General features: G+C 40.8%; 2 protein-coding genes and 2 long non-coding RNA genes across 12 annotated transcripts; 2 read left to right on the forward strand and 2 right to left on the reverse strand.

The window, feature by feature from the left end:
- The first annotated feature begins 435 nt into the window (after positions 1-435).
- On the forward strand, positions 436-66,241 carry LOC310880617 (uncharacterized protein). Of its 4 annotated transcripts, XM_083796742.1 has the most exons (8): positions 1,068-1,122; positions 4,033-4,170; positions 8,647-8,987; positions 9,089-9,184; positions 9,428-9,522; positions 30,451-30,526; positions 32,241-32,330; positions 56,820-58,146. In XM_083796742.1, the coding sequence occupies exons 3-7, from the start codon at positions 8,965-8,967 to the stop codon at positions 32,293-32,295; spliced, it is 345 nt and encodes a 114-aa protein (XP_083652868.1). In that variant the 5' UTR covers positions 1,068-1,122; positions 4,033-4,170; positions 8,647-8,964; the 3' UTR covers positions 32,296-32,330; positions 56,820-58,146. The 4 variants fall into 4 exon arrangements, 1 of the variants encoding a protein (XP_083652868.1); XR_014571813.1 differs by lacking the exons at positions 8,647-8,987; positions 9,089-9,184; positions 9,428-9,522; ... (1 more) ...; positions 32,241-32,330; positions 56,820-58,146 and adding exons at positions 58,165-58,395; positions 64,660-64,836; positions 66,078-66,241 and having other exon boundaries at positions 436-1,122; XR_014571814.1 differs by lacking the exons at positions 8,647-8,987; positions 9,089-9,184; positions 9,428-9,522; ... (1 more) ...; positions 32,241-32,330; positions 56,820-58,146 and adding exons at positions 777-972; positions 4,550-6,772.
- LOC310880620 lies at positions 32,365-49,976 on the reverse strand. The gene is made up of 2 exons (XR_014571822.1): positions 49,598-49,976; positions 32,365-44,382 (listed from the first exon to the last, which is right to left on the reverse strand). It is a non-coding gene; the product is annotated as an uncharacterized lncRNA (long non-coding RNA).
- Positions 66,242-67,643: 1,402 nt separating the features above from the next.
- Positions 67,644-98,847, forward strand: LOC310880619. Of its 4 annotated transcripts, none has more exons than XR_014571819.1 (3): positions 67,721-68,001; positions 96,252-97,219; positions 97,577-98,847. It is a non-coding gene; the product is annotated as an uncharacterized lncRNA (long non-coding RNA). The 4 variants fall into 4 exon arrangements; XR_014571820.1 differs by having other exon boundaries at positions 67,892-68,001; positions 96,252-96,353; XR_014571821.1 differs by lacking the exon at positions 97,577-98,847 and having other exon boundaries at positions 67,892-68,001; positions 96,252-96,353; positions 96,458-97,445.
- A 32,974-nt stretch (positions 98,848-131,821) lies between these two features.
- Positions 131,822-135,742, reverse strand: LOC310880618 (uncharacterized protein). 3 transcript variants are annotated; one of them, XM_083796743.1, is made up of 4 exons: positions 134,900-135,742; positions 133,994-134,061; positions 133,487-133,568; positions 131,822-133,074 (listed from the first exon to the last, which is right to left on the reverse strand). In XM_083796743.1, the coding sequence occupies exons 1-4, from the start codon at positions 134,983-134,985 to the stop codon at positions 133,062-133,064; spliced, it is 249 nt and encodes an 82-aa protein (XP_083652869.1). In that variant the 5' UTR covers positions 134,986-135,742; the 3' UTR covers positions 131,822-133,061. The 3 variants fall into 3 exon arrangements, 1 of the variants encoding a protein (XP_083652869.1); XR_014571816.1 differs by lacking the exon at positions 133,994-134,061 and having other exon boundaries at positions 131,822-133,568; XR_014571817.1 differs by lacking the exon at positions 133,994-134,061 and having other exon boundaries at positions 131,822-133,798.
- Positions 135,743-144,179: the final 8,437 nt, after the last annotated feature.

Consider the following 144,179-nt stretch of genomic DNA (forward strand, 5'->3'; position numbering starts at 1 on the left):
GCTTGTTGGCAGAATACATCATAGCACTCAGCTGGTTGTCATAGTTCAGTTTAGTTCAGCTGGCTGACAGGTTCAGGAAGCAGTACTGTGAATTCCTGTTAATTGAATAAATTAAGAGCCTGTCAAATGGCTGTGGCTGAGCCTGTTTCTACCACCGAGCTTGTTGAGCTGGTGGTATGATCTGAGGTGGGACTGAGCTGGATGAACCTTCCGCAAGTGTGACTCAAACCCTCCACTCCAGCTTTCAGTTCGCTAATTTTGTTGTGGTTGCTTTTGAATAATTACCTGGAGAAAATGCTGTACGCATACACAGGAAGAAACAGAGCGGTGAGAGACAGCAGCATCAGAGAATTACAACTCTGAGAGGTTTGAAGTGACCTAACAGAAGTAATATGGCTACCAACAACAGGCTGCAGTAAGTCAGGACCAAACTCATCAAGTAGCACAGATGTGACTAAAGAGGCTGTTAGAAGAAACAAATGGAAATAGATGAGAGAACTTGGTGAGAGGCATTAGAACTAAAAAGCGATTCTGTTCTGCATGGAGGAATAGCATGGAGAAAATAGCTCTTCAAGCTAGTGCGCTGCTCTAGAGGAGCTAAAAGGGAGTGGAGTAGCTGCCTCGGACAAGGCAAGTTTCAGGCAAGGTCACACAAGTTAGGACACATGGGAAATAGAAGCAAATGACAGCTCACTTCACACTCCTGCGTATGGGAAGCTCACAGCGAAGGAATGCCATACGAGCAACACATGGTGCGGCTCCTGCCCCGAGAGCGGGCGAGAGAATTGGTGAAGGTGGCACTACTGAAAACCCCAGTTCCCTGATGTTTGCCACAGAATTTGGTGCAGAGCAAATGGCCATGAGGTCTGTGATGCTCAGCAGCAGGCATCTGTACTGCTCCCATCTGTAAAGTGAGTTCTGCCTCGGTGAGAAGGAGGAAACACTCTGAGAAGCTGGCAAGGAGCAGGGGTGGTCAGTTCAGCCTGATTTTATTGCAGTGGCCAGTGGCACAGCTGGAGGCTGCCAACTGCAGTTGACGAGTAGTTATTTGGCTCTGTTTGCTCAAGGTTTCCTCTGGGAGCCCCAGCACTGTCTCCTGAAAGCAGCTCTGAGGGTGTGGGGGTGAGTATGTGGTCATGCAGCTGCTTTAGCAGCTAGTCCCTTCTGGTCAATCTTCTGCGGTGATGCTGGGCAAATTACTTGACCTTGTGCCTCCGTACTCCAAGTGTAAGGATATTTCCAGATTAACTTCTGTCTACAAAAGCAGGGGTTGTTAAGAGAAGTAGGTCTTATGACTGTGTGGTACTTGGATGCCATGGCAATGTAATTAGCTGCACAGCAATTTTACTAAAAATGTCTTTGGTGGAGGAGAGACCAAGGTGGGGGACTTGTTCAGGGGATGGATGCTAAAGGGGAGCAAGTTTCCAGACCTGTGGTTTCACCACAGCTTGACTGCGTAAGACAGGTCGTTGAAGGCAGATGTGGCTGACCCAGAGATTCAGAGTATAATGTTTACTACATGTGTTCATGTGAGATACAATGCAGTACAAACCATGTGAAGTGTTAATACATTACATAACAGCTTTCCACCCCCAGCAAGCCTTTTGAAATTTTTATGTGGTATCTTGGGCTAAAAATCTTTTTGAGCTGATGTATACCTTCGAGTGAACTTCAAGAAAGTATTACTGCTGTCATTAAATTCCCTTTTTCTCCCTCTTTCTCTTCAAACTTATATATGCGTTCAGGAACTTCTGGACTGCTTAATCCAAAGGAGAGAGGCATGAGTTTGTGCATGGAAATCTGAAAGGCTCAGAGCAGGAAAGCTGTGCTGATGATTCGTTTATCTCTGTTACTCTGCCAAACCCCGAGACTTTGGCTGCCTGGGTCTTTTTGCCTTTTTATATCTGTTAGGTCTTTTTTACTCCCTACCCTCAGAATGACCTCTGTAGCTATGGTTCCCAAATGTTACCCATATTAAATATGAGTACGTGTATCAGCATCCACAAGGCACATACTTCCAAGCTGTTCAAGCCGTTGCGTCGTAGCAGCAGCCTGTTTAGGTAGCAGCCTAAAAAACCCAAAGCCTAAAGCTTTTGGAGTTAATAGCTCTAGTTAGCTGAAAGTTATTGTGACTACATCCTTGCGACTCTACTGAGGAACAAATTTGTTCCTGTCATTTTTGGTTTACCCTAGTGTAAATCTACCCAAGAATTGGTAGGCTATTTTTGTTGGTTGAATGACGACTAACCATAGTAATAAAAAGTAAGCTTTCATAGTGATATTTAGAACATATTTTTAAAATTATTGAGATAATGCAACGATGTAATGAAGGGTGAACTTGGATAGGGTGGGATTTTGGTGGATTTCTTAATTCAGATGTTTTTCTCTTGTATTTGGATTTTCTTGCATGCTATGACAAGGCACAGTCAGACATATTTTCCATCCTGATGAATGAAACAGAGCTCAAGGAGTTTAGCTGAGATTGGCTTCCCCTGCAAGAAAGATTGCTCTTTGTTGCCTGGATCATAATTTTAAGGCATGAAAACTATTCATCAGGAAAGCAGCATTTTAACTCCTTCCCTCTTGCAGCCTGATCTTTGCTGAGTTAAAAATCCTCATCCAGAGAAGGTGATCAGATTTTGGTATGGGCTGTAATAAGTCTATAGGGTCACCTTGATTACTGTACATCAGTGCTGTTCTAGCAGTATGTTCTTGATAAGCCAACCCATTGCCGTGATTTAATCCAAATCTGTTTAATCATATATAATCCACAAAATTCAAACATACTCACCAAGGATCCGGTTTTATGGCTGTACCGGGGGAGGGAAATCTTGTGTTGTCACAAGTCATGCTGACATCAGTGGGGTTTCTTATTGATGTAGGACTTAGTGCTGGCACATGCAGTTACAGCAAATTTGGGGTTTTAGCATATTTGCAATTTGATGTATTTTTAGGAGGCCATTGCTTTGAGTTAAGTGAGTAAATGAACTCTGGGCCATGTCCAACAAAATCCCTGACTGAGAATAGTGCCCGGCGGTCATTTCAAGGAAATATGTACAGTGGTCTGAAATTATTTGTTGTGCAATTAAAAAATCATAAGCCTTTTGTTTATATTTCTGGATTAGAAATTTCACTTTATACTTTGTATATCAAAAAGAGCCTGTGCATTTTACAGGGCATTCTTTATGGTTTTATGAAATTTCAACAAGACATAGATGCTTTTCAGCATAAGTAATGTATAGACATTATTGCAATGGTACTGGTGACAATCCTTGTGTTCAAGACATCCACATCAGGTCCCAGTACATTTATGGAGCCATTTGCTAATGTGATGCACATGCACCCTAATGCCTCGTAGCTTGGAATCTGGAAAAAAAAAAGTGCTCAAACCCCTGAGTAACAGTAAACATCTGAGTAATCCTGTTGAAGTCAGCCCATGCATCCGTTAACAGTGCAAACTAATCCTTAGAAAAAAATATGAAAAGGGCAAAAAGATGACACCGTTCTTTCCAAGCCAATGAAACCCGACGCGTGCTTAACCTTAGATACTGGACTGAGTAATCGGTGCACGATCTGAGAGACTGAACCCGTACTTGCAACCATGGCTTGTGAAAACATACTATATGGTGAACTTTTTGCAGCTTGCCTACTGTATCACTTCTGATACATTTCTGATGACAGTTTTTTTTCTTTGTGACCATTTTGAAATTTTCTACGGATTTGTTTTGATTGCAAATAGGCATACACATTAGCTAAAGCCAGATAATTTCTTCTGGCCAGCTTTGCCAGTAAATCACTGAGCTATGTAATTGGGTTTGTATAAAATTATGCATTGTGAACTTGGGAATAACTAAAACAGAAACAAAAAGTTTATTTTTTTAATAGTATCATCTTTGTGCAAAATTTTTGTTTTGACCCTGTTCTTCTGCTCCCTAACATGGTCATTTTGATTGTTCTTTCAAAGTTAAATGAAAAGCAAACTACAGAGTAAGTTCAAGTAAAACTGGTAATAATTTCTGGTTTGGCTTGTAGGTGGAGCTGAATACAATGCCTGCATTTGTGGCTAACTACAAGCAATACATTATGAAGATGATGGTATTCAGACACACACCCAAACAATTTGATTCAGACAAATTGGATACAAGACTTTGACCAGCATAAGAAGAACAGGTGAGAACCCTTGAGAGAGGAGCTGAAATCATAAGGATTCTGGTGGTCAGGAAAAATATTTTTCCTGAAACACAATAGATCTTCTATTAGAAACTCAAAATACTAATTACAATCTGCCTAAAGACTTATTATAAATGAAGTGGAGATAGAAACATGTTTATATTACGGGGAGGCTTATTTGCAGATAAGCAGGAAACCAGTCACACATCTTCACAAACATAATTTTAGCTGTTTTAATTAGCAGGTTTGCTTTGATTTAATTTAATTCAGCGATTCCTTCTATCTTTACTGACACATGTGCAAATAAAATGCTCCTACCTGACTTTTGACATCCAGTTTCCTTTTTCATTTCTGTTTTTGTTGTTGTTGATTTCGGCAGTGTTTACAGTGAAATGATGGGGTCAACACTTCCTAACAGCGTGGCCAACAGATGTAGCGTGGAGATGACAACTGTACATTTTAGCGATCTTTTGTTACCTCAGCACTGACTGATGGCTGAGGAGCTGGAAGCCAGGATGTCAAAGGCCATCAGAAGTCCTAGTAGCCTCTAGATCCCGTTTCTATTAGGGGCTGGGATGACAAAAATATGCCTTTTTGTGTAGCTGTGTGTAAAAGTGCAGGAAGCATTTTGCAAGAGAATGAGAGCCTTAGAAGAAGCCCCATGTGTGCCTTCGGTAACTTCTTATAGCTTGTGCACAAACTTCGGGTTGAAAAGCAAGATTTAAGAGCTGTCAGAATTCATATGTTTAATGTTTGGAGATTTGGTGGCTTTATCTAACAATGAAAGCAGTTATTGACAGAATAAGAATGTGTAGTCTGGTATAAAGATATGACATTAACATGATGACAAAAAAAAAATCTGCGTTGACTTTGCTGAGCTTTGGGTTGGTCCGAGTGCACAGAAGCTGTTTTTATTTCTTTATGTCAGAAAAACAACTGCTAATATACCAGGTGTTGTTCTCCCTTCTCTCTCAACCCCTCCCTTTTTCAGAGTCTCACAGCTGTATGATAGGTAATTAAAACAATCACGGAAATGTTTTGAAGCTGTTGTAGCATTTAGTTGACTTTTAAAATTCGTATTTGAAGAAGAATGGTAAAATTAATTTGTATCTGGCTCAGGAAAGTGCTCTTTACTTGAGCAATGGACTTTACAACATTGCCAACAAAAAGAATGAAATTAATATTACACTTGCCTTTATCTAGGGTTATTCTGTTAACTGTTTTATACTGGAAATTAATTTCAATATTATACAGACAAGTCGTGAATGCAGCAGTTCTAGCATACAGTCAGATAGCTTCCTCTTCATACTCATGGTAAAAATAATAATTCAAAAGAAGTAAACTTGCCAGGACAATTAAATGATTCTGCCTCTAGATAAAGGAAAGAGGATGTTTATAAGAATGGACTGTAAAATACATAAGATTAAAAAGCATCATTTAAAAAAAAAGTATTATGTGGCTATTTTGAAAGAACAGTGATTTTACAGGTTCATCTTTCTACTGAGAAAAATTACCACAGACTATGAGATACAGATAATTCTGGATAGGTGTATTTTTGATGCTGAAGCTCTCAGTTTTTTTTTCTTTCTCTCTCTTCTGTTTGTTTGTTGGCATATTTTTTTTTTTCATTTTTTTTCTGTGTTTCAGTTCTCTGCTTCAGCAGTTGGCTTTATAAAACTTGCAATTCATCCATTATGCTTGGTCTGTTGGATAGGATTTTATTCTTAAAATAAACTTCCTTGTTATATATTCTTTTTGATCCTTAAAAAAAACCAACCCTTCATCTTTACAAATGAATGTATTACGTCAGTGTAAAGTGGATCACGGAAACTAAATAGCACAAGTGAACAACAAGCCCAAAAGCCCAATGAGCAATGTATATAAAATGTAAGAACATGAGCAAGAAAAACTGTATAACCTAAGAATTAAACAGGAAAATATTTTTGAAAACATGTTTTATTCTCTCAAACCTTGTGAGGTTCCAGATATTCACACGTTTATTGATAAAAATTGCTGCATTTGCAGGAAAAATTGTGCCTCAGAAATAACAAAAATATCACACATGATGCAAGGAGAGTTTTAAGCTTCCCCTGTCTAAGTACTGAGTTTGTAGGTCCAGGCAGAAGCATCCCTCAGAGGTCAGGTGCAGGCTCGCTTTCCTTTTCTTGTTCTCAGAAGTATATCTGCCTTACCACACTTCTCTTGGACTGCCTCACAAAATTCCTCCTCTTCCTTTTGCCCTCCTCCCTTCCACTTTGCTTTGTCCCTCTTTGGAAATTTAAACTTACCCGGCATGAGCATGAGCAGCGACAACTGCCACATACAGAAAATACAAGTTAGCGAGTTTTCAGTATGAATAGAATTGGTTCTGCCATAGAAATTACTAATTTAAAGAGAAACATGTAGGATGATAGATTTTGCATATTCCTCAGTGGTTTGTGGGGAATCCTTGCCTGGTGTGTATATAAATATGCACACAGAACAAGTGCTTTTATATATCTAAAATTCTGGAAGATACCTGCTAACAGTGGAAACCAAAAATGTTAGTACTGGCAAATCTCCATACTTACGCTACCCATTAATTAAAAAAACCACAACACACAACAAAATAAAAACAACCTATAGCTGTTTGTACAAATATTTCCTATCCATTAAAGATGGTATAATCTCTTCTTTACTCCTTTGTGAATGCTTCTAACTACACACAGGTACTGAAAAGAAATTTACAAATGAGAATAAAAATAAGACTCAAACACTAATCTGCATCTTTGCTTCAGCACAACTCAATTTGACAGTATATTTTTACCAGGTGGAACAAAGAGCAATAAATTAGTTTTAAACATTTATGATCTTGCATTATAAAGACTGCAACAGACTGTGTTCAAAATCAATTGTCAGAGTGATGGGGGATTAATAACTCTGGTACTGTAACCTTTTACATATCTGCAGACCGGGTAAGGGCACATTTCAAGATCAGCTGCCATATTTCATTATTGCAACTTACATTTGAAAGACCTTTTTGATGCTTAAAAAAGAAACAGATTAGTTTTTAGTAGAGCTGGATGAATAACTCATAATTAATAATTCATTCAGTGAATTTTGTCTTTTATTCTGTGGGAAGAATAAAAAAAACAGTTGTCAAAATTTTTCATGAGTTCTATTGACTAGCTGGTTTTCTAATCAAAACTGGAAATCAGAATTCAAGGTGTGTTACTTGTTTGTGATTGGTAAGTCATGTGGTATTGGTTTAATTCCCCAGCTAATTGAGGACAAATACTAGAATAATTTCATGATTAAATGTTTGAGGATAGTGTACTTAAAAATCACTTGCCACATTCATGCAAGTTGAAAACCAGTTTTTGCAAGTATCACTGAAAGTAAAAATCCAAATGTATGAAAGTCATTGAAAGGAAATGCAAATGAAGCAGGAATATGGCCAAACTAAATTCATTACAGGGCACAAATGAGTTTCTGTAGACTTCTACAGTATTTTCCAGCTCTAGTTTTTCCTTGTTAGCTCAAGCATGCATTTTGAGAGAAGACCACTAAATATTGAGAATAAATATGGGAGCAAGGTATATGGGAGCTGAGGTAATAGGTTCTGTTCATTAGCAGCTTTATTGAATTTCTCTAGCTCTTCAACTATGGTATTGTATTTTACAATAGTGAAACATTTTATAACAGTGAAACCACTTGAACAGTTGTCATCTTCTGGCTTTTTCTACCTCTCAGCTGGCAAGTCTGAATCACACCAATGCGAGCTCTACTGGGCTAAGAGGCATGTATGGATTTTTTTTTTCTTTTTGCATTTCTTTTCATATATGCACTTTATTTTGGTTTCTTCCTAAATAGAGGAAAAGTAGTTAAATATTTCCCAACAAAATACACATATGCAATCTCCAGGGCTGTGCATACCATCTAACTGTCATTTCCTTTGATTAACCTTCACCTGACCTCACTCCCTAAGGCAGTTTCAAATCCTTTTGTTCCTCCATTTAAGTATTGCACTCTATCAGGTGAGCACATCTGTCATTAAGGAGCTGGCCATTTTACTAGAACTCAGCAGAGATATTGTGCTGGAAAACTATGTGTAGAATCTGTCACAGATTAGACAACCTGGTCTGATGCGCAGAGCTGGTGCCACTGGCTCGATGCACCCTTTCCAAATGACAAGGAAGTAGAGTTTGTGCAAATGTAGTTGAAGATAGCTGAATTTTAAGAATCTAGTTCAATGAATATTATTGAATTTTAAGATCAGAAGAGGATCACGACTGAGATAAACTGGACTCTTCTGTTGCAACTCCTTCATGTTTTCAGGAAGTGCCAGTTTGTGGGGATAAAATTACTAACAGGAGAGGGTCAGAGTTAACGAAGCGCCTCCTTTATAACACTAGAGTTTGGCAGTTGCCTAGATAGTCTGTTTTAGCATTTTGAAACCCACCAGGTTGGTGTTCGATCTCATTTTTTCCTTTCCAGATAGCAAGAAAATGAAAATCTAAAAGTCCAGAAGAAACAGAATATTTCAAAGCAATCTGTGCCTCTAAGTTTCAGTCAATCCAACATCAACTTTTTGTGTGGCTGTTTGCAAGAAATGTTGATGCTTTGTGTCACGGTTTGGTACAATTCTTATTTTTTTTTAAATCCTGGAAATTTGCCTAGGGTGAATAATGTGAAACAGGTAGGACTCCAGTCTGATCACACATTTGGCTGACAGCAATGAAGAGCAAAGCCTACACCGATTCCTTCTTTTATATTGGAGAATGCCTTTTGAAATGATAGTAAAAGCCATGTTTGATGAAGTATCTCTGCATCTCAAAGTAAGCTGTCCAGGGGATCCTGGTTGTTCCTCACAGCTAAAGCTGTGCATTCTGCTTCTAGGCTTAATTTGATTGTTGAATTTCTTATCTTTTCCTGATAGATTAAAGGTGTGCTATCAGAATATGTCAGCATTGTATCAATTCCTATGGATGATGATCAACTCATCCCTTACCTTAGTCTCTGAAGAACTGAATAGGTCAGACTTCCTTGTTATTTCATCATCAGTATGTTTTATAGATGTTATATTATTTCTGTAGATGTTTTTTGCCTTTTCCAGTTTGTCCTTTTTTAACATACAGTTTGAAGTTTTGAGAGCACAGTCTAATTATGCAAACATTTCATGATTTCTACTCAAATCTTGAAGGATCCAATCCTTCTGCAAAGGATTTATAATCTATTTTTCAGCTTTTATTCATGCTGGCATTTCTTCCCATTCCAGTGGGCAAGTTGCTTACATTTTGTACCTCACATGGAAGCTGACACCGTTACAGCTGCAGAGTGGTGTTTGTAAGAGCTGCCAGCACACCGGCATCGGTGAGTCTGTACCAGCCAGCAGCATCGAGATCCCTGCCTGGTGCAAACTGGTGTGGTCCGATCACTTTATGACATTTTAACTAATACCTAGAAAAAGTCATTACATAAAGCCACAGGGACTCTAAAATCTCAGTTTTGGAGTAATGTGATCTGGTTCTGTCCCTTTCAAGGTTTTGCAAATGATTCTCCAGAGCAAATATTTTCTATGAAATCCTCTCCAAAAACAATCTGCTCTCTGTGAATGTGCTTTAGTGACAGAGAGGTACTCACCTGATGTACTGAAGAATTTAAATGGAAGAACAAAAAGAAACTGAAATTGCCTTAGGGATTGAGGTCAGGTGAAGGTTAATCAAAGGAAATGACAGTAAAATGGCATTCATGGCTCTTGGTACATTTTTAATCATTCCTCTCTTTCTCTCTCCCTCTCATGAAAGACACACAGGATGGACAACTTTTTACTGTTGTATTTAGCTAGGGGAGATTTTTATTTTTGTCTCGATTATTTTAAAATGCACTTTCTTTTGGATTTCTCCTGTGGATCTAGCTCCTGAAAACTTGTATCACAGTGTCTTAAAACTGTGTGGGAAATAGAGAATGTGTGTGGGGGAAGGAGAATGTTCAGAAAAAAAGAGAAATTTCCCCCAGAATCTCTTTCATTTTATCATCTCTTTCTAATGTAATGTATTTTGAGGGATTTCTAGAAGTCATGAGTGTAGGGAGTAAATACTTAGTAAAGCCAAATATTCATTCTTACACAAGTGTCAGGCTAAATGAAGTCCATAAAAGCAACTATTGGAAACAAGAATACTTTCTTTCAGACTGCTAATCTACAAGTAATTACTCTGTTTATGAGTGTAGATGTTTTGTATATTTTTTAAAAAGTTATTAGAATAACCTTCATAATTACAATAAAACTTTGAAATCATGCCTCAGTTTGTGGGCTGTCCGTTATATTCTGATTTTGTGTATGTGAAAAGGCCCCATTTAGAAATCCTTGTTTTCAGAGTTTGGAGTTGTCGTTTTGTGCTAGTCACCTTAGATAACTTTGGCATAAATGCAACAGGAACAGGAGCAACTTTATGTAACTTATAACTGCCTGAGGCAGCCTTTAAAAAATGTGAGCAATGCATTTTTTCCAAGTGTGTTTATATAGCTCCCTTCCCCCTGTAATGTAGAGAATCCTAAAGGGTATATATTAAACCCAAACAGCTCTCAACTGTGGTAACTTGGCTGAAGCAAATGTATTCTCCCAGCTCTTTAGATCTTATGCTACGAAGCATCACGCGTTGGGTACCTTCAGTGATGTGGCTGGGAGCCGAGGTCATGCGAGACCTCACCATGTTAAACCTCCTGAGGGGAATGGGGGACTTAAAGTAAACATATTGCTGGAAACCCATCACCACTGCAAGCTGCAGTAAAAAAGGTGATGTTTTATACGTATGCTTTCTCCACATCTCGGGGAAAAAAAAAATCTGGAACTCATTTCTTTGTGTGTCATTGTGCTGTTTAATGCCGTGATTGCTACTGGTAATGTGGCACTTTTCTGCCTGATCCCACATGCTGCCACATGGGTGCCATATGGGATTTTTGCCATGGAGCTGATGAAGGAGGGAAAGCCCTGCTCCACAATGCAAACAATGCTGAGAAAAGAGCATCAGACAATCATTTAAAAATAGAGAATTGGTCAAAAATGGGAAAAATGTATCTGAATTGTAGTTGAATTCAATTTACCTCTTAATTTAGAACTGCAAAACCCAAGTCCCTACAGATATGCAGGGGAAGAAAAAGAAACAGCTGTAAAGGCTGAGCTGTGCCCTAGCTCTGATGGCACCACCATCAACAAGCGATTGCTTTTGCAGACACAGATAGATGGGTAACTTGAGCATTTCCATGTTTACAGGACTTGACTGTGATTTTATGATGCTGTAACAATATCAATGTTGTTTATAGACTGGATTTTTCAAAGGTACTCAGCGTCAGCCTGAGCAGCAGACTATCTCACCTGTAACTTGCTTGTCTTGTAAAAATTCCATATTAGTAGTAGAAATATAAATAATTCTTGGTGAGTCTTTGGCAAAACAGGAATATCTGTTTAAGGAAAAGAAAAGTAAAACATGAGAGAGACCATTTTAAATCAAAACTGAATACCTGAGTTGAAGGCAGAATTAACTACTGACAAGTAGAAAACTAGTAGAAAATTGGACAGAGAAAATAGGATATTGTTTTTCATGAACAATATGACCTCGGATTTTTTTCTGAAGTAAATACAAATGAATCATACCAAATCATATATCTACTCTTAAAGCATATAATAAAAATATTCAAACTATTATGTGCCCGCACACCCAAACTATTCAAATAGAGGAAGCAATAAATGGGTCTGAGTATTTTTATTTCAACCATACAGACTCCCAGAATTAGTAACTTTCTCCAAAGGTTTATTTTTAAAAGTTGCTAAACTTGTTTAGTGTATTATTTTCCAAAAAAGCAGAATTTAGTGGAAAAAGTACCAAGCATAACGGTCAATGCAGAACTGAGGCTGAAATGAAATCTCCCAGATGTGTTGTCTGCACATATTTGATTGCTGTGTGTTTTTCCTGCCTGGACTGGCACTTGGATAACGAGGCTGGGGGTGTGTTCAGCCCCGTGCCCCCCATCTGAGCCCCCCAGGACTACAGGGACCTATCACTGCCCTTGTGCGTCTGTGTGTCTGTCTGTCTCGCAGCAGGGCTTGTGGTGAGGACAAAGCCTCTCATAGGAATGATCCTGGATTAATGTTTTGGGGTTTTGTCCATTTTTCAAAATGGCTGTGGGATTAAATATGAGCGTTTGCAGTTTCCCCTGTGGGCAGAAAGTGGTGCTTTGTGTTCAGCCTTTGCTAAAACTGCGGTAAAAGCAATGAAGTGGCCGAAGATCAGAGGGGAAGCTCTGCTTGGTGTCTTGTACTTTTGCAGGCTGGTTTTGGCATCCTGTACCAGATTAACAGCACACCTGCCCTGAGAGGGGAATTTCAGAGTGAGGAAGCTCATTCGAGCATCAAAGCAATATGATAAAAAATGATGGGTTAACAGCAAAATCAGATGCTTTTGCATTTCCTTTCACTTTCTGGTTTTGGAACTGGAAAGAAATGTTCTGTGAAACTGTTCTCAAGTGATGTGATGGTGGCTCCTGTTGGAATATATCGGTTGTCTCAGCTCAGTCCCCCAAGACTTCTGACAAAAATAACTATTTTTGTACCTTATCAATAGCTTCATCAAGCCCACATGCTGGCTGGTATTTGCTGTGTATGAGGGATCATTGTAGGTCAGTGATGTACCGAGCACAGTGTCTTGCATACTGCTGTGTCAGTGTCCTGCTGATAAAAGGTGCTTTGTGTCTGGTGCTCTTGGGTTTCCACCTTCATTTTATACTGCTCCACCAAGATGCAGTGATGCTGAGGAGGAAATTCTTGCTACCTAATTTTAAACATCCAGTGCAGGTTGTTTATGGCTTTAGCAGAGCACAGCCTCTGCTTGCTGTGAGTCCAGAGGCAATCCTTCCATCGCAGTCAGCTCATTGCTCACCTGGGGGCATGCAGGGCGCAGGCCGGAGCGTGGCCTGTGGCAGCCGGAGCGGGCCTGTGGCGTCTCTGCCACGGCCGCTCCCTGCCAGGGCTCGCAGCGGGGTCTGGGTTCCTCGTATGTGCAGAATCAGTCCCTTCATTCCTTGTAAGGGCTTCTCTGATAAAACCTTGGCATAATCAACGCTCGCAGAAAGGTTTTGAAAAAGAAACCAAAGTCTGCGAAAATATTTCGCAGTGGGTGGAATTGGGCGAAGGTTCACATGGTCTGAGAGGGTGTCAGTGCTTTCTGCGACAAAGGGTTTCACCATGTGCCAAGTCAGTTGGGAACAAGCTGTGCCATAGCCTTGTGCCCGCTGGGGCACTTCTGGTCAGGTGGAGCCTTCTGCAGCCATTTTGCACTGTAGGTCCTTGCAGAACCAGAAGCAGAAGGTGGCCAATTCTTTTGTTGTATTAAGTGTTGTAAACACCCTTTCTGGATTTTTCTCTTCCATCACATGAAATTAATTTAATGCTTAACATGTGTCTAAATGGGGGCTAACTTCTTTTAGGAGATTTTAGTCTGAAAATGAATTCAGAGCAGTTGCTTGCATTCTCTGCTGCAGAAGGATGGGCACTGTCTGAAAGAGGAGCAGTGATGTTTCTTCAGGGGGGTTGTTCAGCAGTATGAACCACAGCAAGAGTTGGCTGGAAGGAGATACCTTTACATTTAGAGATGTTGACCGGATGAGAATCATCAGAAATTCAGGAGTGCAGTAGCTGCCTGGGCAGCCTTGAGAGGCTTTGGACAATTTGCTGTGGCCACCTGCGGTTATTAGTTTAGAAAACATGTCACTATTTTACCTTGGCATCTGTTCAAAGTACTAATTCTGTGGATCAGTGTCTTTCAGATGAAGAAAGTAAAATCCTTTTTTGCCCCTGGTGTCTGAGTAAATTGATATCAAATACTCTAATGAAAAGACAACTGTTGTCAGCAGAGGCAAGCAGCAAGAAAATCTGGGACAGTAGGTAACTTCATAATGTATTCTTCATCCTTAGGGATTTCCAGTGCACTGAGGATTAATTTTTTATTACATCCACATGTGGGGCTTTTCTTAAATACACTTCCACTAACAACTTAATACTTTTTTCAATTAAACTATCATAAAATGCTACAACTTTTTGTCTTTCTGTCACTTAGAAGACACTTCCAATGTTGTGAGCATTGTTACTGCCTCATACTTTTTGTTAAATGAAGCATCTTTTTGCTGTCCAACTGAAGCTGCGTATTTGATCAGAGAGGATACTCTGCACCCTGTTGTGGATACAAGCAAAAAAAAAAACAACACACCACAGAACACAACAACAACAACAAAACCTTCTGGAACTGCACTTCTGCAGTGATTTTTTTGTGAATTCTCATTTCCGTGATAGCTGGCTTAGTCTTCTGCAAGTACACTTTATATTATAGAGACTTTGCCAGAAATGCATCTTTTGCTTATTTTAGTTCCTTTGGTTCAGATTAATTTCACATGCAGTAACTCTATGAACATGTTCAAGAAAAAAAAAAAGGATCATTTTCACCTGCTAGAGTGTTCACGTGCTTGACTACAACAGGAGATTGAACAAGAACAAGACAGCAAGCAACAATCTTATACCACACATAAAGATGAATTGTGCAGACTATAACAGGCTAAAGCCCATGTTTTATAAGTAAGTTGGATTTGGATTTAGGTAACAATGGGTTACAGCCTATTGTAGGAAAGTGGTCAGTAGCTCAGATAGTTTGTAGCTCTCCATTCAGAAATGTAGTAGGTTGAAGAAGAAAAAATAGATAGCATAAGGATGCCTGAGAATTGCCTCTGCACTGATGAGAGCCTGAAGTGTTTGTGAGGCTATCGTCACCTTCGGTAAGATGGATCAGTGTTGCCAGTCACACAATATCACTTCTGGTGGAACAAGGCTTTAGAGGGCTTCTTAGCCTGGGGAATTACTGAACCATTTTGATTTTGTTGGCACCAACAAGGAAGAGACGCATTGATTTTACAAGACAGCTCACAAAGATCCTCACGGAGTTCTTTGATTTTGGAAATATCAAACTAGCTGCCCATCTTGAAAAATAATAATTGATTTAAAAAATTATTTTATAGCAAAATATTTTCAAGTCACAAACAAGATGAATTGAGAATTAGAGGTGATGTCTGTAGAAGGGGCTTGGGTGGATAGTGAGTTGCACATACTCCTTGTGAAGGCACAGGGCAGGCTGAAATCAGCATCTGAATTCCTCAGTCAGACTAAGGACAGGTCAATTGAACTGCTGGTATCCACTGGCAAATAAGGCTGCCCAGCTGCTTTCCCACACGTTTTCTCTCTGTCTTCTTCATTGAGAGAAACAGGTAAAATCCTTTCTGAGGCAATGTTTATATGAAACAGAATCATCATGTGTCAGTGTTCAGAACATAAACTAATCTGAGTTAATCTTCTCTGTTTTCTTCTGCACCTCCATTTTATAAAATAGAATTGGAAGAAAATTATGGTCACAGAACCTGATTTTTTCCTCAATTCTGGTCTTCATACAGAACTACCTGACAATTAATATTTGTGTATACCTTTTGAAATATCTGACCTTTGGGGAGTTGACAGAGCTATAATATTAGTCTTTGTATGCTAGCCTGGCTTTTAAACTCCCTGCCTAGTGGATGTAAGTTCAGTGGATACAGATCTGAAACTTGATTTCCTCAGTATAGCTGCATTAGCATTCAGCTGTGGGTATGTAAGATAATAGTATTAAAAGCAACCTTCCATCCTGTTGTCATGGATGCAGCACAGCCCAATCCTCGTAGCAGTATACCACCAGTCTTTGTACAATCTCATTTTTATCTACAAATTTTAATTTAATTATACCAGAAATTCTTTAACTGTATATAATATATGGTTTTATTTTCTATTTCCATCATTAAAATGTAAGAATTGAGCAGCTCATGTTCTTTGTCCAGTGCTCATTTTTTTGCATTCCAAGTATCTGTCAGTATTAGTTATGAGACTGTGTGAAATAAGTAGCCATGAAAGATGCCTGCTTTTATGACAGAATGAGTGGTTTCATGAATTTTAAAGGAGCACATTTGTATTTTCTGTTCTTGAACTACACGGGCTACTCACAAATATGACAGAAGATAATTGTTTGAGGAATTATGATGCCTTTCAAGATTTTGCAGGATATTACTATTTTCATAATCTTTCATTTATCAGGTTATATGACTTGATTTATTTATGTGTGTAATTTGGAAATTAAAGTACTCCCATTCTGTCAGCATAGGTACATGTTTTCTTCATATAGCTCATACTCCTGTTAGCAAAAATAATGAATGTGCTAATTTTTTTGTCAGTTACTAAAGAAACGCGTCAGAATTGGAGGATAGTCAGGTATTATTCTGGACCACGTGAGACAATATGGAACTGTACGTACTGCTCCCTCAATGCCTTAGGATCGCGGCAGCGCGTATTTCAATATATAACACTAACAGTGTCGCCAGGCAGTGCATGTACTGCAGTTTGTTAAGATTTAAATGAATGCATTGTTAGTACTGACTTCAGCAGGGATTTTGTGTGAGTGAGTAAAGGCTTCAAGCCTTTAATTGACTAAGAAAATCTTTTTAGTTGTGATTACAGGGACAGATACTCAGCTGGTGAGAACTGATGGTGCTCCATTGAATCAATTTTCATACCCCGTCTGAAGTCAATGGAGCAGTGCTCATTTATAACCCGGTACCTGGCCCATTATTATAAAAAGACGTTTCAAGCCTGGTATTTGAGTGGCACGGTAACCTTTTATTGCAGAGCTGCTTGACTTGTTTTAAAAATTTCATCAAAATCAGTGGTAAAATCCTTGGGCTAATAAATTCAGTGTCATAAGCTATTTTCATTTTGTTAGGAGCTTGAGTGTGGAAACCTATGACTGTGTCCTGTTTACTTGAAAGCATGGTGGTGTATCTGTTGTACTTTTGTATTTAGCATGCAGTTGTCTTTTTAAAAACTAAAACGAAGCATCTCTTTACCTACCCTCCTCTGTTTCAGTCACGAAGTATTTGCATGTTTTCTCTTGGCAATATTACCACACCCTCCATCCCATGCTAACTGTATAGTAGGATTTTATGGTAAAAATTTCTGAACATCTTTATGTATTATGCATGTTCATAACATCTGAATTTTGTTGCTGAAAATCTCCTCTCAAAATTCTGTGCATGCCCATAATTAAACTGCTCTGAAGGTGCAGTCAGGAAAACCAGGCACCAGCATTATGGAGTGAAAATTAAAGAGGCAAAACATCAGAGTGTCTACTGTATGTGCCTGCTGTTAGACACTCAAGCATGGAGAACAGGATACACCTCTATGGATGGATAGCTTTCCTTATTAAAAAAACACAGTAGGATGCACAGTAGGGGAACACACTAAAACAAGGCTTTGTAGTAATTTCCTTGAAAGAAATTTCCCAAGATAGCAACTTGAAAAGCTTTTAATCTTATGACTAGCTATATAGTGAGTTTTACTGTAGGTGGTATAAAAAAGACCATTAGATTACAGCCGATCTGGTAGGGTTGGTCCAAAGCTCGTTTCCTTCAAGTCCTCCCTCACCCTCAAGAAAAGGCTTAGACTTTGCTTGTACCAAAATGAGTTTTGAATAGATTGGTGTGGGTTATAGCATATTTAATAACTTTAAATACATGTCTCTCAAGTTTGAGATTAGTTAGTTTCTATTTTCAAGCTAGAAAATGGAAAGCCCACCCTTACCATCTGAAATACATGACCAAACTGCTGCAACTGAAGTGATCCATGACGTTAAAGTTTCTCCTACATAACTATATTTGAAACCACTGTAGGACTTTTTCTACTGTCACTTGTATGTTTGAGCTGATGTCTGGGTCTCTGATGATTTTGGGTCTCTGAACAGTGTCCATTTGGAGGAACATAAAAAGTACTTCTCATAAACTCATGAGGAGAGTGCTCTTGTGACTGTGCAGCAGTAGCTCCATCCATGCACAGCGGTGTGCTAGCAGCATGCTCATTGGACTTTCCCCATCTGTGTTATTTATTCAACATGACTATTAAACTTCAAAGAAGAAAAATCTGGAGGAATTCCCATGCAAATATGCTGGAAGGCTGTTAACATGTGTTATGGCCTCAGCATGCCGGCCCGGGTTACCTGGTCCTCCTCAAACCAACAGGCCTGTGGGCTCTGCGTTGTGCTGGGTGCCTCTTAACGCATCAAGGGCCCTTCTCTGAAGGCCTGCAGCTCTTTCTCAGGCTCATCCTTCTGTGTTTTGGTGTCATGACTATGAAGTGCTAACCCCAAAAGCTCGGTATGGGAGGCTGTAGGCGCAGCACAGGCGTTGGAGCCAGCGGGAGCTGAGGGGCTCAGCACCTACGTGCGTGTGAGCATCAGTGGAGAAGACCTAACATCTTGTGTGTATCTTGTGTCAGCCACTGAGAGCTGAGAACAAGGAACAAACATGTCTGATAATGTGTTTCACATTGAAATAATTAAAGAGAATTGTTGCTTGAGGGAAATGTGCCTTTAAAAATTAACCCTGACATCTCACTGACAATTTGGCTTATTATAGAGATTTTTTTTTTTTTAGTTTTTACTAAACTTGATATGCATTTTTCAGCCCCTTAGAAAATGCAGAGCCTTGGAAAACTTCCTTGTATGAGTAGTCTATACTTATGTGAGCAGTCCCATCCATTTTTCACCGGGCTACTCACAGGACTGATGTTTAAAAGATCAGGTCTGTAGTAAATGACACATTCTGCTATGCCCTGGAGCCTGCGCTAGTTATTATTGTTTGAATCTATCTCTTGATTGCATATATTGCAGTCTTCTATCACACAGGGTGCCAGTTTTGAATGTTGTTCTTCAAATAGCCATCAAGCAGCTTGCTTTTTTATTTCTTCTTATAGTGAAACAAGTCAGTGGAAATTGAAAGTCCTAATTTCCATAAAGCACTAAAAGTTTAAAAACATTATTCTTGTTGGATCTGGAGTATTTGAAAACAAATAAAAGGCATATGGAAGTGCTATTATTTATTTTAAAAATTCTAGATATGTCTAACAATTATATTCATGTTTTTGTGATTCATGGGAAGTAAAAACCAGAATCAGGTATTGGTGTTTAGGAAGTGTGTGTTGATTATATCATGGCTATAACAGTTATTTAGCAGTTCAAAAATTGTGCCATTTTTTTTATTGGGGTGAACTCCAGTTTGCCATCTGATCAAAATCTGTTTATCCAGGTTTGGGAAGTTTTGAGTTTCTCTGTGTGTTTGATCATTTTCTAACTAATGTTAAGCTGCATTTAAATAGTATAAAAAAGCATGTGAGGTGGCAGGATTGGAGGCCTGATGTTCAGGCTGCTTTCATCTGTTTGATGTTGCTTGAACTGCCTCAAATTGTGAGCGTGTGTGTGTGTGTGTTTAAAAGGGCTCTCTTCCTTCGGTGTGCCTGCCAGTCAATGTGAAGAATTCAAGTACATTATTCCAGCCGCGGTGCCTTGGAATTGTTCAATTCTCCATCCTGAGGAATGGCTGAGGTGCTGCTAATACATTTTTCAGTTTCAATTCTGCAACTAACAAAATAGACATGCAAATTCTCCTTGATACGGTGAAAAATTCTTTTTTTTTTTTTTTTGGCTTTTGAATAGTACCATAACGCCTGACTTCCCGTTAGGAAAACACAGTAAAATACATAGGAGCTAGAAAATACTTTAAATTTGTATTCTGTACATTGATTGGCATGCACCCATTTGGTATAATGCTGGTTTACACCAACTGAGAATTTGATTCCTGGATCTGGCACTTAATTCCTTCCTTGGTCGCGGGAGGAGATTCAACCCCTTATCTTCTGTCCCCCTGAACTTGTAATAATTTGGTGATCTTGGGTGCAATCCTTCGGGATGCTGAGTACTCCCATGGGTGCTTAAATCAGGGTAGCAGATGGCTTGTGATACTACTTAGAACTGGGCACTTCATTAGCTAAAATTTAAAACATAAAATACTTTAAAAACACTTCTCAAAAACATTTTTCTTGGCTTAGGAATGATTTTTACCCTTTTTATAAAAACAGCAACTAAAGAAGTATCTGTTAGTTACTGTGACATTTGCTATAAACCTAGCTGTACACAACATTTCTGTTATGTTCTTTCTGGCTATTAAAGGCTCATTAAAAAAATTAAAGTCTCCACAACTTACAATATTTTCCATTGAAATAGCATGTTAACACATTTCTTTAATCAGTGTGTAACTGTCAAGGGAAAGAACAATTCATCTAGTATATGCATACATTAGAAAAAAATTATCAGATTTAATTTTATTTGTTTTATATTCAGGTCTTTTTTGAAGGAATTCCTGCAGGGAAATGGTTAATCTATTTTTAACTAAAGCTTACTTTTGTAATCTATCCAGTGCTTAGAGTTCTGTCATTGATCTATGATTTATGTGATTTAAACCACCTCTTGGCTGTAACATTGGTTTCTATCCAAGATGCTGAGCTGAATACTAATTACAAGATCAAATTTATGCTGTTGGGCTAAGCAGCTGAAGGAGCTTTCCATGCAGGACTCCCTTAAACCATGCCACCATTGAGCATTAGTGAAATATTTGGTGGGGGGGAAGGGAAAAATACTGGAAAAGAGAAAAATATTGCAGGAAAACTGAAGTGTCCTCTGAAAGCTTTATTTTTAGTTCTGTTGAATGACTGTACAGAGCTATATGCAGATATTCAGTGTGTGTAAGTCTGTGAATATGCACATGGTTAGGTATTTCCAACAGAATCTGACTAATTCACCCTAATGAGTGGGAAACCCATTGAGAAAAGCCAAATGGCATGAGTAAGCAAACAAATAAATAAGATTGAAGATATTTTATTTCAAAACATACTTTATGCCTTTATTTTGACAAGTATCATGTTGTCAGAATGATTTATGGTATTTCATAGCGTATCAGTAAATGCACTGTAGTATGTTTTCTTACAGTAAGAAGGTCTCGGTAACAATAGCTTTGCTTTACCTCTCCTTAAAACATCTTTGCTGAGAAAAAAGCCAAGAACACCAATTTTGTAGAAAATACAGGTCTTAGGTTTTTCTTCTGTAAGGAGTAACACTGTTCCGTTTGCCTGCATCACCTTGGCAGAGGAGGTCGCAATGGCAGCGATATTCTGGAGTATAGGCAGTCAAAACATGTTCAAACAGCTCTGAATCCAAAATGCAGTTTGAATAAAAATGAAATTTTCTATAGGAATTCTGTTGATCGTTCAGTTTTGAGACAAAATATGTTCCAGTGACTCATCTGACTTTCATCTGTGTTGGTATAATGTTGATATGTTTCATTTTAATGATGCTGAAATGTTTTAATCTGTTCAGGCTTCCGTTTTGTATTTGTGGTGCTGTTCTCACTTTTACTGTATGCTTTGGTTTATGTTTTGTTACACTTGGATCATTTTAACAGTCACAGACTACAACAACTGCATATTATTAAAATGTAACTTTTTCATAAAATGTCCTCATAACTTCAATTTTACAGGAATCTTTTAAGATTTCATTTCCTTTCTGCACAAAGGGACTTGTCAAAATAAAGGAATTTCTCACAGAACAGAAATTTCCAGATCTTGACTAATTTTATTTTATTTTATTTTACTTCTGAGTGGTGAATTGCTGTGCCCTCAGGGCTTTGGAGATGCAGTCTTGGCCAAGAGACTAATGTATAGGATGCAGGTGATGTAGGGAGAACGATTAGGATACACTTTTGTTTTCCCTGTGACATCTGTGTTGCCCTGGGTGAGGGTTGTTTCGAGATCCCCTTTCTCCCCTCCATGAGGCTGCAGCGGCCCCCCCTGCTGCTGAGCCAGGATTTTTTTTATTTATGCTATGGTGTTTTAAAGAAATTCGCAGTCTGCCTACATATGAAATGATTGTCTTGAACCTTGTTCAACTGGATGTGCGCGCTTGCATGCCTCCACTCTTGCAAAGGTTACAGCATTGTGCCTGGAGTCAGCAGGCCATCGTGCTTGGTCTGTAGGAGGCCCTTTAGTGTGGAATTAGTTCCCTTTTATCCTCATTCTTGCTCACTTTAAAAACAAAAACCAAAACAAATAAAAAAACAGAAACAGAAATAAAACAAACAGAAAACCTTGAAAAAGTTTCTTCCAAGGGCATTTTTAGACTAACACTCTCTTGTTGCCTATCTGTTGCTTACCGTCTCCTTCATTTCTTGTTTCTCTCAGTGCGGAGAAGCTCTTATTCCAGTTAGACTTCTTGGCTTTTAAAAATTATATTTGCTTATATTCCACCTGATATCATACTTGCTTTTCTCTGTGCATTGTTATGAATATTTTTCAATATGAATAATACGCGTTGCATAAGTTTGGTCAAAGGTGAATATATGGTGTATGTCATGGAAGTAAGATGTGCTTGGAAACAGTTTTATTAAGAGGAGCCACAGTTCATGATTACATTCCTGTACATTGCTCTCCTGTGATGCAGTCCTTACCCACCCCATCTGTAGGTGCGCTAGGTTACATATCCGAATGCTGCCAGCAGTGGCAACGGATTGCCTTACAGTCTTACAGCTGCAAAATGGAGGCTATTAAAAAAAATCAGGATGAGCCCAGGCTCCTCAAAGAAGCTGAACGTTGTGGCTGTAATTGTGATCGGGTCATTCTGCGAGCTCACTGTAGCCGCAGTATGTGACACACATTCCCTTACTGTTTATGCAGGGAAATAATTTGCACTATCAGTGGTGGTGTTGTTCGAGTGAGAGTAGGTAAAACAACACAAGTGAAGATGGGTCTTCAGTTAATTGCTGTCATGGTCTGAGGGACTTCAAAGGAATTATTTTACTGAAAGCCTCATTAAATGGGTTGGATATTTTAGTACGCTGGGCACCATCACAGCAGTTCTTTATGGCTGGCTCCTGCGCAGCCTCCCCCGTCCCTCCAAGCATGCAGGTTCCCACCCGTGTCCCAGGCCCACGGTGTGCCCTGACAGTCACAGCCTCCAACACTGAATCCACACAGCGAGTCTGAGTCCTTGGCTGTCTGTCACGAACATCTCCGTGGCCCTGGGGTACTGCAAGTCAGTGGGTGCTCCAAATGGACGTGTTCGAACAGGAGAGCAGCCACCGGGACGCGGCAGGGACAGCCAGGGCTGCCCTGCAGGACATCCCCCACCGTGGCGTCCCCCCCATCGGTGTGTGCCTGGGGATGGGGAGACAAGCTGGGGGACAGCCCGTGTGTTCATTTGTAGCTTGAACAGTGCAGGTCTCTGACATTTGGGAGTGGTGATGGAGAGGGAGAAGGAGGTCTGGGAGAGCAACGTGGTGTTTCATGTCGTGCTTTGACCTTGCCCGTAGCCACCATGTAAGCTGGAGATGTGGGGTCAGGGTTGTGTTAGTCCATCCCTCTGGAGCAAAAGCTGGCAGGACCGATGCTATGGTTGTGCCTGCCCTCGGGACCTCTGTGCTGTACAGGCAGGGGTCTGGGTGTGAGCCGGGCCTTTCCTCCCTTCACCAGGGCTCAGCCTGCATTACACTGTGCCTTACTGCACTTCTACAGAGCAGAAAGTCAGTGAAGTGGAAAGAGGTGCCGTATGTTATCTAATAAAATAACATTCTAGAGGTAACAGACAATATTTTGAATATACGTGTAGTAAATGTTTTCTCTCCTTTCTCTTATTTGCAGTAGAACTGTTAAATTAATGACCGCTGCTTTGACAATAAGGTGGGGAGATTTCCACTGAAGTTACGAAAATTAATATCATGTAGATTTAACATATACATATGTGCTTGCATATACTTAAAATGTGATTCCTGTATGCCATTAAAGCTGATTCTTTGTATACCTTCATGTATACAAACATAGCAATTGTATACAACATAATTTATGGGAAGGGAGGGCATTTTGGAAAGCTGTTGCGGATAGTGCTTAATTAGTGCTGCCTGTCTTGATGATGTGAAGAGGTCGTAATGCACCCTCAGGGGAGCCCTGCTATCGCCTTGATAAAGTCACTTCTCCCAGGTTGAGAAGAGGAATACGTCTGCAGCCATTTTGGGGATTCCTGTGCAGTTTCTAGCTGTGCTGCATACATGCACACGTGCTGGGGTGTGGTTGCTGACTGCTGTCAGAAAGCCTTTGGCTGGTGTCAAATGTCCCATGGCTTCATCCTTCCTCTAAAATTTTTGCCTGTTCCTCTCACAAACCTCATGTACACCAGCTCTAATGTGACCTTTGAGACTTTAACTCCCTGCCTGTTCCCGTAGTATATCAGTTTGTCTGCACAAAGCTATCAAGTCCGTGGTGACAGTTACTTAAAGCTTTGTCGAGGTGCCACATCACCCTCAAAACTCTGAAATTTTCTCTGCCTGGCTTCAGGAGAAGTTTTGGAATGGAATTCCTGTGAATATCATATTTTCCATTCAACCAACAACCCTACAGATTAGGCTTGGATGGTGTGCTGGTGAGTGAATTTAATTTAATGCAGCACTTTCTGTAACCGCCAATTCTGTCGTCTCTTCCTAAAATTTTATGATATTAACAAAGGGAAAAAATTGTGATTTTTTAGGAAAGGGAGCAAAATCCCACACTGCATGGTGATAATATGCTGGCCACCCGTTTTCTCTCCTCCTCTCTTGTGACAAGAGAAGTTCAGATTTTCATAATATTTCTCTATCCTTGCTTAAGAAGGGCTGCTTACTAATCCCACAGATGTAAAATTGTTTGAAGAGTAAAAGGATTGAAGTCAACCCAAGCTACTGAACATCCAAAAGGAGAAAGACCTACCATACAAATCAATTGTTTGCCCTTGGGAATGCAGTTATCAACAACGACAACAAAAAGATGTTTCTCCTTGAGTTTAAACACTAATCTTAGTGAATAGAAACAACAGAGAAATACAAGTTACAGACAGCAATGCAGGACATGGGATGTCCTTCTTATGGAAGAACCAGCACCAGCAGGCCTAAGGCACTGCTTGGTTTTCAGGGAAAATGTATCCAAGTTAGGATATAATACATAAATAAGCACAGAGCACTGTAATTTTTGCAATTTCTATTAATTTCTGCAAAATTAATAGAACCTAGGGCGAGTTATTTGATAAAACTGAGGAGACAAAGTGTGTGTAACTATCCACAGAGTTGCTGACATGATGAATGATGATGGATCTAAACTCATCTGAAGTTCTTTAGGAATAATAGCAGCATAAAGTAATTTCTATAGGGTGCTTAAATGTGCTGGAAACATAACAGTATATTGAAGGTTGTGCATTATGCTAAGAGTGACAAGTATTTATGATTGGAAGGTCTCTGTGTTGGTTTTATCACTTTTTGTATAACTTTTCTTGGTTCTTTAATCTTTTCACTTAAAGACCTATCCAGAGATAAAAAAAAAAAAAAAAAAAAGGCTAGTTCATGTAATTGTATTGCAGAGATAGTAAATACCCTCTTACCTCAAAAAAATCAGCGGCCCGATACTACACAGGTGTTTTTCTTCTGGAGTATTGAGTGCCCTCATTCAAGAACAGCTGGTGAGAGAGGTGCCTGGTGCTAGTGTAAGCACGGCCCAGCAAGGCAGCTGGGTGCGTGTGCTGCTGCTCACTGCCTTCCCATCAATGAGAAAAAAATTCCTAGCATCCCATACCTGTTGCATGTAGCGAGTTTTATGTTAATGCAATTGCAGATGTAGTTGAAGAAATTTAAATAAGTGTTTTTTTTAATTTACAGTCACACTTGTGGTTAAAAGTGGCAGCTGAAAAAAAAATATGGCTGTAACTATATTGAGTTGTCAGAGTACTGGAAATCTACAAAACTGTAAGGGGGCTGAGGTGGAATTTTAAAAGAGGTGCCCATTCTGATAAACTTCTTGCCTTCCAGCTGTCTTTGTGTCTCTGGGATATTGTAGGTCCTGCTCAAAAGCAGGAGAATGGAAAATCGCGGTCAGTCTGTTTTGCCAGTCCTGGCTGTTTCTATTTATGGCCTTAACAGAACATATCTGCGATTTTCATTATTATTATTATTTTTAAATATGTGACAAATACAGTCTATGTTTCTCTTGAGTATGATGAAAGAGGAGAAACTTTTGTGTGATACATAGACCAATTTGCAAGACCTTAATGTTCTTGGTTTTCCCTAACCCTTTCTAACCTACCGCAGCAATCTGTACTTTGACTGCTAGGTCATGCCAGTCCTCCTAGGTCTACAAGAGCCTTTGAGACAGAGCTAATTTTTTCAGTACTGACTATAGAAGCTTGTGATTGTAGATCTGAATGTCCCTTTTTCAACTCTGCTACCAGTGACCCACTGCATAGTAAGTGTCTCGCATTATAAAGTGGTTATTCACAACGGGGTTTGACCAATGCTATCTGGAGGGTGGGAGATGCTTTCCTGGCAATGGGATGTGAACATCATGGGGCAGATCTTCAGCCAGTATACATCCTGCTTGGTCCTGCAGCTCAATGGACTTCTGTTAATTCATGTGGAAAATGTACGGCCCCAGCAAGATCACAAAGTTCAGTGTTCTTGACTGAGAGCAATACTTCGCAGTCAAGATCAAAAACTTTCTACAATTCCCCTGAATTTTGACTGTTCCACATGTCCTTTACATTGTTATATGCAAAAAGCTATGATATTGTCCACGAAACCTTTGAGGGAAGTTTTGTGTGATCTTTCTTTCTCTTTTATTAGCTTATTGCATTTCCATACGAGTAGGAATACTGAGCCCTGAAAGCACACCTGGACCCTCTGCTCATGCCCTGTATTCATTTTGTACAGAGATTAAACTCCACTGATTCTGGCATGCCCATCATTACCGTAGCAACCATTCAGGACTTTGCTTATTCTTGAAGAGCGTCAATCTTTTATTTTTAATGTAGTCGCACTGAAATCTTGAGGAAACTCTCCTAGCTGATGGATTGCTCTCTAACAGCCATGTTTGCAGGACAGACTGAAGTGCCTGTGCTGTGGGCAAATTTCTCTTGTGTTTTGGTGGTGATGAACTGAAAGTTGGAATTTCCTTGTGCTTGAACAAATCCCATGAGACAGGATTTGCAGCTCTCCTTTAGGTCAGTGCAGTGCAGCCAAGCACCCTCCAGGCGGTGCAGCCTTCCTCTGCTCCCTGCGAATGCAAGCAAGGTATTTGGTAAGATGAATTGTGTGTTGTTGTACGCCTCTTCAGGCAACGATAAATTGGGTAAACATGTATGAAGCTTTTATATCGCACCAAAGGGCCTGTTTTCAGCCAGAGAATAAGCCCTTTGTCTTTCCGTCAAATACATCAGCTGAGGGTCTCCCCTCTTCTGTAATCCTCACTCCCGATTCCACCAGCACTGGCAGTGATGCTGCCGATAGCATCGGTGTTGGCAGGCATGGAGCAGGCTCCCGTGAGGTCCCTGACTTCTGTCTCAACACATGACTTACTTCCCCTTTAATCCAGTCATAAGTACCCAAGCACAGACGTGTTTCAAAGCTTTGCCATTTTTGATTGCTTCCATTATTAGTATATGCAGCTGTACACCTTCCTTATTTAAAATTTATTTTACTTGTTGCATGGATGCCTATAAATGCATTTCAGAGACCTTCCCCTCTTCCCAAGCACACTTATCTTTATCTTTACTGCTGTGGAACATCCTTAGGGGATTTTGTCAATTTGAAATATAATCAATGAAAAAGAAAAGAATCAGTTTCAGGTAGCAAGGTGGCCCTTGAGTGTCCCAGTCATGTTTTGTGTTTATGCACTGATTTTCTCATTAGATTTTTTTTGCACGATTTTCCTCACCTTGTTACTTTATGCAAGTCCATGTGAAAAACAAAATGGAATGGTCAGGACGAAATGTGAAAGCTGGTGGCACACCAAATGCTGCCAGATGCAGAAAGCAAGCAAGGGTACAGAGGTTTAGTATTTCCCTGCTCCTCCATTCCCATCTCTTTGGTTCATAATAACTTATTACTTGAAGAAATACCGGATACAGAAAAGAGCAGAAAAACTTGGCTTTAGGAAGTTGGCTTTTCAGTGTGAGTGAACTTTGCCATTATAAAGCTCTGTCACCATTCATGCAAAGACTAACTTACAAATGGTATCTACGCAGAGTTAAATGTCAAATATGTGTTGTGAGCATGTCACTGTCGTGAGCAGCGTGCATTATAAATAGCTATAAGCCTATTGATTTGTGGGCGGCTGATTATAAAAAATCTGTTTCTCTATTGGACTCTGGAAAACACATCTGAAAAAAGGCTTCTGTTTTCCCAGAGATCAACAACATACATCTGAGCTGGAAAATCTGGCAGGGTTTTTCCTAGAAAAATGGTGGCGATGTCATTGAAAATTAGTTATGTACATATACAGAGTTCTCGCTTCCACTGGGGAGGTCTTGGTGTTGCGTTTTGTTGCATTTCTTCACGGTGAGGGTGACAGAGCACTGGAACAGGATGCCTAGGGAGGTTGTGGAGTCTCCCTCTCTGGAGATATTCAAGGCACGTCTGGACGCCTACCTGGGCAGCCTGCTCTAAGGAGCCTGCTTTGGCAGGGGGGTTGGACCCGATGATCGTTTGAGGTCCCTTCCAACCCCTTTGATTCTGTGATTCTGTGATTTCTTGTCTTCTTGAGGAAAACCAAGTGGCGGCCAATTCCCTTCAACCAAGCAGTGGTGCAGCATTTGTGCATGGAGTTGGGCTGCCCAGATCTCACCCGCAGGTCCCTGCTCTGGGTTGGATCAAGAACCTGAAAATTGGGACCTATTTTCAGCAACAGGCCCATCAAATATAAAGCTCTGTACTTATCTGAGAGCCATTTATGTTATTAGTGACATAAATGAGCCAACAAGTGACACAAAAGCCAACTACAGCTGTAGGCACATAACTACTCCTTTCCCAAACATTACTCCAGAGCATCCATTATGCATAGTGATGTTCTCTAGGTCTTTCTCCTTTACACAAGCAAGAAGCCTTAGCTCCAAGTCAATGTGAACCTTGCTGTCTCTCCTGGCTTACCTTGTATTACATATTTTCTCTTGTTGGTGCTATTTTGACCTTCTCCAGCAGAAGGTGTGATAGCCCTTTTTCAATGGAGTGCTGCGGGTTTAAGGTCTCCTTATTCAACAGATGAGCATCCTGCTCAAGATGCTTCCTTTTCTCTTGGCCTAAACTTAAGGATTATGTTGCTCTCTTGCAGTCACTTCTCTCTGTCAGTGAATACTGCTCCTTGAAAGCAGCAGGCTATACTGTATATTCAAGCTTTGTAGATTCCATTAACATTTTGTTAATGAAATAGTGCTTTGTCAAAGAGTCTTGAAAACTTAAAAGGGTATTTAAGCTTCTTCCATGAGTCAATACCATATAATGTCAACATTGCCACGAAGGGATAATTCAGAGATGTCACACAAAGCATGTGTTATGCCATTTGCAGCGTAGGAAAACAGCTCAGCATTTATGTTGTTTAATCCATCTTCAAAAATCTTTTGTTCTGAAAAAGTTGAAGATCAATCTTGTCGGTATTTACTGACACAAAGCTGATGTAAGTCGCTGTGCTCCTATTGACTTCATCTGAGTTGCAGTGATTTACCCCAGACTCAAATTAAGACCAAATTAGGCACATGAAGAACTTAATATCAAACTTCTGAGGAATATACAGTTGCAAATGAAAATATGGCTAAAAGTAGAGTGAAGTAAACAGTTTGAAATGATCTGGGAAGGTACAGAAACAATTTGTTGATACTTAGAGAAAAGCAACATTATATAAGACTTTGCACTTATGAAATAATGTACTTTTCTGGTTAGAAATAAATATGAAATAGGGAAATAGAGAGAGAGTTCAGACCTGAGCTCTGACAATGAGGTAGGGCACGTCGACTTTGGGGCAAATTTCCAAAATGTGTCTGCTGCAGTATCCTGGGTTTGCATCGCTGTCTCACTGAGTCTGACTGAGGTGCTCATGGAATCCCTCCTTCCCTTTCTCCTTCCTTCCCTCCTTCGTTATTGGAGTAATTCTGTAATCGCACCCACCGTGCAAGGAAGGAGTTTCATCCCACTGAGCATTGCAGTAATGCTGTTTGTTTTACCCTTGTACTTTTTATTCCTTTTCCAGTAAAGCTCTATATAATGTAGTTGAATGTAACGAAGGTACCCTCAGCTTTCTTTGAAGAAAATAAACTGCCTTACTTCATATTTGGCTGAATATGAAGCACTTTCCCATGATTATTCCTTAGCTGTGTTAAATCTTTTTCTGTTTCAGACTTTCCAGATATATGGGGTCACTTCTGCAACACGCAGAATGATGTAAAGTTCTTTAAAAATAATTCATGCATCTCGGTGGCGAAGGTTTGTGTTTCATTCACATTCAGGATTTTTCTTTCAACCCAGGCATTGTACAGACAGGCAGCAGTGCAGACCTGCTGGAGGAGCTCAGCAGGAGGAGAGCCCGCGCTGCACCAGCAACGTGAGTGAGCAGGGGCAATATCCTCGTGCTGTATTACTGCTGGCAGGTCAGGTATGCCGAGGTAGCTTGCAGGATCTTTCTGAGTAAGGGATACTTTCTGGCTTGATTGCACACAGCAGGAAGAAAAATAGTATGAGGCTCCTCATGTGTACTTTTACGCTGTTTCACAGCCTGGGAAACATATGGAGCATAAAACAATTGCTCTTTCTGTGAAGAGCTATGGAGGGCTTGCAGCCTCATTGCTCCAGGTGAGGTCACTGCAAGAACAACAAAAATGAGAATAAAATATGGGAAAAAAAACACACAACGAAAATACAGGCTTTAAAACATTCTGAAAGCACGTTGCGCATATAGTGTGTGTGCTGGCAGCCTTAAAGTATGAAAGGGTCTCAGTATGCTCAGCTCTTCTCAAGGTCTGCCTCACAGCAGCCATACACGATGACAGTGTGTGCAGTACGTACATAATCTTACAATTACATCAAGTTTTTGAAATTATCTCCCAGATCCCAGCATACTTGATCGGATACATTAAAAAGTAATGCACTTGCAGTGCTAAGTAGGAATGAAAATTTAAAAAACCACAAATGTTACCTAAGAGTGGAATCAGACATAAAGTTTACGATCCATTTTGGCCTGCTGTTATAGACAGAACTTGGAGTAAGCCACTGAATCTGGAATACTGCAGTCAGCACTGCAGTAAAATGAAGCATGTGGAAATGGAGGTAATGCTTAAGATGAGTTAGAAAAAAATAAATAAAATAACCCACCAAATATATACTTTGAATAAAAATAAGAAATTATATGGGGAGTGATGCAACTGTATATGCGAAATGCTACTCAAAGACTGTCCCAAAGGCTTTACAGATTTTAATAAGACAACTGCAATATAAATACAAGGAGTCTAAGAAAGGAGGGTGGAGGCTGCAGTGGAGGATGCTGCGTATTTTAACCTAGTATTTTTTAAAAAAAGAAAAGAAGTTCTTGAAGACCTTAGATACTGACGAACTGTTACAGATGGTGGAAACAGAGATGGGGTATGTATCTGCAGTAGTAAACATTTGAAGGATGGGGAGGTGGCTAGTGCCAGATGGGTGATGGCAGTGGGAGCAGGGATAGAGCCCTCTAACTTGGGACAGTGTGGGATTAAATGCCCTAGATGCAACTGGCATCTCTCAGTAGCAAATATGAGTCTTGCAGATGCAGAGCTACTTACATCTTACCAAAAAGCTGGTGTTACGAAGATTTAATCTAAATTGTTTTAAAAAAGAAGTCAAGTGTTTGGTGCAAAGCCTCCATAGATAATCTACAGGACTATTATACTTCTGCTTCACTTAAAAATCCACTTCTGATTTCCTTAACATCATCAGTGACGTTAAACATCTGTTGATCTGTTTGAGCATGAACCCTGCATCTCTCCTTGTCTCAGTTCTCCATGTGTAAAATGAGAACTGTACTTCTATACTTTTCTATGTTTCCTGTGAACTCTGAGAAAAGCAGCTCTGTATTACTCTGTGTTTAGGCAGCACCCATCCTTGCAGACCTCTTATTTTATCCAGGGGTTTCTAGGTCTGACCACACAAAACAGGTAATTGCTCTCATTTATGAAATGAGTGGAATATTTCCTCTACATGGCATTAGGGTAGTTAAAAGAAGCCAGTATTTGTTACCACTCTCATATGTTAAACAAGAGCTTATTCTCATTTCCTTGTTTCAGGTGGTCTGAACAGAGGTCTGTGGTGGTCCAGCTCATTGGAAACTTTCATGCGTAAATCAGGAGGATGCTATAGTTGGAGCTAATCTGCGAGTAAGTTTTCTGGAGGCCATTATGTCTCCTGTGGTTTTCGTTCTTTTTTCTTTCTTTTTTTTTTTTTTTTTTTTTTCTGAAGGAGGCATTGCTCCGTGTGTGTCTGTGTGTGAGGGAAAGACAGAAAGAGCATTGCCTAGAGGTTTTCAGTTATCACACTGTCTAAATATCCCTTATTTTTAGTTGGAGTCTTCTGAATATGAGATCCCACTACAGGTAGGTGAAGTGACCTCGTTGGTTTTGAATCTGCTCTTCCCTGGCAGATGCAAGGCTGCAGCTTTGAACAGGAACCCCCTCCTGCTCCATGCAAAGCTCTTTGAATTGCCCCTGATATGCTTCTAAGGCTCCCTGGTTGTGCACGAGGCACTTTGAAGATGAATGCCCCAGCATAAGGAAAACATGAAACAAAACGTACTCCCTTATGTCAGAGTGTGCTGCGGATTTCTCAGAGATCTTCAGTACAATGGCTGCTCTTTGGTGGGTGAGAGGGAACAGGCTGGTTCACCAGCTTGCCAAAGCAACAGAGCAAAATTGCACAGGGCTATCCATTGGGTGGTAGATCAGGCACAAGAAATGAACTTGAGGGTCTCCACAATATTCAAGTCTGGGAAATCTTAATTCAAGTTGACTTCATTGGATCTTACTTAATGAAGACAATTTATTTTTATTATATTTTTTTCCCCATGAAGTTTGCTACATTTTTTTTAGTGACCCAACGACAAATCCAGCCTCCATAGGTACAAGATGGGAAGATATTGGGCAAGTATTTGAGAAGTTGGAGATGGACCATTCCTTCTCCCTCCCCTTGTGCTTACCTCTGATAGTGTATATATATATACCACCTCTACAGGGACCTGTGGCTACTAAATGTGGGAGACTTTGAAGGCCAGATGAGGTGGCTGAAGAGCAGCTGCCTGACTCTTCTGCCTGGTGTGTGCCACAGAAACTTCTGTGTTTAAATCAGGCAAAGGGCATTTCAGTTGTATGGCTTCACTAAGTGTCTACAGAGCAAGTTGGCAGACGTGCTGTATTGAGGGGGAATACTTTTCTATGTCTCCATGGAAGTGGTGGAGCAGAGCTCCTTAAGTTTTCTGTTGCCATCAGAATTGTCTCATACCTCTGCGATGTGACTTAGAGACCTGGGAGTTGAGGGATCAATGGGTCCCTGGGAGAGTGGTTAAAGGGCAGGGAATCTTATCTTGTCCATCTGGCCTCAATGAGTGCTGATGTATGGTCCAAAAGTTTGCTGTCAGATGAATGAACCCATTTTCTTAATGGGTTAATGGGCTTAAAATGTAAAAAATAAAAATAAAAAATGAACTGATGTCCCAGCAGAGACTAGGTGCAGAAACAGAAGGGAAGAGGAAAAAGTAAAGGAAAAGAAAATTAAAAAATAGAGACTGGTTAATAGAGATTGGTGACATTCTTTTCAGCTCTTTTTGGATGACTACAGTGCAGACGTTCAAACTCCCTGTAAATGGAGAAAAGCAGAACCCTCTGGGTCACAATTCTTCTCTGTATGTGATAGATCCCCTTCTTTCCAATCAATTAATTGCATCCTAAAAAACATCTATTTCTCACCATTGACTTTAAAGGGATTTTAGATGACTAGCTCAGATATAGCTGTCTACAGAATAAGTGATTAAAGTTAGGTTAGATGAGCTGGCAAACTAAGTGGATTTTTTTCTCCTTTCGTGCAAACCCTAAATCAAAGGCATCTCATCAGAGAATTATAAAACACAACCTTCAGAGGGATAGTCATCTGCTTCCATATTCTGGCCTCTGAAGGGAGGAGGTAGACTCCCATCAATTTAGAGAGAGGTAAAGATTTCATCTCTCCACCTCTCTCAAAATCATGGCCATGTTGGGAAATTCAGACATTTATGAGATTTTCTCAGTCAAATGTGGATTTTTTTTTGTCTTTATGATACTGTAGCAAAAGCAGAATAGTCACTTTTTTTTTTCCTTAGACTGCAGATGCAGTCCATGTGACATTATAAACTGAAGTTCGTAGTGGCCCTCTCCCTGACTACAAAATACGCATAAACTGCATGTGCTTATTGATGGGAAACCTCCCAAAGAAGCATTTACCAATCCACCAAGAAAGGAATTATCACGAAAAAAATCCATACAAGTTTTACCCGTTTTATGTTTGAATTTTAAAAGCAGGTAAGGTTGTAGGTGATTTAAGCGTGACCTACAAACTTCTGGCAATTGGTGAATATTTGCTTTGGGTTTCAAAAGTTGACAGATCTGATGCATATTGTACTTTTTTTTTGAGTCAATATTAAACTCCAGGATTGGAGAAAGCAAAGCAAGGGATGACTTAGTTTAGTTTTAAATCAGAAAGGGACTCACTGTGACACAGTGCATGTATTTGTTTCCTCTAATTTAAATGTTAATTTCTTGACATAATGGCTAAAATATCAAATTATTATTTAAACCTACAAATAAAGTGAATGTCCCTTTTCCTATCTGTAAGTAATGCTCTTCTGCCAAATGATAGGCATGACTGTATTTTTTCCTAATCAAATCTGCATATCTTTTTCTCTGATAGTCCACTGCTGAATATTGATGGTTGTAATAATTGGCTCTTTATTGCTATATTGTGATTTCTCTGGGATGTTTCAAATTTCTGCAGTAAATCCTCTTCAGTTTTACTTCTTTTGTGGTTTGATACTCGCAAAAGTTGCTAATTCTGGTGGAGCTGTAAGGCTGTGAGCATGAGTCAGTATTTTGATTTGTTGTGTAAGTCATGTATCGGTATCTAGTATCTCTCCATATCTCTTTTCTAATAGAAATACCTCAGTTGTTGCTGGCTATATTTAGCAAGCGAGCTCAATCTTTCTCCTCTATCTGTTATTTTCTATCTGTCCCTAGCTTCAAGGGTTGGTGGCACTCTATGGTGGCTAAACGCAAGAAAATCTAATAATGCCTTTCTAATATACCCATTTATCTGGTATCATATTTTATTTTAACTCTTAATGCAACTGTATAATCATTGCTCCATTGCTGTAATTGGATTTGGAAGTATATTTGTGCAATTAAATTACATCTATAGCATTTCTATAAGCTTATTCAGAGTAATTAGTAATCTTAGAGTTTTTATTGGAATCATACTTTATATCCACTGTGCTCATTTTTCTCTTCAAATTCTCCAACACATTTGCATCAATTTTTCTTTTTGCTCTGGAATTTCTGGCATAAATAATCATTAAGATTTCTTTTTCTCCACTGTGAATGTGAACAGAGTCTAATCCAGCTTGCATTGAGGTCAATGGTAATCTTTTCATTTGCCTTAGTGGAAACTGGATCAAGCTAATAGGTTGCAAACTGCATTCAAGGCAAACCCACATCTTGTTGAAATCATTGAGTAACAAAGGACTGTATATTGATGGAAGATATAAAATAGCTGATTGCTTACAGATTTTCTTGCCAGAAAATTTATAGATTCTCTTATTCACCTTTATTACTTTTTAGCTCGTAAGTTATAGTATCCCACCAATTTTTAAAATACTAATTTTAACTCAATGTTTTTGACAAATAAACAAACCCTTTCAGCTGAAGATTTTTGCCAAGGGACTAGAACTCTGCTTTCCAGACACCAAGTTATCTACCTATTCATTTAATTTAGAAGAGCTTTAAAGTTGGGCATTATTTCAGTTAAAAACTAATATTTTTTGTCTTCAGTTTAATTGAAAAACAAATATTTTGTAATTTTTTAGCGTGTCACATCAGAGCTATATTGGTCCGTTAATATAATTGATCCTCTTGCTGCTGAATAAGAAAACCTGGAAGCACTTCCATCTAAAAACACTGTTCTGCCAAATTATTTTCCCAAATAGTTACAAATTTACGTTGCACACTTTTTCCAAGTTTTAGTTTGCCACTGCAGAGTGCTAATTATATGTCCCAAATCATGTAGAAAGATAGATATAGATATAGATATATGTATGTATTTTTTAAACTATTGCAGCTTGCTTGCTAAGAAGGTTTTATTTATTTATTTATTTTTCCTGCACAGCTCCCACTCTGTTGATCAGGGGTTTGTTGCTTTGTACCGTCACTCTCTCCTTCACGCGATTAATGACTGCAGACTACTCTCTAACCTACAGTTTTGGGAAGGTTATTGAGAAGGTGATATGGCAGCAACTGTAATTGTTTCTGGAGTTTAGAAACGTCCTTAGTCTTTGCAGACCAGGTATCAGGTCCTGGAGCTTAGAGTGGAAGTGGTGCTGGTGTCTAGGAATGTTGACATTTTCCTGTGTTATTTATTCAAAAATCATGTCAGACTCTAAGGTTGGAAAGAACATTGTGAGAGATGGTAAACCGCTGTTTAATTCTTGATAAATTGTAAAAGTGAATGGTGCCTATCCCATCCCAGGTAGAAGTTGACCTTTGTAGACTTGAGGATGATCCCCTTGGACCTCCAAGGAGACCATGCTCAGCTGGTAGAGGGGTGGCTGGTAACTCTGGGCATGATTTTAGAGCCTCGGGAGCCTTTGCATGCTGGAGTGTGTTTAGTTTCAAATGACAGGATAACATGTGTTTGTATGTCCGTCCTTTTGATTGCAAATGGGTTGGTGAGACACTGTAGTGGAGATTTTGCAGTAGTCTTTCAGTATGTAGAAGAGTTGTTTATGAGCCTTAAAAGAAAAAAAAAAGACCTTTAAGTTTAGTCATTTCATTAATAATAATTAGAATGAAGCAGTGTGAGCGCCCATGCAGCTGAAATACAAATCCTAAATACAGAAATTATTTGCATATTGTATGTATGCCTCCCCACTAACACTAATGGGAGCTGTGTTCCCAGATCAAGGGGATGCTCCTCAACAGAGGTCGGATTTTGCCAGTAGATGCATGTGAGCAATTTGTACTGAAATTTTGTCAAAAAATGACTAGTGTTTTGCCACTTTAAAACCATGGAAACATCACAATGTTCTTTTAGAAATGACTCCATGAATTAATTGCAAATTATTTATTAATGAAACAAATATTCAGCTGTCACTGGTACTAAACTACACGATATGCTTAATGATTATTTTTTAAGAAAACACTTTTGTGTTTGTTTGATCTGTGTAGTGCTAACAGCAGTAGAAAAAGAGGGTAGAATTTGGTGTTGGAGTGGAAACTTGAAAGTGGCAGAAAGAAGAATGGGAGGAGAAACATCAGCCAATAACTGCAGAATAGGTGAAAACACAAGGAAATTGCAGTTCCTTAAAAATTACATTGGAAAACCCTCTTACTCTAGGCAGCCATGGTTAAGTCATGAGTAGAGAGTAAAATATGGTGACACAGGCTAGGAAAGCTGGCAGTGAAAGTTTTCGCAGTGTTGTTAATTCAGCCACACACCACGTCTGTAAAACGAGCATGAAAGAACTGGCCTTGCGTGGGGTGGGTAAATGTTTGCAGACTACAAGGAAACTCTCAAATGAATGCAAAATGTTATCTGTATTTTTAAAAATCATAATAAAAATTAACCTTGGCAATTAGGGAACGTGTGGGGATTTGGTCTAGGACAAACCCACCGGAGCACTGAGCTGTGGTGTGCAGCTGTTCCCGGTGCAGCGCTGGGTTAAATCCCGCTGGAAATGGCTGAGCAGCAGTGAGCCTAACGGGGCTTGTTTCTCCCCTTTGCACTCAGTGGCAAGGGGTGGATATAAATAGATAACGAAGCCTTTACTCTCTTTGCCGTGGTACTGATGCTGTTTACAAGACCAGGAATGTGGGCCAGCGTATGAGCAAGGCAGGTACGGCTGCGTTCTAAATAAATCTCAGGTGTCCTTGTGTTGTTGCTGCTAAATTATTTACTGCTCAGCAAGCGTGTGCCTGTGTGAGATATTGAAAGGAGGGTATTTGAGGTGAAACCCCATCAGTTTACCCAGAGCTGACACTGGAATATTCATTATCACGTTAAATCTAACCACAACGAAAATGAAGGCTTCCGTTGATTATGTGCTTGCATAAAAGATTTCTTTGGTGGCAAGCCTCTGTGACGGAGATCTGAATATAAAATCTAGTAAATGGAAACTATTTTCTTTATGGTAAATTTGCCTTCTTGGAAGTTATGAGACTTGGCAGATTTAAATTCTGTTTTAAACCCATGGTGTATTATATGATTTTTAACTGGCCACAAGCAATACGAGCACACGTTATGTGTGCTCAGCTCCAGCCATGAGCATGGTTCAGGATTTCCTATACAGCCAAAAAAAAAAAAAAAAGTCCTGATTTGATAACCAGAGAATGGTATGTAGTTATCTCAGTTTAACATCAGCTTTGGGGGTTGGATGGTGGCCTCCTCTTCTGGAGTGCTGGGGCAAACAGAGTTATCTGCACACACCTGCCTTTTCTTGTCCCCCTTCATCCTGACTTCATGCTGGAGCAGAGTGAGCAGCAGAACTTGGAGATGTGTTTGAGGAACCCTTTGGTGTTGTAATTGTGGAAGAGTTCAGTAAAAGGCAAGGGACTGGCCCCAAAAGAGATGAAAGCTATTCCCTCTCTCTCTTCATCCATCCTCTTTCCCTTCCTGCCTCCTCTCTCCCAGGGATCCTGTTGAATATAAAGATTGAATTAAATCTTCTTCCCTGGGGAACAGAGAAAATAATAGAAATGATTAAAAAACACTTTGAAACACCACCTCGTGAGCAGATTGTCCCATAGGGAAACAGGAGGGCTGCCTGTTCGAGTCCACCTAGCTCTGTGAAATAAAAAGGTGTGAGCAAAGCAGGCTTTTATGGAGGTAAGCGTTTACAGAAATAGGAGAATAAACACCTGTTCTGTTAATGCTAAGAGTGATGATCACTCAGTTAGTAATTTATTGAAATATGCAACTGATTACATCAGCACAAATAATTCCACCCCACCAAAAAAAAAAATTATTAAAAAAAAAAAATCAAGTTCCTTCATTCCATAATACTTACAACAGACTTTCTACTCTGGCAAATGGCATGAAGCAACATCATGATCTGAAGCCAGGCTCGCTTAGTCATAAATGGCAATTGATAAAGCTTGATTTGAAGTGTGGTTGCAATGAAACCATCATCTTCCAGAATAACATCAGCTTGCTTTCTAAGAAGGCTGAAGATATTTTATGGCACATTCTTCTCTTTATGCCTCCTGTTTTCATCTTTAGTTGTAAATGTACTTAGTGTGCAAGAATAAAATACAAACGTACAGTAAATACAAATGTGCCAAGCACCTTTCACTGATGCTTGTAGAGAGCATAGAACAGAAACAAAATGATCTGTAACTATAACTGAGTCAAAAAAAAAAAGAAAAAAAAACCCAACAATCTATGTTTAATCAACATTTAAAGGAGATATTACATGTGCCACAACTCCCCTTTTATATTGCATTTAACATCCCCTTACCTGCCCTTTAGTGTTCACGGTTTTCCTTATCTTATCCTTATTCCTTATTGTCATTTAATCATTATTTCAACAGGATTTGCTTCCTCGCTGCCAAAACAGTTATGCACTGCATTCTGTGCTTACAAACCTAAAAGAATATATATACTTTTGATGCAAACCCAATCTAATCCATCATGTAGCTGTGAGTTAGTCGATGGATCGTTGATCAGAACAGGTCTGTTAGTGGAGAATGTTAATTCGTTAATGGGAATGTCTCCAGTCTGGTGGCGTGTGAGCTGGCTTTGGTGGAGGGAGCCAAAGGGGCCAGGTACTGCCAGGGTGCACAGGAGACAAGCAGAGGCCAGGACAGAGTGATGCCTGGGACAGACACTAAAAGGGCAAGTTTAGAGGGGCTGGTTGGCTGGAGGAAGATTGAAGAGGTCCTGTTCAAGACAGATGTGACAGCAAGAGGGAAGACATGGGGGAAGACTGGGAAGAAAGCAGAAGTGGATGGAAGAAGCTGAAGCAGAGGCTGCTTCTCAGGCTGACGGCTTGAGGAGGAAAGGGCTGATCTGGGTATGTGGTGAAGAAAGGAACACACAGAATGGGGGGGAAGAGGCTGGGAGAGGAAGTGTGGGGCTGATGTGTGAAGATGAGAAGCCACCGCCAGGTTGGTCACGGGACAAACAGAGATAAAGAGGTTAGAAAAGAAGGGATGGCTTTAGTAGTGGAAGTAGGATTTAGCAAGCAAATGGAAAAAGAACCATTTGAGCTTTATGGAAAACGTTGTTATTATTATTATTATTACTATTATTACTTATTATTAATTTACTTAAGTATGGTTTGTTTTTTATCTTATAAACAGCTTCTATCAGAAAGAATAGGAGGCAAGTTTTAAATGTAGGCATTTACTTCTGCTTTGTTTATTAGAGAAGAGGCTTGTTTTACTAATATCTTGTAAGTAAACACAGTGAAAACATTCAGTGTGATGGAGATAGATGATTAAGATGATTAACCATTGAAATGTGGTTCCACACTGAGCATGTAATTGGCAATTAATGCATTACTTTATTTTCCACTTGAAAGTATATGATTTTAGGTCTTGATCTTACAATGCTTGGCACACAGGCAGAGGCATAAGAAGTCAGCCAGGCTCCCCAAGGGTGCTGGACTCTTCCTGTTTGCAACACATGTTCAGATTGTGGCTTAAATAGTACAGCTGCTCCCTGGATCAGGTACTACCTCATTTATTATGTGTGTAGACTACCTTCCCAGTGGCACCTTGACCGTAGATCAGGGACTGCAGCATCACCCTTGAAAATAACAATAATAACAGAAACACTACTAATAGTTAGTAAAAATGGCACTGTATTATTTATGATTAATTTTAGAAGACAGGGAGTTCATTTTTGGCCCAAAGCAGTAGACGCAAGCATCGAAGCAGGAAAAAACCTTTTAACAGAGTAGAAATTTCAGCTGTAAGATGTAAAAGGAAGTTGAGTTGAACACTGAGAAAAATTCAAAAAGATAAAAACGATTTCAGTTTGGTAGTTCTTCACTGGTTTTGCAGTTTGGCAGCTGTCAACATCTCAAAATATCATCTCACCCAAACTGTTGAAAGAAAGAAACCCTTTGATTTTTCCCTTGAGACTCTGAAGCTGAAAATGGACTCTTTGTAGTCTCAGCCTCATTTCAGACAGTTTTTTTTTTTTTTTAAATTCTTGCTGGCAGGAACAACTAGTTCATAAATAGAGTCTCTGTTAATTAAATAAGTTTTATCATTTAAACTTGCCTTGTAAAATGAAAAAGAGAAAGTAAATCTCTAGCATACTTTCTTCTTTATTACAAGTCTTAAGAGACTAAGCATCACATTTCTTGCATCATTAATAATGCAAATTAGTTTTTGTTTGGGTCTCACATAAGTTTATAGTTAGAAGTAAATATTTAATGTACAGATCAGAGAAATCAAATCATATATAGCATAAATTTTACTTTCTAGTTATTGAAAGTTAATGTAAGATCGGAGGCACTGTGGTTTCTGTTTATTTAACCTCTCTTGCTCTTGCTTTTCTTTCAGTAGAACTCTTTGTAACTTGTCATTAAACACTGTTATATTCCTCCAGTATCTGTTTTTACTATCTTTACAGTAGCCACAGTGTTCAGCATTTAATACCATTTTAAAGTAAAGGTTAAACATATATAGCATACTTAGGGCTATAAGGATTATAGTTTTGGTCCTGATTATTGGCAGGAAAACCAGGTGATTATTTACAATAACACCTAAAAATGTGTTGACTTTGCAGCAGTTTTTCTCTGGTTTGCTTAATGAAGCAATAGTCAGATAGCCAAATAAGATTAAACGACACTCCAGGCCCCTATATCTTGTATAGTAATGCCTCACAAGCGTGAGAATAAAATGATTTGACTTGTTTACTTGTTAACGCAGGGACAGTTAGTGGCTAGTGTATAAACCCCATAGTAGGCTTTCGGCCTTGTGTTTTACACATTATTCCCAGAAATATTGTACCTCTCTCCATATGAAATGTCTGTAGGTGTGATACTTTACAGCACTGCAGGACACCCATATTGGCAATACCAAAGTATGTGGTAGCAATGACGTGGTACACTTAAATGAGAGCCGATAAGTCTCTGTTTTAAGCTAATATTCAATATAAGCTGTACGCTCTCTATACAAGTGCAAGATCTTCCCTGCACTCACATGTGCATCTCCATATGAATTACGGATATTTCACAAAGACGTCTGTGCTTTCTCTTGTGACTTGCTTTTTTGTGTGTGTGTGTGTGTGGTGGGTAACAAAAAATAATAAGTATCCTGTTATTTTGCGCATGAAATCTGATAGCGAATAAGACACCAGAGAGAATTCTTCGCTGATAAAAATTTAAATAGATCCATTTATCAATGTGACAGAGATTTGACCTGAAAGTTAAAGTGTTTGAAAGTTAAGTGGGGTTGTATAAAGGAAGTTGAGGCTGTGCTACAGATAGACTCTAGTTTTCGTAAGTTATTAAATCAAAATAAAAGATATTGACAAAACAATAAATTGCCCATATCACCCCATCTAATAGCTCCTGGGAGCACTAAATACATTCTCCACACTAAAGATGTGTGAAGCCCTTTCCTTTCTCATACTTTTGTTCTTCTACTTGAAAACACTCGTGCCATGGTTGGCTTTGTAACAGAGCCACGGAATTGCATGGGTGAGTACTTTGCCAAGCAACTTGCTTGGAGCAGCGTCTTGGGGAGCAGGAGCGGTGGCACTGCTCTCGTGTCAATGTTACTGCTGAACTTTGCAGATGTGGTCCTAATTACGCTCCCGGGGATGAAAAAATAAAACGAGGGCACTGCTATCCACTACACGAAGGGAGATCGTGCTGCGGTGCTCTCTGCTCTCCTTGGGAGTCCTCGGCGATGTTTCCACACTGCAGCCCCCCGGGATTTGTGGAGTAGCGGTGTCAGGGAGCAGCTGCTCTTCGGGGCGCGCTCCCCGTGCGCGGGGCCGTTTTCGGGATCGAGGAGCCATGTGGCAGTTAATGCCGCCCGCAGAACGACGCCAGGCAAACCCTCCGCAGCGGCTGTCGCCTTGCTCGGCGGGGCCGGGGAGGGCAGCTCTTCCTCCCAGCTTCATTAGCTGGAACCCACTTCACCCTCTGGCTGCTCAGCCTCCACAGGGTTATGGGGGCATACCCCCCACCTACGGCTTCCCCACCGAGGAGAGAATGAGCCTGGCTCTCTTTGGCTTGAAAACGACACAGATTTGAGACTATTTCCCCTCCTGCCGGTTTTTCCATGGAGAGGAGCGGAGAAGACATTACTATTTATAGTGCACAGTGCGTGTACACAGCATGGCATCCACCGGCTTTTCAAGCGAGCATCCTACCCGTTTGGAGGGGGGGCTCTCCCTGCGACATCCGCAGCGGGCCTCGGCCGCTCCCGTGGGAGCTGCCCTGGTGGCAGGGGGACAGGCACCTTTGGAAACCTCCCACCTCCCCTCGCAATGCCTATAGGTTTCTTTTACTTCTGCTTACCTTAAAATACTTGCCTCTCTGTTCAAAGTCACAGCAAGTTATTCTCCCAGCGTGAATAAAGGGAGAGTTTTAAGGGCAGGGAGAGGGATTGCCCTAATGCGCTGAAGGTACCAAGGGGTTGCAGTGCATCTGCGTCATCTGATTTGGGGACGGAGCACTCCTCTGTGCTCACAGCCTGGACAACCACAGAAATACCTGGATTTGCACTCCGAGAGGTTGGTGCTTCTAGGTGCTATGGCACTCATATGGTGCCTGAGCATGCTCAGTCCCATCTATTCATCCCACTTCTGAACAGAAAGATTGTTGCTTTGCTATTTGTTGTCTAAAACTTCCAATATAGTAGGGATTTTACGCAGAAATGCACTGGAATATGTTCCTACAGCCTGAGGAGCCCTTTGTGCAGAATGAGTCCCATTCAATGACCATGCCTCTGCCCTACCAAGCATCCAGGTACAGGGGCAGAACAGCCAAGGGGCTAACTAGGGCTTTTTATGGTGGTTTTCGGGGGGATGAGGGCCAGGAGCAGGACTCGGGTTTCCCCACTGCCCACTCAGTGCCCGGCTGCTGGGTGACGTGGCGTCTCCTTCTGTTTGTTTATGGCTTCAAAAAATCAGAGCGTCTTCATCCAAGCTCCATTCTTGATATGAAAAAGATAGCTGACAATGGCAATAAAAATAACAGTAAGCGGCTGGAAAGGCCCAGCTCAAATCATGCTCTGTCAACAGCTTTGCAATCTGTATAAATATGAGCGGAAAGACAAACAACTCTGATTTCTCTTTAAGAATGTGAGTATCCATTGTCGTAGATTTAAATTAGGATGTTTTACTTGTACTGTATGTAAATTCATTCTTGGCAAATAACCCATGTCCACTAATGTATGTGTATTTTGGGTCTGTATAGTTTTGGTCTCTGTGAAATACAATGAAATTTGATAGCACACAGAAATACTTGCATGGAATGTCACATTTTTTGTGTGTGCTTCTCACATATCCATAAAAGAGTTTACACATTTCTAATTACTCATTCAAAAAGAGACTTTACAGCACTTTTAAAAGAGAGCCAATTTTTTCCCTACTGTGTTCTGTTTTTACAGCTTGTGGAAAGCTTATTTAACGAAAGTTTAAGTAATCAACGAAAGTCATTTCTGAGAAAAGACTGACAGATATGAAGCCTCTTTTCACACTTCATAAGAGGTGGAGATAGTAGCCATAAAATTTACAACTGAATAGTACTCTGTTTAGCTTAAGTTATAGAATTATTAGTTTTTCAGGCATGTGATAGATTCTGGAGAGGTTAAGTATTATAAATGATCAGATATGCTTTGTATAGCTGAGATGTGTGTGCAATACGAATGACAACCTACCCCTCCAAACCCAGTGCCCTGTACGCTCCTCCAGGGCTGATATAGTGCTAAAAATGTGTGTTTGGAGCTGACTTAGGTTCGTGGTATATTAATAAAATGCTAGCAATATGTTTCCTTCATGGAGACTAACCTCTGGCTATGAATGTATGAATTCCCAGGCCATGGAAATGAAAAGCCAGGGCATGTCGGGTGAGAAATGAGGCACCGGGGAGTTTAGCTCCATCATCGTGTCTGTCCCAGCTCCTGCAGAGCGGGGAGACTCAGGTTTTACTGAGGTCGACCGCTAATTTTACCAGATCTTGCTCAGCAAGAGGAGAGCTCTTCCTGCAGCTCAGTCTTCAGGCTGGAAGCCCCAGGGTGAGCTTTGGCTCATTTCTGATCATTTCTACTACTCAAGGAAGGACCAAGATCGAGCAGAAGCCTTGCTATAGAGTGACTGAGGGGAAGTGATTTCTTTTTGCAGGTCATGACCAATTATATGTAGAAAGAGCTGAATAATGAGGAAGACCTTAGCTGTATTATGAGACTGAACAGTTCTTGAGAAATCCCCATTTCAGCTCATACAGATTTGCATGCCTTTTAGAGATAGTAAGAGGCATGAATATTTTTAAATATTATGAGATGCCCAGATGTTACGGCAATGGGTAACACATCCAAATACTTACTGTGACATCTAAATAAGCAAACAAAAGCAATTACTAAAGGCGTTTAAATGTTAATCTCTCTGTATCATCCTTTCATCCCAGAGTTTTTGTAGTGCTTTAGATGTAACTGCTTACCCAGGAGCAAACAGCAGAAAGGTTTTCATAGTTCTTTAAAACAACAAGTTGCGTGAGCCCGAGTCTAGTACCATTGCAATCACTTTGAGGTTTGCTGTTGGTTTCAACAGGATGAGAACAGGACATGCATTTGCCAAATCAGGGACATATCGTTCATCCTCACTGTGGCAGCTGGAGTGTAACATTAACACAGTGAAGTGGCTCACCATACAACTTGCATCAATATGCAGTTTAAGTGTAGCATAATGTTTGTATTTGTTTTATTCACTTTTATGTGAGCCTAATACAGCCAGCCTCGTAAAGCTCACTCTTGCACCTGATTAAAGGGATGTCTGTGTAGCATTTACTGGTTGTTCAGAAATGGTGGTGGCACTTTGTTACTGTCCACAAGTTGGTTTTTGAGCTAAAGGTTTCAGTCATTAAGGTGTACAGAATTATCTTGGACATAGGTTTGGTCCTGGAGAAACGATGCTACGAGGTGCCTCGGTACGTATGGCATTTGTGGAAAATGGTGTGTGTACAGCGTGCCGTTTGAAAGCTGATACACACGATACCATTAGCTGCTGTATTAACAAGCACTTTAACTAAATATACAGAAAATTCTCCTGTGTATTTATGCAATGCAGGAAAAGTACTTATCATTACCAGTTTGCAAATTCCCAGTGTTTACCTCTGATGTCTATCTCATCTCAATTTAAGGTTTTCTGGGCTTTGAACACTTAGATTTCAGGTACAAATCTCAATTACAGTAGAAGTGCCTCGATTTGTCAAACCCTATAGGTCTTCAGCTCCGGTTGAAATATCAACAATTCCTAAATCCTATTCAGTTCACTCTGAAAACTGTATTCTGGGGGCGTTCAGCGATCCTGCATTCAAATGGTTAATTTGCACTACGTTCTGTTAAAGAAAAGGAAAACTGTCACCCTGTCATTTCAGAGTCTGACACTAAGCTTGTCAAAAGAGACAGCTGTTAAACTGAATTACTGTTGACATGCAGAGAAACGGCCCTTGCCAGATGTAAAGGACATCTGCGGCAATGAAGTGGTACAGGGTGGCTTTTAAAATGTGGTCATACTGGTATTTGAATAGAGCGTCTATGGCATTAAAACGTGGCCTTGACTCAGACAGTTTAAGGCAGCGAACCAGAGCCAATGAGAAGCACAAAGAAGTGCTGATCTGTTGCTATATCCATAACTTATGCATGAATATGAAAACACTGCGGTGTCAAAGCTATTAAGCTCTTATCTTGTATCCAGGAGGATGTGGGTTTAAAACACAGTAGGAAATATTTTGTATTTCTGGGTCCTTGAATGTACGGGTAGGTGAGGTGTAAATTCATAAGGTGGATTATGCAGGGAATGAATAGAAATAAGTCTTCTTGTCTTCCGCTAACAACTGCTCAGACAAGAATTGCAAAGGGCATTAAGCTTGTGAAGTGAGTGCTGGATGTGCCTCGCCAGCGCTCCCGATAAGGCTGCCTGCACGCAGAGCACATGGGTGGGTGGTGGGGAGGTTGTTCCTTGGAAGGGGCAGCAAATGAAAGTGGAAATAGCTACGTGGAGAGGCTGGTAAAATTTCGTCCGTGTATCTTAACATGATTTACATAAAAAAGTCAGGACACCAAATTCATTTTGTATTAAAAAAAAAAAAAGTAGGGATTATGAATATTTTATGATTTAGCGATTGAACCGACAGTAGGGAATTCTGCACATGATATAAGTGTGCGAGTCTTTGATTTGCATGTTTTTAGGGTAGAAATAAAGCTGTTTTGAAAAAAAATGTATCAGTTAAGCAATTTTGCTAAATGTATGAAAAATGAAATGTTATGAGATGAAGCATGTATTCATTACGAAATGAAATTGATGTTTGAAGCTAAAAAAAATTGAGGCCAAACATCATTTTGAATATGTTAGCAGATCATATCTTGATGATTTATTTGTATGTTTAGTGGTGGCAGAAACCAAAGAGTTTGCCATCTGTAGGGAAGAAGGCAAATGATGATATTTCTAAACCATACAGGCTACACCGCTCCTTTCTGCAGGAAATCAACAGCAATTTGTTCTAGGCAGCAAAAATGCTGCAAAGGGCAGGTATGAGAGGTGTTTTCTCTCTTTGTAATAGGAAAATTTGCTTCCAAAGGACCTGGGTTTCTCCATGCAGGAAGGCTGATGTTGGCTGCATTGAGCTTGTTCCGAGAGCTTCAGATCATCTGAGCTGGAGCCCTGCATTGCTCTGGGAGCATCCCTTTATCCTACAGACCATTTAGCATCATGGTAGTGTGTGCTTTACTGATGTGATTCACTCTACACACCTTGGAGGACCGTGGGGTAGTGCTGCTGCCAAATCTGACCAAATGGCCGCTTGCACATGCCATAAGCAGTGCTCCCACCGATCCTTACTGCCATGGTTAGCTGGAGCACAGCGGGAGGCTGCCTTACAAGTACAAATATCTGGGGTCTAACGCAGTCCTTCTTGAAAACGCATTTACCAACAACTTCCAGAGGTCTTCTACATATGAGGGAGGTGGTAAGTAGAGTCGGCATTCAACCACCACGGCACTGTGCAGGACACAGTGGCTGTTGACTTTCTGTGGTCTCCAGGAGTCAGGGTCTCCTGCTTTGTCCCAGTCTCTGCTCACAACCTGAATTAAAAAGTTTTGAATGTGTTCTAGCTTCCAACTGACAAGAAGGCAGGCTAGCAGAGCTGCCACCATTTCATAGGTGTGCTGCAGGGACTGCTGGGTGCCACGAGGAGCTCCCAGCCTGCTAGGGACAGGGTGAGACAGGCCTAAAAGGGAATTACTTTCCATGAACTTTCTGCCTTCCTGCTCAGATGCTGTGTGCGCTGTTGTCTGTGCTAAACCAGCAACACTGGTGCTGAAGTGCTCTGCAAAGGCAATGCCATTGCAAAACTGTCCCTGTGGCTGTGCTGGGATGGGGCTTTGGGTGCTTACCATCACCCTGACAATCTCAGAGGAGTTATCTCAAAAAAAAAAAAAAGTCAAATATACCTTCATCAGAGGGCTGGTGTATCTGCAATAAAAAAGGCGGAAATCTCGATATTCCCTCTTAACTGTTCAGGTAGATCTGCAGCTCAGTTTTGTAGGTTTTATCCAGTGCAGACTTGTCTATTTACACAAGTTTAGTTATGCTGTAATTATTAACTTTTTACAAAAAAGCAGGAGGTGGACCACTTAAATAAACAGCAACAATTGTGTTAATAGATGGCAGGTTTGTCTGTGATAGCTCTTATAATACCATCATTAGTTTATTTAAGCTTACCATGAAAAATCTTTTTCTCCTATTCTGAGCTCTTTCATACAGCTTCCGATTTTGATTGACACTAACATAAAATAACTAACCTATAAATTATAACGTATGATTTAAATGAGGTATAACTGCATTATTTGTAAATCACTGCAAGGATCATCAGCGTGCAACATGCATGGTTTTAAGAAAACAAAAAATATATTACCAAGATGATAGTAAGGCAGAATGCAGCTCTTCCTGTGAAGCTCTCACCACACATGTTAAGTGTAATAATCCAACAAACCAAGAAAGGAACCTAATGCCATCAGCCGTTTGAACTTCATCATGTGATCAGTCCCGGGTCAAAAATTAACACCTATACATTCATCACAGAAATGCACCTCACAGTCTTTGCTAGTTGTCAAACAACTGTCACTGAAGTCACCCCAGAATTCAGGTTTGTAAATATGTTTGTACTCACCTGTTTGCTGATGTTGGAAGGGCATCTTTCTTTCTCGTTTTATTCAAGCCAAGAAATGAAGCTTTCTGAGTGTTGTGTGTTCACTGGAAGATGCTTTCCGCCTGCTGTGTATTGGTACAGCGAGCAGGGCTGAATTACTCCAGCTGAAGATCTACCCCCAAGCTTTAGTTTCCCAGTTAAGTATCACAGACAGCACTGGAACGAGGTCATTGACAAACAGAAAATAATACACAATGGCTTGTTATAATCCATCCATTTGTTTGGGAAACCAGACATCTCCAGGGAGCGAAAGGACTCCACATTATTTTTTAAGTACCATATTTCAAATTAGTGTTTCTAGTTCAGCTTTTGCGTAGCCTGATAACTGTTCATTACTGTGAGAAGGATTTCACACAGTACTTATGCTGTCCAGGATCATCAGTACCATGGGCTCCGAGTTTGCTCAGAAAGGCCATCACGTAGTATTAGTGCTTGGTGAGTACCATCAATGTGCTTTGGATCTGACTGTACTGTTCCCAGACTGGAAGATGTGGCTCTTGCCCCTAGGGGTTTGCAGTGTAAAATGACTTAATAGTACATTTCAGGCTAGATCTGAGTGCATATTATAAATGACTAATTTATTTCCTGAATTTAGGATTTTTCCCTGCTAAGAGGCATTGTGATTTCTATGAATATTTTGCTGTAAAATAGACAGTCCTCTTTCTTTTTTTTTTTTTTCCCTCTTGTTCTCTGTGGTATGAATTTACCAGCTGAGGTGGTTGTTACTGTTCCTTGCTTGAATGTTCATGCAATGTTTCTGGCAAACACCAGAAGTACAGTTTCCAAGGCTGTGGAGAGCAAAGGGCATGTCTAACAGAGATAAAACGAGACTGATGCAAGTAAATATCCTCACAGCACAATGGGAACCCTTCTCAATGTTGAAAGCCATCAAAAGAGCTAAGGCATGCATGTGTGCTGTAGCTCCATGTGTGATCAAAATATTTACCTGGGTTTTGTGCAGTTCAACAATGCAGAGAGTTTGGGATCGTCATAAACTGTAACCCCACCATCTCCCAAACATTTTCAGTGGTGCGAAGTCTTTTGTGATCTAAGCTAATTCGCAATGGGACTAGTCTTGAGGTAAGGTCATGAGGAATTGTATTGTTTCTTTAATGCAGTTTTCTCCCGTGTGCAATGCTTGAAGGCCAGCTTCAGACTGACTTGGTAAACTGTGTTGTGCATAAATATACTGATAAACACCCACTGTTACTTAAGGTAAAGAAGAACCAGAGATGTGCCAAAAAGGAAATTGGCTCCTGGTCCATCTTGGTTTACTCGGAGCATATTTGTTATTTCAATGTTTCGTTCCTTATAACTTAATCTTTTTGTAAGCACTGTGAAAGCCAGGTAGTATATTTAGCTCTAGCCCATGTCCATGAAAGTATTTTAAGATTAATTTCACAGGTACAACCAGCTTCTCCAAACATCAGCCTTTTCTCTGTTTAACCATAAATGTAGGTATCCAGTTCTTCCTGCTTTGTTCTCTTTTTAGAAATATCATTTATTACACTGAGATGAGTGACCATGGCTAAGTTTCCTTTAAGTTGAATGGAAAAGCCACTTGTACATATGTTTTCTCATGTAAAGCTATCATCTCCTTGTAGGTAACCACATTTCTAGCAGAGGAACAGAGTTTTGGCTATTTTTGCTTTTTTCTATAATGATTTTTCATGTTTTATAAAAGCTGTAGGCATAGGTAAAGATGAGCATGGGTATTGGTAGTGCTCACTGAGAAGGTGATTTACAGAAATGGGAATCCCGTGGGGCTGACTTTCAGCCAGGTGACCAACACACTTTGCATTTTATTTATTTATCTGGCTACTTAGCCCTTCTTACAGTTTCTCTTCTATGAATTAATTTACCCTATAAAGCACCACTTGCAATAATCAATGACTCATTACACTGAAAACCAACAGGAAAGATTAATTAAATGAAAAATATGTAAGAGGAATGTTCAACTGTTTTATTTCGAGTGACCCAGATATTTAGTGCTTTCTTTATGCTGAATTCTCATAAGTTACAGCAGAGGTTTTTACCTTGAGCCACAGGGAGTTCAGCTGGCTTAGAGTGTAGTGATATTTCCTAGACACACTGAATCCAGTTCATTTATCATCAATATCCACAGGAAATAATAATCTGTTTATACATCACATTTCTCTGAGCTCTGCAAGGTTCTTGTTATGAATTCTTTCCAGCTGCTTTTCTCATTCCCACAGAAGAATTGCATGTGAAGGGTTACTGCTTACCCATCAGTTACTGTAACAATTATTGACTGATAACCACTGGTAATTCCAACTCTGTGACAATCTTTGATAAGGATTTTCTATAGTTATTATGCTCTAAAATGTTGCCTCATCTGTAAAGGTCTTGAACTTCAGGTTGGGTAGCTGACACAGCCGCCTTTTCTGGATCCTTGAATAGAAAGAGGTTAATAATATGGACCGTGGAGCTTCTACAGTTATAGAAATACCGTGTAAAACTGGGAGTCCATTCAAAGCTCCTGCTTCCCATCACACAGGAGCAATTTCATCTGGTTGCCTTTTGGTAAGCGATGCCTGCCAGTCAGCAGCAGCTCAGGAGACAAGAGACTGAGGGAAGAAATGTTTGTCACCTTCTGTTCTGTCCAATGATTTCTGGAGAAAGAAAGACATAAATGAAAGAAATTAGAACAAGGTTAAAATAAATAAATAAATAAATAAGCTCATGCCCTTTACCTTCTTTGCACTCCTGGTTTTGCAGCACACTGGCTCTCAGTTTGTGTTTGGTTTTCTCTCTGCATGCCCAGTCTCTGCTCATCCCTATTTATTTCCTTTTATCTGTTGCAGATTTACGTTTTAGTTAAGATCAGTGTGTAACTGCAGTCAGTCAGACTTGCGCCATAGCAAGGCAGATTTGCTGCTCCCATTCCAGTTTAGCATACGATCAAGTGAAAGTCGGGGAGATTTCCCATCCTGGGAAGGTTCAGACCAGGCGTGCAATCCTCCAGGAGCTGCAGACGGTCCCGGGATGTGCTGACAGTGAAACCGGTGCTGCTGTAAAGTGAAGGGGAAGAACAATGCCCCCACATCCTGACGAACATGCCAGGTGTAATTACTTTGCTTTTAAAATAATCTGGGAAAAGAAGGGGAATAAAAAGGAGGGGGATGATTTCTCTGTTCAGTTTTAAAACAGTAGGATTTTAAGTCATTTTAGTGCAACGTGTTAATTATTATGTCCAAAGAGTTGGTAAAGTACAATAACGTAGAGGATAACTTCTTCAAATTGTAGGTGACCGACAGAAATCTGGATGAACATATGACACTGCCTCTGCTTCTAGTTGTCAGTTAATAAATTGTGTTAAAAATGGTGTAGACACATGAAAGATTTTTGCAATATTTTGTTCTCAACTGTAAGCATTTGTAATTGCTTATGCTGCCCTGTAGGGCAGGGAAGGCAGTATTGTAAGGGTATGCTAGAAAAAGATTTCAGTCCCAAATGGATGAAACCTGAGATACAAATGCGTGTCTCAACCCCTAACTGTGGGTTTTCAGGGAGAAAAACTAAATGGTATTGGTACTGGATTGAATCTATTTGTTTTGTGAATCAAAAGCTTTTTTTTTTTTCCTTGCTCCTTTGTAATTTTATTGAAGTAAAACTGTAGAAAGCTTTTGCTTTAATGTTTTTGCCCAGTCTTTTCAGTGCTTCAGGGGATTGATATAGGTTACATAGCTGGCTTTCAGGCTAGTTTCTTCCTCACCAACCTTTGCAATTCAATGGGACTGATGGGTTATAGAACTTTGGAAATCAGGCCATAACTTCTGATATCTGCAAATCATAAAAGTTTGAATTGCATATATTTTGCCCTCAACTTACACTATATATCTTGAAGACAATTGCAAAAAAAAAATCATTTAAAATTGTGTCTTTATTTGGAGATAGTTTAATATCAAAAGAGACTTGCTTCCAGCTAAGTAAACATTGGTTACAGAACTAAAAATGTTCGATACAAGGTTGTATCAGATAAACTTTGTTCCCCAAACTCCTGCTGAATGATGTTAGAGAGAAACAAAGGTGAGGAGATGACCCCATCTAGAAACTCTCACTGGAGACTCCTGCTTTAGTTTGGCACAGGGGGAGAAAATCCAGTGTAGTGGAGGATTCTGCCACTAACTGCTACATAGTCTGCACGTACATTCTGCAATGTACGCTGTTGTACATTGAAGTTAGGAGAAGTGATCACTGGAGATTTTAAGACAGACGGAGAAAGTTCCAGGCTAAAGGAGAGGGGCCAAAGCTGGTGAATAAACTGGCTTCATGTGACAAGATTAAGACCATCAAATTGTAAAAAAGAGCTGATGCTTAAGGGGAAGGGTTGTCACACCCAGAGTCAGCCAGTCCCGGATGATTTCAGAAGTAATTAAAAAGTTGAATCTGGGAATAACCTTAGAGGCAACAGCAAAGCCACCAAAGAAAGGCAGCAGAGGAATTTGACAATGAACTCCAGAAAGAAAACGCAGAGCCACAAAGAGGGGGGATGCTTGGGCACCTGTTGTGACAGCTGTGACTAAGCATACGATGACCAGATCAGAGTGAATAATGAGAGAATCTGCTCATTTAAGAGTGTATATACAAACGCAGCAGGGACATGAAACTGTTTTGCTTTGTTTTACTGATAATGTGTTATTGGAGTCATGTCTCTGACTGTGTCCTAGAGTGGGTTCAAAACAATTACTTATATAACACAGGATATATTTAAGTCAGGGAGGTGTGGTAAGGGAGAAATGAATGTATCTCAATTTCTGGTTTAGAATCAAAATGAAATTATGTTTTTCTGAATAGATTTATTGATTTCCATTTATCCAACACAGGGATATCCTCCTCAGGGTCTGGATTGCCCTTGCACAATTTGAACTGTAACATAATTGATGAGTCAGATTAAACCCCATATACATCTCTTGCCAGCTCCTGGTTCATGCCCTAACCTGAATTTATAATTTTAAAAAATAACCCCCTTAAATATAGCCAGAGTCAGTTCCATCTGCAAAAGTTCAAGCCCATTTCCAGCCTGTGTGTGGCTCCAGCCTGAGAGAAATTCTTGGCTGATCCACGGCACTGGACTCCCCTCTTCTAATGCTCTGCTTTAGAAGTAGGTAGGCATGTTCTGGATTAGCTTGGGGATTAAAGAACATGATTTTTAAGTGACAAATGAATGCCTCTGGCAAAATTACACCCATATGTGAAAGAAAATTGCCTTTGCTGCTCACTTATAGAGCAGAGTGATATGCAGGACAACATAAGGGAAAACAAACGGAAAAATAAAACCCAACAGAGCAGTTCTTTGGGCACCAAGAAATAGCACGGTCTAATGCAGCTGCCCACATTGCAAACCCGACTGACAAATAATGGCATTCTGTGCAAGAACAATCGCTGCTACTTTGATTTAAAATGAAAACCAGATTGAGAAACTTTGACTAAGAGTACAGGATGTGTGGAATATAAATATCTGGTGGGTGCAGCCAACCAGCACAAAATATATTTGGAGGGAGCTGGAGCTCAGTCCCTACAGGAGCATCCTGTGCTTACAGATCATCATGTACAAGGAATAAATTACAGTAGGGTTTGTCAACTAATTTGGTGGAGGTATGAATTCTTTATCTATTAATCAATGTAAGGAAGCATGAAGCACCTATAAACCATTCATCTCACTTTAGCGTCTTGTTTAAATTTAATTAGAGTTGGTCTGATTTGATTGGAAAAAATAGAGATACCTTTGAATGTAAAGGTGTCAAATGGAGAATCTTAGATTGCACTTACTGCTGCAAAACCATAAGGTAATGAGTCAAGTAGTTCAGATATTTTTTTTCCAAAATGAATAGCCATAAAAACCCTTACAGGGTGAGATCCTCATACACAAGTAAAAAAAAAGGTAATCAAGGTGCCAGCACCTCGCCAATGTGAGTGGTGGTTGCAACAGTGTGAACCAGTTCATTTCTCTTGTGCCTGCAGACCTTTTCCCCTCTCTCAACAGTTTGTTTCCATTCCTTTATTGTTATATATATACATATATATATACTCACACAACAATGATATTTAATAGGAAAACTTAATTTCTTCATGTTTTATCCTTATCCTAACTTTTCTACTGCTATCAATGTTAAAAATTTCATTAACTGCAGCAGGAATAGAATCAGACCAATGTTATTTTTTAAAAAGTCTCTCACAAAGCTGTTTACCTTTTCTTTCCATAATTTCCACAGGGATTATGGATAAGGCTGCAATACCTGTACATACTTATGGTATTTTTATATTGCACAGGCAGTATGTGATGCATATAGTTGCAACTGCAACTGTAGAAAGCTCCAGTGGGTCACTTGCATTTCATTCCTCTTCAATGTGACTTTAAATCACTGACATTTGGTTCTTATTTTTAATAAGATAATTCTTTGAAATGTTTTTGTTTTTTTTTAATGAGAAGTCATTGCTAAGCCTCAGAGTCCTTCATAAGCCTTAGAGTCCTACATGTGAGACTTGAAAACTGCAGCTTCACTAAAAAGCATGCACTAAATATGATATACATTGATGCATGCTTATTATGGATAATACTGTTCTCTGGGTAGTGCCTAGAAATTTTAATTAATTTCAGATACGCCCTATTTTTGCCACGTATGCAGATTTCAAATCTGTGCATTCGCCGATTTTGACACAGTGCGATGATGTATCCTAGCTTTCAGATGTCTGGCTCTTGGAGTTGTGAAATGATAAAACAAACAAAAACAACAGTTTCAGCCTTGTCAATCTAGTTCTCAGTGGACAGATGCCCTGGCGCTAGAAAAGCATCATCCCATGCAATACCTTTTGGCAGCGTTTGGAAAAAAGCTTGAGATCTTTTAGATGTAAAAGTAAAGCTGGCTTCTCATCTCTAAAGGAGTCGTGTTTATGGCCATGCTGAAGCTCCTGGGTAGGGCTTTAAGGGAGACGTGCATAACCTCTGCGTGTTCTGCGCCTGATTTGTGCACGAGTAAGTGATTTCTGGTCTCCCAGATAATCAATCTGATCTGCTTCTGGAGCATGTTGCCTCTGGACAGTGATGGATTAATGGGTGAGGGTCCAGGCTTGTGCATTGAGGTTTTGGGAACGAGCTGGGTCGATTGTTACAGTTTGTGGATTGCATCGTTAATTAATGAAATGGTATCATTAATTACAGATTTAAATGTTTTATTGGATACTTATCCGGCGGGAGTTGCCTAAACCCACGAGGAAGATGGGAGGCTTTGGGTTTACCGCGGCCCACCAGCAGGGCCAGCCCTGTCCCACCAACGCGTGCCCATGGCTCTGGAGGCCCCAGCCCAGCTGGCCCAGCTGTGCGAGGCAGTTCCTGCCACAAAGCACAGTACCATACCGAAAGTCTTGCAGTATTGGTTTAAAAACACACAGAACCCATGGAATTCGTAGTCCAGAAATACTGGCTGCAACTGAGAAAGGAGATGGCGAACTGCTTTGGTACAGATGAGGTTTTCTTTTGGCTAATGATTTGTTTTTAATGTCACACACAGTATTGTGAGAACTTGCATCATTTGGGCATTTTTAATGAATTCGTATTGCTTGCATATTAGTAGGAATATTTCCACTGCAGCAAACACCATAAACAGTTTCCACACTGGGGTATGTTATACTGCCACCAGAATTGGTTCTTCTGATGGTTCATTTCTTTTATGCTGAGAATTCAGGACCAATTCAGCTCGGTTTTATGCATCATTAGAGATTTACAATTACTTTGCTATAGTTTCTTTCTGGAAGCCTATCTCTCATGGTTAATGCTATGGGAGCCCTGTTGTGTAGAGGCTGGTATTAGCCACCTTATAGCAATAAAGCGTTTGAAAAGGGTTTAGAATTATGAGTGGCTAAATTCTCCATGCAGTGACTGCAATACTGTTATCCCTTGCTGAGCTTGGGTTGAAACATTTTTTTCTTCTGCTCAAATTAGAAAAAAATGCTGTTTCTTCAAGAGGTTTTGAATCATTTACATGTAATTTTTTTGTTGAACTACTGCAGTCAAAAAAGAGAAATTGTGAGAAATTCCATTTGGATTTCATGATGCTTAAAATACATTTACATTGCATTAGTATATAATGAAAAGAAGGCCTCCTCATTTTTTATCTCACTTTTAAAAAGTGTAATCAGTATTTGAGACTTTCTTTTGTGGTTTAGATTTTACGTGTGTAACCAAACTCAATAAATTTCACAGGGTTTGCCTTTGGACAATAAGTAGTGGATTTGTATGTGCTATAATCCACAAAATTCATGTTTTAGATAAATGCATTCTTGCACTGAAACAAACATGATATGCAGTGAAGAATATGGGCCCGATCTAAAGCCCATTAAAATCAATGAAAAGATTTCAAATTAACTTTTATAGCCTTTAGATCAGGCTCTAAATGGGCAAATTACAGTTATGGAGTTTCCCATTTACATACCTGTGTGATGCATTAATATATTTTATGGAATTGAAATTACTTGGTACTCTTTTTCATGCTTTTTTTTTTTTTTAGGGTAAGAATTTGCCGAGGGCATCAACAGCAGTTTTCCCAGGCTTCAGAGCAAGGATTATGTAGTCAATCCACAAATGACTCAAATCTTTGAAAAAACGGACATGGTTATCAGAGGAGCTTTGACGGCAGCAAGGACGGGAGTGCTATCTGGCGTAGTGCACCAGAGGCTCTTATTCCATCTCAGTAATGCACTCAGGACATCAACACGGGCCACCAGTCCAGGGGAATCAGGTACAACTTTTAACAGAAAATGCACAAGATCTCACCCCCGCACTGTTTTAAATAGATAAAATCAGATGCGTCTTGTATAAGCTTAGAAGAAAGACCACGGCACTGTAGCAGATGGGGGAGAGATTCAAGTGTTGCAGGGAATTTTCAAGCCCATTGTTAGAACCTGGTGGTCTTTCTTCTTGCACGGCGTTTCTTGAATCCCACTGAGAAGGCACCGAGCTGATCTCCACGTCTGCGATAGCTGCAGCCTCCACGTGTGAAAAAGGAGTGCCTCTACCTGCTCCTTCTGAGCGCCCTTATAATTAAAAAACCCTTTTGGAGCAACACTAGAAATAAGCCATCACGGTATCTGATTAAACCTCTTAGGAAACTGTCACTGATCACCTTCTCTGGTCTTGATGGAATACATTTATGCATTATAAATACACTTCCTGTGTGGATGCTCCATAAATCACATTTAGCACTTGTATATGATGTATAAGCATATTCTATAGAATACACACAAATACAGATGCCAAACTCCCACAGAGTTCATCACTGGAAAATGTTTGAAGGATCTTATCCTTAATATTTAATGAGGAAGATGCTATTTCCTTCCTCAGCTTTTATCTCTGGTTTGGCATAGTCATTAAATTTCTTGTTTCCTTGCAAGATTATATAATTTATGACCTAATTTTAGGCTTTTGTGTAACAGTTCTAAAATTCTCATGGAGTATCCGGATTTCTTTGTATGGAGTGTTTTGGGATTAGGCAACGGATAGAACATGACTGCTCAGCCATGAGCTGCCGTCAGTACGGAGTTACAAGCATTAAAGGAGAACATCACAGCAATATTCAGATAGCATTACAGGGTTGTATTGTGTTTTTATTTTTCCCTGTAAAAATATGATTTAGCAGCATTTCCAAATCCTACTGTATGCAGTGGTTGCCAGGAATCCCCAGGTAATACAGTAATTGCCCAACAACTGCTATTACTTAAAATATTTTCGTGTAGCAGCTTCTGACTTTCAGGCTGTTCTGGGACAAATTCATGCAGCCTTAAACGCAGGGAGGGTTGCAGGATGCTGGGGAAGCAGGTGAAAAGTGACAGGTAGGGCTTTAAAGTGACTTTCAGCCTCCTCGCCCTCTGAGCAGCCAATTTTTGTTAACCATGGGGGAAGGCAGGGTCTGCTGGGGTCCCCAGCTGCTGCACGGCAGAGGGAAGGTCTCAGGCTGGCCCCAGGGCTCGAGGCAGCATTACTTCCAAACCAGCACCTCCCAGCTTAAGAGCGAGCTTTTGGCTTTATCCTAGGCTTTGGGCTAAGAACCAAGAAAGCCTCTGCTCTGCGGTGTCAGGCTGGCTGGGGTGATGTTCTGCAGCACAAGGTGTTGCCAGATAACTCCTGTATGAATTATGCTAGTGCTGCAGCCACAGGGTTTTTGCGTGCCTGTGTGTCTTCTGCGTGTCCAGAGCAATTCAGCGGTGTCATAAATAGTGCCATGAGTTTCAGGTGTTTGTCAATTTAAAGCATATTGTTTGGACCAGCCTTTCATCAAATTTAATATAGCAGTTATCGCATTAATGCACTTTGAGAGCACTTTATTTGGATGTTTAAGCAGGAAGTGGCTGGCTGCTGAGTACGAGGTTAGCTGCGTGCTCCCAGCCCGCAGCACAGTGAGGAGGTTTGCCAAGGTGCACCCCTTCTCCTGCCCCAGCCCCAGGTGCCAGCAGTGCCGGGCACCCTCAGGGCGGGCAGCTCCGCGCACCCCTCTAACATCGCAGCCCCATGCAGCGTGCAGGGCGAGGTGGGCGAAAGAAAAATAATCCATACGAGGAGGTGACATTATTTCTTGGAATAAGAAAGATTGGAGAGGGGATCTGTCTGGCTTTAATGGAGCAGTTCCAGGAAAGCAGCAGCGACCAAAGTGTTTTCAGTATCACATAATTCAAGAGTAAAATCATACTTCCAATTACCATTTCAGCCATTTCTGGCCTTGGGAAACCTATGCTAATATTTATTATTATATGATTGACCTATGATTTCTTCATCATTTACATTAGCAACTATGATATTCATAGTAACATCCTTTAAATCATATAAGCAGATGTCAACAGTGCATGATGAAGTCACATCCTGCAGATTTTTTATTTACTTAGTCTCTTTTTTTTTCCTGATAAAATAACACTGTGAGATGCATAATCTCACCTCCACAAGGCCTCTAGGGGCATATATGATCACAGAATGCATTTTCTATAATCTCACAAAATGAGTCAATTCTAGCTGAGGTACAAACAGTTGTACAAAGTCAGTATTTCACTTCCATCACTGTCTGACATCATCTTCTACACAGTGCAAGAAAATATTTACTTAGCTCTTTGACATGAGTTGCCACAAAGCCTGTGCAAAAAAAAAAAAAAAAAAAAAGAGGAAAGCGAGGAATTAAAATGGTAACTTGATTTAAAGAACTGTTTTAGCCTCTGTTCTAGGTGCAGGATTTAGGTTTGTAATTTTGTCAGGTACGTTCTTGTAATAGCCAGACTGGCCATCCACACCTCCAATCTCTGTTCTTCTGGGACCTGCCTACGCACAAATCAGAGAGCTGTGCAGACCATCCAAGTCTAGAAGCTGGTCCTCCTTCATTATTATTATTATTATTAACTATTATTATTATGCACAAGCTAGCATGCGTTAGAATTAAGATACTGCACTTGCTTTCCAGGAAGCCTTCCCAGGCAAGCTGTTTCTGATGCTTTCAGTGGAAGGCGGTACAGAGCAAGCGTGTTTGCCTCCGGTGAGAGGCAGAGCCTGCTCCCAGGAGGGCTCATGGCTTTGATCCAAACGCAGGATAAAAGGCTGTGCATCCTCAGCTGCGGCGGTGCGGGGGGTGCTGATGGCCAGCCACGGCTCCTCTGCCCCTCCCCTCCTCTTTCTGCTAAATCCGCATCTGCTTGGTCTGCTGGTAATGCTTGGCAATAATCTCCCTGAAAACAGCTTCTTGTCCCATACAGGCATTACCAGCTGTACTTCTCGCTGGCTGTAAAATCACTTTGGGTCCTTTCTTGCCCCTCGCAGGCCGCGTTGGCCTGGTGTTCACACAGCCCACAGCGCGCAGCCGCACGTCCCAGCGGGACAGCTGGCTCTCCGCCGTGCAGGTGAGGTGCCAAAGGGATCCCGAGGCTTGCCACTGCCTTCAGGTATCTTTGACCTCGTTGTATTTATTCACAAAGGGGCCACAGAAAACTTTTCAAGGTTCAGATTGTTCTGGCGACATGAAAAAGGTTTAATTCTCCGTCCGTCTCCCATATCCACTCCTGTTTCTTCCGTCTGGATGCAGTCCCTCCTTTTGTTCAATGGCCGAGAGCACAGCTGTGTTTTTCAGCATCTCCTCTGGAAACATGCTTCATCTGCAGGGCTTGGAGAAGTGGGACCCCTCGGGCCTTTGATCGCCTTCCTCTTCATCCATCGCTTTTTTACTGAAGTTAAATTCTTCTGACCTTACATTGCCTTTAAAGGTTTACCTGGCTCAGCAGGTGCCAGGTTTAGGATGTTTCAAATAGTTTTTGGGTCAGTGGAGGACAAATTTCTAAGGTTAGTGTGCCTTATCCAGGCTGTCAGGCCCACAGACTCTTTTCTACTCTCTGGTCCTGGAGCACTGAAAATGCCCTCTCATTTCTAGATGCAAGGCAAGGTAGAAAGGTCAGAATAGGCTTGTATTGTGTTTCTGAAGATTGGCACTGTATAACAATTATTAAAAGTTTCTATAATGATGCATGTTACAAACACAGAACCAAACACCTGCAGTGAACCTCCTCAGGCAAAATTCTCATTGACTTCAATAGTGTTTTTCCCCGAGAAGAGGCTGCTGGCTGTGCTCAGGGCATTAAACATATTCCTGACTTAAGAGGCACTTAAAATCTACTGCTAAGCGACTTATTAGCAATGTAAAAATGCTTTTTAAGCTAGCAAAGTATTCTTCCTGGAAGAAATATACTTTTTGTAAGATTAGTTTTGCTGACAGAAGTAGTTTGGCTAACTCCTTGTGATTATGGATGTTGTTGTTGCCCCTTATCATACCAAAGCAAATGGTGTCAAATGCTTTGAACCTTGTAAATAATTGTTTCCAAAGTGTTTTTTTTTTTTTCCTCTATAAAATCTTTAGAGAAAAGCTGTCTTCTAATCCTTTCTCTTCCAAGGCTTTACAGCTCTGCTTCTTCCCACTCTTGCTATTCTTTTATTTTCCTTCTTTGGGCTTTAATATATCGTAGATATTATAAAAGTCTCTTTTAAAGGTAAATGCAGAGCCTTTGCTCATATTGCAAAAAGGCAGTCCTAAAGCTTTAATAAAGTGGAGAGGAAAAAAAAAAAAAGACTTCATTTCGAACTGCCACAGCTGCTGGTGCTGGGACTGCCACCCGGAGCTGCGGCTGGGACCTGCACCCAGGGAGGGACGAGGAGGAGGAAGAGGATGCAGCCTGAGAGCCTGGCCAGTGCCCGGAGTGGAGGTCCTCGCCATCAGTTTTAGCAACAAATATTAGGCCAGACAGGACATAAACCTCTCTCAGTGCATTATTAAAGCAGCATCGGAAGCCCAGAGAAAACCCACAGTTATTATTTGCATAAAAACAAGCAAGCTCACGAGTGTGGGAAAACTGAAATGCTGGAAAAACAAGACCTAATGATTTCCTGACTTCCTTGAAAGTTGGCTGTGATTATTTTTAATGTATTCTGTCTATCTATATGTCTACTTATTTTGGCAAAAGACACAACTGAGGAGAAATGGATGCCTCTATCCAGAGCAGTTACCTTGCCTTGAAATAATAGTGTGTGGCCATCTTCTCAGAAGCAGCAAGGATGGGTTTCATTTGGGCATACCTGTGTGGCGCAGAGTAATAAAGAATAACAAATGACTGTCGTCTGCACAAACATTTCCACTGGAGCAGCCCCGGGCATGAATTTCCCGGCCATCAGCATCTTGCAGCACCCCGCTGAACCACTCTCAAAGCAAAGATAAGAAAACCCCATCCGGCCTCACCAGCTCTTCGTCTCACCAAGGTCTGGCCCCGGCTGGGGGATGCCAGCTGGATGTCACCTCTTTGTGCCATGGTGCCCATCCCCAGCTGTCCTCCCACACCGAGGGGGAGAATATGGCTCCTTTTAAGCCCAGCTGAGAAACTTGTATTTTGAATCTTTGGGTAAGAACTGGATGGTAAGAGGCTCCTAGCAAGGCTGGGCTGCCCTCTGTCCGCCTTCTCTAAAGGCAGCGGTTTCAGGTTTTAGATGCCACTCTAAATGAACTGCGCTTTTTGGCAAAGAACTTCACATTTCCAGATCTTTCTTGTTTTTAATGGGTATGATTTTTAAGAAGACACGTTACAGCAGAGCCCAAATGGGAACACTTACACCTTTAGCAACTTTCCCCCCGCGTTGCCAGCTTCTTTGCATCAGATGCCACCAAGGAGCGCGGAGGGCGCGGTGGCCAGGAGGAGCTGCCAGGCGGTGCTGGCACTGCTCCCTGCCACCCAGGGGATTTCTTCCCTGACAACTTTTGGCTCCCTCGGGTTAGTTTGTAGCTGCACGGAATGTGTAATGTTCCACGCTGGCGGAGAGGCTGACAGGGAAGTTAAATACAGGCTGCAAAGATAGATCATCTCCCACCATCACTTTGTTTTTTTGCTGCTCTAAAATCATTTTGCTTGTTCCTGCGGCTCCTATAAAGCCAGAAGAGCTCTCTATATTTGCTTTCCGGATGCCTTTTTCTCCTCTGCTTACAACTATAAAAGCAGCTTTTCATGCTCCAAATCAGAGATAAATTGAAATCACTGCTGAAGAAATAAAACACAAGGCTAATCAAATTGTAGCACAGGAAGCAGCCTTCAGCCAGTGCATTTTTGAAAGCTATTTTTAGAATATATTTTTATTTTGTCACTCCATATGGGAAGTCAAACCCATATGGTTTGGGAGAATGGAAGGTTGGGCTTTTATAGAGATCTCACAAACCGTCCCTGCTCAGCCCTGTACTTAAACATGTGCTTAAATCCAATTGTCTGCAGTGGGAGTTGAGCGCATAAACTCCGTGCTGGCTGGGGCCTCGGGCCCTGTCTGAGGTTGTCGCAGTATTACTCCCTCCTGAGATGTAAAACTGCTCTATATTCGTTAAACCAGTCTCCAGTTAACTTGGCTCTTCTTAATTATGACATTTCTTATTCATACATCTTCCTTTTCTTCCCCCCCTTTTTTTTTTCTTCGTTTTTTCTCCACGGTCCGCATGCCCTGATGAGTTCAGTTGGTCCATCCCCAACCAGGGAGTGAAGCTGAACATCAAGAGCCATCGCCCTCCTGCCCTTTGCACTGACCATGCTGCCCTGCCAATGTCAAGACTGATGGGCTGTTGGGGAGAACAACTAAATTCTGCCCCCAGTACTTCTGCGTATGCTGATGAAACAAGAACCGACTAGGAAAGGTACTGTGCAGGTGATAAACTAAATGTAGAGAATGAGGAGTTCCCCTCGCTGTTCATCCAGCAGGATATATTGGAAGGAATACCCATTCTACTTGTGTTTTGTGTTGTTCCGTGGGACTTGAGAATTATCTTTCCTTCAAAGAATTTCATGGGGCTGTTAAAAACACCCACAGAAAGTTTCCAACCTGGTAAATTCCAGAGGGTTATTTTGTGCATCTTTTCTACCGTGATCTTGGGCTTTCTTCCCTGTGCAGTTCTGTATGTTTTCTCAGAAGGTGAAGTTCAAAACAGTAGTTTTAAAATATCTGATGTTTGTCATAATTTGAGACGAAAAATCTACCTGAGCCTGTATTCCTTGTGGTCCCAAATCTATCACTGACTCTGCTAATGAGATATGATTTTTTACAAGCCACTAAAGATGCCTCTATAAGAATAGCATGTGTGATGACAGTCATGGAGTGAGCTGAGTTATTCAGTCTTACCAAGTCCTTATAAGTTGTAGTGGAACCAACATCTCCCTCTAACCATGAGAAGACCCCGCGGGTCTTCTGCTGGGGAGCACAGCATCCAAACTCCTCGTAAGATGACTGGACTTCACACAGGTACATAAAAATTACGAAAGTCAAGCTGCACAGCAGCTAGACAATTAGCATGAAATACTTAAATAACCATTCTAGTATTTCTGAGAGGATAGCTGACTTTGTCTGCAAGTGCTCTGCAAGACTTCTCAAAATACAGTGCAGATGCTTTTATAGCTAGTATGACGGGCAGAGGCTCAGAAATTTGGGTGGTGTGGATTACACAGGTTCAGCATAGCGAACACCCTGCAGAGCTGCTTTCTGACTAAAGGGGAGGTCATTTTCTGTGTCGCTTTTGATTCGAGAGCTGTATTTGGCCTCCACGTGGAAGCAGAGCTGAAGGAGGAGCACGGCATCGCCTGCAGCACTCGGCCTTCAGCAGAGCCACTGCACGCAGCATTTGTTCCCTGCAAGGGGACTCCTGTGAGTGTGTGCGCTGTGACAGGCACGGGAGAGCAGGGTCACCAAATCAGCAGCCATGCCTTGGCGCCTGCTCCTAGATGGGGCGAACAGGAAAGCAGGCGGGAAGGTACTGATGTGCCTGCCGCCAGCCCCATGATGGCAATGGGGCTGTCCCGTCTATGCCTCTATATAATGGAAGTGTATGGGATTTGTTGTATGTCTACTGCCGTTTAACATTTGTATACTTTTGTTTTTCTTTAGGGAACAATTCTCCTAACTTTTTTGCACGAAGTGCAGTGGGGAGTGAAGAATTCAATGAAGAATTCAGCGTGGCAGAGGGATGGGAGCGTAGAGATTTCTGATATGGTTTGGATACTGCTGCCACCATGTAAAAGAGATCTCATAATAAAAGTGTTGATCAAAGCTTACACCACATATTGATTCTTTCATTGGAAAGTCAAGAAAACAACTATTGTGTGGTTTTTTCATGAATATAAAGCAGAGATCTTGGGTAAGAGGAAAAATGTTAAAATAACGAAGCAGCAGAAGGGGTTAAAAGGGAAGGCCTGGGTCTAGAGCAGAAAGAAGGTGCCAAAAGTTAAACATTAAAAGAAAATTCATGAAGAAATATTTGTATTCAAAATCTATGACCATTATGATATCAAAATAACTACTGTTCAATTCCATGCTTATAGTAGCTTCGTAGTCAGGAAAACTGCCATCAGTTGCAAACCGCTATTAAAATATATTCTATACCATTCCAAAATCCCAAAAGACAATAAAAAATACCTGGATTTGGGTGTATTGAATTAGACGTAAGTTGCTGTTTTTTCCCAGAAATATTATATCAGAACATTTGAATAATGTGGCTTTTAGATCAGGTGCCAAAGAGTCCATGCGCTTGGGCTGTGTTTATGACATGGGTACATGGTCACTGTGAGATGCACGCATGGCCTTGCTGTTCACCTCCTGTAGCTGAACATCATGGACCCAGTAACGTCAACACAGAGCTTGCCGTTGACTTTAGTGGAGCCAGAATTTCATCCCAGGCCGGGAGCAGCTGATGGAGGGTGCCACAGGCTGGTGACCTGCAGCAATTTCAGGTCAGCGATACAGAAGCAAAAAAAAATTCCCTGTCACATAACCGCTGTAGCTCAGACTACCCGAATTTCACTTTGGATTTTCTACTGCATTTCTGTTCACATTGCAACTCTATAGATAATGTGCTAAGGCATCGTTCTTAAAAAAAAGAAAGATTTAACTTTTTTAAAGAGATGGGTGATTTGTAGAAGACGTTTGTGTAATTTTGTATTCTAAATGTGATTTATTTTTATAAATAAATTTGCATAAAATCTCCAGCCCTCGATGTCATAGTTCTATTTTATCTTTAATTCAGATGCTCAAGAAATGTAAATTATTTTTACAGCTAAATAAAAGCTATACAAAGCTGCCAGGAAAGAATAATGAGATACACATTGTGCCATGCAGCCATGATAAATCCAGCAGCACCATGGTTACAGTCAAAATGTGAGGCCATCAGCAACTAGGGAATATCAGCGCATATAGATTCCTCTGACTAGATTTAGCAAACTAATCGTAACTGGGGAAGCTCATGACACTAGGTTAGGAAGAGAAAATATTTACCTAAAAGATAGACAGGCACCTAATAGGAGGTACAGTTGGTTTATAGAGCAAGGTTTTATTATTGAATAAAAATATCATAGTTGGGCCATGCTTTGCATGCATGCTTTACAGAAATAAAGATATCAGCAAATTACTGGTGGATATCCTAATGGTTGCATGGGCTTATAAAGAACAGTCATGAGAGGGGCCCCAAGAAGAACGAGTAGTCACATCCCCTTGGTCAGCGTGGCCAAAGGCTCCCCTGCACACCTGGGGAAGAAGAAGAGCACCTGCCCCATGCTGCCCCAGCACCCTGCTGCAAGGCTGCCCCATGGAGTAAGAGATGAGCTCCCCTCAGCAGCAATTAACTCACCCATGAGCAGATAATTATACAGAACAAGGGCTTGAGGAGCCTCAGCTGACACTAGTTAAAGGGAAGTGAATAAAAGGTGCTCTGAGGGCATAGCCTGCTTTTTTTTTGTTGAGGAAGGTTAAGGGCTAGCTTGTCTGAATTTGCAAGAAGACCAGTGCTACTTTCCATGATCTGCTGTTACTGATACAGGTAGGTCTCATCATTCTGTTTTTGTCTTGTCTTTGGCTGCATTTCATAATAATTTTTTTTCCTCCTGCTGGAAGCATTTTAATCCACACTGCTCTCCGGAGTTTAAATAATTCTGATACGCATACACTGCTGACTTGTTGCTATTCCCTGTTTGCTGAATTATAGTGTGGTGTTGCTTTAACTAAAGCTGGTATTCAGGTCAAACTGCTCCAAAAGGAGCTTCCCAGAGCCCAGGAGCTGGGTGATTGCTCCAACACTTTGCAGGAGGAGGTGTGCAGAAAGCCAGGCAGTGATGAATGGGTGCTTGCAGTGTCTTGTGGATAGCAAACCACGTGGGATTTAAGGGAGACTGGGCTCTCAGAGTCTTAAGAACTGAACTCTGTGATGCTCAGTTTTTCAAAGTGTGGGGGCAACAGTTTGCAGTGAATAGGAATAGCCTAAAACTTTCATCAAAAGCAGTGCTTTGTTTTTGCTGAATCAGGGTGGTGAATGCACGTGCATCTTTGAGAGCATGGACAGCCCTGTTGACTCCTAAGGACCACTCATGTGCCTTAATTGAGTATGTGCATGAATGCCTAGCTGGTTGGGATCAGCATAAACATCCCTGAATGTCAAGCTCTCTTCTGCCTCTGTTTTGTGAGGCCAATGACCATCAGGTATTTAAAAACCTGGTTTTGGTCACCTTAAAATATATATTTTTTTTGGAGACATTGGATCATAGAAAAATGGAGAGCTGTGAACTTCATGCCCTTGGAAGTTTAAGATTTTTTTTTGAATGTGTGTATTCAAAGGAGCCAGATAATGCTGCTTAGAAACATTTAAAAACAAAAAATCATGCTCAGCAGACAGCTCTTACGACAAGACTCTGCCCAGAGTGAATTTTTATGCTTGAGTTATAAACCCTTGAAAAATGGGGATCCTAATGCAAAAGCTGACACAGCTTTAACTAAAGCAGCTCTAGTAAGTGCTGCTATAATTATTTGCTCATTAATTACAAATTTTGCAAGACATGAGAGTAACACAAATTGGAAAATAGGAATAATTATCAGTAATAATGCCACAGAAGCTGGACACATTGAAAGTATCTTCCTCTTTAAATTTAATAATAGCAAGACAGCTAGGAAACTAATAAGAAATACATAATTGAAAATTAACCTTGCAAATCTGCTGTTAATAAACCATGGTACTCTTGTGTTACAATAATTTTACAGAGCCCTTAATTTGCATTTGAAGTGTTATCCCAGGTAATACTTTGTGCATTCACAACAATTAGTATGTCTCTGATTTAAAACAAAAAAGCCAAGGTGGGATTTAGCGTAGTTGGAGAGTATGGAATAACACGTACTGCTGTTCTTCGTAGCTCAGAGCCAGAACGATTGGAAACCAAACATACAATGGTGATTTTTGTGCCTGCTGTTATGCCTGAATGCTGTTTTGTTATTGTTGAATTGGAGCATTGTAGTGCTTCGTGCTTTCATCCTTAGCTTGTTTCATGTTTGTGTAAATATACCAGTGTGACTGCTGGATTGCTTGCACATTCTCATTCTCTGAGGTGCGAGGTTTGATGATTTAGGGATGCTTGAAAACGTTCACTGCATTGGAACAGGTAGCTTGTGGCCTGTGAAACACTCTGCTGCAGTGTGTACTTCCACCATCATCTCTGAGTAGACTGTACGGATCTTGTGGGGGCAGGCTGCTGGAGCCGGCGGGGTTGGAGCAGAGGAGGTTTGCTGCAGCAGAGTAACTCAGCGTAGCCTGTGCTTCAGTGCAAATGTGCTGCTTTGCTGCAGGCATGTTATGCAAGTGGGCTCCATTCACAAAGGAAAATGGTACTTACCTATTTTTTAGATCTGTTGCCAATTAACAAAAATCTACAAAAATTAACAGATGTCAATTAAAAACCTGTAGTAATCACTTGATCAATTTGTAAGTAATGATGAAGAGAATTGTTCAAAACTCAGGCTGAGTAGTTGACTGATCTCGCTGAAGACCTCCCACTAATAGAATAAACCTGGTGCACTTCTGACTGCAAATGCAAGAAGCATTCAGTGAACTTGCACACTCACAGCCAAGCATGTAATAGCGGGGGTGCTCAGATCTGCAGGGCTCAGGTGCTCAGCTGAAAAAAGGAGGATGGATCATCACAGAGGGGCTTCCCTGACTGCGGGCTTGTACTTGTAACAGTGTTGATGGCAGTGGAGGTACAGGCAGGGTTTCAAACTTGTCTGTGACCAAGCAGCTTAAAAAATAACCCTGAGACCTACGGTGTTTGGCATCAGTGCGGAGGAACATTGTACACAAACAATTGGGTTAAGAGTGTGTACTCCAAACAGTCTTGCTGCACAATTCCAAGCTCCATCAAGGACTGCATGTAAAATGTTGGCTTCTTTGTGCAAACCCACAAATCCTAGGGAAAAGGCCATTAGGGGTCAGCAATTCAGCTGTTTGTCTGTTCACTTTATGTAAGAGGTTAGCAGCAGTATGCTTTTTGTCCAAAGCCAGCAATAGCAGGAACAGCTTGTTTCTGAAAGGGCTGTGGCTCCCCTAGCAGTGATAGAAGAAGGGGTTCTGAAATAAACCTAGAATGTGGATAGTCTTTGATTTGACCTTTTGTCCATTTATTTGGCTATAAGCGTATGCTTAGCACAGCATTTGACTCCTGTCAGTCCCCTCTAATGTCCTATATAGCTCAAGCACCACAAGTGCAGATGCTTTTTTCCTTATCAGTATGCTTCAGGGAATTCAGAACAACCTATTGTCCCACACTGCAATGTTTTCTGGTTGCCCAAGCTCTTTCTCTGGAGGTGTTCAGGAAAAGCAAACCTTCCATGCCCTTGCAGCATCTCTCTGAAGTGCCAATGGCATAGCAAATCTCCATGGCAGAGGAGGACAGCATGGTCTCCCTCCAAATGTCTTTTTTATCAGTTTGAATCAGATTTCAATTAGTCTTTAAGAGGTAAACTGACTTGCATGTATCTCCTTTGGGGGCAAACCATGGAAAGGTCTCAGAACAGTGGTGTAAATCCTATAGTGGCTGACTCTGATAGTGTCAGGAGACCTTCACTTCATCCACACAGCCTTGCTCTGGAGACAGAGCAGGGTGAGGATGGCTGTTCCTCAGCGTAGTCCTGGTTGTGATGTAACCACTGCATTTGTGACCACAGTTCCCAGTACAGAGCTGAGAGATGACCCAGTGAAGGACCATACCCAATGAGCCAGTCTTGTCCTTATGGCTATCTCTGGGTCCCATCAGCAGTCCACTGCAAGGCCAGAGCAAGTGCTGGGGGTGTGCTGGGTTTCCCATGGGGCTACAAAGCTCAGCCAGCCTGTGAGCAGAGCTTTGGGCAGAGGTGAGTGTCAGGTAGAGAAGGCTTTGAGACCTGAATGGATGAAGAGGAGCATGGAGGGGGCAGTCACTGCCCCAGCCCTGAAAAAGGAGGCAGAAACCACCTCCCCTTCCAAAAAGCGGGAGGCTCTGGGAGAAATGTTTCCCAATTATGTTCCTGAAGCAGCCTGTTAGTGATTCCCAATCAGTATTCTGTTCATCACTGCTTTCCCAAGGAAAGCCGTAAAGGAACAATTTAGCCAGAGGAAGCTATTTTTAGAAGACAGATTTTTTTTAAACTGTTCTGCTGTTATTTATGTTGCATAGATCTTGAGTTATTTATTTCAGTGGGAGCTGATGCGAAGTAGGACTGCGTTTAATGTGTGGAAGGATGGTGAAATCTATCCTACATCTGTCCTTGCTATTTCAGGGTGAGGCTTCGGTAGTCTTTTCTGACCTGCAAGGTGGATGGCGCTTTGTCTCCATCCCTTCGTCTTTCCCTGTGCTGGCCACGCTTCTGCTGTTTGTCACTGCAGTACGTTTTAACCTGCCACTTAACTCGCTGGTACGAATTTTTAAAACACGAAGAAGCAACTGATAATCTGAAGTGTGATCCAAGCTAAAAATAAAAGATGTTAATACTTTGCACTGATCAAAACTAATTTATGCGAGCTGGGCTCTGCTCACAACTGCAGCAAGGTAGAGCTGGTGACATCACTGAGCGTGAGCTCTGCCAACCTGGGTTAGTGTTGGAGTGACAACGCGGTGATTTAGCTGTTATGATCTCACTTAATATTACATACTTAAAATGTAGCCTAACCTGCAATTCAGGGTTATACGAAGTACATGTTGTGGAGTTGTTTCAGAACAGATTTTGACAAAACTTTGCATTTAAAGGAAATGTTTGAGTGGCATACGTGCTTCATATGCTGTTACTTTGCAAGGCTGGTAGAAATCCTTTCAGAAAAGACATTCCACAGTAAACTTTCATATAATATATGTGCTTGTATATATGCACTTCAACACAAAAGGGGAAAATCTGGAATGTTGTCTTAAGCTGTCTGATATGAAATCATTGCAGGAGAAGAAAATCACTTGGCTGGAACAAAGATAACTGCAGCTTTTAAACCCAGAAATCAAACACCATCCTCACAGCGATGAAAACAACAAAAATACTGCAGACATGACGGGTCATGAGCTGAAACTTCTAACAACAATTTTATCTTCAAGCCTCTTTACAGAAACAGTGCTAAAGTGACCTCACATCCAGTGAGGGAGGTATTGCAGCTGCTCTGAAAAAGCACCAAGTAAAGCAGTGGGAGAAGAAAAGCTTGTTTTACTTGATGCTTTGGCTCCCCAGGTGTGCAGCTGATGGTGGGGGGAATGGGATGTGCTTCCCCTCTGCATGCTTCAGTTCCAGCCTTTGCAGCTGGAAGTCTTTGGTTAGCTTGCTCAGCTCATTGTTTTTAATAATTTGTCTGGCAGTTAGAATAACAAGGCTCACCTATTTTAACACGTGGTGAGGAGAGGCAGGTTGTAGGCTGAATGGTGGGGGAACATGTTTTGGGATAGGATTTTTTTCTCTAGGAATGTGGTACTGTTTGCATCTGCAGTTCAGCTATGTCTAAGGTACTCCAAGTTTCATTCTGCATGAACTTACTGGTCAGTGGTGCTGTTCCTCTTTGCAGGGAGAAAGGGCAATGAGTATCCCAGAAAGAATGTGGTCATGGCTAGAGTCTACGAACTGCCTTCTTGCCTGGGAAAGTGGCTCTTTTTCATCTAAGACTGTCTTGTTCTGTATTGTGAAGCCAAGTCTGGTTGCTCACTGCTGCTCGTATTTGGAAACTCATTCAATGGTTACTCAGCGTGGCTGAGACTTTGTGCATAGGCAGGGGAGGGTGGATTTCGCTGGATGCAGCTTCAGTACCAGTGGTTGCAAATGTTTTATGAAGAAAATTTCTATACCAGTGGAATGACTTTGTCACTGCTATAAATACTTACCAAATTCATCCATTACTAGTTCGAGTATAATAAATATAGGAAGTATTCATCAATGTCTTTCAGTTGTGTTAGAATGAGAAAATGAAGGGAGCATGCCAATCCAGAATTTCAGAATTTTTGGTTTATTTAGATGTTACTTTAGGATTATTCAGTCAAGAAAGGATTTCCAGTTTTCCATACAGCTAGCAGATTTTCTTAAAATCAGAATTAGTCTAACCCACTAGAAAACACCCTTTGTTCCTATATTGATAGAAACCCAGTATTCTTCCTTCCTGTTTTGCCTTCCCTGCCCTGGATGCAATGGGAGTAAACACAGTAGCAGGATTTGTATCACCAGCAAAGAGGAACAATTGCAGCAGTGTTTAAATTTGCAAGGTTTGAGGGTTGTAATTTGAGTTTATTTGAGGGAAGGGGGTGAAATGTTTATTCCACTCTATTTTTAGAGGCGCTTTATTGTGTTATCCATGCTTATCACACAGGGACAAACGTTTTTCCATATAACAAATATTTCTGAATCTATTCCAAAAATAGCCTAGGAGCCATGAGATCCTAGGAATAGGCTTCTCCCTCTAGTGGCGGCAGAAGGGAAGTTGCAGAGCTGTCAGATGTGGCAGTTATGAAAAATAAAAAGCAAGCTGTATATATGGTAAAATATCTGCAGTCTTTCCAACTTCAGAAAGATTCGTATGGCAAGAGATATGTCACCACTTTATGGTGGTTCTTAGCCACTGAAGTACTCGAAATACTTGTAAAACTGAGACATACCCAAATGAGGATGTTTCATTTTTTTAAAAAAAGAGCGAGGTTAAAGTATAACTGAGGCACCTTAATAAACAAATGTTAATGATTTTGCTGTCCTACATGTCTAACAGCAACAAGCTTGTGTGGTGAATGTTTATTCTTCATGGGCAGAGATGGAAAAGAAGTCTGGTTGTAACCATACTGCTGTGTTCAAGCTGTCTTGTGCTGGGGGAGCAGCAGAGCAGGTATTGTACCTGGGAGTAACCCCTGGAGCTTGCTGAGCATCTGTCCCTCCAGGTAAAGCCTGGCACTGGCTAACATCTTTCCAGAGCAGTTATTAGAAAGAAAACAAGGTAAAACACTGCTGTGGTTGGGGTGCAGCTGAGCGTAGGCACCAGGTGATGGGGGTTACCTTTGTGGGGCAGAAGCAGAGGTGTCCCTTGCTGGGCTGGGGCAGCATGTGTGCGAGCTTGCCTGCTTTCTCAGTGAGCCTCCACGTGGGCTCCGGCAGCAGAGTGCTTCATCGTGGAAGGTCCAAGGGGGAAAAACCATGGCCGGTGTCTGTACTGCAGCTAATTATGTGCATGGTGTCCTCTGGGATGTGGGAAACAGGACCTACAAGGTCATGTGCATTGGTCCTTGAGTTTTGGGCTCTTTTGTCAGAGGAACTCTAGTGACTTCAAGGTAAAACGTCAACTTTCTTGTTGTTAGGATCGTGCATGCCTTTCTAATCAAGTTAATGATTTGGAGATCCAAGGTTTGGGAATAGATTTTTGAATTTTCATCCTTTTCTTTGTGGTTCTTTGAATTTTACTATTCTGAAGGCAAGTGCTTGGCCTCCCAGTGAGAGCTGACCAGTGGTCAAGTGATTCCAGTGCATAACAAAAACCACCAGGGAGTGCCTGACTCCCAGTGCCACCACAGACCGGCAGGGCAGCCTTGCTGCAACCTTTTGCGACTGCTAACCCACAATATCTCCAGTGGCTGTTGCTTTGGAGCCTGTTCTGTGTTAGGGCTTTCTGAGGACAACTTCTGTCTTGGTGTAGGATGCCCTGGTTCCAGCAGCCCTGTTTGTGCCCACTGGATGGTTACGGCTGCCTGAGCACACGGAGGCTGGGAGACCTTGGCTTGATGACCTTGGGATGTTTGTCTGATACATTTACCCAAGAGTAGATGAGCTCATTGCAGGCATCTGCCCAGCAGCCGTCATGCTGCCTGGATGGTTCCTTAGGATATTAATTACCAGCAGTGCAGGAAACGTGGTACCTTTTCTGCACTGTCTTCTCCTGTGAGAAGATTTAAATCTTAGGTACTTTCCAAAACACAAAGCAGTAAGTCAGTCTCAATCATGGTCATTCCTTTGCATAGCATCTTGCCCTTATTTAGCTCTGGCAGGTACCTGGTCTGCTCTTCCAGCCCCTTGCTTCTGCACTGTCCCCAAGTGCTGTTCTAATTTTCTTACCTCCCTGTAAGGTTTCCTTTCATTTGCTTCTGTTGCTTTTCTTATCACTTTTTATGCTCTCAACTTCATTATGCAATTGTTCCAACCGTGCTCAGTATTTGATGTTTTATAACTCGTGTCTGCCTCTTTTCCCTCATTGTTGATTACTTTTACACTTCTGTTCCTTCACACTGGCTTTAAAAATAAAATACAAAAAACAACTTGAACATTCCCCATGCAATTACTGTGAGGTGTTGCGCGTAACCCTTGGGCATACATTAATTTATCTTTGAACACCTATTTCCTGTGTCCTTTCTCTCCCTGGCTTGTATTGAATTTCCACCTGCACTTACTGAGTCTCCAAACTTTACTCCTGCTAAAATGTAATCTACTTTTAACTTTTTAGTTGAATATTAATCCTAGTGAAATCCTTAAGGACTGTGGTCCTGATTCTGCCCCACACCTGCATCACCAGCCGTGTCACAGAAGCCTTGATTAAGAATTACTCCTGACAAAAAGCCATCACTTTTTTCAAGCTTCTTATGATGAAAATACTTTCAACCAGGCCAATTGTAAGACTGCACAGTAAGGAGATTTTTTCCCAGCATCCATAAATTCAATGGAAAAATGGGTGTGGGAGTAAATCAGGTGCAGCACTGGCTCCTCCTTGCCGGGCATGGAGGAGCGAAGCAGCAGGGACACTGGGGAGGTTCTCACTGATCTGCGACTCATGAGACTCACACTAAGTAGTGACATTTTCCTGAGGTGCTGAATTGCTGGTGAAGGTGTTCAGTGAGGGATGCTCTACAGAATGAGTGTGGAGTGTCCAGCCTTTCCTCAACACAGGAGGGAACGGATGTGTGTATATACTACAGACCTGAGAGCTGTCTTCTGCATGTGACTTCAGCTTCTCTAGTGAGAAGTCTTCTGCAGAGCGACTTCAGGGCTACCCACACATGGCTGTGGTCTGTCTGAAATACCCCCCTGTGGTGAGGAGAGCTGTCCTGGCCATGGCGGTGTCCCTAACAAGTCTGCCGAAAGGCACCTGTGTGGGACGGGATGGGATTGAGGTCACCCAGGGCAGCATCAGGCACAGAACGATGGACAGATGTCACAATGCAGAGGGACAGCCTGGGGGCAGTCACACCAGCAGGAGAAGCAAGCTGCCCAGACGTGGGTGGTTGAGCAAGGAGTGGAGAAGAGGATTTCATGTCCCCATAACGTGTAGCTGTGCCTGAAGAAAAAGGCAGATGTATGCGCAGTGAGTGGGAAAGGAGACTGGTCCCTGAAGGAAGGGAGAGTGGCTGTTGTGCACCTGCAGTCACGACACTGCCATCAATCTCCTTCAAAAGCCACCTTTGGTAAGCACGGGGTCTACCTGGTGGTCAACAAAGGACTTGAAACACCTCAAGCGAGTCCTGGATTTCCAGGCATAAGAATTCCTGGAAATCGTCAAACAGCTATTTCCATTAAATGTACCTCTGTAGCCGATTACTAATGCATATGAAATAGTATCAGTGTTGAGACTTTCTGAATGTATTTGCCCTGTTCTTCTATAGCTTTTATCTAGTCCTTGTGTTACTGTATGTAATTAACACATCTAATAATACATTGACTTTAAGTGACCTTGTTAATATCATGGATTATTGAGTTTGTTTTCATGTAATGTTTTCCTCTATTGAATAATTATATTAATTTATAGTAACTTCTGAGTACATATATTTTGGAAAATAAAATTGAAATGCATTGTGCTTTCAAGAAACACTTCCAAATACAGCAAATGATTTATATTACTATGTTTTTAATAAAGTGCAACCTGAACACACGTCTGTACCTTCCTCACTTTTTCTTTCTCTCACATAGAAAGGTAGCAGACCAAAGAGTAAAGCAGATTTCTTGTGCAAAATAAAGGCAATTCTCTTAACCCTTTTTATTTTGGCATTTCATCTCATCAAAATTCATGATCAGAACACAAGCTTTCAGCTCAGGTTGAAAAAGTATTCTTCACAAAAGAGTGTTTGAGGGGGAGAAAGCTCTAATTGTAAATATTAGTTCTAACAATAAATATTTCTGTAGACTTTGAATTGACTAATCATCACTTTCAGTAAAGTGCAAAATCAGACCAACCCACATATTGTTTATTTACATGGTCAGCTTTAATTTATCATTAGTTTTATTGAGCTGTAAAGCTTTTAGTGCAAAAGACTTTCACTTAATAGTCTCTTAGTTTATTTTTTTTTAAAAAGCATTTCTGCCATGGCTAACATCATAATGATAAACTTCCCTGAGTAGAATTAGCACTTACTGGTGGCTTATGGCTGGGTGTCACTGTGTCATTAGTTCAGCAGTACCCTTAGCCATGGTATGCTGTGATCTGAAATCAGTTACCTCATGTAGTAAATATATTTCTGGTTTGGCTGAACTTTTCATTAGACCACTTTGTGCCAGTATGTTCTATAGGATTTTGACCCAGCTCACTGCATTTTTTTGGTTAGGAGATAAAAACAATCCAAGGTAGCCTGTGAGTAAAATTGGAGAGGCACTCTGCATCCCTGTATGCAGTGCTCTCTGAGCAAGGGCACAGAAGCTGTGCCTAGAAGGAAGATTAAATAAGTGGAAACAAGTTCTAGAGCAAATCATGGGAAGAGAGAGGGCAGGTCACTGTAAGAAACTTTATTTTGAATTGTAGTGAAGGACTATGGGCAAGAGCTGATTATTCAAAGCAGTTTTTCTAGGGGCTAGAACTGTTTCTGTAGTCCCTGAGGCACAGATGTGTGGGACTGAGCCTTTTCACAGAGAAACCCTTTTAATTATGGATACAACTTTTGCTAGAACTTTTCATGCTGAAATGTTAAGGAAATCTGACTTCAGCTTTCTTCCCACCCTCTGATTCCCCTTGCTGGTTCATGCAAGCATCATATACCCTTATTTTTGTTAGTGCGAGGATATTTATCAATGGTGTTTGGGCTGAGATGCTGGGACGGTGACTGGGAGCTGTTTAGTGAGGATGGCTGTGCAAAAAGGTGGACCTCAGCTCACCAGGCTGAGGTTTGGGCAAAAACTTTGAATTAATGCAACACAAACTGAACAAGTACAACATGGCTAGCTGTGCTTTTTGTGCTGAACATAGACAAAACAGGCTTCCCATGGCTTTAGATGGTTTTTGCTTCAGTTAGCCCATGTTCATCTGGGTTTTAGAGCTGTTGCTCCAGAGAGACATCTCCTCTCCAGCTGCTGCTGAAACTCAGAGCTGCCTACTGGGATGTGGCCAGGGCTGATGGTGGAGGGGACAAGAGGGCTTTGCTCTGCTCTTTCCAAAGGCCAGAGTGTATTTCTGACCTGAAATGTGGAGCTCCGATGTGGCTCTAGATTCTTCTCCTGGCATGGAGAAGCATAGTTTGCATGTCTTCCTCTTTTTGCTATAAGAAAATGCTTTAAAAAAAACCACCAAATCACAAGCTTTCCCTCCCACAAATATCTACAGTTTTGTTCTCTTTTAATGATCTCTTATTTATATATAATAGTCTAAGGCTCAGTATTTAGAAGTTTAATTTTTGAAAAAAATAACAGAAGGCTTTAATATTTTTCATATAGTACAGACTGCTGGGAAGAAAAGTAATATCCAGAGACAGTTGCGTTTTCACTGATGTCCAGAATTGAAATACATGTTGATTCTTGCTTTTTTCTTTTTGGCATCTTCTCTTCTTGAGCAAAGAACTTCTGAGTGCAATCAATTAAAGAAAGGATCTGATTTGCTTTGTAATTGTTTTTCTGTCTGTATGAATGATGTAAGGGCATATTGGAAGAATTTACTTCACTACTCTGTCTTTTCTAAAATAACAGGTTTACTGGTTGATTTATGGGCTGTTTGTTTTGTTTTTGTTGTTCTGTCTGTAGGTGAGAAAAAGGTTAATTTGCTTGAGAAATCATGTCTATGCCAGAGAAGGTCAACTTGTTCCATCATCGTGTACTGCCATGGGAGGCTGACCTGAACCTAAGCACGGTGGTTTAATGGAAGAATTAGGCATCCTGTTTTTCTGCGTGCTCTTCCCAGCATTTGTTTTTTTCTTGTTTTTATAGTTTCTCAGAAAAGGCAGGAGGGTGTTACTCAGTAGTTAGTTTCTTATTCTCACCAGAACCTATTCTGCTCCCTGTAAGGTTGTTTTTGATGTTCTGCTTCAAAAAATGTCAAACACTGTGGCTGTGCCAAGTTCATGGTTTCTCCCATCCTCTGGCTGACCAAAAGGCAAAATGCCAAGAAGCGGAGATGAAGGCATTGAGATGTTGCTGGGCAGCTGGGCTGGGGAGCACTGCTGGTATGTGCAAAGGGCATCCCAGTTTCCAAGGGAATGGGCCCTTTCAGCAGGGTCTGTGTGTTAAAAGCACTGAGGAAATGCACAAATATAACAATTCTGAAACACAGAATATAAAATTTCTCATACACAGAGCTGTCTATGAACATAATGTGCAGGCTGATGGGGTGCCTGGGGAAGTCCTCAGCTCCTCTTCCTTGGCTGCTTTGCTGAACTATTCTGGACTCGTAGGATCTGGACCACAAAGGATGAGGGACCAAAGCATTGTTGGAGTTTAAACCTTTTGCAACGCCATCAAAGCTAATTAAAATGAAGGGTTTTCATGTTGCGTGCTTTTTTTTCCTAGTAGAACAAGTTTAATATTAATGAAACAGAACTGGATGTCTAGTTCCTTGCTCTATCAGCCATTGCTCACTGCAGCTGAATGCTAAACATCAAAGTGTTTGAGTCTCTTTTTTTCTGCTCCCTTTTTCTTTTCGTATGTTTTTTAAGTTCATGTACATAATCCGTATTTTCAATATGTCTGATCATGTGTGGGAAAGCATAGTGTAGTGATAGTCTATTTCGGAGCAGTAGTTTGAGAAATTAAATCTCATAGAAATAATTTGGGTTCTATTTTCTGGATATGCGGTGAGATCAAGAACTGGTTATTGGGTTTGCTCTTATATTTTGCCCATATTCATTTTTATAAGTTTACTTAACTACGATCGTTATGTTTTTATTTCAGTGTACTTTTTTCCCTTGTTTTATATAGTTACTTGCAATATTTTTTGTAATTTTATTTTTGTATTTCCTGGGGAAATCTATTCTGACCAGAAGCCTGGTTTCTTGGGAGCTGCCAGCCAATCTCTGCTGTTGTAAGAAGAAAGTGGATGTTATGTAGTCTGTTATTTCTTGAAAGGAATTGGATGTAGTGGATTTGGGAAATGGAAGTTTCATCTAATTTATTGGCAACCGAACGATAATTCAGTAGTAATGGTGTTGTGTTGGTAACGCGTGAATTTGAAACGCAAGTCAACGGGAGTCCTTTTGCATGGATATATTTGGTGTGTTCTCGGGCGTTTCCTGTGAGAGACCCAAAGAAAAAGAGAAGCAATTCAAGAAAACCCATGTTTTTTCTAGCTAGCCTCATTCCTGGGGTCCTTCTCTGTATTTTTGTAGATGTGCAAGCGGTACTAAGGTTCAAGGGGTCAAAATGAAACAAAATACTTCATACTGCAGTGGGGACAGAAAAGAAAATACTTCTTTCTTTTTACTAGTAAAGTATGTAAATTATATGCTTGGAGTTTGTCAGTATGGAAACAAATGTCTTAATTTACTTGCAAGAGCTCTCAAGACTTCAGGATCTTCAACCTTTTCAGGTATAAAACCCCCTGCAGTAACAAGCGCGTTTACAGTTTTTTGCATAATTTACTATTTTTGATGAAAAATGGCATCAAAGTGACACCTAAGGCACCACATCCATTACCCTTTGATAAGAGACTGAAGTTGGTCAATCCTTTTCTTTTCATTTATTTGTACTGTTTCACAGGGCAAAGAAATGACAATTGGGAAGGGTTAGTTATCAGGTAACTTCTGAACTACAGAGGCATAACTGATATAAAAGACTCGTTTCCTTTAGGCTCAGAGCATCAGCATATGCTTATGGTGGTCTCTTCATAAATGTGCAAGTCAAAACATTTGATATTTCTCTTTTTGGTAGTTTCTCATATAAACTTCTGACTTTTAAGTATTCTTTTTCTTCAGTTAGTACCTAAAGCATTCTTGGTGATTTTTTTTAAACGTTTAATTTGCACATACACTTTAAATTTTGGGGATACATAGCACAACACATAACAGTTCCTATTATAGCTTTTAAAGATGTCCTAAATTGTTCTTTGTCTCTGAGACCACGTTTTGCACCCTGTTTAACTCTTTCAGGATGCCCAGGAAGAGATTTCATGTATGCAGAGGCAATCAGGCCTCTCTGTCCTTGAGCCTGCATGGAAAGGGTGCATGGTTTGGATTTTTCAACTACATAGGATGGGGTTTATTACCAGCGGAGTATGCATAGATCAATATTCAATATAGCTGTACACATGCATCCTTCAGATGTGTGTGCTGCCTTGGCCAGCTGTGAGAGTGTAAAATTTACTAAGGCGGCAGCAGCTTTTGAACTGGCAGGGATATCTCCTGGGACCAGAGAACAAGAGACTGTAAAAACATGGGTGATGGAAATAGCTGTGTGACTCCCAAATGGTCATCACTCTGTGCCATATATACTGCGTATGGTGTGAAGGGTGCAGAGCAGCTTTCCTGAGAGATCCAAGAGTGATCCCATCACTCACTCTCTCCAGGTGCCAGAGTGCAGCTATCACAAGACAAAACACATGATTTTTGGCAGAGATTTGAGTACGGTTTTTGTTGCAACTATTCTGCATCAAACACAATCCAATGCTGATCTACTGGGGCACAAAGTGCAATTAAATAAGGCCCAATCTTTAGTATAAGATTTCTCCCAACCCAAGCAAGTTCTTTATCTTGCCTCTAAGTCTGGAGATACAGATATCTCCCATATCAAAGTGGAGCTGGGCAGAGGGGAATTTGTCCTTGGTTGTAGTTCTTCCATGGAGGGAAAGGAGAAGAAACTGGACATCCTCATGAAAAGCCCAGGTGTGCGTCCGGCAGTGCTGAAATCCTCAACGAGGGCTCCTGCCTGAACAGAACCCCTTGTAAGCCCGCACCTAAAAATAGGAGATACACTGCCAAGGAGGTGCCCCAGGGTCTATTTTCTTTACTCCTCCCCATTCTGAGGTTAAATTGCTGTCTCTGGCAAATTTTGTTTTGCTTTTGTGTTGCTGCACGATCTCTTCTTCTGTTTAAGGTTGCTTTAGATTGGACAGGGAGTGTCTGTGGGGTCTGAGGGCAGTCAGTGCTGTGAAGCTTTCTCTCACTACGGAAAAAAGGCTTTATCCAAGTGCTTACGGTGTGCTAGGAGGCCTGTGAGAGAGACAATTGCCAGGGAATAAAACCATTGGCAGTTCTCATCTAACCCACTTCCACGGCACGTACTTCAAGTGCCATACAGAACTAAACAAGACTCAAAATAAAACAGGGATTTGTTTCCCTGCACGTGAATTTCTTGGTTTGAGATGTCGTGGCAGGCAGGCAGAAATAATTATTACTGGGAGAAGATGGGAATTCTTCCCTCAAAGATGCTCATTCATTCATTCACCAGGAGAACAATTAATGACAACTCACTAATGGCTGCAACGTTTTATTTTCTATTTCCAGTGGCATGTGCAGGCCCAGGCTCTGAGCGCCTGGGTCCTCCCTCCCTGGCCCCAGTTGCTTTGGCAGGGAAGCGCGGTGTGCTGCGGGGACCGGCGCTTCCCCGAGCAGGCGGCTGCCCAGCCAAGAGTAGCTTTGAGCTTTTGGCACTGAAGTAATGCACATGAGTAGCACTGGGTAGGAGAAATCGCTGATTGTTTCCAGCAAAGGAATGGCAGTTGTGTTTTAACTATGTAATTAATTACCACCAATTAGGGGGAGGGAGGGAAAAGGGTATTTGGGTTTCATAGCTAAGCAGAAGTATGGGAGACTTCCTAGTAAAGGACACGTTTCCTTACAAGGTAAAAACAAAATGAAACATGCAAGGATGCAGAAGGGTCTTAAAAACAAGACTTCAATAAAATAAAATAAAAGAATTATTGCTCTCTGTCTAGTTTCCTTGTCAAGCTTTTGTCCTGAGCCTGTGTGCCATGTCAGATGGTCGATCTCCCAGCATTCAGACGCGTTGACTTGGCTTTTACTGCCTTCCATCATTGCTTATGCTGGTGTGATGAAAATGGAAAAAGTGCCTCCGACTCTGCCAGTGTCACCGCTGATCTTTTGGAGTGCCTTTCCACAGCTGTAAACGCAAAGGTGTTTGGCTCAAGCCAAGGAGAGGCAGGGGATTAACTGGGGGTCTGCCGCTGTGCGTATCATGCCTGTGCAGAAGAAAAAAAGCTGTCTGGGACTCCATCACAGGGTAGCGGTCTGGGAGGGACCCACATCCCTTGGCTTGTTTTGCTGAGCTGGGGGACAGGGAGTGGAGCTGTACCCCCAAGCCTGGTGGCGGGCGGCAGTGGCAGACCTGGCTCAGCTGGGGACGAACCGCACCCTGTCCAGCCCTTCTTCATCGCTGGCTCGTTGCAGAAGTGTCGAGGCATCGAGTCCAAGCTGTTTAAAGGAAATCCTAAGTGCGGTAGCTGAATATCAAAGAGATGCCAATGGAAGCCGGCAGCTTAAGGCTTTCACGTCCATTGAAAAATGTTACTTCTAATGCATTACCTCTTCAGACTTGAAAAGAGAAAACCCCAATGCTAGCTAATAATGAAGTGATTAACTGTAATAATATGCTGCGCTTCTGGAAGCGAGCACTATAGGTGCAGACAAATCAGGAATGAATATACGTTTGCCCTGCAGTTTGCAAAAGTGTATTCTAAATACACATAGAAAAGTATATTTATGACTTAATTACCATTCTAAAAGCAGCTGCTCAGAGAAGGAATATACTGTCCTGTTGTTTGCATTACTCTTGCACAAAGAAACATCCAAAGGTGGCTTGTAATCTACTTTAACTGATGACTTCTGTATAATTTATTTGTTTCTGGGCTGCCTTTTTGACTATGTTGCTATGGCTGATCTTGGGAAGTGGAGGAGCGAGTCTGAGCTCAGGAAGGAATTGTTCTTTATCCAAAAAGTGCTGCTGTAGCAGAAGCAGTCTTTGATCCCGGAGAGATGATTGTGAGATTTAGGGCTTGCGATGTTCCCACTGCTGAATATGTAATTTAGGTCGCTGAACTATGTTTTGGTGGAAGATACTTATCTATTCCACTTCTTGCTGATGTCATGTGCTGGGAAATCAGATGTTAGAGTGCAAAAATACATGAGAGGCCAGCCTTAACAATCAAATAAAATATAAATGGCTGCGTGATTGAGTGCTTTCAGTGTGGGACAGTGGTTGAAGGGGATGAAGGTCACATCACTTCTCTAGTTCATTGTCCTGCTTTAGTCAAACTCTGCCTTTTTTTAAAAGGGCTTATCTCTGCCTTTGGTTTTGGTCTCTATATGTGCAGAGTGTGAGCAGAAAATCCAAAGAAAACTGTCCCCTACTTGCTACGTAGACAGTATCTCTGTTGTAATATCTCCGTTCAACTTAGGGGGAAGTTGAGAGGATGTTAAATTTGGAAGCTGTACGCTGTCTCCAACAGAGGTGTTCACTAAGAGCAAGAAGCCTTAATTTAACCCAATATATTTCTCCTAGAGAGAATTGACTTCCAGATGCGTGGCAGTGGGACTTTACCAGGTGACTGTTTGCATAAGTCAGGCTTCCCTAATCTTGGAGCTAGCTGTGCATACCTTATCCTGGTAAGCATTAGTTAAATCGTTTCATTTTTTAACACAATCAGCTGCTGACTGACCTGCTAGAAAAGTCTGTCCAGATTTATGTAGCTTCCTGAACTTTTTCCCTTTTTCTTTTTTTTTTTTTTCCTGGAATCTGCTAATTTTTTACTTGGTGGAAATCGTTAACAGTGAGCAAACTTTTAGGAGGGTGTGTAGGTGCTCATCTTAGTTGCAAAAGTACTAAAAAAAAAAAAGGTACTAAAAGTTCAGCAGATAATAGCAATGCAGATCTTAAAAAACAAAACCAACCTCCACACTGAACTAGAACAACAAAACCAACAAACAAAAACCAAAACAAACAAAACACCTCACCCTTGGGTAACAAATGGAAAATATGCCTCCTGGATAATTCATCAGGCAGAGCAGTGCTCAGAAAACAGCAAGAGGCAAATATTTTTCCTAACTCTCCTGGTACAAGACAAAACAAGCAGTTTTCCTCTAGAAAAATTTCAACAAATAGTGATCAGTAATGCAGCTGTGAGAAATATCAACCATTTTTACCACCTAATGTTAGAAACCTCCCAATTTACAGCAGCAGCCGATGTCAGTCGGGACTCTGCAAATCAATTTTTGCATTTGTAGTTGCTAAGATCTGAAGAATCAGAGCTCCTAAATTCACACTTTCTGCAGGTTTTTATCAGATTCCAACGTAACTGTATCTATAGAAGTAATCAGCTTTCTCATTCTGTGGCTTTCAATGACATATGAAGGTATGTAATACAGGATACCTAAAAATCAATAATAGTGCACCTTTTCAGTTAAATCTGGAAACTTTAACAAGTCTGGAGCAGTATTTTGTTGTGCTCTTCCCCTCCCTGCCCCAGATGTGAATACTGTATGAATGTTTGTATAAATAACATAAATACACGTTAGCATGGATACTAATACTCATATTCATATTTATTATTACTTGAATGCACCTTTTTGTGCTTCCTGATGGGTGATTAATTTGGCCAGAGCTCACAAAACTAGTGATATATATTACATTAAGTTATGCACTAAATCAAAGATATTGCCCTGAAATTTACTCTGAAAGATTAATTGCTGAAGTTATGAAGTAGAAGGTATGTGCAGCTTGGCATAATTTGTAGTTTATTTAAACAAACAAAAAACCAACAACCTGCGCTCTTACTAAAAGTTACAGGATTTACAGATGAGTTGATCTGGATTACCTTTGTACAGTAGTTAATTATTGGCTCCTGGGCTACTAGCTTTCCCTTTAAAATTAGCTCCTTGCTCATTCAGTCTTGCTTTTAAAAACAGTTTCAGAGCATGGAATATATTTGCTACTTCAGCTGCAGCATTTATCTTAGGCATTGGTGAGTCTCTTAAACTGCACTAAGCACTTCCAGCACACTTCAGAGTGAAGCTGTCGCTCTGAATTTCTCTCTCTCAAGAATTGATTAAAGTGATAATTCTTTAGCAGTTGTGGCATACGTACTGCTAGTAATCTCTCTAATGGACGAAAGGCACAAATAACTGCTGAGTTCAAATAAATTTGCAGAGTTTTTCCTTCATTGGCTTGTTATTCTGAAATAAAAATAATGTCCAAAATAATTAGCAATTGTGAGGAAGATTTCACATAGCTGTCAAAAGGCTGCCGAGTCCATTTCCAACAGCAACTCAAAACGTTCCTGCAAATCTTTGAACATGCATCTGGCTGCATGCAGCCTTTCTGCATGCACACAAGTACTGTGGCGTGGAAAACAAATATTGGAGATTATTCACCAAAATAATTTAAGCTCCTATTACATGAGACAAGGGTATAATTTTCCTGCCAGGGTGAGAGGAGGTGGAGAAGGAGAAAAACCACATACAAAGATTTTCTGTTTAGTACTGCAACTACATTTCTAAGTTGAACATGTATTTGGTATTGTGCAAAGACAAAATATTTTGGAATACCTTATCTCCCAATTATTTTTTATTATTTTTTCCCAGATTATAGTAACTTTTTGTTCGCCAGTAGTTACAGTTGCTTTAGCAAGTAAGATATATTGAGACATAATTCAAAATGACAGGAAAGGAGTAACCAATATACGGCGCACAAATGACTCCCTGTTAACATGTCACGTATTACATCCTTTATTAAAAACAGCCCCTGCTCCGTATTGGCAAACAGTGTTTACAACCACCACCCTCAGCTCGGTTTATGATCGATTGTCTTAAAGCTTACTAGTATGTGTAGTAAAATATTAGCATCAGTATAAATATACGATATTGTTTATATTATCTCTTTCTTTATATTGTCTTAGTAGGGATTTATGTTCAAACAATCTTTTTAATCACAGCTCACAGTTTTAAACGGGCTTCCTAAGGCAGCCTGAATTCCAAAGCACAGAGGTTTTCCAGCATCCAACTTCTTCATATCCAGTTAATTTGCTGAGGGTTAAGGGCGTACCTGTCAAACTGGGGTCTGCCTGTCTGCATCAGGTGTGCAACTTCCTTGCATTCCTCTATCCCCATTTTATGTACAGCTTCCTTAGTACTTGTAAGAGTAATTTTTAAAATATTTTTTTTCTTTATTATGTTATTTGTCACCCAACTTTTTGTTCTACAAAAAATTTAAGCTGCGCATAAATCCTGAATTGTTATACAAGGATTTAAAATTCCTGGATGCTCTGTTCAGTTTTACCCTTTGTTTTGAACTTTTTTTCTTTGTGCTGAAACTGGAAAATCTTGACTCTTTATTCTGGTGTTACTGAAACAGATGTCTCTCGTGAGCCCTGTCCTCAGTGAACTTTTCTCAGCCAGCCAGCGAGTAGACACACTGTTACTGCTGAACAAGGGAAGACTTAGAAATACGTGGCTTTTTAAAGCCTGTGTATATATTTCTAGAGCGTGCATGTTTACACACAGATGCCAGACAATGTTTTAAAACCAGCTGCTAGTATAAACAAGTGGATATGCTATTATTTATTGATTATGATAATGCCTCGTACACATTACAAAAGCTTTCATCAGAAAATAGGTTTTGTAGGGGCTAATCTTTGCAAACATCCAACACTCAGAAAGCCAAACCCGCCGACTCTGTAAGTGCAGGAGGAGGCTGATGGGCAGGGAGGACCAGCCCCTGCACTGCAGGCTGACGGGGGCCATGGGTTTGGCAGCGCTTGCAGGGGGAGTCCACCCTACTGCACGCTGCTGGCAGTTTTCCATCGCGTGGCAACACCACCACGCTGAACAAATGCCATGTTGTCTTGGTGGGAAAGGTGATGGTATGTTTATCGCACAGCGAAGAAATAAATGGTAGCCATTACAAAGGTGTATAATTCGGCAATTACAGTTATTTGTTTTTCTGACACCTCCTGCAAACAGTTATCGCTTCAGTCAAACATAATTTGATTATCTTTTTTTTTTTTTCCTGGTACTGTATATTAACAGGGCAAATAAAAGGGAAAATAGTGTGGTCCCTTGTAATAAAGAAAACAGCAGCAAACTATTAATGCTCTTTGAAAAGAGTAGTTTTAACAAAGTAAGCAAGAATCATTTTCTTTGGTTGAGTGTTGATTCCCTAGTGTGCTCTCAGTAAGTAATTAGAATGGCCCAGTGAATGTCAGCATCAGCTTGTTTATTCTCATTATTTTATCATTTTAAAAACCCTCTAGGTGATGAGACATGCAGTATAGAACATAATTACCATTATTAGCATACTAATTGGACACAAAAATAGGCCAACTACAAGGTAGCCAACTGAATAATTTCACATTAATCAAACACCATAGTGAATAAGCCTATTGTTAAATTGACAGCTACAATAATTGGCAATATTTCGCTGCAAAATATAAGAAATTCCTTGCAATATCTCTGCAACGTTATATAATTTAGTCATTTCCCATATTTTCATTCTTAACTTTGTACACGTAGTTCAAGTTCAAGAAAACATCATGATAAGATTATTAGTCTATTATCAAGTGGACGGAGTATATAAAGACCTGCTTGTTAGCATTCAGGAACAGATTCACATGATAATAGCACAAAAAGGATACCAATTTAGTTACTTGTTGCTTCAGCATTGAATATGCATAAAGGTTCATAAGACTTTTTTAAACTGTATATTAAAGTCTAACTCAAATCTTAGAGGGACAGAAAATGGCAAAGAAATTAAAGGGGAAAAAAAGCAAGTCCTAAAATGAAAAACAAAAAAAAAACCACACAAAACAACAACAACAACTAAAAAAAAAGTGTGATCTGCGACTTTCATCTTGTAGGGTAATTTTCTGGCTGGGGCTGATGGTTTTTCAGTTGTGCGTTTGTCTCTGTGCCACTCCAGTCTGATCGAACGGCAAGCTGGAAAGTTGTCGAGCCACCAGCAGAAGTGAGAACTCTCAAAATGCTGGATTCGTGGCAGGCAGGAAGGGAATGCTGGCCCTGCCTGTGTTTCGCTTTAAAACCCATGAGGGAAATAGGACAGGAAGGGAGCGAGTGGAAAGGCAAAGGAGAAACAAAGAAGGGGAAGGTGTAAGCAGGGGAAAATGAGGGTTTGCAGCAGAGGGAAAGGAGCTGATAAGGAGAACAGAACCAGATGGTGAAACAAGAGGAGCAGAGCTAGGAGAAGACGAGAAGAAAGAAAAACAGTGAGGAAGAAAGAAAATAGTCTTCAGGAAAAGGGAGGAAGAGAAGGTAAGGTGAGAGTGGGGGAATGGAGTGCAAATTTGGAAGAATATGAAACAATATTCTTCTTTTATGAACTCGGAGGCAGGGGGAAACAGATCTCCCTGAAAACACCATTTCCTTCCCACTCCCCGGGCTTTCAGACGGGAGGCTGGGAAGAAAGGTGGAGAGGCTTCACTTTGAGTTGCTGTTTATTTTGATAGGAAAAATGGTTTTGAAAATTTAGTGTAAAAACTGTTTCATAAGGCTATTCACATGGCTATCGGGTGCACATTGTGGATGGGCACTGAGGCTTTGGGGGCACAATGGCCATAATCCTGTTTCTGACCCCTGGATATTTGTGAATGGCTTCTCCGGTACAAATAGGCTGATCAAAGCCAAAAACTCACGTGGGTAAACTTAACCGATGGCATAGAAGTTAAAGAAACAAAAGGAAAGGACGGTTAGAAAGGCAAAACGCTGGCATTAAATAGCTTTTATGAAATGCCTGCTTTCACAGCCCCAGACCTGGCTCCCACTGCAGCGGCGGCAAGGCTTTGCGTAGGCCTCGGGCCTGGCCTTTCGTTCAGCGCTGGAGCAGGGAGACTGGGGCTTGAAGGCATTCAGAGCAGGTCAGTGACTACCTGAAATACCACTTGGTTATTGCAGTTAAATTATTGAAATCTCTGTGTCCGTCTCCAAGCAGGAGAGCCTCCTTTGCTGGGTGGCAGACGCTGCCCGGCCCTGGGGTGGGTGCTGAAGGGCGCTGCGAGCGCTTACCCAGCCGGGCAGGGCTGGCTCCGGAGTCGCTCTACTGATTTAATTAAAAGCAGGAGCAGCTTTCTATATGAAGTGACCTCTAAGTTTGTGTTGAAATTTGTCTTATTTTGATTTAAACTGTAGGTATGTATTGATTTTTCAGTGTACGATTTTTTTCCCAATTTTTATAGGAAATAAAATTTCCCTTAATTTTTTTTATTTTATCAAATACATGATTTCTCCTGGTTGCTCTTTGCTTAGTAATCTGATAGCGGGCAGTTTTCTGGTAGGGAGTGGGGATGCTAGTCTATTGCAGATTGCCTGCAATCCCAGTTTATTGATTTTTTTCAGTTTTATTTCCCTTTGTATAGCCTGTCTCTTCAGTAGCAGACCCACAGTAAAAAAGCACAGCACTACTGCAGATATCTCTTGGTACAGAGAAAAACCACCATGGGAAAAGTTGGGTGGTACGAAGTAGGCTGAGGTGTGCGGTGCATGCTCAGGCTTTTTATTTTTATAAGCATGAGTATACAAGATCTTTGATCTACTCGCAGAACATGAGAAATAAATCTCTGGGCTCTCACTGTGTGGAAGTCTTTCCTTTAACAAAGTCCGTATTTAGCAATGACCATAATACCTGTGATGGGGTGGTGGTGAAAAGATCTCTCGAAGTGTTGCCATCCACCTTTTATCGAGGAAAAGTTAGGGGAAGGATAAAGGAAACAGCCTGTGCCAGGTTTGCAGCAGAATTAAGGACAACAGCCAAGGCTGTGTTTTTGCTGATAGATGAGGATGGCTCCACAATGTGCCAACCCTGTAGCTTGGAATGAAGAAAATGAGAAAACTGAAAATATCCTTGACAAGACATCTTTTAACACATCACGAGGCTGTCCAAACAGCAAAAAAAATGCTCGGCAGTTCCTTTCCTTCTGTCGCGGTGTCTGTGCTTTGGTGGTTGGAGTTGCGGGGCTCAGCTGAAATGCTGCCTGTTGGATTTTGCTGGAGTAACAGCTAAAGGACAGCATGTTTACCAAGCGTGGGGTCTCACCTGCTCCTCTCTATGCCAGCCATCGAGGGCACTGCACAATCATGAAAAATGTCTTGGCTGATCCAGCAGCTAGGTCTGGGCAGCACGTTTGGCATAGGCATGCGTATCCATCGTACATCACGACTGTTTCTTTTGTAAAGACATTGCGAATCTGATGTTTTCTCATCCCTTAAAATAAGTTGGGGTGAGTAATGAAAGCAATACCTAGCCTCCTACCTCCAAAAAAAATAAATAAAAAAAAACCAACACCAAACTCCACAACCAAAAGCCAAAGGAAAGAAAGGTATTTTGTGCATTCAGGCACAGTAAACAGAAGAAAAACACTGGGAAGGATAGTTGTTGAATACATTTGAATAACAAATACATTTGAGGAAATCCCAGTCCGCTTGGGGACAGAGAAAAGGAAAATAAATTCATCACATTATTCACTAGAAATTATTTGTTCAGCTCTGCTCCTTAATGTGTCAGCTAAAGATGATTTCTAAGAGTGAAGATTTTATTTTCTTGCTCAAAATGACTCAAGAAGAAATGAATATTCCAGCCACCAAGTGAGGTTAATATATGAGTTTCATAGTCATTTACTCAACACCGCTGTTCCCTGCAGAGTAATGGCAATGAGATGCATTCTGGGATTGCCAGAGGTGAAACCATAGTAGATGTTCTTGAATAATTTAGCAATGTATGAAAGCTTATTTCATCATCATCAACACAGTAATACCTTGCACCAATGGAGTGTTTTACATTTCTGCTCTTCAAAAACGTGCAAGTATTCTCGTTTCCGCTTCTCAGGTGTGGAAACTTGAGAATGGAGAAACAAAATCATTTTCCAAAGGGGAGAGGGCAGTGGGAGGCCTGGGATAAGCACTGGTAATTTTGAAGTGGCAGAGCAGGTTCATATCCAATTCTTTCAGTGAAAGCAGGCTATGGTTGTGTTGTGGAGTAATTATTAACGTTAGGCTAAAGGAGCAGAGAAACTCTCATGCCTGTATTTGGGCTGTTTAAACATGCATGTAGTTGGCAACTTTTTTGTGTTTAAGGAGTCTAAAATCTCATCAGTCTTATTCTTCCCTGAATGTAGATTGGTCTTTAATGAGATCAATGAATAGTGCTGGTACTTTGCTGGCCAAAATTGTAAATGTGCTGTTGTTTCCTTTTTACCCTGTAGCACAGGGATTTCAGAGCGTTACTGCTAATGTGTTTTGCATTCTATTGCTCTCCCACAAAATTTATGGCCAGAGAGAGATTGTGGAACTGCTACGGGCAGAGCTAGGTTGTATTCTCTGTATTACAGTCAGATTTATTTTTTCCAAAGTATATGGTTTCAAAATAGTCAAAGGGAAAGGGAAATGCAGAGCAAAGAGGGAGCTGGGAACGTGAAAGAATTTGAGACTGGTTTCATAAAAATAAAATTTTGGTTTCTGAGCTATATCAGATGTTGAAGAAGAAACGTATCTGGTACTATGACTCTAAAATGCTGAGTATTTGTATTTTATGGTCTTTTTGTTGCTTTTGTCCATGACCCACCATCCTGAAGTGGCTCCAGTGAAGTCGTGTCCCCACAGGACAGACTTTGCCTTAGAGTGGAAGGTTTCTCTATAGCAGGGAATGGAGTCATCACTGAACATCCTTTATGTATTAATCTCCTGAGATGCACTAAAACAGGTAAAAACTATAGTCCTGACCGAGTATGAAATGGGTAATCAGTAAGAGAGTTGAGGTAGGATGGAAAGGGCTCTCTTGGCACGTTTGGGCGAAGTTGTATGTGAACCACGTGTATGTGAATCAGTGAATCATGTTTCATACTGACCCACAGCATCATGCTGGGTATGCAGGGGTGGTGATCAGAAAGTATAGAAAATGTAGAGGATTTAATTCAAATGATCCAAGGAGTTGGACTCCTCACAGGGAATCTAAGAGGTCTGAAGCAAATTGTGGATAAGAGGAAAAGAATCCTGAAGGAAGCAGAAGGTGTGCATGTGAAAAATCTGAGAGAGATGAGAGATGCCCAACAGATGAGCAACAGGAATCGCATGTGTCAAAGAGCAGCTGGGGAGCATGTGTGCAGATGTGTAGGTCAGTGCTGCCTGTGCCTCCACCCATGTGAAGCTCTCCTGAGCTTGCCCACGGAGTGAGCAGTTCATCACCCCCTAGCTCTGGTATTTTCCAGGTCTGCACCGTTTCTAAACATCATTAGCCTTGCTGTTATTGTACTATTCCCAGTGACACTGCCTGTGAAATAGTACTCGACAGGTGGTAGTAGAGCTGGATAGGCTGTTTGATTAACTCCGTGAAATGATTTCTGGAGCTCCTGCCTCCCAGATGAAATGCAGTGAGGCTATCCAGGGCCCTGCAAGCGGACTGCTCGCAAGTTCAGTGTTGTTAACCCTGCCCAAACACTGCAGTCTATGGCATTTTGTCTGTTATCCCTGAATCTGAAATGTGGAAAGGGCTCTCTTGCTTTGAAAGACGGGCAGAAACGTGGAGGTGTTGAGCAGTCAGTCAAATTGACCACATAAAAATTAACTTGGGAAACGACAGAGAATGTTATTGTATACGTTATTGGTGAAGAAAAAAGAAAAAGATATTCTGAAAAGGGCCAAACTGCTGAGGAAAAACAACTCTGCAGATCCTGAAGCCTGGACTGATCACAGCTAAATGCAGCCACACAATTCTAAGGGTCCACTGAAAAATTTTAGCTGGGCTTGCTGGTGCCATGCCTCTCTGAAGCCAGTAGAGCTGATTTTCTGAGAACGTCCTTGCTAAGAGGGATCCCTCAGCAGCGAAAAGCAGATGGGTGGCTGTTCCCCTCCTGCTCTCCTGGCAAAGACAGCAGAGTAAGGAGCTGGGGCGTAGGAAGAGCTGCTGCGGCCTGGTGGTTCCTAGAAGTAGCACAATGGCAGGTTGGGTTTACACGTGGGAAGAGCTCATCCACAGCAGCTTTACGATTTCTTCCGTTGCATGGGGGCCAAGCTGTGGCCCAAGCTCAACGTTGCCTTTGCTTGATGCAACTTTGCCAGGTCTGCAAAGTTGTGCTCCAGGATGCGTCATTTCATGAGTCTAGTGGAACAATGTAGGTGATGATAGGAGAGAGAAAGCAGATAACATTTTGAACAACTTTTTTTGAGGAGCCGGTCTAAGCTCTGTTCTTGATTACTGTGGCAAAAAATGGAATAACTCCTTTTTACCTGAAGTTCATACTAACCTTAAGTGATTGTAGTATTTAACTTTCATCCTCCAAATAACATGGCTTTCTATGCACTTCTTGCATGTTGGACATCTGTTATATTTTATACTATTACCCAAGTTCCCTCTGCAAAGAGCAAAGTTTCTCTCTGCTACTTTATGCAGGATTTAAGTGTGCATCCTCCCTTTAATTCCACACCCTTCCTTTTTTAAAGTCTGTCTTTCCATCCTAAGTATCACTGAATTGCCAGACAAAACAGTTATTTTTCATATTACAAGACGATCGTAATGGATTTATATAAAACTCAGACGGTGGCATTGTTCTTGAAGTCGATTTTATTGTAATGAAGTTCCACTCTTAATATTCCATGATCTTCGATGTCCTTTACAAGTAACTTTTTATAAATTAATCTATAATAATCTAATTCAAGTCAGTTAAAGTGGATAACTATACTCCAATTACAATATTGGGAAGAGTTTTTACATAATGGGGGCTTTTATATAGATGGTTAACGCTAATACTGTAGTTTACAACATACTGTATGAATCACTAATTAAATGCCTAAGTAGCAATAATGGAAGTGGAACTATCAATACAGAGAAGATATCAATGATGTAAGGCATTAATAAAACTTTATGGTACCATTTAATCTTTTTTTATGGGTACTCCATTATGTCAGTGAAAAGAAAAGGCAGGGAAAAAAAAGAAAGAAAGAGTGGAGCTGAAAGGAACAAGGAAATGAAAAATAAAATGTTCTTTGTATCTTCCCCACAAAATGGGCCAGATACACAATTAATGAGAACTACCCAGGAGAAATAAACTCATCACCTCTTAAAAACGTAGCTCTTCATTGCACTTGAACAGTTTAAATGCTACTTAAATAACCAGTATTCTCTGAAATAAACCAAGAGCAGCATAAATAGCATCTTCAAAAGAGGAATATAAGTTTAGTAACACACCGCCCGAAAAGGAACAGCTAAACTGTTGTTTTCCTGCTATTGGCCAGCAGAGATGACTAGCAGGGTAAATATATAAACATTTATATTGGAAGGAAAAACTATTAACAAAGGTATTTTATTTTTAAGCCAAAACACAAAGTTGGCTCTCAGCGCTGCCCGAGGAGCAGTGGAGGCGGCCGGGCTGCTCTCCTGACAGGACATCTCCTCTGTGTTCCTTGGCCGCCTTCCAGTGTCCCCCGCAGGAAAGCAAGCTGCCCATTTGCATATCAAAGCAGAGGAATAAGCCAACCCCAGCAGACCTCTAAAGGGAAGTGAGAGTATATGGGAATTTTTAGTTTTAACAGCTCTCAATAAAAAAAAAAAAAAAGACCACCTCCATTCCTTTCATGCAACAGTCGCTTCGAATGCTTTTGTAACACATCTGAGCAGAAACAAGCATTAACCCTTCCCATTCTCTTGCAGGAGCTTTCAGTTTCCTGAAAAAATCAGAAAATCCACTTGCTTATCAACTCTACGCAGCGTTTTGAAAGTGATTGCACTGAGACCTCCTCCACACCGCACTGTGTACGTGTGCAGTAGCCATGTTAGCGCTTCGTGCTCGCTGTTGTTGAGGTGACGAGTTTATTTAGTGCAGGACTTCTAGCCTTGCATGTTTCTTTGCCTCGTAGGAGGAGGTATTTGACGTCATCTGCGTGGAATATGGTTGCCGAGGTTTGGCTCCGAGCTCCACCTTTCCTGGGTGTCCATCACTGCCCAAGCACTGGGCAAACTGGAGCTGACAACCTGCCTTGCAGCTTCCAATAAAAATAAATCTTTTTGTATTATTTTAAAACTGACTTCAATATGAGTAGATGAAGAGGCTATGAAAATTCTTTGCCAATATCAGTGAAGATTAGATCCAAGAAATAATGTCTGTCTGTGATAGGAAATTCATTATTTCCCTTGCCCATCAAATACAGTTGTTGGCAACCTTCTGCCTTAAGTACACGAAGATGAAGACATCAATAATCCTGCAAATTTGCGAGTGAAACCCAATCTTTGCACAGCCCCCCCCCCCAGCGTGTTGCTTCCTTTCACATCCACGGTGTCTGCTCTGTCTGAACACCTTTGAAGAGCCGCAGGAGTTTAACTTCACTATTACATTTCTGGCATTTAAAGCCAATGCTGACTCCATTGACTGGGCTTTGATGCACCTGTCAGTCAACAAAACGCAGCTGAAATGCATGGATGGGTACAGGTCCATTTCTTTGTACCACCAAACTCGTCCTAGGCGTATTATTAATAGTATGATCTAACCCCAACAGTAATTAAAGGGTATCTTCAAAAGGATGTGGGGTTCCTCTTCACAGATTCTGCTGTAAGCGCCAACCTTGGCCTGCGTTGTGCTAGCAGAGCTCGTCCCTGGTGAGCTGTGCCTGTCCTGACTTCAGGTACATCCATCAGCTGTTACTTGAGCAACCATTAGCTACTGTATGGCGTGAACAATCAACGCCAAAATAAACTTACTTGAGATATAATCATTGCTTTAATCATTTGAAGGGGCTGTAGGTTTTTCTGGACTTACCTAGAGCTGTAAAATAGAGGAAGCTCTGACTGTCCTTGTTCTGGAGTTTGCTGGAAGAAGTTCTACCACAAAGCTTTAGTCCTTCAACACTTTCCAGTCTTTCAATAGCTTTTTTTTTTAAAGGTTTCTTTGTAGAAAGTAAAGAAAAAAGGAGAAAAGATCAATGGAGGCTTGCTGTGGTCCAGTAATCTTAGCCACACTGTCTTTTCTCTTCCTTTGCTAGAAATGACACGAATGGACAACAGGAGTCTAGAAATGACACGAACGGACAAGAACAAAAAAGAAGGGGGCCTGGAGCCTGGGCCATGTCAGCAGGCTGGGTGTGCAGGATGGCAGCAGGGGCTGGCACCAGTTTTGTTAGTGCAGTGACAACCGTAGGTTTGTGTAAATGATGTCAGGACATGTAGCTACAGTAAGGTACCATACAGCTGTGGGTGTGTGGTAACGGCTCATCTGCTTGTTAAGTTTCTCCAGTGTGAACAACTAAAATTATAAACCAGGTTAATTAAAATTATGCCTTGTACAACTTTGTGTAACGTGTTTTGCAATATGGACTCGGTGCCTATCTGTGCTACCTGGGCTATGCAGGTGCCATAGATCACATTGAATCAGAAATATTTAAGGAAAGACAAATCAGGAGGTTACACTTTTGTCAGGAAAACATATTTTTGCTTGCTGCACCTCCTGGGGCCTGTGTGTCTGTTTACATAAATTCATAATGCAGTGATTTAACAAACTGAGCCTACCACCTGAATTCTATCTCCACTTTTTATATGATTTTTTTCTTTCAGTATCGTGTGGGGACTATCATCATTCTTTGTCTGGGAAGGTCTGCAGGCTTTATACAGGGTCAAAGTTAAAATAGGAAACAAGTTCAGCTGGATCAGAAACAGTTTGCTTCTTTTTATTTTAAGGAGTGTTTGGATATACCTTGAGATTTTCAATGCTAGTTGTTACGATGGGATCCTGGTGCCTTCAAACACACCTAAACATTCAGCATCACTGCCATTTTGTTTGTAATGCAATAAAAGACGTCATGTTTAATTTTATTTATGGGCTCAATATTCAAGTTTTTCACATGTAATTTTTCCCATGTGGACATTTAGATATGTTAGAAACATCATTATCTTCTGATATTAGGAGTAATATGTTAATAAGAAGATAAGCATCTCACTGATGGACAAAAATACTGTTTGAGGACTATGCCAAGGCATGCACATCCAAAACGGGCCACAAAGCAAAGAGTACAGGCTGTGGGTGACTGGAACATTGTAATACTTTGTGCGCTACCAAATGCTATACTCTCGCCTGTTTTAATATTAAAATATCATTTCAAATGTGCATTATTAGGAGTCTCTGCCTGTTAATAGGCTTCCCCACTAATAGGTGGTCAAAGGACTTCTTGACTTCAGCCTCTGGTGGAAGCAGGAGACATCTGTGTCTTAGGCAATCCTTTTGCACACATGTGAATGAAATAAACTTGTCTGATACTTATTCTGTGGTTTTTTTTGTTTGTTTTGTTTTCTTTTGGGTATAATTCATCAAGAAGCAAATCTGGTGCAAGCACCCAATGTAACAAAAATTCGTTTGCTGGCTGCTTCCCTGGAAGCTTGCGATACCTCTGTTGGCTGGTAGAGGTGGGGCTGTCCTCAGAGGGTTGCTGTTCAACCTTCATCCTCACGGTACTTGTGTGCCACGTGCTGCCTACAAAACACTGCTTTTGGAGCCCTTTAGGCTCTTACTAAATGAAACCTGTTGCAAGTTCACGATTGGGGTTGACAGGGTATGGAGAGCAGCTGTGATGTTCCTCTATAGCTAAACGTTGCCAGTTTTGCATAATCTGCAAAAATATGTTGTCGGGCCCAGGGCTCCAGCTGGCGCCCTGCCACCCTTTGGGGAGAGAGGCTTCGTCTCTGACACGGAGATGTCAGCCTAGCACAGAAGAGCCCCATCTCCGTGTTTGGAAAATTTCAATTCTTGCAAAATGGCCACTGAAAAGGGAACAAAGGGGGTGGTGCAGTTTCCAGAAGCAGCATGCTCGTTCTGTGCTGCCCGATGTAGCTGTGATGGGAATAGCAGGGCTGCTGCGTGCTGCGGCGTTAGCATGTGTGCACCACAATCTTCTTAATACCCGTGGTAAATCCCACTGCCTGCTACAAGCTCTGTTCTGAATGTTAGGCTTGTTTGCCTTCTGTTTTTTAAGCTTATAAACACTTTGGGGCTGAAATTCCCCCAGAAGGTAGCAAGAGTGAGGTTAACCCTCCGAAATGGTCTATTTAGGGGATTTATCTTGGCCGAGTGAGGCAAAAGGACCAATCGAACAGGCCTCCAGGTTAAGCTGTTGTTTACACCTGAGCTCTTATTTTTAAGCACGCTGCTGCTGCTCGTGGAGGATGATGGAGGGTTTGAGTTAAGTTTGCCAGGATTATGCGAGCTGCATTAAGTAGGTAAGGCTTTGTAATGTTATAAAATGCTTTTGCGCTCCGAGAATGTAAAGTTCTCGTGGAGGTTGCAATTAAGCAGATGATTTGGCACGGATCCTTGCTCCTGGAGTTGTACCAGAAATCTTCTGCCTTTGATGGAGTGAACAAGGCATCAGAAATCCCACGTGAAACCCCCACCACTGTTTTTTAAACAGCCTGCATGAAGGTTCCACTTGGTTATTATTTTTAATTAGCGTAAAAGAAAAGATGATGCTAATATCTGCAGTCCTTTACCTCCTAGATCAAAATGCTATTGGCTTCAAAAGATGTTAGAGCTAGATAGAAACTCAGAAGAGGATGACAGGGTAGATCTGCCGGTCCAGCTGGGGCGGCCTTCTTGAAGCAGCTTTGGTTTTGTGGCAAGATGCATGGAGAGTGGAGGATATGAATTCTGCAGGAGGCGTTCAGGAGTGGTTAGGGCCAATAAAAAGATTGGTTTACATTTTGCAGTACTGTTTCTAATGTCTAGTAATAAATAAAATTCATGGGAAAGTTTGGTGAATGGTGTGTTGAAGCTTTTTTTTTTTGTGTGTGTATGTGTGTGTGTAAATGCTCGGTCTGTAGTTTGGGAAAGAGAAGGGGGACTGGGAGAACGGTGTCCCCAGAGTTGCAACAACATTTGCCTGTCTCTGAGACTTCCCATCCCATCCTGCATCCACAGACACGTCCCTGTGGGCAGCCAGGCTTCACCTCCCCACGCACATACCTGCCAGGGCAGCGCTCCTAAATCTCACAGCGGTGCTCTGAAAAAAGACCTTGCAGGCTAAGCTACCGTGAGACTATATCAACGCCAACAATTTGTTCCACTTTATTTTACCTAAAATAATCGCAAATCCCTTCTTTTATTTATAACCACGTAGAACGTGCAAATACGTATTGTGGAGCGTAGTGAGGAGGCTGCTGAGACGTTGCTTGCCCTGTGCCCTCAGCAGACTGATAGCCAAATCTCCCCCAGATATGTGCATCCTTCTTTGGGTGATTCTTGCAGTCTGTTTTATTTGCTACCAAAATATATATTTAATCTGACAGAAACCTGCACAGCCTTTTTTTTTTTTTTTTTTTCCGGCTGACTGATTTCCCTCCTTTGGGTTGTTTATCCTTCAAACGTGTATTAAAGGAATGAGGAAAATGTTTCCTGAGCTGTTAAAGATTGGGCCATAATCAGGAAAAAGAGTACTCACCATCCTCCCTTGGCAAGCGCATTTCAGCCCATCTCCTAATAAATCACCAGCATGAATTGAAGGTGTGAATAAAACCTTCTGATGTGCTGCAGGGTGATAAGAAAGTAATGTTTCCAGAGGCATGGTGTGGAAGAAGTGGGCTTTTAGGTGCACAGGTAGGAGCTGTAGGGTGATGCTCTAACCAAGTTTTGCCCCTCCAGGCATTTTAGCTTGTTATTTGAGATGTTTGTGTTTTGATATCTACAGCATTATATCCTTTGCTGTATGCTACTGGTAAATAACTTGGTGTAATGAAGCACCGATGACTGATTTATAGAATATTTTAAAATCCTCCTAGCTGGGTGCTTCTGTGATGGGCAGCGTGCAGTGGTGAGCCTAAAGGTGATAAAATTATCTCCTCGTGGACCACGTCTCTGTGCTTTTTGATGGGCACGTTTGTGCCCATCTTGCAAAAACTTTGCCAAAATGCCATGGGTGAGTGGGGCTGGCCATGGCTGAGAGAGAAGCACGTGCCTGAGTTACGTTGAGGGCAGTGACCACTTTTCTGGGAGAGAAAGAAAAAATAAAGCAAGTTCTTTAGAAACCTGCAGTCCTAAATCCATTCCAATGCCACGAAACGGAAAATAGTTTAGTGATCTGACTTCGTGTAGCTTTTGGACAAAATTTTAACCTCAGGTACCTCATGTTTCAAACAGTATTCTTTTTTTTTTTTGTTTTTCCTTTCAGTGAGAAATTTAATTACATGCCTGTGTTGAGCAATTTCTGTCAGGATTAGCAATTTCTTTTCTGCCTGCTCTACGGTCGCTGTGTGTGGAGATGATGATTCTCATTTGCAAATAATTTCGGCATTTGTTCCTATCTGTACGGCTGAGAAGGATGGATCAAAACAAAAAGTGCTTTCAAACAGATGCATGCAAAACAATCCTCTCGCAAACAAAATGACTCAGAAAATACTGTCCTTTAAAAAATTCTTGTTATCTCTTCTCCCTGGTAAATGTTTATTAGAAACCGATAACGCAACGTTTTAAATGTGAAATCCAACAGTATCTCAAAACACTTGTAGAATACCCCCTGCTGCTCTAATATAATGAGCTGTAACAAAAGATTTTAGAAACATCCTTTGTCACATCAAAGGAAAATAGCACTTTTTCTTTTTTTATCCATTCTTCTCCCTACCAACTAAATTGTCCCCAAAGTTGTTATTAAATAATGAAGGATTGAAACGTGAGAGGAAGAAAAGGCTACATCCACTATTGTTACTTCCGATATACTGAGCTTGGGTAAGGAACTTCAGCTTTTTCATTTATTTAATATATCTCAGATTGGTATCTGCTTAAGTCATAGCAGCTTACCCCTGCCAACAGGCAAGCTCTGCAGAATTTACTGCAGTAAAATGCAGGCATGCTTCACATAGCCTTAATTTGTTTTGAGATCCCATCTTTTATCTATGGAAACCTGCTCTCTCAGCAGGATGAACTTCTCTGTGAGAAAGTAAATTGGTTGTAATGCGGCGTAGGTCCCAGCATGCAACGCTTATTATAGCTCTCCCTTCTGACGCCCTGCAAAATGGGTGGAAGAAAGAGTTAAATCAGCCTTTAGCATCTTGCATAATTATTCCTGGCCAATTGTCTCCAACTGGAAACTCACAATTTGTTACCACTTAGTTGGTTTCGGTGAATGAGGAGGATTCATTGCTTTTTGCCGGCATTCAGACCTTTTGTTCACAGTTTCGAGAAAATTGCAATCTCTTTTCTTGCTAGTGTTCCAGGTTTAGCCATGCTTGGTTAAGTCAACGCTCAGGTTTCTCTGGAATCGTGTGTGCTAATCCGGGAGCGTGCAATTTTTATTTTCTTTTTATGTGATTTTGCTTGAGTGTTTTGTTCCTAAACCGACACTAGCAGAGCATTTATTTTTACAATCCGAATATTTTTATGGTGACTACGCTCTATCTTTATTGGGGGGGAGGGGGCATTTACCCGAATCTTACGTTGAAGTTTTCTAAGCTTCACAAGAGACCAAGTAAATAAAAACCAAAGCACGGGTGTAGACATATGGAAATAAAATTGATGAGAAACAGCAGTGGCAACTTGCACAAACCCACATCCGTGTGCTTGTTTGTAGGTTAGTTAACTTTTGTGAGTGGCACCGGTAATTCGTGAAGGAGAAGCATGGCTTGTGTCTTCACTGGAAAGCTCCCAGAGAATCTAGTAACTGAAGGGTTATTTTCTTTAATAAAAACTGAATGAGTTGTAGTACACTGATTCTGATTAACCAACTGTGACAGATGGTAATTCTCTTTAAATGTGGCTTAGAGAAATTAAATCCAAGGTGATTTGAGAACTACTTAAGAACTTTTGAAGCCAACTTAAAGAAAAAATAAAAAAGGCAAGGAGAACACCTTGAAGCTCGCTTTGTACACTCTTGCACAAACGTCTCCGAGGGCTGGAGCCAGCTTCCTTCCCAAGCACTCGCAGCGATGTTTGCACTCAAATGTAGTTTCCAACACCTTTTTTTTACTGTACTGTGCTGCTGGCCCAGAAAATAGTTCTAGTCACATGACCTTCTTTTGACCTAAAGAATGGTAATTTATTGTCCTCCCAGGAAATCACGCACTCAAGATAAGCATTTAGGAGTCGGGGATTGAATTATTACATATTTGCTAGCAGACTGGTTAGCTGAGTTCCACAAAACTTGTGCTGTGTGTCTTTTGAAAGCCCATTTTGGGGGCTTGGTTCAATACGGGGGACTGAGGACTTCCAATTGTAATACTCAGAGCTTCAGTTTGTATTCGAGGTTTAATGGGGTCTCAGTTTACCAAGGCAAAATCCAGCTGTGTTATCTGGTGTCAGGCTAACAGTCTATGAATAGCGATAGACTCTTCTTCATTAAATTGAATCATCATAAAGTATAAATACATTATCTCAAAAGGGGACTGAATTTCACTCTGAAGATATCTGAATCTGCTTTTGCAGTCCAATTAGATTGCTTAAAACAAAGAGTATGAAGTCTCAGACTGAGGAAAGCTTGCATTTCTTTGGGCTCTGTATGATAGGTATATGCCGGTGTAATGTACAGATGACATAAAACTGTTTTGTTTGTTTGTTTGTTTGTTTTTGCTAATTATGTTTCTATTTATGGTTTTTCATATTTATGGTTTTTCAAATCACAAGGAAGCGATTTCTAAGAGCTATGGGAGTTACGTGCACCTAGTTGGTAGGACAGCAGCTCGCTGGCTGTTCCTGCTGGAGCAAACCCAAGATTAGAGGGCAGGAACCCCTGCAGCAAGACTGAGCCTTGACATCGCTTGGTTTGCAGATTGCTTCCACGGCGCTGCATGTGTCCCTGAGCTTGAACAGGTCTTGAACACATGAAGAAGGAAGTGAGGCAGCTCTAAGGGTGCAACACGCAAGGTGGTAAAGGTTTCCCAGCTTCCCAGGGTGGCTCTCTTCAGCTTTTACTCTTTGTGTAGCTGAGCTGTTCCTGTAAAAACATAAATCTTTTTGTTTAGAGAACACAGTGTTTCAGCTATTTTGTGTTATCTTGGTGTCAGTGGTTTCAATATGATCTTTTGAAATTGCTTTTGTCAGCTATCGGGTAATACTGCTGTGGAAATGCGTGCTTATTTATCTATATAGCTTTACACTTCACTCTACATATGCACACACACACGCACATATATATTTATGCCAGATACTGTTTTCAATTAATTTTTAGTCTGATTATTGCACCAAGTCTATCAATTAATAGAAAATGTATGCACCATGCAAAATTACTGATGATGGTAGTTTTTAAATTTTTTTTAAGCTTTTAAGTATTTCAGCTATAGAATGTGAACCATGGTTTGCTTTGCTTGGTCATGAATGACGTATTCGTTTTTCCTTTTCTGGATGGATGAGTTTATCCCTTAAGAGACGTTTCTAGGGTGCATGTTCACAGGTATTAGTTGGAAATAGCCATTTTCTGTAGCTATTCTGCAGTATTCACCTGAACGCTGCTGATTGCTTAAACAATCTTGTCTCTAACAGGAGAGGAAGTTTTCTTTTCATTTTTTCATAGTAACTTTTTTCTGTAAGTCTTGTGCCATGTACATTCTTTCAGAATTATCCCAAACTGCGCTGTCTCCTCACTGATGGCAGGTGTTATTGAACGCTGCTGTTTGTTCAGTAGCCTTCTGCCGCCTTTCTGCACCTGTAGGCGAGGGCTATCCTGGTATCGGGAGCATCCTCTGTCCGGTCAGTGCTCTGCCAGACTTTATGAAAGGTGCTCTGATGGACTGTGTTGGTCAGGGTGGCAGCCCGTAACCTCTCAGTGGCAAAGCTGGGTGCATTGTGTTATTTTTAAAACTTGCAGAATGATTTATTAATACGTATTATGTATGTATTCTAACATCTCATATGTGTGACAGAAGAGTATTACAATTGCTATCAGGCAAATCAAACAGCCAGTGCTGAGCTTATTTAAAGTAGTGCAGCACGATGTAACAGTCATATTAATGGCAAGCAATAGCATTTGTAGTCTGAGATTTAAATATATGACAATTTTTGTGAAATCATTGTATTCTGCACTTCGAGGCTTTTTTTGGAAGAAATGACTGACTTAAAGTAGCACTTGGTCATTATTCTTCTATCGTGCTCTCATTACTTCATGAGGATTAGCGAGATGGCAATCATGTATCTGTATTCATGTGTGCCAATTCAACATTATTGGTATTTACTCTGATTACCCTGCTGAAGAAAATACGTTGCATTATCACAAAATGGTCTTAAGTGGAAATATTTTTGCCACAAAGCACAGTGGTGCTAATCTGATGAGATGTTCTAAAGTGTTAGTGTGGTTGATAATCAATATTTAATAAAAAAATATGGAAATAGATATTCTTTGGGATGAGTACTTAGTGATTGTATTTGATTTTGATAGTTGTTTGCTAAATGTGATGGATTATATATGTTTTCTCTTCTGCTTAGAGTTCAGTTTCCAGGCGAGAGTGAAAGAAACCAAACCCTCCAGTCTTTATGAATAATTCTTCCAATTAAATCAGCGTGGTCCTCTATCTGTAGTGTGCTAGCTACAACAGGCTGTACAGCTCTTCCGAAATTTTGTTTCCGTTTTTTGCACTTTGCTATTTACTGTAGAGAAAGGATGGTGTTGAAAGTCCCGCTTCCCTCCTTTGGAGCGGTGTTGGCTGGCACTGAGTGACTGGGAGAGGCTGCGGCGTGAGGAAGTTCAGCTTTGTTTGTCTTCTACCTGCAAAGCGGGTGCTGAGTGCTACCGAGAGGCTGCAAAGTTCATTCTCTCCAGCAAGGTTACTCTTCTTGATGAGCATTAAAAGATAGCTTTAAGCCATTCACAATTATGACCTTGACTAGGAAAATGTAAGTTAATAAGGCTTCAACAAATTATGGTCTTTTTGGTCGATTTGCCTAGTGAACTGTTAATTGTAAAACTGAAAGACATTATGTTCAGCTTTCTCTATCACATCTTTTGTGTTTTAACAGTGACACTTCATTGAGTGCAATTAACAAAGCCTAGGAGATTTATTAACACACTTCTTCATGGCCAATGATCCATTCCACTTAAGACATAACACTGTAAAATGCACATTATCTCCTTTTGGCACTTACAATAATGCTTCATGAACTAGGAAGGCATATGTTAAAGCAGATAAAATAGCATTATTAGCTGACAAATCTTACAATTTATTAGACAGTTAATTTATCAGCTTAAAAGACACTTAAAACAGCTGTGCATTTAATGTCTTTTTAATGTATCCAGTAAAACTTGCATAATTGCCTGTAGTGCAATTTATTTTTAGCTATGTTGCAAAATGTCTGCATTTACTGTTTACATCTTCTTTAATTTTTCCTGCAAGGCTCATCACATCCAGGCACAAGCCCTAACAATGAGGGCAGATAATCAGATAAAAAGACTTCTCGTACAAATGGCTGCCCATGAATGAACTATTCAGAAGTGCACGCTGAGCCGGACCAAAGACTTCTTGCATTTTATCTCCACCCCAAGGGCAAGAGGGAGAAAGAAGCAGGGGTGCCTCATGGAGGGCGCAGTCATGGCCTGCCAAGCACGGCGCGTCGGAGGCTGACAATGCTCGCCTTCGCCGGCATTAGCATTTGGAGCCCATTCGGAGCCACATGTCTGGGGTGTAAACTAACAAGGCTCCGAGACTGCATTAGCAGAGGTGTTTCATTTTATAATTAAGGTAACTGCTCCCCACAGATCAATTGTAGCAGACCTAAGTGCTATCTGTGAAGAAAGTGTTGGAGAGGATACACATTTAATGACTCTGATGCATAAATTGGCTGTGTTTGTTTATTGCTCTCTAATTTAACGGAACCTTTTGTTAAATCTTTCTGGCTCTTTTCTTTCTTTCTTTCTTTCTTTCTTTCTTTCTTTCTTTCTTTCTTTCTTTCTTTCTTTCTTTCTTTCTTTCTTTCTTTCTTTCTCTCATACCACTAGGAATGATTTCTGTGCGAACAAAGGGTGTCGCTTATTAAAATAAAAAGTCAAACATTGCTGTTTCCATTAATTAAATGTCAGATTAGCTTAATCTTTTTATAAATATTGGATATAATCTACTTACTGAGAGGAAACAGGACTGCAAATGCCGGCACATGGAGGAGGAGTGTAGAAGTGCAGTTCTTGTTTTGCAGCAGGCAGGTAGGGGTGAGAGCTGCGCAGGTCGGACCTGTGTCTGCAGCTGGGCTCGTGGAAAAAGCAGGGAGGCAGTTTACTAAACATGAGGAGTACAGGAATTTAGGTTAAAAAAAAAAATACACAAAACAAACCACACCAACGGGGCACTCCTGCCAAAAGGAAAAGTGCTCTTTCGGAGAGTTTAAGCTCGAGTTTCCAACCTCAAGTTTGAGAGTAGCACAGTCCCTCTGTCTGTCTGCAGGTGATAATCCAACCCCATGCACAGCTGTCTCCCAATGCCCGGAGAGTTAAAAATGTGTGGCATCCGTTGGCACGGGCTGTTCCCCCAGAAATAAATAAAAGGAACAAAACATTTTTGGGGGAGAGGGTTGAAAGAAAAGTGGTAAGATTTCGGTCAGGCAGTGAGATCTTAATGATATAGGAAGTCGGGGAATCCAAGGCTAAATCCTCCTAAAATCCTCCCATCATGTCAGTATATCCTTCGTTTTACTTAATGTAGTTATCCACTCAGAACTGTTGCGTTTGATGCAAGTTTACAAAAGCAGGGAGTATCTGAGAGCATTATAATCCTAATCAGCCTTGGATTTGTCATCAGAAACTTTTTCCCCAGATGACTTCTGTTAGTAAGCTGACAACATGATAAATTATCCATATGAGCGGACGTGAGAAAAATGGATGAATTATTGAAGTCAAGTATAGTAGAGGCATATGGATACCTATATTCATTACCAGAAATTTTTATGTATTACATTTAATTAAACCTAAACACGTAATAGAGTATTATTCATGCAGAGATAGCCATCTAATGAGAGCTGCCTCGTAGTTTGATTAGTGCAGCATTGTTGACTATTTTATTGCTGTACAGTAAATTGTTGGAGAGTTGTCTTCACCCCAATTAAACTGAATTCTGATTACGTCAGGTTTCTGGTGAGGAGTAACCTAGCTGGCAGTTCTTATTTTACAAATCTGAGATTTTCAAGGCTACTACTGCAGAAGTAATGCGCTCTAAAAGTCCTCCCTTATCTCTTCTGCTTTCCATCAGAAGCACATCGTCATCCACTTCATGTTCTTTCAATTTGTCACTAACAGTTGAATTGCAATTTACTTAAAAGTAAAATATGTCCAGGTAGGAAACTAACAAAATCTGTCTTTGTTCAGGCTAACACCAGTGCGGGGCAAGTTTTTAGCTGGAGTGTAGCTTTGGGTTTACTGTAGTATTTTCTTACAAAGAGAAAAATCTAACCTTTGAAATCTTGTTGGGGCAAAATCTACCTTGTTACAGTCATAGTCCTTTATTTTGCAGGCTGGTGAGGTTACCTCATTTTGTGAACAGCTTAAAATTAAACTCATCTGTAATGACAAACACTTCAGAAACTTTTTATGTTCCTGTTCGAAAGTTTGCAAGAGGACAATTTGTTCTAAAATGATAGGCTGAAAGTACAGTTCTCATCTGGAATGTTTTCTGTTATTTAATAAACAGTAATATAAAAAGTTAAAAAAGGGGAAGGGAGTCTAAAGAAACGGTTGCTTTTTTGTCAAAGCATTGTGAGCCTTCCTCTCCACGCCTTGTGGGTCCTTAGGAAGTTGGTTTATAAATGAGTTTGTGATTTCAGACTCACCAAGTCCCCTTCACTGAGCTTGTGGTTTAAAGTGTAAGCTCTGTTCAGTGGCTTGTCTGTCTAATGAGCTACTAAAACATGCGGGAAACACACATGTTGGCTCTGAAATTCAGACCTGCGTTTGAGAAGTAAAAAGCCAACGTGCTCTACGGAAAGCTCCTCTTGATATGAGAGGGCAGAAAACCTTGATGCGTGATTTTTGGGAAGTTGGGTGATGGAAGGAGAGAAAGAGCTGGAGCAAAGGGGCCTTTCCCCAGTGCTGTAGTTCCACCAGATTATTCTTTCCTTTCTTTCTGACTTGGGACCATGCAACTTGGAGAGAGAAGGAAAAGAAAAGGCTGGAAATGGCTTAAAAGTTTCTCCGTGGGACTGCTTTAAATAACTAAAACTTTAATTCCTTTTTACATGGGACGGTTCACTTCCATAAACTAGTTACTTAGACCTTGTGTCAGAGCCTGAAGATAGCTGGGTTTACTGTCTTATAATAGCATTTCATTAGAGATTAGTTACTAGGAAAATATGTATAATTTCAAGGCTATTATGCCATACCTCACTGTCTCATTAGGTGGGACTTGTCTTCCCTGATGTGTGAAATACCTCCTCCTGCCACCGTCCTTTTGGCAGTAATCTTTGTAAAAGTTTGTTTTTAAAAGCCTACATTTGAGCGGGCAGCGCTACTTTAACGAGAAACACATTTGGCTTTGTGGAGGACAGCGTGAGGGAAGCAGGAGCATTTGGAAAGCTCTTTCGGGGAAAAGACCGCTGGGGACTGGTGATGCTCTGAGCCCATGCTGGGGTTCCCCAGAGCACTGGGTACTTGGACAGCTCTGTCCTCACCACGCACTGGAGGAAAGAAGAAGAACTCTTCCTACGGGTTTTACGAGGAACAATTAGAAAATCATATGCAGTGAGCTTCCCTTACAAAATAGCTTAATGCACGTTATGTAGATCAGCATGTATCTCATTCCATCCTCTTTAACGGTAAATAAAATTTCTGTCCTTTTTTCTGCTTTTCCGTGAATGTAACCTGTACTCATAGAAGATGAACCTGTAGTTAACACTGATCTTGGTTCGTGTTGTTTTTCCCCCTGAGCATCAGATGCCAGATGTTTTTGGTGAAAAGGAAATTAATGGCCTAAATAATGAATATATTGAAGTACTGTAGCCACAGTCCATCTGCTGCTTTAGGCTCTGTTCTTAATGAGTCAGGATCAGACCCTCTTTTAATTTTTGGTGTACATCTTGATACATATTTTGTAAATGTGAATAAAACAGATTATTTTACTCCAACCAGGAAACACTGCAAGTATTCAAACTTTATTTCTGAGAAGCTTGTTTTTGTTATGATCCTCCAGGAAGCTGTTCTGACTGTTTTAGAGCACCCTGACAATAATCTTTTACACAAGAAGTTGTGTGGGTAGAGACTTATGGAGGGACAGGCACTGTAATAGAAAACGTCCACATAGTCTTCAGTTTGGTTTCCTGGAAGTTTGTTTCTAAGATTTTTTATTTTATTATTATTATTTTTTTAATGTGATGCCTTGAGAGGCAATGGTCTTTCCAGCTGGTCTTCTCTTCTGACAGCTTGGGTGAGTTACCGGTGGTCTTGTTCTTTCAGATGTACCATAGCAGTGATTGGGTTCAAGCGCTTTGCTTTCAATGCTACTGAAAATCTTCGTTTCGTAACCTTGGACTTCACCTCTTTACAGTTCCTCTTTTGTCCTTGATTTTACAGCGTGCCTAAATCTCTGCCACCAAAATAGCCAGAGTCCTACCTTTCCATCCCATTTTTATATCATTGTGACCAGATGCGTGACTTACCTGGTTTTAACTAAGGTCAGTTCGAGTAATGACAGGGCTCTGAGGTCACACGCTCGAGTACTTGGTTTCAAAAGAAAAAAGAAAAAAAATGACAGTATCACTACTTTTCGTCATAGTTCATGTCACTGCTTCAGTTTGGAATTGAGTTGTTAGAGCAGTAGTGCAAGTAGTGAGCTGGATTCACATATCCAGGGATATGTTCAGCATCGCGGAAATGACAATACGCGTCGTTCAAATGAAGGGGAGACTGCTTCCTGCTCTGAATGTCCAAGCACAGCTGCATTCCAAAACCATGGGCCTTCTCCGTCAGGTTTGGCACGCAGAGGCATGAAGAGGGCTATATTTCCATCGGTAATGGTTGTCGCCCAACGCTCACTGAAGGAGCAGGGAGAGTCCTGCTTCTCCTCTGTGCAGCAGCTATGTGAGTGCTGCTGCACACGGGTGTTTCAGTCCTCCAGTGGGTATTACACAAAAGCTTTAAAGGCTTAAGGTTAAAAGACAGTCTTTTCTTGTAAAGGTACCTTGGAGTTAAGGGGCCCATCCCTATAACCTTCTTCCCTACATCTTGCTCTAAAGTGGCTCAAGGTCCCTGCCGTGCTCTTTGCGTTCTCTGAGATAATGCTGGAGAGCTTTGTGAGCAGTGCCTGGCCACCAGACGGTGCGTCCTCCTGTCCGACCGCTGTGACAGCAGCACTTCCAGCAGCCTGGGCACTCTGCTGGGGGCGCAGCTTGCTGAAGAGCCCGAGGTCGATATGCTGGGGAAAAGGCGTTTGTTACGTATTGCTGCAGTCTTGCGTGAGGAAGGATTTGTTCGTCCTTTCCGAACCAGCCACGTGCAGAAACTCTGTTCCTCTTCTCCTCTGTGAAGTACTTCACGGGTTCTTAATGGAGGTGTCTCTCGTTTCATCTCTTAATGTTATTTCGTCGATGGCCTAACATTTTACCATGCTAAACAGCATCAAGGTGGGGAGAAAAAATATTACAATGATTGATGAGGTTCGGACCAAGAAAAATAACTGAATGAGGTAATATCTCCTCAGAAAAACACTCATTTGAAAATGCAATCTCTGCAGCAGAGTATTTTTAGCACCAGTCTTTTGTATAATTTATTTCACCCATGTTTACTGGGTCGTAAAGATACTTACACGTAAAAAGATAAAGTTTTCAACCTATACTCAGTGGGCTCAGAATTTATACCAGTGCACACAGTCTGCTGGGGATTTGGGGTCATTTAATTGTGATTGTCACCAACTTTATTTGAGGCAAAGAGGAAGATTGTTTTGTGATGTGAAAAAAAACAACACTTTTTTAGAACTAAAAAAGTATTCTTGGTGTAACTATTTGCATCTGATGACACATGCGGTTGTATTTTGCTTTCTCATTCAGCAAGTCTAGATAACGTGGCCAAAATAGCTTGTTATAGTGTACTGTGTCATTACTTTTCCCATCGTAATGAAATATTAAATCAAACTTAACAACAGTGGAGGATTTCACCTGTATTTTCTAAAGTTATTCATCTAGCTCCCACTGAAGGTCGGTGGGAAGCCTGCCTTTTTTGTCCCCTGTGGCTTTTAAAGGGACTGGAGCAAAGAGGGAATGTCTTAGGACATCGTACAGAGCCCAGTAACTCAGTTACTCTCCTGCTTCAGAGCACTGCATAATACTTCAAACTGTGGAGCCTTCCTTTCTCCTCTCCCACTCTGACCACATAACAGGGGTTGGAGATGCCCCATATGCAGCATCCATCCTCCAGCAAAGCTTTGGCCCATCCAGCTCTGTATTATTAGAGTCCTAAATGCATATGTAATGACTTAAAAGCCTTTTCAAGTTGCAGTATTGCAACTAAGTGTACATCAGACATCTCAGAAGTTCAATTTTCTGCTGTTCTGCACCAAACCTAGAAATGTTTGTCTGTTGAAAGTCTGTAATATCTTCCCTCAACCCTGGCTGATTTCAGTGTGCAGATGTTCAAAGGCAGCTTCTTCCCTGTTTCTGCACCCACCCAGAGCAAAAAGCTGGGTCTTGTGCCTTGTCAAAATGGCCAAGGATACAAAATTAAAGGACAGAATTAAAACCGCGGGGTAAAAACCATTTTTTATTCGTTTTAATCTTGTAAGCCAAAAACTGTTGCTTGTAGAGGCTGGCAAAAAGAAATACATCTAGTGGGCTGGAAATCTGTAAAACACACACAGGTATAAATGGCAATTGAGAATTTTAATGTATATAGTGTTTATTTATGTTTTGAAAGCATCGGGGGGTCTGCCTGGGTAAGGAACTTGGTGCTCTCAGGAGTGGGAAAAGACGTACAGTAATTCTTCAAAATTGTGCTGGTTTGAAAGTCACAGGAAGGGAAGAGGTCTGCATCCTATGGAGAGAAAATATTTTCATGCACCAGGTCAGTGATCTTCAAATGAAAAAAAAAAAAAGTTTTTTTTAAGTAGGTTTGGAGATATTAGAGCATAACATCTCCCAAGAAATTGTTTCAGAGAGTTGGCCAAATGGTCTGAGTCAACAAGATGCTTTTGTATGGCCTCAGGCTCGGTGCTGGTGCTGATTGAGCCTGCTTGCACTGCAGTATAATAACCCTGTGTTGCTGCGCAACCTCGGAAATGCTCGTCTGCAGATTTGGAGTTGGGAATGTTTCTACGATCTGTAGAATACCGACATGTCTTCTGGAAGCAAGGCAATGCAATGACATAAACCACTGGTGTATTATAAAAAGTGGGAATTTAAGCTGGATAATTTAAACCCTCGTTCGTGCTCTTGTACCGTTCCCTTGACCCCAGTTTTGTTCAATTGGTACTACTGTGTCAACCTGGATTTTCAGTCCATTTAATCATCTGCCTCTACCTTTCCCCTTGTTTGTTTCTATCTCCACGCTAAAAAGACTGCTTCTAACATGTTATTGAATACGGCAGTGCTCTGTATGCTGCGGAGCACTTTCCCTTAGTGGTGATAAAATGGTGATAAAAACGAAAAGTGACACTTCAAACGCAAGCCTGCTTTTGAGCTTCAATGCATATTGCTTTTTCTTTCCCAAACCCAACTCTGTATTTTTTCTCTCAACAACTGATCATTTTGAAACAGGATAAGAATGCACATATGGCATGGGAAGTCTTCCCAATATTTGGTGGTGTGGTCTGTAAAAACGATGCGAACCATCAACATAGTGGAGCCTACGGTACTGCAGAAGCTGCTAATATTCAGAGAGAGCAATTTATGTGCTAGAAAGGTTTCCACCTCTGTTGTTCCTGTGGGTTGGACTGTGGGTTCTGCAGTCTCCATGGCTGTTCGACTTTACCCCTTTGGAGGGCTGCAGCAGCTTTGCACCACCAGAGCAACACAAAGGAGCTGATTTCAGGTGCATTGGCTCCCACCTTCTCTCTGATGACCTAAACTAGATTAAGAGTTGCTAGATTAATTATTCTCTCCTTTTAATTAATTAAAGAGGCACAGAACATGCACGTGCTGAAGTCTGGCCGCGGGGACAGTCGGGGAGAGCTCGCTCAGGAGCAACGCAGAGCTACTGTGCCATTGCACCTGAGCTGTCGCCTTTTTAAGCTGCCTTGGCTCTATTTTGTGTGCAGTGCTTTTCCAGACCCTCGTCTGGACTTTGCTCTTTTCTTTTGCTTCTGGTTGTCCAACAGTTTTTCTGAAAGAAGAAAACACTTCTTCGCTCCCCATTCGCTCCCTGCTGCTCCTAAAGCAGGGATCATCCAAAAGCAGAGCTGGGAGGTAATGGAAAACCACCACAGAAGGCACCGTCCCCTGTAATTTATTTTGAAGCTGTTCTTCTCATACCTTTCTCTTTGTGCTCGAAACGTTTTCCGAGATGCCTCTGCTATTTCTGAAGCCTGGGGGCAGGGCAAGATTTGGCGCTGCTGTGGGCTCAGCAGCATCCATTTTTAAACACTCTTCTGTAAGGATGTTGTGCAGAAATCAGAGCTCTGAGGAGGACCAAAACCGATGAAAGATTCAGAAACAGCGGGTCGGAGACAGGGCTCAATGAGCTGGGTTTGTTCGGTAGAAAAGTCAATATCTCTTCCTCCCTGTTGGGCTTAGGAAAAGAAGAAATTAGCTTAGTTTGCAGCAAGGATTTTGGATAAAAAGGCTAGTTAAACATTAAGACAGCCCTGGTAGGAAAGCGAGGGATCTCCTTTTCACTGAGTTTTTGCAAACAGGCTTGTCAAAGTCCTGCTGGGAATAATGCAGGTGATCTCCATCCCCTTCAGCTAGCTGGGAAGGTAACTCAAGTTTCCTGCCTCCTTTCTGTGCTTCTAATGCCTACGTAAACAGGAGAACATAAAAATATGGCTTTTTTTCTGAGCAGGGCTGTGAAAAAACATGTATGTTACAGTTAATATTTTATCACTGCTCTGAGCTATAAAAATTTGGCACTGCTTCCAAAGTTGTTACAGAAAGGATGGATAATTTATAAGAAAAATGCAGGGAGCATCCCGTCTCCTGTTTTCATATCTGGCAGGTTGGATGATGCTACGATAAATGGACAAAGAGTGTCTATTTGTATTTATGGATAGGTGAAGTTGATGAGTACACATACAACTGTCATGATAACCTTGCAGAAAAGTACATTAACGTAAATCCCATGGAACTGTCCAAAGATTTTCTTCTCCTGCATTAGACACTTAATGCAGTGGTAGCCCGTGGCTAGCAAAACTGCAAATGATTCTTTAAAGTGTTAAATGACATTTGTATGAATGTTAATTGATAGCTAGTTACATGAAGGTCTAATAATAAACGTCCATATGGCCTTTAAAATTTTGGTGTTTTAGAGTGCTGCATTTGCAACAGTTTGTTGTGTGTAGCCTCTCTTTCCACTGGACACCTCTTCTTTCACCTTGCTTTATCTACTCGAAGATCCCGTAGCTTGAGATGAGGAAAGAAAGAGCGAGTTCTCTAGATTTTTTTCCCCAGTTCTGTCATAACCTTAATGCAGATTTTAAACTGAATTTTGCATTTCATGAGTAGTTCTTCCCACACACACACACGCACATATTCCCACTCCCCCTCAATGAGGTAATTGCATGACAACTAGATTAATATCTTTTACATACTTATTAAACTCAATAAGTGGTCCTGCGCAAACAATTGATATTTAATTACCATATTATCATTCTACTAAATTTTAATTACTATTCATTTAAAATACCTCATATGTTATCATTCATGTTAATGCGGATTTGTTTCTCTGTAAATGTTTCTCTGTAAATCCTAACTTTAAGTTGAACTAACCTGCAAAGTAATCGGGGCTTCTCGAGGTAACGTTGTGTTTACAGCAAGTACGAGGCATTCTCATACACTATAGAAAGGGAAAATGCAACACTAGCCAGTATTGGTTGCATTAAAAAGCATGTGCTTTAGAATTCACAAAAGGCTGAATGACTTACCTTTCACATCACCTTGCAATGTGATTTCAGCTTAAAAGATCTTTTAAGCAGCAGAAATTAATATTTAGCAGCTGACAATAAGCTGATTGTTAAGATCCAGAACAATTCCAAACTTGACAAAGTATATAAAAAAGACTAAAATCACAGAGCTACGGTAAACTTGCCTGTTCCACTGATCATTGTTTTTACCTCTGACAAGTATCGATTTTCTAGATCTCATCCATGAGTCACTTAATTACTCCTCAGAGAAAAGGAAAATACATTATAATTTTTGTAGTGAAAAAACAGCCACCTATGATGGCTAAAATTGGCTCCTGCAGCAGAAGGCAGAGATTATGGTCTCATGATCGGGTTTGTTCAGATCTCTTTGGATTTGCAATTTACTCATCAAGGATATTTAAAATGAAAACACATTATTTTCTATATATGATACGGTGAGGCTGTTCATGACGCTACCAGGAAGGTCATCCGGTTTGAGTCAGAGCCCTTTGGTCAGCCATTTCTCACTGCTGGAAATTTCTTTGGGTAGCTCTTCAAATCCTTTGTGGTTTTCCCAACATGCTGAAACGAGGCACATAAAAGTGCTAATACCTGAATCCCAGCAGCAAGATTCCCCAAATTCCTGCAGAATCTCTATTTCCCTCCTTGCTTTTTGCACTTTCTGTTGGCATGTTGATGCCATCTATTCTTTCCATTGTGAAAATTGGAGATTCAGCTTGGTTCTTGTAAAAATCATAACTTTATAAGGCCTTTTTTTTTCCTGCCTAATACATAGATTATAAGGAGGAAGTTTAGCAACAGCTTGGAAAAATCTTCCACGTTGTTTGGAAATTTTAGGGGAATTCAGTTTTGTGGTGCTATTTTTGTTGCTGTTGCTTAGTTATCTTCCAGAAAAGTTAATGTAAAGGATTACTCTCCTTATATCAGTATGCTAAAATTATACTTTATTTAATGCAACCAGGAGATTTTTCTTAGGCAATTAATTGTGTCATTCAGTCCCATAAGCTCCTGTAATGACTTTATAGCCTGTCAGTGATTTATAACCTATTGACTTTCCTTTGGTTATACGACTATTACTTTTCTGATAGCTAAAGGTAGCCTGCAATGATTAAATCAATCTCCTTGCCTTTATGAAGCTCTATTGACTAGCTGATCTTTTAAGGACTGATCCAAGGGCGAGTGAAAGCATGGCGTAGAAGGAGCAGTTTTCATCTTAGATCCTGCTCCAGCAACGAGCTGAACACGAGCTGGACGTTGCACGACTCATGGCTCAGTTCCAGAACAGACCTCACAGGCACTATGATAAAGTAATAATTATATATGTTCCTATTGGTTTATTTATCATTATGGAAAACAGGCAATTCTGCCCATTCACAAAACCTCAGAACTGGGTTCCTGTGGGAATCGTTGCTTTATTAATTACACCAGATTTTGTTCATATTTTACTCAGGCAAATAGCTCCATTTCTTTCAGCTGAGTTTATTGGGATGAATCATGGTGCCTCTGGATTAAGCATTTCTGTTAATCGGTCAGAAATACAGGATTGTTTCTAGCCTGTGTATAATGGGCATATTAGAGCTCTAATTTTCTTAGAAATATTTAGTAGGCAAACAATTTCACTGTACTTTGGAATGGAATGGAATTTATGAAATTTATTACTGGTAGGAGCTGCTGAAGTAAAACATTTAAACCCGTGTTGGACTTTGGAGGAAATTAATCATGAGGCAATGAAGATATCTGTTGGCCAGAGCCTCGCTGCGCTTGGGAGGTGCGGTGAAATCCAAGCTGCGTTGCCACTACGTGCATTTGGGCTGAATGACAGAAAAGACAAATTTACTGACCTGGCCTCCACTGTGCTTAGACCCCACGTATTGTAATTTTTATAACACATATTCACTATAACACTTTAACTAAGAGAGTTTGTGTATTAAATGATGTTAGATTACAATATTTAATGGCTTATAGGATATAGCTAGTACCCGGGAGGCTAATTTGTTTGCATTAGTTGGATGGGTCAACTGCTTCAAACATGCAGATTATAGAACTACTGGTAGATTGCATTACACAATTTAAATAAATAGTAGCAATTTGTCAATGTCATCTTAGCTTCAACATTTTCCTTTTAAACCCCAGGAAATAGTAGTTCCAATTAAATTGACCTTTTCTTTTCTGCATCTTCATGTTATTAGTAGATAATGCTTAGTCTTTTAGCGAGTAAAAAAAAAAAAAAAGGAAAAAGAAAAAAGAAATAAAAATACTTCCAAAGCAATGATGCACTTGGAGTAAACTTTCCAGACAAAATTACCTTCTTTATAAACAAATGAATCAAATTTAGCCACCCAGTAAATTTTACAAGTCAGATATATATGTATATGTCAGTAATAGATTAAGACACATGAATTGCTGTGTCTCAATGATTAGGTCTTTGGTTTCAGGGGACGGCTGCGGGTTCTTGTCACTTTAAAGTTGTAGTATTCATTTTTGCAGACAAAGCAGAAAATAAATACTTAACAGCTGAACTGCCCAGAAGTGAAGCCCTCTGAGCAAATCCTGGATGTCCAGTATGCGAACTTGCTTTTGGCAATGGGATGTAGGTACCCGATTATTTTGTCTTGTAGCAGTAAATGAAACGGATTTCAAAACTTGGACCCATGAAAACGGTGAAATGCTTAAATTGTCATGTAACACGGAAGAGTTTGGCTACATGCACCAGCTGTGTACAAATACCCTGTAATCCCACGCACTGCATGTTTTCCTATGCCAACGTGCATTAAATAGTATTTTATCCTCTTGATGTCTTCCTAGCAGTTAGCCTGATGGCAGCAGAATTGGATTTTGCCACAGTTTTGGTAATGCAGATGGTTTTGAAGGAATGGCAGCCTGAGGTTCTGGGGCAAGTTTGGCCAGAGGAAGCCTTCCCAGTGCTGAACAAAGTGCTGGGACAGGAGCTCCAGGGTAGCTGTGTCCCGGTGATCTTCAGCTGTGAAAGGAGATAGTTCTCTGTGCATTACAGCATCTCAAACCTTCAGGTTTTGCTGAAAAGAGAGAGATTATTTTTAGTTGGTAAGGCTGAAAAGTGTTTTTGATCTACTTTTGGATTCTCATTTCTTCCTTTTCTTTTTTCTTGCATGAGCAGTTTGTGACTAAAACAAGAACAAACAAAATACGGAATCAGTAAAAGTGTAGGGTTTTCCTTCCCTCTCTCTTGGGTTTCCAGTTGTCTCTGGTGGCATCCTAAAAAACAACACAAAATAAAGAGGCATGCTGTTGTTCCCTACCTTCAGTGCCATGGGCAGCCTCATGAGAAAAGCCAAAATCAAACTGACCTAAATTATAAATTGTCTTTACTCACCTGCTTTGTTGGAAAATAAAGCAGGTTTACTTTCTGTTTTCCAGTACTTCCCTTTTGGGTGGTATGCTGGGCATATTTCACAGCTTACTCTTGCTTTTCTTCAGGCTGCATCAGTTAACTTTCATGATCTTGATGTTTGGGTTGATAGATTCCCTTCCATTTCTCATACCACATAACAATAGATCCTACAAACAGCAATGAGCTGCTTCCTCGTGCTGCCCATTCTCACACCTTCTGGTTGTGTAACACTTTCCTTTCGTAGTGTCAGGAGCACCCAGCAAAGTTCCTTCCTTTCACATCACCAGCTTTTCAAAGGTTACAGTATTGTCAAATTTGTATACTCACTTACTAATCAAAAGGACTTTTTGCCTTCTGAGTGTGTAGAACTAGCACTTTCCAAAGCTGAATGGTGCACACAGAGAGAACAGGCATATTTAAAGTTTCTCTTTATTTAGTATTCAGTATATATCATTCAGCAACTACCATTTGAAAAGAGGCCAGAAAGCAATTTTAACAATATCTCATGTGAGAAAATGATTCAAAGTTTTGGAGGGAGAGAGAATTCTGTAATCTGTGTGATCTGAAACTGAACAAAGGACGTGACCCGGCATATTAAATACAGGAGAAACGGATTCCTGTTACTTTCATTTCTGACTCCTCAGAAAGCAGGCGCAGTAGGCATACATCTGAACTCACCATAACATGACGTCTTTAAGCTGGGTGGCTGATCCTCAGCACCAATCCCATTCAAAATAACCCAGCTGGTGGCTGCAAGGAAAGGGGCTGACCTTCCCCTTCCCACTTTTGACTCGAAGGACACCACATTTGGATGATCCCATGCACAAGGTGTCGGTGTAGGAGCTATCTGGGCTTCTGATGTGTTCCCGTGGCACCGATGTGTCCAAAGAGCGGCTAGTTTTTGCTGGGAGAACAGCTGAAGAGAAGTGAAGCATGAGAACTTTTGGATTATTTTAGAAGCAAATCAAGGCAAACATAGCCAACTAGAAAAACTTCAGTCTCAAATTTCAGAAGAAAACTGTTAACAAATACTTTATAGTTACTTGGAGGGTTGTTGCTTGCACATTTTAAATGTAGTATTTAATGCTGAAGATGATATTGCATATCTTGCCGTTATATTTGCACACTCTGTTTCATCAACTGTAGTCCTTTTATTTGGTTTCAGATACTAAAATGGATTTGTTCTCTGCTTTTGCCATTTTTGTGGATTTCACAAATTTCTCAATTTTGATCAATTAATGCTTTTAAATTTATTTCAAAGTAGTAGCCACGTAGTTCTTTCATAAGGACAAAGAGAAGGGCAATAAGTTTTAGGAGGCCAATCCTGATTGCTTCTGAGTATTGTTGGCCTTTGGCTGCAGTTGTCATAGGAAGATTCAAGGACTCAAGGCAAAAATGAGCCTCACTAAAAATATTTTATCGTATTTTATTTTGTCTTACCTTATCTTATTTTACTGTATTTTATCTTATTTTCTTTTATATATTTTTAACTAGTCAGCATGCTTAATCTAAAAGGCCTGTTCATTTCTGCTGTTATCTGAAAAATTTCGTCCAAGAGCCTGAGTCCACACCCGACAGATGATCAATGCTGCATCCCCTTAAGTGGCTGCTCTGGTTGGTGGGTATCGATAGCAGACTTTTAGGGCTGACACTTTCTTCATTTATATGTGCAGTGTACGGACCTCATCTATTCCTAGGTAAAACACACTTTGCATCAGTGCAAACTCTGTTGCCTTCAATAGAGACAGATTTGAGTTGCCGTGGAATTAGTTAGCAGAGAATCAGGTCCTGTGTATATGCCACTCTGCTGCTGTCACTATTCATTGCCAAAGAGCTATATCCTGTTATTATCAGCTGGCACCAAAACGAGAGAGATGCGTACTACGGAGCAAAATAAGTCAGCACCAATTAACATTTGCACTGTTTGCTGTTCTCTAAGAATAGTTTAAGGATAATTCTGGAAATCCCGCGGTTGGAGGATTTCTGAGATGCATTCTCCCTTATTAATCATAGGCAACTGAGATGGGAGCAGAGCTGTAACTGAAATGAAATAGCAAATACACAAAGGTTAGTTGGTAAATTAAATAAATAGGCATTAATGATTCATTTTCCTCAAGTGAATCCATACTCTACTCCGTAGCACTTGTATAAAGAAATTTTCTTATTTTCCATGTTTCTGTGGTTTCTGCATGCCCAGATAAAATATCATGGCATCGTGTTAGTGTGTTACTCAGGCTGAACCCGCATAAACTATGGGCTTTGATCTCTCCGAATCTGTTTGAAAAGAAATTATTTTGGTGCCTTTCTGAGTATGCGTGAATGTAATGATTATAATTTCCTTTTAAAGTTCAGCGCTGCTGCCAAAGGAAAAGTTGCTCTGTGCAGGGAATGAGCAAACGGTAGCTTTTTGCTTCTACATCGTCTCATATAAATGAAATGTTTTAACTGATTGTAAATGCAATTAAATAAGTTTATATAAATTGGTAGACATGTCTGCAAATAAAAATTGAGTATGCCTGAGCAGGCTTCCTTCTTTTTATACATATAGCGTCATCACAGCCTTCGATTTTGTGACCAATGTATGAACTGCTCAAAGCAAGCAATTCCTTCCAGATCGAGACAGATCTTCCCTCGGGCACACCACAGCTTTTCCAGCTTCTGTTTGAGCCAACAGTAATCAAGCTGGAGTATGTGTAAGGATCTTTGTGAACCCACTATTCCTTAAATGCTGTAGAAAACAAATATATTTTCTGTGGCTCTGATGCGATGGACGGAATTAGGAGCGGGGTGAACCATCCTGAAGCAGGCAGATGAATGGAGAGAAATAAGGCTGGAGGCTTGAGCTTCCCCCGGCAGCTTTACAGGTGGAAGAAACATCTTTAAATCAGCTTCAGGTGTCCTGCACGTACACCGGTGTGGGCTGTAACAAGCTGTCTGCTTACAGAACCAGGGTGCAAATAGAGGCGAGGAAAGAGGCTGGTCGCCTTGTCGCCTTTCGGTATGAAGATCAGCCTCAAAGGGATTTACCAAATTGCGGACACTTCATTCGCGCTTCTTTTTCATGTTGGTAGTCGTTGCCGAGTCTTGATTTTGTATTTGGTTCTGTGGGGTTTTGTTACTCTCCTTCCTCTGTATTAAGCTACACTGTAGGGATTTTTTATTCTTATTTAATGTTTATATTGATTTCTTTGAAGAGTGCATTTTAAAGAATTACTCCTCATCAGCCATGCTGATATAAAAGCATAGTTACTATAATAATGGCCTTGAATACTGTCCATTAAACTTTGACATTTAAAGTGTTTACTGTGAATACATATTAAGTTTCTCATTAAAGGCAGGGTCTGGCTTTCTTGATGTGACTCTTAGATTAAATCAGTCTAATCCAAAATAAATACGAAGATGGAGAATTCATAACAAGCCGTCTCGTAGATTCTCTGTGTGTAAAACAGCAACTGCTTGTGGCAGAAAGATTTCATTTTAGAGTCTCCTCCTTGGCCCTCAAGAGAAAAAAAATCCATTCGTTGTGTACAAAACCTTTTGCACTTTGACATAAGTCCTTCCAGCAGAATCCCCTTTTTTATTGAAACAAACTTAAACCATATTCCGTTTCACAAAAGCAAAATGTGCTGAACATGTGCTTTTTAAAATAGAAGCATGTGCATCAACCGCTCCACAAGAAGATACTTTCTGCGAGTAGTCTCCTGGGAAGGTCCATTACCCAAAATCCAGTGAGCACAGGAAAAGGGTGAAACAGTATTAGATCAAGCTTTACTAGGCTGGATGGCCCAGGCTGTGGAATAAGTGATATTTAATATGTGCGCTTTGAGGCTCCCGTTGAGTGCCCTGTTTGGTAACCCGGATCAGGATGCTTGTTTAGTGGATAAAAGTGTAACTTTAGAAATTGGCAGGAACTTTCTGTGCTTGGCCACCTGTATTCTCAGCCAGATATGGTGTAAGGAGACTAAGACAAGCACACTTTTCAAAGTTTGTTCTGTTTCACTTCCTTACAACTGCCAGGTTCAAAAGAACCATTTATTTAATAAAATAAAAAAAAAATCCTCAGTTCAAAGATGCATTTATAAAGCTTGCTAGTCTTTATGATCAAGCTCATACTTTGTCTTCCCGTTACTAAAATAATACTTTTATCCTGCCCTTTTTTTCCCTTCTCATCTGTTTCGCTGTAAAAACATAACTCTAATGAAGGTCTCAGGCATTGTATTTTCCAGGCAGTGTGACACCATAAGTAATATAAAATGACATTTTTTTTTGTGCGTGTGGAGTTTTTGCTGTCAATAATAATAATAATTGTATCAAAAATAATGTGATCTCCCAGCGAAGCCTGCATAGTCAATCAGCATAAAGTATTAGCACTTCAGGGACACAAAGGCTCTGAGCCTGATAAAAGAGATTGGACTGAGAATTTTGACCTAAGAATATAATAACGTCTTCCAAGATCTCATTATGCCCATGCCCATTCGAAACCATCTGGGGCCCAGAATAATAAAAGGAGTGGTGTGAATTTATGAACCCATAGATCTAGCCATGCCCCCTTGGATATTGTGTTGGATTAGTAGATTTACTGCTAATCCAAACACTGTGGGCAAAATGATGTCTTTACATCTGCACTGCGGATCTCCGAGAACTGTGGTAAGTTAAATGTCTGAAGGGTTGACAGCAGCTCCCCTGCTTCAGGCGCAATCTGCTGGCGCTCTGCCACCTTCCCAAAAGTGCACTTCCTCGGCTGCACGTCCTCCACGGCGCCGATGGCAGCCCTCCAAAGGGAGCTGCCGTGCAGCGAGGGGAGGAAGGGGCTGGTTAGCAAAAAATCTTGCTGCTGCCGCCGCCTCTAACAGGTGGGAGCGGTGTCAGGTTGGTGCAAAAAAGGCGCAGTTGGCACGGGATCGATCCGTCGTCTTCAAGTCGCCTCAGGTGCAGAGGCAGAGGAGAAGAGTCGCTACGTTTAATTGGGGGTGTCTTCAGCTAAATAAAATAGTCAGATGCAAATCCTTTTCCTAAGGGGCAGCCATGTGGACTTGTGACCTTTCTTTGAATGGTTTGGAGCCCAGAAATCAATGATTACACTAAATCCATAATTATATTCTTTTCATCTGTGGCAGGGTACTGATAGCGTGACAGATGTGAGACCTTGAAAGCATGGAAACTTCAAAGCCCATTGAGATGTGTTAGACACCATGGACATGTGGAGCAGTAAGAAAATAAAATTAAAATTAAAAAAAAAGACTGCTCTACCAATGCTTTAGGTGATCTCTCTCCTTCACACACACACACGCACATATATGTGTGCAGACATTTATGCACACAGCTCGAGTCCCTGGAATCCCTAGGGAAGAGCAGAGGGAATAACTGCTGTGAATCAGAGAGCTTTGGCTGGCCAGAAGAATTAAATAAACTGCTGTCTTGTTTTGGTTCAGGAGGTTCACAAACAAAGGGATGGGCTGGGTCGGGAGCCATGGCTGGAGACAGTGCCTGGAGTTAAGAAAGGTGAATGTGCATAGGTATCAGTCATGCTGCTGCTGGGTCATAGGGATGAGCTGGCTTCTTCTAGTATGAGACGCTTCTCAAGAATATATTTTTGCTTTCAGAGAGGTTGAGCTACACATTAGTATTAGTGTCTGATGAGTTGCTACAGAAACAAACAGTGGGGCAGTGTGAGGAGGGCGCTTTGCGGTGGACTGCAGGGGAAGCTCAGCCGTAAATCCTTAGTGCCAGGCAGAACGATGCAGATTCCCACCTGGGGAAGGTGATGTTTGATGTAAAAGATGTTGTTAACCACAGGTATCTTTTTTTTTTTTTTTTTTCATTTTATTTCACTTTTTTAAAGCACAAGGAAATCATAATGTCTCAGGTCTGTCTAGGCACCATGTTGGAGGGGAGGAGGGTGGTCAGTAACGTAAAAGACAAGGTTTGCAGGGAGGCAAAACATCTTGCATTAGACCGACTGCATTAGAAAACCAGATGCTTAGGTGCATACAGGATTTCACATTTTTGTACCGCATTGTACCATGGCTGCTAGTGTGGTGAACATCACTGGACCGTCACTGCTGCCATAGGCACATCGTTAGCTCCAGTAAGTGGCATGCTGCATGCCTACGGGTATTGTAATTTTTGCTGCAAGTATATGAGAGTTGGCTAGGGAGAATGTGTTATTTGCAGAGGAAAACAAGAAAAGGATTACGTGGGTCATTTCAAAAAGCCTTATACCATCTTTTGTTGTTGCTGCCTATGGGTTAGGTTACATATGGGCAGAAGAATGCACGCGAAGTGGTTGGGGAATTTAAAAGTGAATGAATAGCGATATGTTACATATTGGTCAGTGCTAAGGCTGGGCTGCAGTAAGTACACGGGTCCAGATGCCCCATAACTGAGAGGAAACAAAAGTTACCATGGTTAGAAATCTGTGGAAGGAGGTAGTGTTTCCCATTTATCCCAAATTCAAGTTTGGGTGCTTTTTGTTTTGGTTTGTTTGTTTGTTTTTAATTCCAGTGTAGTGCCTCTCAGTCTTTGCAGGTGGAAAATGAATGTTTTAGCAGGGAAAAGGAAATCATGTTCCCAACATTTCATTGGTATTTGCATCTGTAAATGTAAGTGACTTTCTTACTGTTCGTCTTATTGGAGTAAGTGAGGGGCACATCATGAAAAATGTCCTTTATTATAATTTTAACAAATAATAAAACTCTTCAATGTCAATCCATATGAACTATTAATAATTGCTTCTTGAAATTTTTTTGTGTAAATGGGGAATTTTGTGAGTACTATTAGTAATTAATTTGCCTTAATTGTGCATACTAATGTGTCAAAAAACATTATTCTTAATGTGATTTACATGGAATTACATGTTACATGGATACTCATAAATGGTGGAAATGATGGCATGAAGATGGACAACCACCACAAATCTTCAGTTTGCATTACAGTCAGTACAAGAAACTTTATAACCGTGTAATTCTACAGAAATAAGTAAGTTGAAAAAGATTAGGGTCTTATTTTTTTTTAAGATTTGGAAATCTAATCGTAAAGTTGCATTTTGAGTTCTGGTGTAGAAATCTCGGAAATAAATAAATGGTTAATCTCGTGAGCCTGATCCTGAGAACACAAATACTGGGCTGTCGCTGGTCCAGGAGCCTGAAATGCTGGAGTGGAACTCAGAGAGCTGGTGGAGACTGGGAGGGAACATTCCTCACAGGGATTTTTTTTCCCACCCCCACAAATACTTGCTGTTTGGGGCTGTTTGGGTTCTTTAAGATACAACGTGCATCATCAGGCACGCACTGAGGGAGTGTAGCACAAATAGCCAGGAGTATATAAACTTTATCTCACATCTTTTTTATGGATATCTAGTGTAGCTTTTGAAAAGGTCTGAGTTTGAAGACAGCAGCGAGTCCAGCAGCGTGTTTGCGCTCTCCAAATGCCCTCTCCCTGCACCGGTGGCAGGCTCTGTCGCTCCTGCGGCCTTGCCTCCAGCCTGGGGCAGAGCCCATCTGAGACAAGTCCTTCCTGTCATCTCTCTCCTTTGCCATTTTAATATCCGCTTAAAATTCATTTTTCAAATGATTTTTCAGTACTTTCCTGCTCTATACTCATCATGCTACTCCAACGGTGCTGCTTAGCAGGGATGCCAAGCACTTCTTTTTTTGGCCACCAAAGGAGCGTCCTCTGGAAGGCCTCTTGCAGAAAGTCAGCCAGACGCTTGCAGGAACTCGAAGGTACCTGGGCAGGGCCAGTTACTTACAACTGTCAGCTTTCTTCAAGCCAGGCTAATTGTCCAAGTTATTCACCACTTGCAGATATGTTATATAGTCATTTTATCGCTTCTGTAAACTCTGGTGAAAGGAGCATCAGACCCACTCCTCAAAATATTCCGATCCTACCTTTTCTGACTAACACGGGGGCACCAGGATGAACAAACTAGTTATACATGCATGGAAAGTAGCAAGCTGAAAGTAATTGTGTATTCAGTTTTAATGGAGCTGAATCTCCTGCTGAGATTTCAATATCTGACAGCATTGCTTTCATTGCCCCAAATGCCCAACCTTTTTCTAATGTTTGACCTTGGGTATGATTATATTTCTGTATGTATCTCGAACGATGCAAAATCATTTGCCTGTACCAGTCATCTCCCTGATAGTCCTGCTCCAACTTGTGGCAGAAGAGAACAAGTCTGATGGCAGTGACAATAGCTAAAATGAGCTTTGATAGATGGTTCTCCCCTTTCAATAGAAACATAAAGCATTTCTATAATGTCATTTTGTTAACTAATAGACAACAAAAGAAGGAAGGCATTCACTTTTAACTCTATTGCATGCCATTATTTTCTCGTTGCCTTAGTGTGTATAAGTAATGTGGCCTGCAGAATAAAGGACAGCGCTGCTGCTTTCAGCATTGGTTATTTATTCTGCTGCGTACCCACGGGCCCACCTGTTAAATGAAATGAGAACGGTTCAGGTGTGTGTACTGTGGCTCTGCCACAGCCGTTTTGCCCCAACAGACTGACCCACCAACCCGGCTCTGCTCTTGGCAGCTTTGGTGCGTGATGGAGAGGTGCCTCCAGCACTGGGCAGGGGATTTGTGAGGATAAAGGGACTGCTCTTTGAGTGCAACCCAAACAGGCAGTCTGAGTGTGATTAATGTTCCCGTACTAGTAACAAGAGTGTATCCCTAAAGAGAGAAAATCTGATAGCGGCCTCTTTTTCAGGGCTGCGTAAGCTGGGCACATTATTTTAATAGTACACCATTAAGGTATTTATTTTAATCTAAAAATAATAATTTTTCCCTTGTTGTTTGCAATTGCCCACTAGAAACGAAATCCCTTTCCTGACCGAGGATCCTTTACAATCCTGCACTGGTTGTTATTGCAGGTTGCCTCGGGAGTACCGAGTTACTGAGGTTCAGACTTTCTTCAGAAATGCCGAGGGGAGCTGAACAGCAGTTGAAAACGCAGATAAAGAAATACATGGACCGTGCAAACAAAAGTAAGTGGAATAAAAAGAGATGTGTTTACTAGAGTGGTGGAAAAAAAAAATCGTCCACAAAGAAGCCACTTGGTCTGATTACAGGACTCGTTAGGGATGCAGAGCACTAAGCAAGTTCACTGGAGTTTGAAATCCCAAGGGCAGTTTTGGGTTTCTTTCTGCGGACTCCAGAAAGTGATTTAATAATTCATTTGAAGCCGTGCAAAACTTTGTTGATTTATTTTGCTCCCTGCTCAAGCAGATCTTTAGTTTTGCTTGGAGATTTTAACCCAGTGTTGAGGAAGGCTAAAGAGATCGAGATCTAAACCCCCAGACTAAACCAGAGACTTTCACGTGTGTCTGGGTGAACACGGGCAATCTGGCGGCTGCTTTGGCTGAATTTGCAAAGAAAAGAGGACGTGGGGAGACTTTGAGAGACTGACTTGTGTTACGCTGGCCTGCCTCTGCACAAGCTGCACTCTTCCTGAGAACGGGGACGATGCAGAGTTAGGGGAAATGCTGGCACCGGTGTGCGAGGGGCAGGGGTGTTGGAGGTGCGTGATGTGCCGCATGTGTTCAGGGGTGAGCACAACCACTACGCTTATCTAACGCGATAAAAAGTGTGCTGCACGAGCCCAGCTAGGCAGCAGCAAGTACGACAGGGCTTCGGGGATGTCGGCGTTTAATATTCCGCTCAAGAATACCAGCCGTAATATCAATACGTTAATACGTTCGTCAGTCCAGGAAAAATGTGCAGTTTAAACATAAGTGAAGTGTTAGCAGTAGAAGAGAGACAGTGGTAAGGTGTTAACTCTGGCCTCGTAATTAAATGTAAATACACCACAAGAGCAAAGCCGGGGACTGTGTAAACAGGTAAAGGGGGAAATATGGCTCTTTTCTTAACGGCTTTGCTTGGCCTATAGTGGTAAGAGAAGATTTATTAATCAGAATAAAAAAGGATTCTGTGAAGAATTCATTTATTTATGCATTTTATGCAAATTCAAGATACTGCCTTTAACATCTTTCTGCTTTTACTGGTAACAAATCTTTCCTGGTAAATATATATTTACTTCTCACTTGCAAACATTAGACTGTTTCGGTGGTTATTGTTGCTTGTGTTTTAATACTAACAGCTTCTTCCTGAGTGTCTTTTATTGTGGCACATAATCATAATAGTTTGTGTAAATTCTGACATTTCCAGAGAAATCAAGATGTTAATATTTATTGGCCACTTACTGCATTCCAGTGGCTGCCTCAGTTGTGGCAAAGTCCTCCACTTCAAGGTAATGCATTAAAACATTCAAGCTACCAATCACCGAGGTACCACAAACATTCACAACATGCAATTTTTTTCTGCTTGAATCATGGTTTTAGGTGGTTTTCCTCAGTTTTTCTTCTCTCAGGGATGAAACCTGGCTTTCAGTAAGCAAGCAAAGTTACATGAATTTCTGCAAAATATATTAAGAAAAAAATCCATTTTGTAACTACATCTTAGAAATAACTTCTGTAGTAGAAAAGCCTTTCACAAAATAAAGGGGATTGTTTTAGGGAGGAAAAATGTATATATAGGTGATATCTCAGATAAAAATACTACTGTACTCGGTCTGTGAGTAGCCATCCAAAAAATGAAACATAGCTCTTGGTAATTTTTTAGTTGTATGCTTGTACATTTCTGGTGAAAAATGGAAGTTCCTATGCAGAAAGTCAGAACAACATGTACAAGCAGCCCAAATTGGTTTTGATTAACAAGGTTTCCTGCCTGTAAGTCACTTTGTCTTCATCCCGTTAGCTAGACTCAACAAAACAAATGAGTCTAATGTATTAGGCTTAAACACAAATCCTTGTTGTGTGAATGCAAGGAAAAATCCTCTCTTAAGAGTCATGCAGCCATCTTATATATGTAATAAGGTTGCTATTTTTAAATATTTTCTAAGTTTGTATGAAGGGAATGCAAAATATTTTGTCTCTTTGCACTGTTGTTGAGCTCATGCCTGTTATTCTCAGGTATGAACAGTGTGGTGTAGGGATGCATTGACTGGTGGGACATAATATTGAGCCCCTTCGATTCTCTGCTGTACAGGTTTTGTAGCTCTTATCCTTTTAATAAATCAGTTTATTGGGTTCTACTTTTGGAAAAAGGCCATGTGAATATGATATATTTTTGTCATGGATTGACAGGTAGGCAATGTAGCTGTGTGAAAATGTCCACATTCCATGAGGACCACCTCTCACCAAAGGGAAAATGTGCTAACCAACGTAAAAAAAAAAAAAAATTAAAAAAAAATATATATAAAATTTGTATACATGCCTTAGTCTATTTTTCCTCTTTTGCAACTGTCTGTGGGGAAGTTTAGTTTTCTCAAATGTTATTTCAAGTTGCATGCTTAGAAAGTCAGGAATAATGTAATTTTTTTCAACCATGCAAAAATATGCATGTTCATACTCACATTGTGACTGTTCAGTAGTTAATGCAAATTTAAAATTTCCAGATTGGTCAGTTATATAAATGTTGGTAATGCTCACTATAGTTGCTCTCTTTTTGTAAGTGCTCCAAATAATCTCTTTTCCATAATATTAATAGGTAGCATACATTTATGCTGTATTTTCTTGGGGGAGGAGAAAGAGGAGTTGTGTGAGTATAACCAGAATGCTTCAAGGCATTTTGCCCTCTAATTCCAGCCTACCCTCAATGTATCTACTATAGAAAATGTATTTAGATTCAAAGTCATCTTGGGAACTATTAGTAGGTGCCCTTGAAATCATTTGATGTTCTCTGTAAGTAAATATGAATATCCAGACAGAAGCTGATTGTGCACCATAAGCGAGATTATGTAAAAGCTGAAGATGACCGAATTTTCATTTTTTTGGTGTGTATATATATCTATATATTTTTAAATTCTCTGAGCTATGTAATACATAACTTTGTGTTATTCTTAAGGAAACAGCTTTCGCTAGAAAATAGCGGATAGATTGCCACCGTGTTCAGCAGAATTTGGAACTGTCCTGTCTATCTCACCACCAACAGAAAAATCATGTGCTTAACCAGAGTGCAGTATCTTCACTGGAAACCTAGCGGGAGTGCTAGTGCTTTTTCTGGTTATACTTTAGTACATTATCTAAGCCAAATAGCTAAGAGAATAAATTTGAACATAATCTGTATTTCCTTAGTGTTCATTATCTTGTTACTTAAAAATTGCCTGTGAAAAAGTGAACACATTCATAGAAACATGACTAAAATACTCTTAATAGAAAATATATGAAAACAAAATATTATTCAAACTAAAATATACAATTGCAACTTGCACTGTTGTGTTCAGCTCCAGTAGGCACACTGAATTGTCTTTTTTCCAAATGGATAATTTATTTAATTAACCAAGATGCAATGAATTTTAAATTGTATATTAAAATAGAAAAATTAGGTAGTTAGGAAAAAATATGATGTGGTTTACATACATAATCACTGTTAAGAAATTTTTTATTGCATGATTAAAAATTGCAGATGGCAGTTTACCATAATACAAATTTTGTTTAAAAAAAAAAATCTTTTCCTTGCCCATGTTATCATGATAGGTTTGAATAATTTCTGAATATTTTTAAAATTTGAATTAAGTCACCTTTAAAAATTACTTCTTGCTTGGGTATAACTTTTCGTAATGGAAAGTGAAGATTTTCCTTTTTGGTCATTGTTTGTCAGCTGTGAATAGATTACGTAAGTGTTATACTGTATTCTTATGTCAAAAAAATCCACGTGCACTTTATGTATTCAACCTTTTACATATAAGACAGAGTCAGTGTGTACAAAGTTCTACCAGAAATTTTCACATAAATTTTATTCTGAAATTTCTATCAAGGACTGTACTTCATTGCAGTACACACTGCTTGATCCTGTTTATCTACATAATTTAAATGCAACCCTGAAGGATATAAACACAGCGACAGTTTTTAAACATACTTTCTGATAATCAGCACAAACTATTACTTGAACCTATTCAATAAAATAACACTGACAGACGGAATTCAATGACCCTCAATAACAACAGATACAATCTCATTGTATAAAATTGTATTATGACATGATTGTGTTGTCTTGAGTTATGACTTTAGGTTGTCTGCAATATGGCACGCTTTTTCTTTAGCAAAAAAAAAATCATACTTATTGACATTGAGATAATGCAGGATCTAAATTGTTTACCCCAAGATTCTGTAATGAAGAAAAAAAAAAAGTAAAAGATGTGTGCATTCAACAAATAAATAAACACTAATTTACTGTTGACAAGTGTTTTGTTAGCGAGGATACGAATTTTGCTTTATGAAAATTTCTATGAAGGGACAGATTCTTCTGTAGCTCACTTTGACACCCAGTGGCTTGATTCTGTTCAGTTTCCAGCATGGGTAGGAGGACGGATGATGGCAAGGAGCTCTGCTAGTGGCAGCTGGCAGGAGGTCTCCCCTCATGGGATCTGGCCAACAAAGCTCGGGCAGCATCCACGTGGGTATTTAATGGTCAAAGAGCCAAAGTAACTTAAGAAAATAAGGTTCCCTTAGCTTTGGGGGAACTCATACGACTCACAAAGATGGTGACAGTTCTTGGCCGGGAGAGCCAATGTTCTCACCTTCTGTCCTCGCTCTTCGTCTGAGCTCCCAGCTCCAGAGAATGAATGGGGAGCCTTGCAAATTCGGCATCCCGTAGGGTATCTGTTGGGGTAAAATTGCTGCGAGAAGAGCCCAAAGGACATCTGTGTTTCATGTGGCCCACTATCGTAAGTCTTTAAGCTCCAGATAACGTGCAAACGAGTGGGGCAAGTACTGGAGGGGCTGCTGACAGGGGTAAGGCCAGGCCTGGCCAAGTTTGTGCTCTTGGTGTCCCACAATAACTCCATCAGCACTGGGCTCACTGGTTGTTTGTTTCCCTTTCAGTGCAGAAACTGATAAAATTATGAAAATGAGATTGGATTTAAAGAACCAGGAAATTACTTTAAGGTCCACGTTCCTTTAGACTCATGGCAGATCTCAATTGGAAACTGCTAACTGACACCTTAGAGATTTCTGGACAGAGACACGATTCTGCACTGCCACCCCCCAGTGAAACAAAACAGCATAGCCAGTATAAAATAAAATACCAATTTCTGCATCTTTAGAAGACGGATTTTGGTAAATAGTGAGAAACTTGCAAATGTCTTCAGTCAGCCTGTATGAGGTAAAATAACCATTAAAAGGTGCCCACCAGGGTAATGCTTTTTCACTTGAGAGGAATAAATATTTTTGTCAAAAAAGCCAAGACTTCTGAACATTGAGATTCCCAGCGCATTCAGATGTTGAGGCTTTTGGTTTTGTGTGCCCATATCGTGCCGTATAGCCAATGATTGTATAAAACTTCATTATTACAAGGAGGTTAGAAACACAGAGCTTGTTTATGAATAAATAATTTGGTATCTGTTCTGCAAGGTAACAAGGACACTTAGGACATTCTGCATCTCTAAGGATGCAGTGAGCAGGAGGCATATGTGGCAGGAAAACAGATTTATGAGCAGGTAAATATAGGGAGAAAAGGGACATGAAGAACATATAGCATTACCTAAGTTTATATAGAAATATAAGTGAGACAGATATGGTAGCTATAGCTATTGTATGCATTCACAGGTTAAAACTTTGTTTTTCACATCTGCTTTGCTGGCCTGGGAGCATTCAGAATGCTTTCAGAGATCTGTTACCAAAGCAGGGACCCCGAGCGATGCTTGGCTCTCCGCTGCTGCCCCGTTATCTGAGCGGCTTTGCTGGGAGCCAGGGCGTCTTCACCGCTGCAGCGCTCCGGAGCCACCCTCCCCGACTGATACAGGAATAACCCCGTTCGCTGCGGCCAGCCAAGTTTTTTGGAGGGGTCTCCCCACCGCTGAGTCCACGTAGGCGTGGACGCATGTGTTTCTCCTGTCTGCACGGCACTGAAACGCAGCGATGCTATTGAACACCCTGCCCAAGCCCCGCGGTGGCTTGGCGTGCTGTGCTCCCGCATAAATAGTCTCTCTTACCTCTGAAGTTTCCCTCGTCTCCTGCAGCAGTGCCAGGGGTCAGGCACACAAAGGTGCTGTCCCCTGATTGCAGCAAACACCGCCATGTGTTGTATGTTTGATGAATTAAAAGGATGCTGCCAACTTAATTACACTGTAACCCTTCAATAAAGGAAGGGCAGAGCTGATTAACTAGTGAATAATTGGGGGCTGATTGATGGCTTTCTCCCTCACTGCTAAAGGCTGTATATATAATTATTTTGCCTGTGGGCCTAATTTTGCCACTGTTAGCTTCCACTTTTGTCATCAGCTGTAATTTATGGATGGGGCCTGAAGCCTTAAAAAAGGCTGGAAAATGAAATAGCCCCGAATCCCCAGATATGTCACCTGGAAATGGCCAGCAGGCAGCCTTTAACGTCAACATTTGCAGCCATTTAGCAGCATTAACACCTCATGCTTAGCCGGAAAATAATATTATCATTTGTCAACAACTATCATAATATAGATTTTTTTCCTGACATGTAATAATGTTGCATCACTCTCACCAATGATTTAATATATGTTTTAAATGCAAGATCAATTTGCTGTAACTGAATAGAAAATTCTTCTATTAATGCACTTTAAAAATAAAAAGAGAGCAAGAGATGAAGGAAGAGCCATGTCCCCTCACTGCACTGTCAGCTCGGTTATGGATTCAGTTTGTAAGTCTCTCGTGAACCCCCCAAATCAGTGCAGTTGGGGAAACTTGGTTTAAAAACTCTTTTTTTCTTTAGACTTCGAAAGATTCAGTAGCAGTTTCAGAGAAAGTACAGTTAATAAATGAATGAACTTCTCTCCACCATACTTAAAAAACATCGTGGGACAATTTTTCATCTCCTGTCAGTCAGCAGAGCTGCATCTGAGCCTGTACAGCTACGCTGGTTTGTACAGGATGTAGATCTGGCCTTTTGTATTTTAAGTTGAAATAAGATTTCTTATTTTTTTCAGAGACAAAAGCTAATCATTAATGCAGCAGTGATAGTAAATGTCAATCTGTTTTGAAGGACTGAATTGCTTCAATGGCAAAGAAGAGAGATGCCCCCCAAAAGAAAAACTATTATGGGAAAATACAACATCCTGCTCAGAGCTGCTCCGGTGGCTGCACGCAAAGAAGCGCTGTCTGGTTTAGATTCCACAAAGATTTTTTTTCAATAAAGTAATAACAACTTAGATTCCCATTTTTTTGAAACCCACATTTAAACATTGCAGAGAGAAGGCTTCTAATTTATAAGCCAAGATATACAAATCCTCTCTCTCCGATTTCCTTTGTTGTTTTGTCCTCACAGAGCGCTCCCTTGCCTATGAATCACATAAAGATTTGAAGAACCTTTCAGTCAAAGCTCAGTAGTGTGCCAGTGGGCACTGGCCAGGAAAAAAAAAGATTGATATTTGCCCTCTCTTCTTATCTGCACTTGATTTATAAGTCAGTGTGAGTATGCAAGAGAAATAAAGGCAAAGACCTTGATGCCTCCCTGTGGAGAATATGCACCATTTGGATTGAAGGCATGAAAGAGGAGAAATTAATGGTAAGCTGTTCATCTGTCACTACTGCCAGCCTGATGGTTTTGCAGAGAAGGAGAGGACTAGATGACATGCCCTCCAGTCAAGGGCATGACTGCCCGCTGTTCTCATATTATAAACACAGTGCTTTGGGTTTCTGAGGGATTTAAATTTAAATTATACTGTACTTTGGATAGGCAAATCTTTACACAAGTTTATTTTCTTGAAGTATTAACATGCAGGATTTTGCTGGCTTTATGTGGGAGAAAAATAAAAATTAAGTCCCCCCTATTTGATAAAAATATGTAGCAGACTCTTAAAATGTATCCATATTTTTAAAGCAGTATGTTATAGTGTAATGAGATTTAAATTTATATATGCATTGGAGATTTAGGCACATGCATAAATAGATAAGCTTTAGTTATTCTACTTTCTGGCACATAGGAAAAGATTAAAAAGTTCAAAATGGGAGCTGAATGTTTTTTTCTATTAAAATGGTATAATACCGACACTGCTGCTATCGATGACAATATTAGGAACACATCTGGGGGATGAAAACTGACAGAAAACTTTCATATTGTGTTAAATGACAAGAAAAATGTACTCATTGCTAAATGACGTATTTGCAGCGCTGAGCACGTTGTGTACGCCCTTGCTGCAGCTGTCTGTCAAAATATTTCTGTGCACTACCTGGCACAAAGGATCGCCGGGCTGCTCGAGTCCTCGAGATGCTTCCGCGTCATATCCCGTGTCACAGATGCTGCCAGTGCTACCAGGAGCAGTTTTTGAAGCCTTGCATGGTTTGGCTAAATGCATGAGAACTGGTTTTCACAGTGCACAACTTCAGGTTTGAGATTTTGTGATGTTACTGCTGCCCACACCCATTTGCTATTTAAAGCCCTCTTTGCTGAGACCAAGCAGTGGGATGGGAATTTCCGTTCTCCGTTAAAAAAAAAAAAAAGGAAAAGCAAGTGACTGGTTCACTGCTTTCAAACAACCTTGGATTTTATAAACTAAAGCCCTTACTAAATCCCTTTGTAGAAGGGCTGCATTGCCAAGACAGGTGTGTTGTGTGATTGTCCCCATCTCATCATCACTGCGAGTTCTGAGTTTATAGCACTGAAATACAGGCAGCCAGAGAAGAGGAGATGGAGGCGGATCACGTAGGTGATGGTCGGTCCTCCAGCATCTTCACAACAGAAGATGCATCCTTCCCTCTAACGTGACTGGCATCTCCAAAATATTGTGCCTTGATCCTTTATCTTTCCTGCACCTTTTCTGCCTCTCGCTCAGGTTTCATGGGCTCCTCCTCTCCCTGACCCCGTACACTGCATACACGAGGGCTTTGCTTTCTTGTGCACCATGGTCACCCTTCTTCGTCCTCTGTTGGGAAACCCATGGTGGGGTGGTTCCTGCCGAACAAGAAGGACCGAGGCACTCACGGTCCTACTGAAAGAACCACTCACCTTCCGAAATCCACCTGCGCTCACCTCCCTGTTACCAACCCACCTCCTCCGTGACGGGTGCGGGCTCGGAGCGGTGGCAGCTGCCCAGCACTGTGCCGCTAGCTCCCTGCTGCACAGACTTCAGCTGTCAGAGGTGATATTTTCTATGCCAGCTGTTAAGCATTTTTTAAGAAATTTCTGCTAAATTTTTTTTTGGTGAAGAGATTGTGGGAAAGTGTGTTATTTCACCTTCCTCAAAATCCTGATCGTTTTTCTGAGCAGCTCTCATCGTTCTTCCAAGCTTTGGAGCAGGTAGTTACTGCGGCGCCTTTTTTTTTTTTTTTTTTCTGTTCTTGTCAAAAAAATCCTCCTGTGGCCTAGTTTATGCGCATGTTAAAAATCTGTTTGCACTTGCTGAGTCCATCTGCACGGAGCGGTTACATGCGGCCGTGCTGCGGGCGCAGCACCCAGACAGCGCGGCTGCTCCCGAGGCAGCCGGGTGCCACCACCCCGGGGGGCTGCTCCCTGCCACGGCGGCAGTGACGATGAGGAAGGAGGGCTTGTTCTTCTGCCCTCAGCTTGCCCCTTGCTGGTTCAAGCACAATATGGAATACATAGGAGGGAATGTTATTTTCTGCTTGCTAAGTGTTTGCAAAAGCTCTGTCAAACTGTTTCCGATAGTGATGGGATGTACAAAGCTTTCTACTGCAGTGTGCTGTAAGCTAAGGTGTAGAAGATGGTACAGAAAGTCCAGAGGTCCTGGTTTTGCTAAGTGAAGGTTGTGTGGTCCTACAGGCTGATGGCTTTATAGTTTTGGCTATACCCAAATGTTCCCTCCTCCAGCAAGGGCTCTCTTCTTACTTGGCGTCTGTGGCCTGGGTTGGTATTTCCCAATTTCCACCCAAACTTCAGGCTTCTCTTTGTGGATTTTTCTCTGATGCTTCCATCATAGTTTTTTCAAATTTATCAATCTTTGCTACTTGCACAAATAGTTGTTATATTCTGATTATTAGGATATAACAGCAACAACAAAAAAAAAAGCCTGTGATCACGTAGTTAACAGCTATATCATAGTGAAGACAGGCAAGGGCCAAATTCAAGTTGCGCAGGGACCCTTAATTCTAGCATTTCCCAGCTTTTGAGTGCATCAGTATGCAGTATTAATAATCTTTTAGCCTACTTCTTAATACATGCGTGCATCAACATTAAAGGAGAGGTTGAGACTTCCAGTGCGTGCCCTCAGTGCAGGCTGGAGGGCGGACGGTGCTTCGCTCGGAGCAGCTTCGCTGCAGCAGCCAGCGATGACCGGGAGCCTTCGGCTTGGCTGGGGCGTGCGTCAAAGGGCAAAGGAACGGGGAAAATGCAGAAAAACAGAAGGGACTGGTGTACTGCGGCGGGGAACCTGGTTCAGATCCAAAGGGATTGGATTTGAATTCAGACAAAAAAGTTAAAGCAAAATTTATCTCCTGTTCGATCTCAGATAGACTCCTTAATGTCTTTACCTAAGGTGGTCTCGATATGGAAACATTTTAGAATTGTGGGGAAACTGTTTTTATTTCTGGAAGGAAAAGTTCTTTTTCACTGGAAATCCTTTTTTTTTTTTTTTAATGTAAGAATGAAAAGGGTTTAGTAAGAAAAGTTTAGACCAGTTTGAATACTTTGTTGGATATTTTTTCTCCCTCAGCTTCCTAAATTCTTATATATAGCTAATTGTGAAATTTGAGGCTATTCTTATGTAGCTAATGGTGAAATGACACTTTGCTTGTAGTTGGAGGAGATGCTCTGTCACCTTCATCACCTTCTTGAGGGACAGAATTTGGGGGTTTCCCATTGTTCTGTATGGCCACAAAACTACTGAACGCTCATGGCCTTTTTACTCTGAGCAGGTTTAACTATAAGTCTAAATGGTAGCAAAATTAAGCCCCAAAATTCAGTTCTTGGTTTGATAATGTAGGAGGCCACCAGTATTCCCTCTAATTATTTGAGTTTCTCTGGATGACATCGCTTAGTGTTCAGCAGCTTATTTTCATATCATTTCTTCTGGGCACTTGATTAAAACTTAGGAAATAAATGCATTTTTTATTTTTATTTTATCTCTGAAATATGATTATAAATGACCTTTGATAAAAAGTTAACAGAGAATATGTCAGGAAGCAGCTCAGAAGGAAAAGATTAAAAGCAGACAGTCTAGAGAGGTGTTTAATTTCAGTTTTCTTTGTGGTATAAGAAATCTGTAGATTTTAAAGCCATCAAGCCATAGTTACTTTTATCAGTAGGGCTCTTTTGTTTTGTTCTGCCACCTAATTCTTTTGATGACAATGAGTCCACAGTTTTCCAATGACTGATTTCGATTTGCATGTTATTGTCAGCCTTTTATATTTTATCATATCTCCACTTTGGTTTTTATGCAGATCCTCACATCAGAACGCAAGGGCAGCCTGAGCTAAACAGCTGGCTGGATTTGCATGAAAATGGACTGCCCTTTTTCATTTGTTTGTTCTTTGGAAATTACAGTAGGTGAGTATCTGACTCAAATTTTCCAAACAAATAAAGATAAAACTTCACAGATATTAAACGGCGGAGCATTAAACTGTATCATTTTACATATAAAAAGAAAAGGATTAAATAGAATTAGTCTGTTGAGCTGACTGAGGAGAAACAATGTGAGTGGCTGTCTGAAAACTAAAGATACAATAGAACTGTGGTATCTTTGAGGGATTTTTGTCTCTGCAAATATTTTCCTTTCCCATGTTCGAATGATAAATAACAACATAAAGATTCCCCTTATGAATTTAAGGTATTTTTGTTAGGAAAGAAAACCATAATCTCTTTTAAGTAATTATATACATATCTGAGAGCGTTCACATCTTTTATATAGCTAGCAGTTTACAGCAGCCCCGTGGCAGCGGATGTTCTCTGCGACTCAGACCGGTGGAGTAAACAAGCTGAGGTGTAAGTGGGGCCACAGGCAGGTGACATTAGGAAGCCCACACCGTTTCTGAGAGGCAAATTTTCTAGGGTGAGCTAAGATCTTTTATTAGGCTGACTGATACAGATGGAAAAAATGAACAAGCTTTGGGGCACACAAGAGCTTGATAGTTGACAGATACGAGCTTTATAGATTTGAACAGTGAGGTATCAAAATAACACATGGCACGACTTGGAGTTGTCAACAGACTTATAAATTATTTAGAGCATGTGTGCCCTTGTGTGCCTGCAAGCTTGTCCGTCTCTTCCCACTTACACTGCTTGGGCTGATAAAAGACACAGCCGCTCCCTGCAAACCTTACCTCCCTTGTATCTTTGGTCCATCTCAGAAAGAAGAGCATGGCCATAGCTTTTAGCTTAAACAAAGATTTGGAAGGAATGGGTTTTATGACTCATAGCTACAGTATTGGATTTAACTATTTTACTCCTCTTACTTTGCATCACTTTTTTTCTTAGTCTGAACTCCTTTCAATGTGCAAGCTTTCCTGCTTTCAACATGGATTGAAATAGGAAATACTGCTTGGATTAATAGGAAGGCTATAGAGTTTCTAGAGCTTCATATCTGGGGCAAAGAGCTATCATCCCTGAATTTCCTGAAAAAGTGGTAACTGCTAGTCTTGCATGAAATGATAAAAGTTCATTATTTTCTCTGATACTCTTGGAATCGGGTGCATGGACTCCCGACTGTGTAGTGCTGGGGAAGAACTAGTCTGAGTCCTGGGGAGGAACACGGTGTTAGCAAACATTTGAGGCAAAATTTGTTGGGTAAAATATATTTTTGCCTATTTCTTCCCCCCAGCTCTTTTTTTCTTCCCTAATTATTCAGACTTCTTCCATAATCTTTCCTGAGTACACATCGGAAAGTCTGGAGAATGCTTTAAATCCTTTTTCTTTCAAATGTGGCAAAACCACACGTAGCTTTCATTACACCTGTGTATCAAAACTTATTAGTGAAAAGTGCTTAAATAATTCATAAGCCTGTTGACATCTCTAGGCTTTGCTTTGTGGTGTTGTGAAACCTTGCCTTTCAAATCTACAAGGCCCCTGCCCGTCAGCCAGCAGGTGTTGACGTGGTTGATACAACGCCCCATAAGGTCAGTGGAAGAGGCAGCGCTTACGAATTCTTGCTGTTTTCAATATTTGGTCTTTCATGTGGCCGTAGAAGATGCAGATCTGCCATGGGCTGTTACTAACGGCATTAGCGGTGCTGTTAGGAGAGGTGTGCTGCTGCGCGGCCGCGCTGCTCTAGAAGCAGCACAAGATGGCCGAGCCGAGGTGAGCACTGCCGCCCCCCAGGAAAGGTCCTCCGTCAGCCTCCTACCGAGCTGGAGTGGCTGCTGGGTGAATCCTGGGACTTCGAGAATTACACACAGCTAAAAGCAGATGCCGGCCTGCAAGAGATGAAAAGCCTAAGGGTGTTTAGAGACATGATCCAGCAAGGAGCCTTTCTAGAAGGCAAGGGGCTGCTGCTGGGAACCTGCCGGTGTTGGGACCTACGTTTAATGGACATCACACCTGGGGGACTGGGCTTGGCTTGTGGATAGTCCTTTGGTTGTTTTTTGCTCTTTAAAAAACTCTGTTTCCTAACAAATTATGCTTTTTTCTTCTTTTTTTTAGGAAATCACCACAGGGAATTTCTCCCACTTTGCTCGGCTCCCAGAGGAGTTGAAGGCTGTTACGAAATCGAACTTCCTAGGAGCTCACCAGGGATATTTTTAGTCTATAATTCAAGCCTTTGCCTGAAGGTAAGAAAACTGTGTGGTTTTGTTTTGAAGGAGGAAGTGGCTTATGGTCTGGGAGCCAAGGAAGGGTGCTCTGGGATGAAATGGAAGAACCTTTCACATGGGCTTTGAGCAAGGAGTATCAGGAGCAAGTATTTACTGCCATATACACTTCACAGGAGTCCTATAGTCTCCTGCACCTATGGACATGTTTTATGCATGCACAGAGCTCCTTACAACACCTACTAAGAACCTCAGAAAGCGCTGTTGTAAACTTATGTCTGTCAAAGTCACTGAACAGGCAGAAATTTGTCATACACAAAGCTGAGGCTATGTGGAAACTTATTACAACTCGGTATTTATAAAGGTGTCATAGAAGTACAAATAGTTTTTGTTTCATTATTTATTTCCTGTTGGTTTTACTTTATTATGTGATATTTCTGGATGTTTTTCCTAAAAAAAAAAAAAAAAATCACTTCCAAATTCTTTACTGAATATTACAAATAGATATGAAAAGTTGCCTTGGCATTTTTGAAAGTTTTCCAAGCTTTTGCTGTCGTTAAATTTGCATAAACCATAGCCCTCACATAGCTGGGAATGACTTGAATAGCAGGCATCCAGCCTGACAACCTATCAAATTACTTACATGCTATGATATGTAAAAATAATGCAGAAAACAAGACATTTTGGCTTCAGAAACTGACCTGGAAATGGATTGCTAGAGGAAAAAGAGTATTTGACTTGTTTTTCAAGTTAATGAAAAGAACAAATTGTCCCAGATTCAGCTAAGTTTAGCACTTTGATTTTTGTTGCGTTTTAATCTGGGCTCACATGAGATTTCCCTCAGTGCTTGGATTTATTTGAATGAGCTCTTCCTGCTATTGCTGTTTTAATCAAACTGGGCTGGCATTCCCACGTCGAAGTCAGCAACACAGGGAGCAAGTGCATCCAGAGCCAGCCTGTGAAACCTAGTTATGATTTGTCTTTGGACTACTTCATTTTTACAGACTGCTGGTGGGTATGTGTTATGGCTCCTGCCTGACAGTGAGGAATGGTCTGTGAGTGCACAGGGTGAGATCTTCATCTGCTATCAAACGGTTGCCTGAACTGTGTGGATTTATGTGGGGTGAGGGTCAGGTGCTGTATGCGAGTCTAAATTTTGTGGACAATATTATTCAGATTCTATTTTTAAAGCCCGTTTCCACATTGGCTTTGTAATGTACCTCGCATAAACTCGTGGCTGTAAAGAAGGCTGAAGTATCACTGCCATCCTTCTGGGGTCTCTTGTAATTTGGGATATCAGTGTTTTATCCAGCCACGTACGGCACAGCAAAAGGTAAAGCTCTTTGCCTTGCTACCAGGCAGAAGTGGTGAGCCCCGTGTGTCCACAGAAGTGTGTGCAGAGGCCGCTCTTGTTGCAGGAGATAGGCAGGGCTTGGCTCCAATCCCACTCCTTCAGCACAGCCTCCATTCAGGATCCCCTGCCCTAAGGAAAAGCAGGGTGGTGTGGTCGTGGTGGCCTTTTCTCCTGCGTCTGGATGCTTTTTAGGTGCTTCCTTTGGCTTGGCTGACACAAGGGTAGTGCCAGGACTCCTCTGAGCACGTCAC

Source organism: Anser anser (genome assembly GCF_964211835.1).
Source record: "Anser anser genome assembly, chromosome: 13".
Lineage (NCBI taxonomy): Eukaryota > Metazoa > Chordata > Aves > Anseriformes > Anatidae > Anser > Anser anser.

Excerpts from the sequence above, each read along its gene's own strand:
- LOC310880617 (XM_083796742.1), top strand. The coding sequence starts at position 8,965 with ATGAAGTATCTCTGCATCTCAAA. Across the intron at positions 8,988-9,088 it reads AAGTATCTCTGCATCTCAAA|ATTAAAGGTGTGCTATCAGA; the intron begins GTAAGCTGTCCA and ends TTTTCCTGATAG. Across the intron at positions 9,185-9,427 it reads GTCTCTGAAGAACTGAATAG|TGGGCAAGTTGCTTACATTT; the intron begins GTCAGACTTCCT and ends TTCCCATTCCAG.
- LOC310880618 (XM_083796743.1), bottom strand. The coding sequence starts at position 134,985 with ATGGCGGTGTTTGCTGCAATCAGGGGACAGCACCTTTGTGTGCCTGAC. Across the intron at positions 134,062-134,899 it reads AGACGAGGGAAACTTCAGAG|GCTGACTGAAGACATTTGCA; the intron begins GTAAGAGAGACT and ends TACCTCATACAG. Across the intron at positions 133,569-133,993 it reads TTCTAAAGATGCAGAAATTG|ATACCCTACGGGATGCCGAA; the intron begins GTATTTTATTTT and ends TTACCCCAACAG.